This window comes from Podarcis raffonei, chromosome 1 (genome assembly GCF_027172205.1).
Source record: "Podarcis raffonei isolate rPodRaf1 chromosome 1, rPodRaf1.pri, whole genome shotgun sequence".
Taxonomy (NCBI): Eukaryota; Metazoa; Chordata; class Lepidosauria; order Squamata; family Lacertidae; genus Podarcis; species Podarcis raffonei.
In genome coordinates, this window is record NC_070602.1 from 25609159 (window position 1) to 25753337 (window position 144179).

Genomic DNA, 144179 nt, shown 5'->3' on the forward strand with positions numbered 1-144179 from the left:
AGCATTCAGCGTGACTCGGCTGCAATGGATTACGGCAGAAGCAACTTGCATGTGCTCAGCCACATGCAATTCCCTCATTGGGAATGCTAAAGTGAATTTTGGAGAATTGGATTGCAGGGCAAAAGGCATGTGATGGATTAAAACAAAAACTACCAAGAAAGCACATTTATTTGTGCAGCTTATCCCATGACAATTATAGCCACCTATATAAGTGGCACCTGCTCATTCAGTGGAAGCGCAGCTGCTGGGTTTTTGAAAATGAAGGTTACATTTGCATCTGGCATTCTAACATTCTCTTTAGGTACGGCTCCACTTTTAAAGAACACATAAGGTATGATTAGGCTAAAGTTAAGCAACATATGTTTCATAGGGCTTAAATATAAGGCATTGTGCCTCTCCTAATTTGAGCTTTGCACAGCCCCCTGGCTGCAACATGGCCTTGACCTAGGGGTCTGGAATCTGGTCCAACCTGCCTGTCCTGCCTTGGATGCAGTCCTAGACTAGCTTATAGGGGATTATGTTTAATTAGGAGTTTAAAATAAATGATATCTAATAAAACATACAGCTGTGGTGTTGCTCTCCTTTCCCTGCCCTGCTGCTGACTGAGAGCAGGGGGTCCATTCTGTGGGGTGCTGTTTTGTTTTCCTGAAGGCCAAATACGTTTACACATAATGAAAGATGCTGTGTTTTGTTAAACTGGAGTATATTCAAAGTGCTGGGACCTTTCTGCACTTCCTTTCATAATGGCATAGCTGACATTTGACCCAATGTTTTTAAGAGTGACTTTGGAGTTGACTGTCTGCACCTTTGGTCACATGTTGTTGCTATTAGGGAGTGGGTATGGTTTTCCCCCTCCACACCAACCATGGGTTGTGCCGGGATTGAGAGAATTTCCAGGGCTGTAGTCACTTCCCTATAGCTGACTATGTCAGAAGGTACCCAGAACCCCAATCACAGTCAGCATCCCCAGCACCAGCCCTGCCGTTAGACAGAGGGAACCATAGGCAAACTGTACTGGAGTGGTAGTGAGGTGTTGGAGAGCAGAGCTGTGGGTGCCCCACCATCCCAGCCTACTCAGAGCCCCCTTAGCAAGCCTGTTTTCCTCAGATGTGGTGGAGGGCATTGTCCCATTGCCAGTGTTGACGTCCAACTTCCAGTGCAATGAGCTTTTGTACATGGAATTGGGGGGTGGGGATGCCATATTTGCCTCAGGCAGCAAAATGTCTTGGTCCAGCTCTGAGCATCCCTGAGAGACAGCTTGACCATGCACAGGCAGCATTGTTTGCACTTTAGTTCACCCAGGGTGATACTGAAATCTCAGAAATCTGGTCAATGAGGCTCATAAACCAAGTGTGAGCTCTAGAGCACATCTCAGAATAATAGGCAAGGCACATGGCTCCATGACAGAGGGTAGGATTCTTCAGCAGAGGAGTCAGTGGAAGGGGTTAACTGATGGCTGAAAGACTGACACCCACCATTTTAAGGTATGAACAATCCCAAATCAATATTTGCCTCACAACCAGACCAATAGATCAACTTATCAAAGGCTATACTGCCAGCATGCCAGCAACGTTTTCCACCCCAAACTACCAAACCATGGCAAACACATTGTGTAGTGTATCATGAATGTCTGAATGGAGGTTCATGGGTTTGTCTTTCAGACCATGCAGTCCTATAGAGGAACCACCTTCTACTCTATAGAATGCCCAGGTCACTAAAGCCTGCAGGTGTGTTCTTCCTCAGCTTGCAGGTGTCCATTGGGTGGGGATCCAGAGAAGGGCCTTTTCTGTTGTGGTGCCCACAATATTGTGGAATGATCTCCCTTTGAGATTCTGTGGATAACATTGGTGGGTTATCTCCTCTATGAGTGGCGCCCGTCCTGTGGAACGCCCTTCCAGCAGATGTCAAAGCGATAAACAACTACCTGACATTCAGAAGACATCTTAAGGCAGCCCTGTTCAGGGAAGTTTTTAACGTGTGATATTTTACTGTATTTTTGGTTTCTATGGAAACCGCCCAGAGTGGCTGGGGAGGCCCAGCCAGATGGGCAGGGTATAAATAATAAATTATTATTATGAATTAAAACTCGTCTGTTCACCAAAGCTTTACTGCTGGTGCCATTTCCTGTTCACTTTGGTTTCTGTGATGCTGAGACTCACATTTATTGTTTTTATTGAACTTTGTGTGTTTTATAATGTGAACCACTTTGGTATTTTCTGTAAATGAAAAGTGGTAAAAAATACTTAAACAAACAAACATTCTCTATTGTTAGCTTGGCAAGACAAATGGAGTGGAAACAGGAGATGACACGCCTTCTGTAGCACATATAGATCTAAAGAAGGATATATTTGTCCCAAGGGACTTATTTTGTTTCTTCTCTGTGTTTTCATGCAGTCTGAATGAAAGTGGTGATAACAGAACTCCCAGTTCTGCAAATTTAGATCCTGCATCAATTTAAGCCTGCATCAATCTTGATTTATCCTTGATGGGGCCCTTGCAGAGATTTCAGCTGTCCCACAATGTACCTACAGAATTGCATATCGGAAATCATTTGGCTAGGGAAGTCAGTCCTCAGAGTTTTTTGAGGATAACATTTGATGGCTTTCAGGTAGATGGCTATACGCTTTCCCCTTGCTCCCAAGAAAGCTCTGGAAGCTCATGTTTCCCTTAGGGTTATGTCTGAGACTTCAGAGCCTATGGGGATTGCAGCATTTTTGCTCTTATTGTGTACCTTGGATAATTCTTGGTCCCACAGGTGGAGAACAAAAAAAAATCTGAAAGCTGCAATTGGAGTAATAGTCTAGACCAGCCTTTTATCAAATTCGGGACCTCAGATGTTGTAGGGCTACAACTCTCATCATCTTTAGCAAGCAGGACCAGTGCTCAGGGATGATGTTGTAGTCCTACAAAATCTGGGGACTCAAGGCTGGCCTAGGCCCTCGATATCCTGATGCAGGAAGGCTTGAACTTGTTCTCTAATTGAAATAGTTTATACTACCTGACCTTAGAGACGCAACCAGAACATGTATTTCCAGTGCCTGGATATGAGTTTCAAGGGATTGTTATGCACAAGACATGTATTCAGAGTCCAAATTATTTGATGGCTTGAATTTTAATCCAATATGGTAAGAGTGCTGTTGCCCTCAGGTTCTGCTGGAGGGCTTCCCATGGATATTTGATTGGCCACCATGAAAATGCAGCGATGGGCTTTGGCCCATAGCTGTCAACATTTCCCTTTTTTAAAGGGAAATTCCCTTAATCCGAATAGGATTCCTCGCAAGAAAAGGGAAAAGTTGACAGCTATGCTTTGGCCTGATCTATAAGGAATTCTCTTATGCTTTTAAAATAGTCTATGCAAGCTCCATTCCAGCTTCTCTCTCTCTGAGGATGCTTGACTGCTAGCCACCTAAGACAGATATGTGAGTTTAAAAACAAAGGAGGATGAGGACTGAAGATGAGTAGTGAGGAAGGTAGTCATGTGGGTGGGAAGGCTGGTTGAATTTGGCTTGGCTTGGAAAGGGCCTCTTCAGAAGATGGGATGGAGCCTGCATCCCATCTCTGTATCCACCAGCTCCGCATATACCTTGGCTTTATGCATTTGGCAATGGTCTGAAGGGTGTGCCTATGGGCCCAGGCACATGGAATATTGACATGCACAGTGTAGACATATGCCATGCCCACTTCAGACATTACTCTGAACACATGAAGAGTCAGTGGGACACATTGATGTTGTGGGCAGGGTCTGTATGTGTTCCCACATTTACTAAATGCTTTAGGCTTCTTCTGAAGAGAGTTTATATTATGAGGCATGCCAGCCACTATGGACAGGAGGCTGATCTGGAATTAAAACTGCTCTGAAACATCACATTCATGTGACTCCTGACTTGTTACAGCATTATGTCTTCAGTTCAGAAGATCTCACCCATGTGCTCTCCCCTCCTTCCACAACAATCAATTATTGAGAAAAGAAATTGCATAAAAAAATTATCAAAGGGGGAAAAAAAATCAGTGAAATTATCATGGGTGGGTGAAGCGGTTTTCCATGGTCAACTTGCTATTTTGGTGGCTGGGGATGTTTGTGAGACCTTTTCAATCTTGCAGTAACCACATAGTTTCCCTGTCTTCAGAAGCTCAGGGTGGTGATGGCACATGAGAGGGCATTCTCTGTGGAAGTCCCTAAGACGTGGAATTCCCTCCTCACAAAGGTGTACCTGGCACCTCTTCTATCCAGTTTTTGGTGAACTGGGCCATTGACACCAGGGCCATTGATACCTGAGATATATGGATCCACCCTACTTTTGTGATTGTAATGTGCTTTTAATGTTGTACTTTAAATTGTCATGACCTACCTTGTGATGTTAGGGTGAAGGATGGGTAATAAATGAAATGAGTTCTAGTAATAGACCTCTGCAACTTCCCTGAATGTCTACACTTTTATTAAGGGGGAAATGTTGTGTCATAATCTTCCTGTGTGGGCTTCTTTGATATTAGGAAGCTGAGACAGCCAGGGAGGCTGCAAAGTGCTTGCAAAATGTTTACTAGGAAGGAAGACATGCACACCACCACCTCACAGAAATAAGTTAAACTGAGAACTCTATACCTTCTAAACTTCCAGAGACATTCTAAAGAAAGTCTATAGTGCCCTGATAATGTGGGTGGAAAATGGAAGCCTCTTTCCCAGGAGCATAAAACTTTTGAGTAATTGGATTTCAGCGCAGCACTAGTTTAGATTATGGATCCCTTTCTGCATGGCCTCTGAGATTATGTGGGCCTTGAAACAGCCTTCCTGTCTAGACACTTCACTTTAATTCCGAAGGCTGAGCTTATCCATCACCATGACCACATTATTGATCTGTGAGAAGGAACAGCACATCTGTGGTTGAATTTTGTGTGTGCCTGCATTATTGAGCAATGAGGACTAACATGCAGCTGATGTTTTCTACACTTAACTTTTAGTCTTTCAGTCATACATTTGAACATCCGCCACATTTAGCCTTTAAAAGAAAAAGAAAACTGGTTCCTAGACTATTCAGCCAGTAGCGCTGTGACACCTTTAGTACCAACCAGTTCTCATTCATCTCTCTGCTGAAATGAAATCTATATATTAAATTGGGGTAGATGAAACGTAACCCCTGTTGAGCATGTTTGCAACAAGCACCAGTTGACTAAGCATCAGGAAGGATTTCCTGACAGTAAAAGCTGTGGAACGGTCTCCCATGAGAGGTACTGGACTCTTCTTCCTTGGAGGTTTTAAAACAGAGGTTGGGTGGCCATCTATCATGGATGCTTTAGCTGAGATTTCTGCATTGCAGGGGGTTGGACTAGATGACCCTCGGGGTCGCTTCCAACTCTACAGTTCTCTGATTCCTTATGCACACACACGTAAGTACTTTTTCACTGTGGAGAGTCATACCACTATTTATGTTTAAAAAGACTTTCCTTTTGTCAACAGCCAAACAGCTTATATAGCCGGAAGAAAAAGAAAACACTTTGCATAAAGGTTTCTAGCTAAAATTACACCAGTTCAAACCATACGGCAGCCTTTTATTTAGCAAAGGTTCAGTGACTTCACTATTACAGTAGCCACACAGGTTGCCTAAAATACCTGTTATAGCTGGAGAAAATAGCAAATATACAGAATATAGAATGGAAATCCAAAATGTGGTTATAAAAGGTGTTGGGTGGGAAAGGACAAAATTCCTCGGGAAGTGATTGTACTCTGCCTTTGTACGCCAAAGTGCTGATCAATCTCCTTGGAGTGGCGGGTGAAGATTGTCAAGAAACTGAAGAAGTTGTGTGCAGAATTCAGTTTTGTGATGAACAAGAGACTGAGCAGAGCAAGTACTAACTGCCCCCTCAGCTCAACCCCTTAAGTAATTCCAGTTTCTCAAAAGTAATTGTGGTTAACTTTTCAATTAAAACATATTTTATTGAGATGACAACTTGTGTCTGGTCTTTCTGATGTTAGGAAAGGGTTTCAATAAAAGCTCTACCTCCCCAATCAATGTAAGTCAAGGAAAGCAAGTAATAGAATTTGGTTTTATGATTTTTTTTGTGCTCTGATATCACATATTTTGGGATTATGTGGGTGTGTTCAAGCTTTAAAGGGAGGAGTGGTTGAGTCAATTTCTGTTTCATTTTAAAAGGGACTGTACAGCATACATTCCCAGGGTGTCATTTGCAGAGGTACAACATTCTCAAAATAATATTGGTGGAAATCAGACAAAATTGGGAGCACTGCTGTAGCCTCAAGGACCAAACACGTTCTATCAAAGTGGGATTGTCAAAGGATGTGGAATGCATTTAAGGTGACATGCGCCTCACAAATCCTTTAAAACATATTTAACTGGATCTTTTTCTTGACACATTATCTTCTGCCCGGCTAAAACTGAACTTAGGCCTGATGATTTTATCTCTCTGGAGAACTGTGGAACACTCCTCACTGAATTGTTTATATGCTTTAAATGCCTCGCAATATTCACTTTCCTCCTCATGGAGCAGGCGAACTTCAGTGAGTGAAGTAAAAAAAAAAAATAATATTATTATTAGAGCACAATCCGAACCGTGTCTGCCCAGAATTAAGCCCCATTGAGGTCAATGGGCCTTACTCCCAGGTACTCAGATTTCAGTCTGAGTTAGCCAGGGATAGATGTGAAGCTGAGAAATAGCAACATGAATTCCTCTGTTGAGTTAAGAGCGTTTTGGATTATACTTCTAGTGATAAGAATCGGTATTGCTTGCTGCCCTGGCCAATTAACCACATCTGTTTGGATTGCTGGAATGAATACTCTTCAATAAGTTCAAGGCCAACTTTAGTTCTGGTCTTGGCCAGAACTAAAGAAATGTGCTTTTGGGGTGGGGTGGGGGGAATAAGAATATAAAAATCTGAATGTAGACTAAAAGTTCTGACAAGGCTGGTCAGAATTTTCTTTTTTAAAATAATGTCCTGATTTTTATGAGAACTTAAAAACAAACTAAGATTTTGCCTTGAATATTTTCACATCAGGGACAGATGCATTATGAGCATCCTGTGGGGGGAAGAAAAGCTATCAACATAAACAATGGTGGAGATTCATAGTGTTTGATACCAAAAAGGCCCTAATTTCTTCTCTGGCTGGGGGGGATTAAAAGGTACAGAGGCAGGTAGAAGTGATGAAAAACTTAGTTCATCATGAGTTACTCCGATTTTATGAACCAAAAGAGGAGGTTAATTTGTATTTCTCCTGTCATTTGCTCTACCTTAGACATTCCACATGATTTCTCATTTAATACAAACTTATCTCCTAAAACTACTGGAAAATGTACGAGCTGCTATCCCCCAAACAGCTCCAAGAAAGCAAAGTGGTTAATGTTTGAAGAATGAGGTGTTCTTTCCTTTGCCATGGCATTGGGTTCTTATTGTACAACCCTGTACAGTACTTCAGCAATATATTTTTCTTTTAAGATTTAAAAAGCAAAGAGTTACAAAACTGTTTGCAATTAACTTGAAATAGAAAAGATAGCACTTTTTTTTAAATCCCATTATATAGTACACCATATAAATTACAGATTATTCAAATGCACAAATGCATCTGTGTAACATTTATCAAATGTAATTTTTGTTTTGTTTTGTTTGTTTTGTGTGAGTAGGTTTGTTTTGTTTTCCTCCCTCTGAGTTTTTGCTCTCAGCGTCAGGTGTCTCGCCACACAACCCCCTCAACTATCACGTGTGGCAGTGCTCCAGGTCTGAGACACTGCTGTTGCAATAGCGCATGTTGTTGGGGATGTGGCAGTCTGTGTAGTTAATGCCCCCATTTGGGGTATAAATGGGCTGCAGTCTGAAATCTCCTTTAAGGAGCTGATCATTATTTAAGGAGACAATCTGAAAGCTGGTTTCCGTCATCTCCAGGATGGAGTTGTCCTTCTTGGTCCCTGCTTCGCAGTAGTCATCTTTCCGCCGGCCCCGGTTGTATTTCCATTTCTGAGAGGTGTAGCGTCCCTTTTTGTGCATGTGCCAGCAGAAGATGCTGAGCAGGACCACCAGTACAAACACCACGGCCCCCCCGATCAAGCCTGCCAAGAGAAACGGGGACCCAATGTTATGAGAAGTGGTCTGTTCATGGCTGGAAGCCGTGTTGCTTCCATTGCTCAGCAGGGAAGCCTTGGTGGTGCCTTCAGAGCAGACGGTGTCCTCGCCAACTCGGTAATTATTAAAATCATCCAAGGGGACCAAGCAAATCCGATACGTGGATTTGGGCTCTAGGCTCGCCAAGCTAACGTTCTGCCTCTTGTCACTAACTATCCGTTCCTGAATGATGCCGCCTTCCAGACTGTGGCCCATTTTAACCCAGGTCAGTTTGTAGGCCATCACGTTGAAAAGGGAATGCCAGCTGACTTGGATGCAAGTGTCATTCACAATGTGGATGAAGAGTTGGAACTGTTCAGTAATGGGAGGGGTCACTTTTTCTTCGTCGTCCCTCTCAGGCACAGTGGGGAGTGTGGCTACAGTGTGGGGAAGAGGAGTGTGTTTGTTACTTGGTGTAAAGACCGGTGACGTAGGGGTTACTGTGGTTGGCAGGGATGTAGAGGGAGCTTGGGTAACCAGCGTCAGATCAGGGGTGGTTGTGGGGCATGACAACATATTCATGTTGAGTTCCCTGACAGCCATGCCTCGGACGTGCTCTGGTCCTTGACACATGAAGCCTCGCACATTGATAGAGGAAGGGATTAACTTGAGCCATTCGGTGACCCACTTAATACTACAATCACATAGCCAGGGATTATTCCTTGCTGTGAGTTGTTTCAAGTTGCGAAGGTTGTCAAAGACACCTCTGGACAGCATCCGGAGCTGATTGTTGGAAATATCGAGTCTCTCCAGCTGGTGGAGGTTTGAAAAGGCTGAAAGTGGTATGTGTGAAATCTGGTTGTCCTGTAGAGAAAGCCTAAGCAGGTTTGTACCTGGGAGTTCAGGGGGAGGGTATGTTAGTGAATTCCGTACTATAGAGAATTCCTTGAGTTTGGATAGGTGGCTGAAGGTGCCATCTGCAATGCCTTTATTGTTAAGGAGGTTGCCATCTACTATGAGACGTTCCAAGCTTGTGAGATTCTGGAAGGCCATGTCTGATATGATGGCAATGCGGTTTTCGTCGACTCGTAGTTCTTGTAAGTCCACTGGAAGGCCAACAGGCACACTGCTTAAGTGGTTCTTGGACAAGAACAGAAGCTTGAGGCTAACAGCTTCCCGGAATGCCCCATCCTCAACCCCTACGGTAGAGATGGAATTGTCATCCAGGTGCAGCTCTTCCAGTTTCAAGAGCTGTGCTAGAGCAGCCCGAGAAATGGTCTGGATGTTGTTTTCCTGCAGGTGGAGAACCCTGACATTCTTGGGCAAATTCATGGGGAATTCATCCAGCTGGTTGCCATACAGGTAGACTGTGTGCACAGACTGGACATTGTGCAACTCTGCAGGAAATCCAGCATTATTAATTTGGTTATTGTGGAGGTAGAGTACAGTTACACCCTCCGGTATCCCAAGAGGCACTGAGGTCAAACTTCGCTCGTTACAATAGACAAAGTTCCGGTCACAGCGGCACACACTTGGACAGGCCAGAGCTTTGGAGAACTGCATGGAGAGGCCCAGAGAAAAGACAAGCCATGATTTAAAGAAAACAACCCTGTCCACGGGCCACATTCTAGTCCACGGGCCCATTTCTAAATGAAGAAACAAAATACTGAAAAAAGGGGGGAAATGCTAGCAAAAAGAAGTAAAAAAAAAAAATGCTGTGTTTCTATGCAGGTAAGAGGTAACGTCCCAGAGGCGAAATGCAAAATAATCCGTTTATAATTGGATGGCCTTTCACTTGGAAAGTTGCTGTCCTGCTAGCCAGGCTTACACATGTTGTTGCCTCTCGCCATGTATGCTGAATGCTAAGGTAACTGTGTCCCGTACAGGTAACCCAGAGCAAGGTGCCAAACGTCAACCAGAGACGGACAGGACGGCTGGATTAGTACTTCTGTTCGCTGCGGTGACAGGGTCCTCAGCTTCCTTCAGTCGGCAAGGCATTCATTTTAGCTTGAGGCTGGATTTGAGAAATCTGTTAAGAAAGGGAGAGAAGGGAAAATAAATAATGTGGCATTGTTAACTGACAAACATCCTCTGCACAGAAATTCATTAACTTTGTGAAATGGTAACATAAATAATCTAGGCGGCTTCTCTCCCTCTCCCTCTCCTCCAGCTTCTAAAACCAAGTGGAAAAATCAGCTGGGGAAGCAAGAAGGATAATTGGTTCCCAGGCTAATGACATAACAGTGGGCAGCAAGCTCAGGTTAGAGTTTTAGGCTGCACAGAGTTCCTGGTAGGATTTTGGGGGCAGCAGTGACTCTGGTGCACTTCAAAGTTAGGTACTGCTTGCTACCCCTACCTCAAGGTGCATAATAAAGCCATGCCTTGTGTGGAGAAAATGGGAGTGGTGTTTTTCTTCTCCTCTCAAAACGCCAGAAAGTGGAGTCATCTAATGAGGTTGGGTGTTTGGGAGATTCAGGACAAACATCCCCCAACCACGCCATCCAATACATAGCAAACAGTTCTATAGCGAGTCAGACCAATGGTCTATCTAGCTCAGTATTGTTAACACTGACTGGCACTGGCTCTCCAGGATTTCTGACAGGATTTCTGACTGAGAGTCTTCTCTCAGCCTTGCCTGAAAATGCTGAGGATGGAACCAGGGACCTTCTGCATACAAAGCTTTTCCAGTGAGCTAAGTAATTCTTCACACCGCACATGCAAGGCTGGCCCAAGACTATTTGCCACCTGAAGCAGAGGACAAGATGGCACCTCCCCATTTTGCATACAAGAAGCTGATTGGATCTTACTTTAATACTGGCAATAGGATAGTATCCTCCACTGACTTTGAGAGCAGCAGGCTAGTTTAGAGGGTGCACACATGTTTTAAAGTATGGTTGTGAATTTTTCTTTATTTTAATGTAAACCGCTTTGAAGTTTTGTACAACGAAGCTGTGTATAAATGTTATGCAATATGTACACCTACCTACCTACAGTGACAGGCTCTGTAGAACACACAGCTCTGATATCATGCAAAGACAAATGGCTGGGGCTCCCCCTGCTGCCCCCCAGAGACTGCTACCTGAGGCAGCTTCCTTACTCTGCCTAATGGTAGCACCAGCCCTGAGAATATTGTTCTCGTAGTACAATGTAACTGTGGAACTTCGTCCCACATTATGTAGGGATGGCCGCCAACTTGACTGGCTTTACAAGTGGCTCAGACCGATTCATGGAGGACAAAGCTATCAACGGCTAGTAGTTACACTGACAATACTACCTCTAGTATCTTTGATGACCTGATGCTGGGGATGATAAATGAGAGAGTGTTCTGTTCCATTTGGAAAGGTTTTACCATGCAGTTCAGCCAGTAATGTTCAAAGCAGTCCTAATTTTGCTTTCTCCCTCTGGCATTATTCATTATTTAAATTTAAAGCTGAAATATTTAGTTCCTTAAAGCATGCTGGGATAATGCTGGTTATGAAAGATCTCACGCTTGATGATTAATTTGTATTTTCTAATAAGGGGGCAATGCTTCCATTACTTACATTTCAATACATTTGTTTGAACTGATGGCATTAGTTGATCTTACAGTAACTTATATAATAGAGTAAAGTACAGAGAGAAGTATGGCACACATTAAGCTCCCACTGTTAATTGAATTGTAGGTAATTAACAGCTGCCAGGATTTTACCCAAACTGTATCAAGTGTGTTTGTGTGTGTGTGTGTGTGTTCGTGTGCGCATGGAGGGGGCAGATGCCGACATTAGCTAGCTAAATAAACTGATCTATTTTGTTTTTCACAGCACAATCCAAATCATAGCCTCACACCTGGTTAAGGCAGAACATTCAATTTTTGCCTCACTGGTGCACCCTGTGCTCCTGTGGAAATGGACAGATTACCTAATGCACTGTTTGAGGCTTTGATCTCTTACAAGCCGCCTCTGTCATAGAGGACCAGTTCCTTTTCAATTATGTGAGATGCTGTGATACTGCAGAGACATTTTTAACAGGATTACATTCTAACACACATCTTCTGTGACAGTTTATCATTCTTTAGCGTGCCTGGGCTCCCTTCTAAATCATACCAACCAGATTGGCCATCATGAGCCCCCCCCCCTTCTTTAAAAACACACACAAATAAACTAAAGGAAGGTTTTCAGAGTCTTCAGATTACAGCTATGTAAACCCACTTTTGCAACAATGCTCCTGCTGGATGACCACAACCTTACATTTGTGTGTGCAACAACACGTCTCCCAATTGCCTTCTCCCTTAAAAAAGCAAACCCAATTAAACTATGTTCATTTTCACCCCACCCTCCCTCCAAGGATCACAGAGTGGCACACATAGTTACCTCACCGCCTCATTTTACTCCCTCAAAAGCCAAGTGAGGTTGGTTATGTTAAGAGATAGCGATGGGCACAAGAATGGGGCCGTGAGCTCAGGTTTCCCAGAGTGATAATCTACCCACATTACACTGGTCTATCCATTTGCCTTCCATTCAATCATTCCAAATAAAATGAGAATCCCCTCAGAGAGGCACATGCTACTTTAAGAAAGGTAGGAGTCAAGTCCAGCTAATGATACAAATAGGCACCGAGTAAATTAGGGTAAAACCTGGCTGTCTAAACATGTTTTATCGTGTTTTTAATATTTTATTGGGAGCCACCCAGATGGGCGGAGTATAAATAAATTATTATTATTATTATTACCCTTTCAATTCATGCAAATCTGTTTTGTGAAGCCCATGAACTTCGTGGTCAAAGAATAAGAAGTTATGGATCTTTCTGATATTATGTTCTCTATGCAATATCAGTACTATTTGTAAGGATTTGCCCTTTACTCAGATGTAGTGAGATAAAAATCAAATCAAATCACATTAAATAATTACATTAAATAATTATTAAAAACAAGGGGATATGGGGTGGGGTTTTATATTTTGCTATTTTTATTTTTATTTTTGTCCTTGTAGTCTGCTAAGGAATGGGCATGAAAAGTAACTAAGAGGGAGGGGGAAAGGAGCAGATGAAATACGAGGAAAGCTCTATTATGAATTTAGCCCAGCTTGAAAGTGGACTGGGTCCCATTTAAAATCCCCCACCCCATTCAACTAGTTTCTCTTGCACAACTTTGACCCTCTCACTTGAAATGCTTCCACCATCCCTAGTGTTTTAAATATTTTATAATATTTTTCAGCGTATTTTTTAACGCTTGTGATTCCTCCCCCTTCATTTCTTTTCTTTTCTACACTATATATTCTACTCTGCTCTGAACTGTTTTCAAATACTTGGTGACCTAGCTTGAAATGAATACTGTTCTTTTTCTTATTGATGTCTTTCCTCTATTGTTACTGCTTTTTCCAGGGTGAAATGTCAAAACGCTTTAATGCTTTTTAAATGCCTCTGGTTTTCTTTCAGTTACCTATACAATTCTTCCGCTCACTGAGTTCATTCTATTAACTTTGTAACTTTGCTTGGTGCTCATTTCATGGAACATATGGATGGCTGTCATTCATTTTCATATATTCCCCTTTTCAAACTGTTATAATGCCTCCATTTCTCCCATTTTCTATACTTATTCCATTCTTTCTTTTAGCATTTTCTATTTACTTTCTAATTTATTGTTTCTCCTGTGTACTACTATCCCACCCCCATCACAGGGTTTCTATATTTTTATGTATATATCATTACAATAATTAATTTATTGTTACTGAAGCTCACACAATGTACTTTGAAGCACTTATTGTTTGCTGCTCTTCTAACATACACACCTTATCCAAGTTTTTCTGTCTACCAGGGCTTTATTTCTCTTGATTTTCCATTTTCTTTAGATGGAAAAATGTTCCAACTTCCTCGTTTTTAACAATTGTGCATTATATCTTTCTTTTCCAATGACATGATTCCCCTTCCACATTCTTCCTTGTGGTTTGTTGCCTGTCCTATGAATGTCAGTTTTCTCCCTTCAGCCTCTGATATTTGTCTTTGCTTCATTCTATGGCTATCCTTTCTCTCACAAATTTGACACTTCTATTTTTCCTAATAGGCAGAGGCTAAGATATATCTATTTTGGATCTCTATGGTTCAAAGGCATTTATACTTTTAAATGGATCCAAATATACCCCTCCAAAAATGCAGTTTTATGTGCTATGTCATACACAGTACATTCCATATTCTTAAAGTAGTAAAGTAAGTCTGATTAGAAATCGAGTATTTGATATATTTCATTCCCCCCCTAAATGTCTCTCCCCAAGAACAAAGCTTTTCAAGAAATATTATGTCTCTAGCTAAAGTCTGGGTTAGCTTCACCCACATTTTAGTACATTAATAGGAAACTACCCTATAAAGCCTGTTCACCAGATTATTGCATTCTCCTTGTTCATATCCCTCTTGACACAAGTTTAATTACACCTGCCTTTCTGCCTCATTACTAATGGAATTTAGAATTAGAAAGGGAACAGGCCAAAGCCACAGGCATGAGGCAGAGAAGACAAACGTGATGAATGAGGAAGGGAAGAGGAGGGGTGAATGCAGGACGAAGTGTGTGGAGTGGAAATGGAACCAATAACCAGCGCATATGGCTTCAATGTGCATGTGTCCACTGTCAGCCTGATCGATGCAGCTTTGTTTCCCTCTGCAATTACCTTTGTCAACTGTACATTCCTCAGGGCAGAAGCTGTATCACCCACTATGTTTATAAAGCAAGCCGCTAGCAGCAGAGAGATGCAGTGATTCGATGCCGGGGGGAAAGTGCTGGGAGAAAAGTAGCTTGAAACTAATGATAGCCAGGGGCTTTTTTCACCATGACTTAACCCACAGTAGCAATCCTATGAAAATCAGCTCAGAAATGCCGGATCCAAAGGGGTTTACTCCCAGTGCTACAAGCCAGGAAAATAACTGGCAGTAAAGTCAGGCCAGGATCGGTATTATATGCTCAAATTGTCTTGCCCTAGTGAGCAACCTGGCTGCCAAATTCTGCACCCACTGAAGTTTCTGAACCATCATCAGAGGCAGCCCCACATATAACACATTGAAATAATCTACCCTAGAGCATAGACAAAAGGAGTATCCCCAAGCTACGTTCCGAAGAAGTGTAGGGTCAGCTGTGGTGTAGTGGTTAAGAGCAGTAGACTCGTAATCTGGTGAACCGGGTTCATGTCTCCGCTCCTCCACATGCAGCTGCTGAGTGACCTTGGGCCAGTCACACTTCTTTGAATTCTCTCAGCCCCACTCACCTCACAGAGTGTTTGTTGTGGGGGAGGAAGGGAAAGGAGAATGTTAGCCATTTTGGGACTCCTTTGGGTAGTGATAAAGCGGGATATCAAATCCAAACTCTTCTTCTTCTTCAGCTACCTCCCATCCATCTGGTCTAGGGAACCACCCACTAACAGTGTGTCAAACTTATCTGGATTGATCTTCAGTTAATTGGCTCTAATCCAGTCTATGCAGCAGTCCAACACATCCACTGCTACACCTGCAGATGTAAAGGAGAAGTAGAGTGGCGTGTCATCAGCTTATTGCAGATAGCGTACTCCAAAACTCTGGATGACCCCCACTCAGTAGTTTCATGTAGATGTTGAACAGCATGGGAGATAAAGACGAACCCTGAGGAATCCCACAATGAAGGCTCCACAAAGCTGACTAGCACTTCCCAAACATCACACTCTGGAAAAGACCATCCAAGTAGGACTGGAAGCCATGCCACCCACCCCCAACTTGGACAGCTGCTCCAGAAATATACCATGGTCCAAAGCCACTGAAAGGTCAAGTAGAGTTAACAAAGACACATTTCCTTGTCTCTCTCCAGACAGAGGTCATCATAGAGGGTGACTAGAGCAGTTTCTGTGCCCAAACTGGGCTTAAATCTCAATTGAAATGGATCTAGAACATCCGTTTCCTCCAAGAGCACCTGGATCTGGTCCACAACCACCAGTTCAAGAACCTTCCCCAAGTAGGGGTGATTGGAAGCTGTACAATCGAAGGAGGGTTTATTAAGGAGTGGTCATACCACTTCCTCCTTCAAGCAGGCAGGGGCAACCCCCTTTCACAAGAAGTCATTAATCACCTCCCTGGCCCAGCCAGCTGTCCCCTGCCTGCTAGTTTTTATCAACCAAGAGGGGCAAGGATTCAGAGAGCAAGCAGTCACTCTGACTGATCCAAGCACCTTGACCACATGGGTGGCGCTGTGGTCTGAAGGTCAGCAATTTGAATCCCCGTGACGGGGTGAGCTCCCATTGCTCCCATAGCAGTTCGAAAGCATGCCAGTGCAAGTAGATAAATAGACACCACTCTGGCGGGAAGGTAAACGGTGTTTCCATGTGCTCTGGTTTCTGTCACGGTGTTCCATTGCACCAGAAGCAGTTTAGTCATGCTAGCCACATGACCTGGGAAGCTGTCTGTGGACAAACGCCGGCTCCCTTGGCCTGAAAGCGAGATGAACACCACAACCCCATAGTCACCTTTGACTGGACTTAACTGTCCAGGGGTCCTTTTACCCCAGCCTTACTAATTGAAACTCAACCAACACAACAGGATAGTGTTCTGGACACCCCTTAAGATTCATATGCTGTAAGAGCAGAATAAAGGGTGTAGTGGATGCAAGCAATGTTCTCCTCAAAATGCTTTGCAAACAAGTCACAGTGAGCTATTGTTTCTGCTATCTCCAGGCTGTAAAAGGCCTCATACTACCAGGAAAAGCGCTGCCGAATAGTATAATGAGGATGCAATGGAGGCAGCAAAGTATGCCTTCTTGTTTAGGACTGCAGCTCAAATGATGTAGCAAAACAACCAATCAAATCCTACAGGATCAATCAAATCCTGAAGGATCTGTACTTCTGACTAGAAAACACGATTGTGTGAAACCTTAAGACGCAAATCTATTCCAGTGTGCCAATACTCTTGTACAAATGTATATTTTAAATAAATTTGTTCTATTTAATAGTGGAGACAGGATCATCATTCAACTGTATCCCTTTTCCAGCCTTTCAAAGCCTTGATTGCTTTTCTGTGTCACAATGTATTGTAAACTATGTACAAGGCACAGCTTAAGGATGCTGCTTCCATGTACTGATTTAATTGATCCATTCAGTCATTCGAATCAAAACTTAAAACTGACTTATTTACATCACACATAATCTTCACCAGGGTTCTCTTCCTGAAGCTTACATTAAAACCATTAATCAAAAATCTGGGTGAGGGGGGCAGCTTCCCCTGGTATGTGTGAGTAATGGTTTTGCAGGAAAGCTGAAGGGCCAAAGGGCTGGAGCCAGTATTTAGATGTTTAAAGAACATGCCGAGGGGGAGCAAAGTGCTCCCCCTAACATGCCAGACCCTGCCAGCTTCATTTCTGATCTTCAAGGGGGATTCTGAGCATGTTCACTGAATGCACCTAGAACACTTCTTGGGATTGGGAGCCCTGGTTGTGTAAAAGGTGCTGTATACAAAGTCAGACCATCAGTCCTTCTAATTCAGTCCTGTCTACACTGACAGGCTGTAGCTCTTCAGAGTTTCCCTCCTAGCCCTACCTGGAGATGTTGGGGAGAGAACCTGGGACCTTTTGCATGCAAACCATGTGCTCTGCTGAATCCTTTCCCTTCTTCATACTTAAGCATCAGCATGAGGGCTCTGGCTGCAGAGCAGCAAGGGTTGTCTAGCTTTTTTTTATGTTGAAATATGCCTTGCCTGATGCCTAGGAACTAAGCTCTGTTTGCATTGCTTTGATTCATTCAGTGCTGTCCTGGTGTCTTATAACAGGGTTGGGGGTCCAGGGGCCATTCAGTTGGACTGTGAATCCCACTGCCCTGGGTGCAGCCAATGAGAGTTGGAGTTGAGCAACATCCAGAGTGCCACAAATTCTCTGTCTACTGACCTACCACTCTCCTATTGACTCAAGGTGCAGAAGATGGAAGGAAAACGAGGCTTCCTTTAATTTATCACAGGCTTAGCATATAACTGTTTAATTGTAGAGAAGGATTAGCTTTGAAAATAGTCATCCCCCTGAGACTGTTTAAAATGTGTTTTGGCTTTTCGAAGTGATTAGCACAATCTTTATGTAATCAAGAGCAGGGAGTGTGGGGGGGGGGGAGTATTGTATAAAAGTGTTATTGGCTGCTAGCACGTCTTCGCAGATGTGAGAAGAAAGTTAGATCTACCCTGTAAAATTGAGCCGCAAACTGCTTAGCTCCATTTTTAATGACCGACAGTAAATACATACAAGGGGAAGTCTCGTTATGTGTCAGAAGAAAGAACCAACCTGGGCTTTCAAGGTACAGAATACAATGCAAACACATTTAAAAGTAAAAGGAGCAGGGCTGGGGAAATGAGGACTTGTGCACTGTTGCTTTTACTCTCACGGGCTTTGCATGCCAAAATTTGGTTTGAATATTATTTTCTCTGGGAACTTCCCATTTTGCAGGTGGGATTCAGGCTGCATACACAGCATACATATAAAGCAACCCCCCCTCCCAAAGAGAATTCTGTGAATTCTGTTAAGGGTCCCAGGAACTGTTGCTTGTGGGGGGGGGGACTATTGTTCCAGGATTCTTTGGGTGGGAAATGTGCTTTGAATATACATGTGTATGCACACAGCCTCACTCTCATATTGGCAAATTCAGGTTTCACTATTAAGATGGATTTGGTGCTCTTGTGGAACAAATCTGCCCTCCCCCACCCAAAAGAAGAAGAAAAAAAGAAATCAGACTTTCTGGCAAGAAAAGTGACAATAAAGTGCACAGGAAATTGTGGGATAACAATTGCATGACATAATGTCATAGAACCTCCCCACAAACAAGTCAGATGAATGTTCAATAAATAGCTGGTACTGCGTGTGCATTCACAGCACACAATGAAAACACTATGAAAGCAGTTGAAAATAAGAGTCCCCCCCCCAAAGGAATTCTGGGAGCTGTGGTTTGCTAAATGTGCTGAGAGTTGTTTAGGAGCTGCCTGTTCCCTCCCAGAATTGCCATTTCTAGTGTTCTCTGTGAAGAGGGCCTGATTGTTAAACCACTTGGGAACCGTAGCTCTGGGAGCAGGGGTAGGGGCCTCCTGATAACTCTAAACATCCATAATAAACTACCGTTTCCATAATTCTTTGTGGGAAGCTATGACCATTCGTAGTGGCATCATAGTGCTTTAAATATATGCTGTGAATGTGGCTGGTATAGCATCCCCAACAAATGGATGAATGCTCAATAAAACAGGTTATCTGGAAGCAACCTCAGATTGCAGACTAAATACCTCCTTATTCTCACAAGCTGATAATAGATTACGGTAATTATATTAATAAGGCTGTGAAGTCTCTCCCTCCCATCATTAAGTTTAATAATAAATATCCAGGGTGCCTGTGAGCAAACAGAGAGGAATTATACCGTATCTTTGCTTCCCTTTCTGCCCACTGTGGCAACAATGTTTTTGCCATGCTACTCTTTTGCTGCAAATTGCTTAAATCTCTCATACACAGAAGTTTAGAGCTAGGTAATTATAGTCATGAAAAGGTGCCTTCATATTCTCTTCCTTTAGCAGTCAAAAGCTGTTTCCCCTGCACTGGGGTTCCTTTTCTAAAGGCAGTTGTTATTGTGTCAGATTCTTTGAGTCCGAGTTAAATCTACTCCTGCTCCTTTTATTGCACAATTTCAAACTGTTTTGCTATCATATAATCTTATTTTGCTAAAAGTAAGCTGCAAGAATGAACAAACTTTCCTTTCTTATTCTTTTTAAAATGTATTTAAAAGGTTTGTTTCATGCCATATATAGCTAGCTAACTGATCACTGTACTTTGCAGGACAGGGTCTCCTGCAGATACAGTAAAATGTGAATTGGGCCTTTAGTATGGATGGATCTCCCCTTTGGAACTCCTTATTACATATCAGACAGGTCCTCTGTTGTCTTTTTGGCACCTACTGAAGAATTTCCTTTTTCAATAATCCTTTAAAGTGGAGATATTTACACACAGAGAGATGTTTTAACTGTTTGCAAATATGGACATTTTAATATGGAATTCTTTTGCATTGTTTTTATTGTTGATATGAAACCACATCAAGATATTTTATGGGAAGTGGTTAAAAAAATGGAAGTAATTTAAAAAAATGTTAAGGGAGGGGAGCTTTCACTTTCATAAGCTTCCTTTAATATTATCTCCTGTTGGTAACTGAGAAACTTTTTAATTGTATTTTCCCCGTATGGTAGCCATGGGATCATACAATTGGAACAAACTTATGAACCAACCCGAAAACTTTAAAGCTTAAAACAATCTCAATCGTTTTGCACATTTCTACCTCTTATTTGGTGAACGGGCAAGTAGATGGAGGTAATTTTAAAGCAAGCATTTTTCATATCACTTTTCAGATCTTCCGTAAATATGTGGGGATCACATCTGCTTAACCCCACTTAAAACTCATTGCATGTTTATCTGATTTTCCAGAGATGATCTATGTGTGCTGGATGCTTGAGTGCACATGAGATCTCTCCTTATATTCTGTATCCTGCATGTGAAGATGTAGGAGAGTATGACATCACAGTAAGATTAATTTGCTTTTAACCAGGCTTTCTAATTAAAGCTTAGGAGAGTGAAAATAGGCCACATGCTGCATGAGAAAACTATGCACGGAACTGCATAACAAAAGGACAAAAAAAAAAAAGTTCCTGTAATTAATTTCACTTGAATTCTTCCATCTTAATCATGACAACCACTTGCACACAAGGGCCCCAGTATCCTCCCAAGCTCAGCTGTCTGTCTGTCCGATAATGAGTAATAATTCTGAAACAAAATATGGCATATTTGAATATCTGCTTTAGAGCATTACACTACATTGCTGGATTAGCTTATTTGTCTCAAGCCTGACTAGCTCAGGGACTCTGAATTCAGCTCTCAAGTACCAGAGTGAATAGATTATTGGGAAGCCAAGATTCAAATCCTGGTCAGCCATGACATCCAAATGTCTTTTCACAAGCCACCATTGTAGTAGGGAGCATCTAGATTTATGCGCCTATCCCGTACATCATATTTGATAGCAGTGCATAAATCTGGTGGTGTTTTTTTTTTTTCATTTCTCAATCCCATGCGTTTCCATTATTAAAGATCTCAGATGCATTGTTAATCAAATCATTCATTAAAATCATATTAGACTGATTATTCATTCATTATACTCACATTGGTTTCTCAACCACAGTGAGTTGTATTCAACTAACTTCTACTTGGAGAAGGCACACTGAAACGAATGGGTCGGAGTTAGTCATGGGCTCCATCTACACTATACATTTGAAGCAGCGTCCGTTCCCAGAGTGGTTTAACCATTGACCACTCTTTCCAGGGAATTCTGGGAATTGTAGTATGCTGTCTGAGACATGCTAGAAAGGAGCACTGCCGGAAAAGCATTGAAATCAACCATTATTTCTTCTGTTAGAGCACAGAGCACAGATGCTGTCCCTTTGCTTGATCTGCATTCCCTTTGCTCTTCTCATTTTTAGTTCAGCTTCAACCATTCCAAACTGAGAAACATTTGCTGGAGTGATGCAAACTACCGAAAACTTGTGCATAACACAACACCCGCTAACTAAAACCTATTTACAGCACCTTCATATTTTGAAACAAAAGCCACCTTGATGCCTTGAATTCACCATCCAAGAGGAGCCCACAAGAGTTTATTTCTGACCAGCAGTAGGGGGAGTTCTCATACAGCTGCAAATGTCTCATCCCCCCCTTTTGTTACTTCTTCAAAACCCAAACATGTTTCCAGCATTGCTACAGTATTTGATGAGATAAACAACAAAGTCATCTATTGCTACCATTTCCCCAGGTCTCCAAGATTGGCTTTCTTTAAGTGGTGGTGTTGGGATCAAAGAAGGAACATTTTTAAAACAACAATGAAACTCTGATGTGCACCTGAGTTACATCAAGACTGATGGTCTCCCTCACCAGTGCTACTTCCAAAATGTTTGCTTCTGGAGGTAGTGAGGGAGACCGTCAGACCAGCCGCACAAATATTAATAGCCCAATGCTGGAAAGAGGAAAAAATGCCCTCAAAAAAGATTGGCAAATTAAACTTAGAAATCAGGATGATAACAAATTTAAAAATGAATGGGAAACTTTTATTGCATATATGACAAAGCATTGGATACAAGTAAATACACCAGCAGGATTCTAAAAAACACTTGCAACACTATCATAATAGATAAAAATAGATATGAATGGATGGAAATATGATTTGGACAAAGAAATTTGGACAATTTGGACAATGAAATATGATTTAACAATGAAATAATGGAACCATGGAGGGGGTAGAGGGAAGTCGGGGGATTGGAGAAATTCCATATTTCGGTACTGTATTGAATGTACAAACATTATGCAAAATGATACAGTCATTCAAATTTTTATTTTTTAATGTTATAAGATGTTTGTTATAAGGAAAACCAATAAAATATTATAAAAAACAAAAAACCAAAATGCTTGCCTCTGCTATTTATCAAATGCCATTGAATAAGTGACAATTGTCAGCTGAGTCATTTGCATAACATGGATGGAGTCCAGGGAGAAAAGGAGTGGATAATATTTTGTAGGATAATCTCTACAAAAACGTAATATAATATGAAGAGAAATAAACAGAGAGCTTTTGCCTTTCTTAGCTTAGGCCTCATCTATAGCAGAAATCCTTAACCACTAAACATATAGGGGAAAACTCCTTCAGAACAGAACAGCAAATCAGGGCACAAATTACCTCAGCGAGTAATTCCTCATACTATTTTGACTGGTTGCTAAGGGCACATTTCTACCATGTAAAGGATTCGAGGTATAGGCCCTCGACACCAATTCACAGAAATGTACAGAGTGCCTCTAGCAGATTAAGACATTGGGTTCACTTTGCAGTGGACCGAGCTATCTAAAAAATAAAATAAAAGAGGGCAATAGGGGGAAGATATAGCTTAGCCCAAAAGACATAGGAGTACAGAGCTGGGACTCATGTTCCTGGGCTCCACCTCCTAACAATGCCCCCCCTTAAAGGCTAAAAAAATCTATTTAGTTTTTTGTGGACCAGAGTCCACTTCAGGCTCTGCCTTTTCTTTTTACTGCATTTCTTTGTACCATTTAATATGGTACAAAGTCAGTGGAAAATATTGCACATTGCTAATAAGTACAGCTCTTTTTATAAATAGAAAGTCACAAAAAAAGTATTGATAGATGTTCCATAAGAACATAAGAATAATCCCCTGGGTTGGGCCAGTTAGAATATATTCCTCATGGCTAAAACCCAGTGATAGACAAAATTCATGGAGGATAAAGCTAATACTCCATTAAAGGCACTCAGCTTGGTGGCCATCGCTGCCTCTTGTGAGACCAATTCCATAGTTTAACTAAGAAGTACATTCTTCTTAGATGAATCTTCCAGCATTCATCTTCAGTGGATAGCCCTAGGCTCTAGCTTTATGAGAGAGAGATAAAAAGTTTTCTTTATCCAATTTCTCCACACCTTGAATAATTTCATACACCTCTATCACCTTTATTTGGTATTTCATTATCCCCCCCCACATACAAATTTATTTCTTTTATTAAATTGATATCCCATCCTTCATCTCAAATGACAGCTAATTCAACACATTGTGTCATAAACTTGTAATATGCAGACTAAAGAAGTCAAGCTTCAAGACTGGGTCAAACAAGATGTTCCTAAAGGTATAGTCATTTTTGCCAGTGGGTCACCTTATTTCACAACACTTGCACACACCACACCACAGAAACAAAAAAGTTGTTAAGGCTCAGGCCACTTCTCAACTTGGCCTGTGCAGCGACCTTGAATGTAAATGTCTGTGGACTGAATGAGCTCACGCAATCTCATTTTCAAAACTGCAAGTGATATGGCATCGAGCACAGACTGCAAAGGGCTCCTCTTTTTCAAACTAAAGCAAATACTTTTGACTACATTCGGAAGCAGATGGCAGAGCAGGGCAGCATGCGAAACACAGGTGTAATTTGCTCAGTGCCACTAAGCAAATGTGTTCCAGCGTCCTGCTTGAGCTTGACGCTTTAGAGAGTTCTCTGGTGTCAAGCCGGAGTCCGTAATGATGAAGTGTTCACCTGTGAATGAGTGGATCTCGGCTTCCTCTAATATAGAAAACTGTGAGCGCTGCTATTCCAGATAATCTCCCTCCAGATGGCCACCACTATGCCATTTTCACTCCACTGGGCTGAAAGGAACAGATGATCAGCTCCAGGACTGATATTAAACTGTGTTCCCTCTCGAAGAGGAGACTGCTACGGAACAGAGCAGTTGGTGTCTTGATTCACCTTCCCTCAAGGCCACATTTCTCAAGGTGGTTTCAGTTTAAACCTTGTAAAATTGAAACTTTTTTTTTTTTAATGGTGTGGGCTAAGGAGACAAGTGACAACTCATTTCTCAAGAAAGTGCACTGCACATACCTGTTACACTCTGAGCTGGTATTATTTCCCAGCTCAAAAGATACGGATCCGTCAGGTGTGCCTTGTAACCAACTAATAGGCAAAAAGGAATACATGGAGATTTTCTATTTATGAGGAGCCCAGAAATCAGGCTACAGAACAGAAGAAGAGAAAGGAAGCCAAGTGATTCCATTGTCTCTGCTGAGAGAACTACTGTCTGTGCATCTTCCTTAACCTAGCAGTAGCTACCTAAATGATTTCTATCCCAGGGTAAGATGGGGAGGGGGAGAACTAAATAAACAAATAAATAATAAACATTTGGAACTAGTACCTGAGTTTGCTTTTGTTTTCCCCTTCTCCCTCCCCAACCCCTTTTTTCTTTTGTACCCTGTCTTTTCGACTGTATGTCTGAGCCAGGAGCTATCTTGTTTGCAATGATCTGTGTAAGCTGCTCTGGGGTGAAAAATAAGTTTATATATGTAAATTAAATTCATAAGAAATAAACATACAAGAGCATATTTTTGCAGAAGCATCAGCTGTAGCTCTATACAGAGATCAGTTACATGCCCACTTCGCACAGAAAAGAAGAAGTAAAGGACCCCTGGACAAGACTTGGGCTACATCCTATACCGATGTGCCAGGGAGTAAGGTAAAAAAAAGGTAAAAGACCCTTGGATGGTTAAGTCCAGTCAAAGGTGACTATGGGGTGCAGTGCTCATCTCGCTTCAGGCCGAGGGAGCTGGCATTTGTCCAGAGGCAGCTTTCCGGGTCACGTGGCCAGCATGACTAAACCACTTCTGGCGCAACGGAACACCGTGACTGAATCCAGAGTACACAGGAAAAGCATGCTTTGAAAGAGTCACACTCTCTATCCAACCTGAACACAGGTAAAACACTGGTGAAAATTTGGGAAGGGATAAAACCAGTATGGTATTTACCCCTTTATGATTATTATTAGAAACATCTTTTAGAATTATTTTATTGGATTTCTTAGCCACCCTTCAAAATAAGCTCATGGGATGGGTTGCAAATATCTAAAAATACAATATTGAAATCAGTTAAAACATTTTACAAGCAGAAGAACAGGCTGCGTTCTAATACACACACACACACACACACACACACACACACATATGGTATGTCTTCTGCACATGTGGAAGATATAGAACGATGATACTACACATACATCTGTGGGATGGGATTTTCACAATTTAGGGGCTGCAACAGAGACAGCTGTCTCCCAAGCCATCATTCCCCACACTTCTGAGGGTGGCAGATCTCCCAAGAGGTCTCATCTGTCAGTCTTCACGCAAACCGGGAAGGAGGTTGTATTCTGGTTATTTTCTGCCTAAGTTATTAAGGGCATTAAGCACCAATGTGAGCACCTTGAATTGAGCCCAGTAATGAACTGGAAATGCGTCCAGTTCTTTGAAATCTGGGGTTATATGAACTCTCCTGAATGGAATCCTGGCCAGCAAGCCAGCTGCTAGGTTTTGGACCAGTGAAAGTGTAAGAGTCCGTTTCAAGGGCAGCCCCATGTGACACCTCTTTGCAATAAACCATTCTGGGAGTTGCCAGAGCATGGATTAAAGCCGCCAAGTCATTTCTGTCGAAAAGGGGCTGCAGATTGTGACACAGCTGGAACTGGAAACAGGCGCTGCTAGCCAGGGAGGCCACCTGCGCCTCCACTGACAATCCACGAGTACCTTCAGGCTGGTATCAGTACTCATGGCTACATACCTCTGCACTGTGTCAACAGAAGTCAATGTTGCAGAAGGAAATAATTCTACAAGATCTGACAATAAAAAGGAGAGATTCCGTTTCTGTTTATTCCTTTATCAGTTTTTCCTATGTGATTAAAAAAAATAGATGTGGTTCTGCCTATGTGGTAATAGGACCAAAGTAAATTGCAAGGGGTGCCTTTTTTAACCTAAATTATCCATTTCACATGTGGCACAATGCATCTTGTTTTGAAAAATGGGGAGGGGGGAGAGAGGGAGCAGCCTTTTGTGTCTTTGCAAGCAAATTGGCCTCTACCTATAAATTATTCTACCCTGTTTGCTTTTATCTAGAGAGAGGCAGGCAGCCTAGCAAAAATGTCTGGAGATAATTCGAAAAGGCTGCTTTCACTGGCCTAAGCGACTCAACTTTGCATCTGCAGAGACATAATCTTGACACTTGCGTATCATGTCGCGTGGCACTGCATTCCTAATGGGGGTGCAGTGGCAAGACACAGGCTGCTCAGCTGAAGGAGTCTAATGGAGCCACCAGCTTGTGTTTTCAGAAGATTTCACAGAAGTCTTCCTTTCACCCCCCAACACTCTAGCTTGGGACACGGGTGAGCTCTGCTTGTGGGGAGGTTTTCTTTAATCATAACTTTGGAAGGAAGGAGAGGATTGAGCTTTTTCTCTTTTTCTCTTTTTCTCTTTTGAGCTTTGGAAGGCTTCCTTTGGCACTTCTGGAGCTCCTGTCTGAGATGCTTGGCTTACTAAAAATGACAAGTGTTACATACTGCACGCCGAAAGCTTTTCCACCTCAGCCGTATAAAGACCATGACTTTTCCAGTGTTCCTTCACAAGGAGCTAATTTGTGGGTTTTGAGCATCACTTGATTAAATGCTCCTCCTGTGCAGTGTTTATTCTTAAAATTATTCTTGATAGAGTACTCTTGTGAGATTATATTTGCATTCCCACTGACACTACTTGAGGCTACTGAAAAGAGACCACTACTGGTTCCTTAGGTTTTCCTCAGAGAAACTCTTAATTAGCAGCAGGCAAACTTTTCTTTTCTGCTCTGTCAAGGGATAATCTGTCAGGAATCACATACAATTTCTTTTTCTGGTGGGCAATAGTGGAGGTGCCATATACAAAATTGTTCTGTGTTAACTAATTCAGTATGAAGGCTACTCTGCTTCAATGTTCAACATGGCTGCCTCAAATATGAATCCCCAACCTTATGCAAGTCTATTCAGAAGTAAGTCCCACTAGGTTTGATGCAGTTACTCTAAAATTAGTGCACCAAGGATTTATGTTTTTTTAAGTATAAGAGACCAATATAGCGACTCTTCTGGAAGTTATTCCTTTCTCTGTGGGGGGGGGGGAGAGAGAGAGAGAGGTGGCAATTTGTGCACAGGCAGTTGGAGATGATGTCTTTTCCCAAAGTGATAAACTTTTTCACTGAGTAAAGTACTGCCTTTTTCCAATTGTTTGACAACACTACAGAAAAAAGGGGAAGGAATGAACAAGAAGAAAGGAAGGATATGTGATAGAATGGAAGAATAGCAGAGTTTCAGGAGCCAGTGAGGGCTGCAGAAAAGGCAGCCTTTGGGTCACAGTTTGCCCATCTATGCTCTATATATTAGCTTTAGTGATATGACTCAACTGACCCAGGGACTGAAGAAACAATACATGTTTGACACTACAGGGGGAAAAGGGGAAAAAACTGATTTTAATAAGAATAAGAATATGAATAAAAATAAGAATAAGAATAATATCTTGATTTGATAATCAGCAGGGATGTTTTGGAACAAAATGGAGACTGTTGAAATACATATGCATGGTATTTTAACCTTCTTAATAACTGAAATATCACCTGCACTCATAGTAGCTCTTGGTGCGATTGAGAGGAGGGGTCAATCACCTTTCCAGCAGGGCTGCAATAATTCTGACTGGAAGCATTGCCCAGAGCAAGCCTAATTTGTGGCATGATTTACTGCTGAATATCTGCAGCTTTTCCCTACAGGCCACATTTTCTTCTTGTGGACACACCTGCTGGATCTCCTGTTGGTTCAACTATTTGTGGGAGGCAGAATCACGAAATGAGGAAAATGAAATGCCTGCGGGCCCAAATGCACCACCCTCAAGCAGAAAGGCTGCCACTTTCCAATGACTGCTGCATGTCCTTAACACCCACACATATCCAGCTTCAAGGCTGATGTTCCTAGTGCTAATTACTACTGCTCTTCTGCTGTACACTACAAACAGAATTGCATCCGACTTCCCACACAATCGAGGATATTTTTGCATATTCCTCCTAGTAAGTTCGCTCCACCTTAGTAGGCATGACATATAGTTGCTGTGGGAGGGGGAGAAAGTCCAATTCATCTGAGTGGTCACTTAGAGAAAAATCAAAGTGACCTTTGAATAAATGATTTGTTTAGTTCCAAGTGCTTATTCCTTTAAGTGAGATCACCTGTTGCTAACCAGGAAATGCCCACAAACCCACAGTTTCTAACATTTATTGTGGAATGAAAGTATTTAATTGGTGGGGGAAGAAACTTGTTAAAATAGTGGTGGTGAGAAAGCATTCACCTCCCTTTAAAAAAAGTAAAAGCATTGCACTATAACAGGGTTTTGCTAATTTATATATACAGAAAATATTTTTTAACAGATATAAAAGTTTAAATAAAAAAAAATTGAGGTGATAGAACGGTACCCTCTGCAAAGCTTATAGTGAATGTATGCTAAGGCACAGAGATCCTGTCATTAGGCAGGATGAGGCCGCTGCCTCAGGTGGCAGAAGCCTCTGAGGAGACACACTTATGGGTTCCCTGCTTGCCCCCTGCCTCTGCCAGTGGTGCAGAACCACAGCTGTCATCAGCGCTGATTTGGGGCAAGATGGTGTCCATTTTAGGTGAGATTTTACCTGAAATCATGTGAGATCTTGTGGAGCATGCAAATTCTCACACAATTTTGGATGAGATCTTGCCCCCAAATTGGTGTGAACTTGCATGAAATTGGCACCATGGGCAGCGCTGCTTCTCCACCGCCATGCAGATGCGGCAAGGTGTGCAGCAGTGGCAGAACAGGTCATGGTGGCAGGTCGGGGTGGCAGCAGCAGCAGGGCAAAGCGGCAGTTCCCGTATTGCCTCAAGTGGTGAAAGGGGACATGCGACCCCAGCTGAGGTGCAATAGGTTTACCTGCCTGATAGGTCACTACCCACCTCAAAAACCACACCACTTAAAATAAATATGTGTCAGAGATTAGCATATTCCAGAAGCTTATTTGTAAATTTGTTTTGAAGAACAGCTGAGATAGAGATATGGAACTAAGATATATACCCACAGAGTGTAACTCCTCAGGACATGCCAAGCACTTTTACCCATATGGTATGCTATGACTGCAACCCCTTTTTCACATCTTATCCCCTATTTTACAATATCTGAACCGCATTAGTGATTCATTTTCATTTCCTTATGAGCCATCCTCTTATCATCACGGGACGGTTATTAATTATCTCTTGGCTTTTCCTAACATCACAAAAAGTTAGAGAAATTGCAGCAGGAGAGAATGCTATTAGTCACCACACAAAAAAACAAAATATTGCTAGGTAAGGGGAGATGAATATAATATAATCCATTATGATAAAATAATGCACACTCTTATTCCTGTTGCTGCCATTTCTCAGTTACAATGCTTTTTCAACTGCTATTTTAAACTAAAAAATAAAATAAAAGGTACTTTCTGGTGTTCGGGGTTTTAAGTCTTATATAGTTCAGCACATGTTTTATTGCTCTTAATCATTGAGCCCTGGTGACCATGCTGAGATTTACTACCTCATTCTCTTCTTTACACATACGTGTGGTACATTATGGCCTGAATGCCCTTGTGGCATTAAACAGTTAAACTACTAGTAGTTTTTCAGTCTTGAAAGGCTGGCTATTAAAATTTTGAATTTTATGAAGCCCAGCATTATTATTGATATTTATTATTATTATTATTATTATGATGATGATGATGATGATGATGATGACCCAAATCAACACTGTGTATTTTATCACCTTGTTCATTCTCTCCCTCTTTCTATCTCTATGGTCCCTCCAGATGTCTGTTTTTACTGTTGCATTCACGACGATTTGTGCTCATGATGGTATCAGGATGATTATATACAATCCCACTTTCACTCCTGTTTGTACCTGAAAAAGTTTTGGGGCAGACAAATTGCTTCACTTCCTGTCTCATTACAACTTCCTGTCCCATAACAACTCCCAATGTTGTCAACAAACTACAGTTCCCAGAATTCTTTGGGGAAACCTTGTTTAAATGTAGGGTGTGAGTATGGCCCATGTTAGTGAACTATTGTAGAATACATTTGCAAAAAAAATGAAAAGGGGCCAACCAGTCTGGAGAGCCCACTACCGCTATCGAAATTGTGCATTATGGCTAACCAATACATATGCCGTATTATTATTTTTTGACAAACCGGTACTTTCGGCTTTCTGTTTTGTTTATATTTATAAACCACCTTCTCATAAGAAATATAACAAGGCAGTGTTCAACAATAATAACATCAGTAAAAGTAACATGTCAATAAAAAATGATGCATTTTTTTTAAAAAAAGTCAAATTCCAAAGTCCTGTCTGAACCATAGAGTTTTCAGAAGACATCTAAAGTAAGTGGAGATGACTCAAGCCAGACTTCTATTGGCAAGGAGTTCCATGGGGCAGGGCTTGCAACACTAATGTTTTGCCAATGGTAAAGGCTGGCTAACCTTCGGACATGGGGGCTGGCCAACTTTGCCCCACCAGAAGATCTCAGTGATCAAGGTGGCACATAAGGAATCAGGTGGCCTTTAAGAGCCCAAGTTGTTCAGGGCTTTGTTAACACAAGAGCCATGAACTTAACTCAATAGCAAATTGGCAATCAGTGCAGCTCTCTCAGCAATGGAGTAGCATGTGAGCAGGCTGGTCATTGCATTCTGGACTAATTACAGCTTCTGGACCAGATATAAAGTCAGAGTCCTACACAAAGTATGGCTCTATATTGCTTTAAATGCTCCCTTCATTGATTTTGTGTATTGTTACCTAAGCGAAGTACCTAGAACAGAGATTGCGTTTAAATAATAAATCAAATCAAAAAGAAGTCATCACCAAACTGGGTGTGTATGGGCTGCCCAGTGTACAATTTTTCCTCTACCTGGCATTACTGAATCAATGCAGGTTTGTTTTTAGACTTCAGTGAAGCCAAAGTGTCATGTTCACTTTATAGCATATTTGGCAGGACATAGACAGAGCCCAGCCAAGAACTGAATCGGTGATAAGACAGCAAATGCCTAACCTCTCCCGTAAGGATTCTGGTTTATATACACTGGCAAAATTAAGTCCCTTATTCATGCATGCTCACCAGCAAAGCCAACTTCTACAGATATAGGCTATTAAATTGCCATTCTGTTTGTGTAGTTCAAGTTCTGCAATTCTCTTGCACTCAAATCCAAGGTCTTTGTACTGAACCAAACTGTCAGGCTCACAAAGAAACAGAAAAAAGAACTTGACAGCCCTTCCCCCCTAAATTTCCCAATCTCTTTCCAGGTCTCTGACGTTGTATTAATGTGATTTGCTGCCTGGCCTACCACCAAGACCTGAGTTCTATTGGGAAGGCCAGAGTTATCCATATACAATCTCGCCACGAAGAATGGGGTAACAGGAGTTTTGACTTATGTGCTGTATTTCCTTAACCCCAATAGGCCACCCACTATGAACAAGCACAGTGGTTTCTCCTCAGTATGCCTTAGGTGTCCACATACTATAAAGGCATAAAACCTTTCTACTGCTACCATTATATCCCATGGTTGATTTAACCCTCCTCCTTCAAGAATAGAGAAAACAGCAAAAAATTAAATGCCCTACCTAATCTATGCATGCAGCTCAAAAGACAGAAATTTTAGACCTTTTGCAAACTGAAGGGCATGATAGAATCGAGCTTCCTTCATTCCTCCAACTTCAAAACTTACTGCACACCATTTACCCACAATGCCTCTGTGCTGCCGCAATTTAAGTTGGCTTTGTTGACCTTCATCTGGCCCATTACTGCCTCTAGTGACTAGTTCAGCATCTTCACAGGCTCACCTGACACAGGTGGAAGTAGAGCACTTGTTAAGCAGAGAGGGAAATGGTACTGGGACTGAATCTGGTATTTCCTACCCCATCCCAAAGAATTAACATGCTCTTTTTTCCATGCTTTTGTTTAAACAGTGAACTTAAGTAAGAAAAAGGCAGATTATCAGTGCTCTGATAGTGCTGATGTGTTTAGCTGGGCGGGGCCCTCTTGCCTTCAGAGTTATCAGCTATGGTACAACTCTGCCAGGTTAAACTGAAGCCTAGGAAACAAACTGTTACAACTTTGGATCTTTCAAGTCCAGCAGGGTCAAAGGATAGAGGCTTTTACTTTTACCAGCCATAGGACTTTGCCACTTCAGCCCAGTTGTGCTAGTATAGAAAGCTCATTGATGAGGGCCTAAAGAACTATGGAGCCAAGTCTGCATTAAACCCTTCCACCTCAACTTCTGAAGCCTGTTTCGATCAGTCCAGCACCAGGCAAGTGTGTGGAATCACCCAGCTACTTCCACAGTTTAACTCTTACACATTTTTTAAACACGAGTGGCTAAAATACAACAAAGGAATTTTAAAAAGACAATGCTCAAACTTCCTGCCTCAAGCCATCCTCAGTTAGTCCTGTCTAGTGCATGATGGGGAGGAGGCAGGTGTCTGCATGCACACATACACTTTCTTTTGCAAGCTGGAAACAAAACAAATCTTATTTCCTTGTTTTGTGCTTCCTCAGAGAGACTATCACATGGTCTGTTCCAAATGCAAGCCAAATGCCAGTACATGTCCCAGCCCATGGTGACCTTTTGGACACCCGGAGAAGTGCTGCAACACACACACACATACACACACACACACACACACACACACAAACCACTCTTGTATACAAAAGAGGGAGAAAGAAATTCCCAGTCAATGCAATTACCTATGGATATTGTTTGAATCCACTACTGGAGAGATCCCATAGGTTAAATCAATGTTGATTTAACAGTCTGGGATTGTTATTATACATAACCAAGTAGTTTCTGTTGAAACAGATGAATGCTGGTAAATAATTTTCCTAATAATGATAATAGTTATTACAGGTGCAAGTGATTGCTGGAAAATAATAATAGTAATAATAATAATAATAATAACCCCCTCCCCACCGCCAGCCCATAAATTAATCCTAACAATGCACTGCTTGGCATTCACTTTCCATTTTTGTTATGTCTCATGTCAATTCCTCTGTCAGCTTGAGCTGTCCCATTTTCCTGATGACATTAATCTTTTGAGAAAGTGAATTTCAAAGTTGCACATTCACATACCGTGAAAAGCAAATATTACACTTGCAAGCAATATATTCCCATCAAAGATACTTGTGCAGCCTTTGTTTGGCAACAGACTGATCACAATGTGCATTACCGAACAAAGCATCTTGCACGAATAAGCTGTGCTTAATTCTCTGCCATCCCAGAGGCCTATTGAGTCTCCATCCAGGGTTCAACCATCTATTTTTATGGGATAGATTAATGCTGAATGATCAGTACATTTAGGACTTGATAATTTACCTGCCAATCTTACGCAGCCTCAACATTATATTCTAACTGGTACCATTTGAACAACATGGCAACATATCTCTCTGTTACCATTCTTTCTCTCCCATTCCCATTATAGCCTCACCTTTTCTTTGCTACTCCACCTAGTTGCTACCATATATATACAGCCTATTGATTTATATAATTGCTACCATATGTGCACATAGTGCACTAGGTTGTTTGTTTGTTTTTTGCCTATTTTATCTAGGCTGAAGCTCAATAAGAGCATAAGCTTTGAAAAATAATGTCACGAGAAAAGCCAAAGGGCAGAAGATATCTTAAGAATACACCAGTGAAAAACGGGGTGGGGGTGGGGGACAACCAGCAGCTGAGAGCTTCTGTTGCTGAAGGTAAGCATTAAGTAAATATGACTGATCATCAATCCAACTGCCCCACTTGGCCCTTCAGTGAAATATTTACAGTAACACGATCTCACCCACTCCCTGGACAACAGAAGGTAAAATGAAGCTAAACAGCATCCTCCATTAAACTACGCAGCCAGCCTGTCCCAGATATCTTACTGTAAGAGTAATGAAAGCAAACATGATAGAGTATCCTTTGCTGGCTTGTGTTCAATGAGGCATAGCCCAAGACTGAAAGGGAATGTGCTTAGCAACACTCTTGTAGTACAGGATTTTGTCACCATAATCTAAAGAGGGCTTCAGTAGTATAACTACTTATTCTCGCTCCATCTGGACTGATTTTTTTTATTAAAAAAATTATAATTCTAATCATTTGTTTAAATCAGAACCTAAGGAGAAAGCCCTCATATTTGCACACAAACCCTGCCACATCTCATTTTTCAAGTGGCCACGTTTTAGTGTATCAATATCAGATTTGCCTAAGTAAATACAGTATCCATTTGCATGGGCAGGTTTGGGATTTGTGCATGGCAAATTTTGCCTGCAGCGTGCTGTCTAACGAGACAACTGTCACCGGAGAAACTGGCTAATTTTCTGGTTCATTTGAGATCCCATCACTAGCTGGATGGGTAAGGGGATTTCTACCCACAATAAAATGAAACTGCCACCTCATGTCTCCTATCGAGGACAAACAGAACCCTGCTCTGCTGCCAGGTAGGGCTTCTAACTAATCCTCAGGACATCGTTCTCAGACAGGTAATGTTTAATTACCACTGTAGAACAGTAGCAGAGACAAGGTAACTCTCCCATATGCTTTATGGCCACAGATAATACATATAATTTTGTCCAACGTGTGTTCCGTGATTTGCAATCATGCCAGAATTGTGTGCTGCAGTCCTCCAACTACAAAAACTCAAAAAATGTGTGTATTAGGGCATATTTCTCAAAATTGCATACATATATGCATTATATTAGGTGAGATTGCTTGCAAGAATCTGTATATTCAGCAAAATGGCCTACAAAATGCTTTTAAAATAAAGAAATAAATCACAACTGATGTGGAAATGTGGCAAACCGAATTTAAGATTGTGAGGAGGGATTGAAACCAACATAAATTGAAGCTAGCTGGTTCAGTGCCGAGGGCCTTCTGGCAGTTCCCTCATTGAGAGAAGTGAGGCTACAGGGAACCAGACAGAGGGCCTTCTCGGTAGTGGCGCCCACCCTGTGAAATGCCCTCCCATCAGATGTCAAAGAGATAAACAACTACCTGACATTCAGAAGACATCTTAAGGCAGCCCTGTTCAGGGAAGTTTTTAATATGTAACGCTGTACTTTTTTAACACTTGATTGGGAGCCACCCAGAGTGGCTGGGGAAACTCAGCCAGATGGGCGGGGTATAAATAAATTATTATTATTATTATTATTATTATTATTATTATTATTATTATTGGTCTCTCCCTACCTGTGTTTTGAAACAAGCTGGCAGCCAGTCTGGTTGCTCCCTAGAACTGGCCCCAGTCAACAGCATGTCATCCTTACTAGGCCCAGAAAGGGCCCTTTCACCCAGCTTTTTATGCTTCTGAGAGATAAAACAATTCTTGCTGTTCCTTCGGATGCCTCACACAGCCAAACTCAGCAGGAGACAGAGCATAGCTTTATGGAAACTGAACCACCACCACCACCCCAAGATAAGAGGAGCTTTGTGCTATGAGGAATTTTGTCAGGGTGATGACAAATGAGAAATATTAACCTCACCCTTTTCTCCATGTACCATGACTTCAATCCTGCTATCACCCCACCCTGTTACTTTTTACTTTTTAACATGCATGCAATTGTTCACACACAATTAACTGAACACAGCTAATTGGAGTTATGATACGGATCTCTGCCCCAAACAGACGCTGGTTAGGCCTGTTATAGGCAATGAGATGAGCTCTAATCCTCCTTGAGGAGGCTTCTCTCGCCATCTGCCTGAACACTTGTCTTCAGCTTCCAAAGAGCCTCTTAAAATTCACTTGCCTTCAAATTATTTAGTGCACGCAAACGGGGCGTAGGCAGGAAGGCTACTACTATTTCTGTAACGGAAGTTGTAACTTTTCTCCTTGCTTCTCTTGGAGTCTCTACCAAAAAAAAAAAAAAAAGGAAAGTCTCTGCCAGAGGAAAGAGAGACAGGCTCAGGGAGAAATATGCATCTGTAACACAGATTCTAAAGTCATGAGTTCATGTCTCTGTGCCCCCCGGGCTTTAACTGCTAAGCAGCACTTCTTTTCAGGCTCAGAAATCTACACTTAGAAAAACTTGGCCCTTAATGCTTGTAGCTCAGCTGTATTCCTGCTCTCCTTTCTTCAGCCTCTTGTACCAACCTCACGGCAATTCAATGCAAGTGGAAGTAAGGGAACTGGAGTCCCGGTGGGGAATACGCTGTTATGAAAGCCCTGGCTGAAGTTCCTCTGTTTACTGGAAGAGTGCAAATGGGGAGTGTGATTTAGAAGGTCATGATTAAATGAATGTATGGTTGTCCCTGGGGAACAGCAATGCTGGGGAACAGCAATGAGAATCAATTCATGCAATTCAAGAAGGTGAGCCCCACAATCTTTGCTGTTGCCAATTATTAATTATCGTTTTATTTGATTCATTTCGCTGATTTGAAAGGCAGGTACAGTGATACCTCAGGTTAAGAACTTAATTCGTTCTGGAGGTCCATTCTTAACCTGAAACTGTTCTTAATCTGAAGCACCACTTTAGCTAATGGGGCCTCCTGCTGCCACCGCGCCACGGGAGCACGATTTATGTTCTCATCCTGAAGCAAAGTTCTTAACCCGAGGTACTATTTCTGGGTTAGCAGAGTCTGTAACCTGAAACGTATGTAACCTGAAGCGTATGTAACCCGAGGTACCACTGTAAAGCAATGCACAGCCTGCCTGGCACCAGTCCATTAGCCTGACATGAAGGTTTTGTGATGATGATGATGATGATGATGATGATGATGATGATAGTAATAATAAATATATACTCATTATACCCCACTTTTCTGACTGGATTGTCCCAGTCACTCTGGGCAGCAAACAGAAGGTCCCACTTCACTGATTCAGTTGGTGAAACTGGCTCTGTTACAGGTGCCACATAATACCCATTCTGCATCTGTAAGAACTTGCACTGTGGAACTCCCTGCCTATTGATCTCAGGCAGGTGCTTTTGCTGTACTCTTTTCAGCACCTGCCAAAAACATTTTTGTTTAGGCAAGCCTACCCAAATGTTTGTAAAGTTGATGCAAGTTTTAATCTGTTTTTAGTTCATTGTTATTGTAACTTTTAGAAAGTCTTAAGCTGTTGTTGTCCATTTTCCTTATTGATAACTTTATTGCTTTGTCCTTTTTGTAAACCACTTTGAGGGTTGTTTCTAAAATCAGGTGATGTATAAATAAAATAAAATAAAGATGCTACAGATGATGAGGCAAAGCAGATGAAACAAAATGGTGTCTGGGTTGTCAACATAGTTGCTTCTGTAACCCGCTGCAGTGGCAGCATAAAAACGAAAAAGGGGGGGAGAGAAAGAAACTGTGGGATTGTCACTGCTAACAGGGAGAAGATGGAGAAAATCAGTGAACTAGTGCACGTGTTCTTTCCCTGCTCAAAAATAGAGTGAAGAATTTCGAGAAACTGTCCACACACAGTCCTGTTCTCAGCGTATAATGAATCTCATGTGGTGCCTGAGCTTGCAACACTGTAAAGCTAAAAGAAATGTTGGGAGTAGCTGGAGTTGCCATAAACAACTGCAAGATACACACTGAGACATGCATTTTTATTCCAGTAAGAACGTGCCTCAGGTAGATGGTGAATTTACAGGTATTGCTAAGCTAGTGCCTGCAGGCAAGAATTTGGGTTCTGTTCATATAATTACCTGATATTCACCTTAGCCTGCTCCAGTATTTAGGTAAGCTTGCTCTGTACTTGGCGGGAGGTCTTGCAACAAGAGGAGCCATTTCCTTATAGGGCAGTTTCTGGCACCTCCCTAATTATTACAGCTACTATTACAATTGATTTATTAATTGCCTTCTAAACCACCATCTCAGGGTGATCTGCACAAGACAATTAAAAACACAAAAACAACACATACAGTGCCTTTAAAACAAGACTAAAACCACTGCAAGTGGGCACTTGTGGTAAAGACCCATTTATCCAACTGGGAAAGCCTGTTGTAACAAGAATGTCTTCAACCGTTTCCGGAAATTGCAGACAAATCATTAAATTATGAATAATTATAATTATATTAAACTATTATTAATTCCCGTAAATGTGCCAAGTTCTCTGGTCATAAAGGCTGAGTAACAAATAAACTCGCCCATTCCCCCTTTTCTTCCTTTCCTGTCTTCTTTTCATATTTTCTACAATGTATTAGATCATGGGATGGCAATATTATTAAACCTGGGGGCCAAATGCGTCCACATCCAGCTGATTTACTTGTCAGCTCTGCAAAGAACAACTGCTGTAGCTCTTCAAATCAGAGCTAAGGTCTCAGAAAGAGAAAGGGAAACTTTCCTTTAACAGCCAGTCTTGGGGGAAAGTTTTTGCTGTCCTTGACTTTCCTCCCATCCGTCTGCTGTTTGACCTATTGTTGATTGTTTATTGTAAGCTTCATGGGATATGAACCTCTCCTTTTTTGCTTTTGAAAACACTTTAAAGCACCATATTCAGTAATGGCTATGTAGTACTGCTGCTGCTGCTGCTGCTGCTTCTACCGATTAGACTACCACCACCAACAGATTAGAAGCATTTCTAGTCTTGAGTATATATCCCAAAAGTTCAAGAAAATGCCATTTAACTATCTGAGAGAGCCTGAAATGTGCATCTTGCAAGCTTCTTCAGAAGCCAGTCATGCAAATGTGTCTGGGCAGTAAAGATAAAAGGGGTTTGTATACATCTGAAGGGATTTTATGTAGGGTTTATGTACGGAATTCAATGAATATTTGCCACAGTTCCTTTATGGCACCTTGCAATTTCTACTCTGAGGGCCAAATTCCTTGAAGGAATGCTCTGTGCAATTGACTCAGAGAGTCTGAATTACAAAGGTTGGCATTACCAATTAAAATTTATGGCTGTGCTCCAGAATTTAAGAAGCAGAGCTTAGATGACGTGTGTGTGTGTTTTACTATATCCTGGCTTGGGAAACAAGTGTGTTTGTGGGTGGGGGTAACCATATGCTTTTCAAAGTCCCCCCCTCCCCACAAAAGGATAATTGGTTTCAGATTTTATGCAAAGAGGAGGATTGTTTATCATTTCCAAAGCACTTATAAGTTATAACCTTTCCATTTCTAAGGAATGAGGATGAAATGTAAAGAACAGATTCAGATCTCAGTTGCAGAGGTGTACAGTAACAACAGAATAATTCAGATCAGAATCTGTTCCAAAGTGCCTCCTGAATCAAAGGAACTTTTAAGTAACTTTTAAAGTGTATGCCTTGGGCTCCAGGAGGTATTTGCTGTATAATTACAAATAAAAGCTAAATTGTTTCTATAGGACCTGTTTTTCTCACTATCCCAAGATAGAAATCACTGAATGAACAAGAACCACGGTATCCAATGAGATTTCTCCCAGATTTTGTTGGACTCCAACTCCCATCAGCCCTAGCCAGCATGGTCGGTGGTCAGGGATGATGGGAGTTGTAGTCCAACAACCCCTACAGAGCATCACATTGGCTCCCTCTCCACTAGAACTTCTGATTTGTTTTCTCATTCAAGAGATGAATCAGAGGTTGAAATGAGATGAAAGGCAGTCAGTAAAGCCTGACAAGTTCAGTGAATCACAGCTCACCTTTTTTGGATCCTGGGAATAGCGATCATAAGCATAATAAATGGTTTCTTGATTCCCATGGCTTACACAGTATAGAATTCCATGGATCTAAAATAACCATCAAAGGAGCAGGGCCACAGTACTTTGGAGTTCCTCGCTAATGCAAGCAGACTTTGAGAGCTGGCAAAGCATTGTGCCTGAGATCCTGAGCTATAAGCCAATTAAGTTCCCCATTCAGATCTCACCTTTCCCTCAAAGTTGCTTGGTAGTCATAAGCGGGATGTGTCCCATGCCAACACCTGATCTGAAACGTGGTGATAGTAATCCTGATCTACCTTTACATGATTGTTGTAAGGATTATTGAGATAATGTACGTGAAGCGCTTTGAATAACTGAAAGTGCAACATAATTCCTCAGTATTATCATCATCATTATCATCTCATCATTACCAACCTAAAATGGCAACCTTGAGTCTGCTAATAAGCTTCTGGTAATTTACCCTTATAATCTCCCCTGTGTGATGGCTAGCATACAGAGAAGGTACAACAGCCGGGAACTTATTAAATGAGCCACCCAACTAAACAAGACCTTCTAGCTCACATCTTCAGTTTGCTTTGCTTGTGCAAGGAGAATCTAACACAGGGTGTGTATTCAAGTAATTTTACAGAGAGGGATCTGAAATACTGTAGACCAACACAGTAGGGTGATTAGTGCAGTGCTAACTCCAAGGTTATGAAAAAACAAAAGCATCATATTTCCTCTATCCCCTGCACCAAATAGCCATTGATTTACTCATCAGCCACACATGGGTATGGCATACACAGATTTCCACAGCAGGGGAGGAACACATCAGAAAATATTTCTCTTATTCCTTTTAATGCACAACTCTCTTCCTGGCAAAGAAAAGTTCCCTATGCCCGCGGTCTACATTGTTACTCATCTTGTACATTGCTTATATATATTTTCCTTCCTTTTGTAAGTAAGCTGCAGGGTTAGCACCTTCTAGCAACTTTTTCCTGTCCTGAACATGTACACAGCTCCTCATGACTTTTGTTACCTTTCTCTGTTCCCCTATCACACAGAGAGAGGTTAAACCTGACAAAGGCAGGAACTGCAAACACAACACTCTCAACATAGCCATTCATTTCAAAGACTTGCTGAGTCACGATCAGGTAATTCTTTTCAAGATACCAACTGATCTCTTACCATAACAATTTGCCACCCCAAAATCTGTAATCTGATACATTGTTGTGCAAGCTAGTTGCCACGGTCTTCTAGACTATGCACCTAGATTCTCACTTTGCATTCAAGCTTTCGCTTCACTTTATTTCTCTTGCCTCTGTTCACATCAAAACCCAACAGCCCTCATTAGTGTTAAATTGCATCAATGCCAGTGTAGCCAATCACATCACGTTATCTCCTGAGTCCATTCTACATATCATATCATATAACTCAACAATGATTATAATGATCTTGATGGTTAAAAATGGCTTGGTTCGTAAATTTTCTCCGTCAGTACAATAAAAGAAATATGAAACTGCAACAGAACCCATATTAAACATTGGAGAGCAAAGAAATGAAACAATCACCTCTTCCTTTCTTGGAACCATTTTGAACACTGTGTGTAATAGGCTTGAAAACATATTTTGATGAAAACATCTAAAACTTGCTTCCAGAAAACCCAGATAATTCTGGAAGGCAATTATGACTGCACCAAGGTATTCTTTAAAGACTCGAAAAACAAAACAAAGGTAATGGGTTCAGCCTCTTCTAAAGGATGCTTAAGTAGTTAATTCACTGTTCAAAATGAACATTTAGGCTGAAGATTCAGCTAGTAATGCAATGCACCATCAAACACACTATAAAATCTAACAGCCCTCTTTTGATTTCAATTTGATGAAAGGATAAAATATGGCTGTATGTTGGGAAGAAGCTTCTCACAAGGCAGGTTGGCAGAAATCTCTGCCTGACATTTCTTCTGTCCTTCATTGTTTTAGAAAGTCAGTGGTCTATCTATCTATCTATCTATCTATCTATCTATCTATCTATTTAAATAATCATCTGCACCATGCTTCAGAGAAGTTTTATTGCTTTTTCTCCTCAGGGGAAGAAAAAAAATGGTTCTAAGATGTCCTTGGAGACAAGGTCCTTAGTTTGAGGTTTTAAAAGACCCCCTTTTAACTTGGACAAACTATAGAATTGCTAAGTTTCTCAATTCATTACTTGCAAGACATGAGCAATGTCGACTTAAAACGTCCATGAGAATTGCAAAGTATGTTATGAGATTAGGAGGTGTTGAAAGTCTTGTTCCTGCTATGACCCAGAAAGCCAGGAGGATCCAGGCAGTAATGAAAGCAGGATGGTAAACCCTTAAGATAAACAGTCTTTTGAATGGGTTCCCATCAATTGCTCAACTGCTGTTCTCTCCTCTTGGCTCTAGATATGGGGCTTGGATACTCCAACTATCTGGACATTTACTAGTTCATATGATGCACTAGAGTACAAGGAAGCAACACTGCTCAAAAATGTTAAGCAATGGCCCTGTGTTAAGTTGGAACCTCTGGCTTGTGGTCCTTTCCCCCAATTTACAGTGCAGTAGTACAGTGCAAAACTAGAAAAAGCCTTTGGTTTGAGATGAATTGTGCCCAAAGCCACTGTGCTTTCCTCGCCTGTGACTAGCACAAATCAAAGTTGCACCCCGCGTCTCGGAGAGAAACACATTCATGATGTGTCATCTGGAAATAGAGTATCCCTTTGATTCATAATGGTTCAGAACAGCACTTCCAAGTATTTTTCTTTCCCTTGAACATTAAAGCAAGCAACTTTAGTCGGGTCCCCTTAGATTTCGGAACTGAGCCAACGTTTTGTGTTGTCTTTAATATATGGCTATTTTGCCAAGATGGTATCAAAGGAACAGCACTGAGAAAACAGTCTGCCACCCATCCTTTTCCACCCCATCCCTCCAGAAGATCCTCTGAATTAAAAGGGCAGCCAGCCTCTCCCTGCTTAAGATAATAGTAGCATTTATCACCCACGGTACATCGGGCATCTTTGCAAACATTAGCCATGGAGTTGATAGCCCAGTAGGAAAACAAGCAACGGATAATTAAAACAAGAGCAAAACTAAGAAAATACATAAAAACAGCTGTAGGCTGACATTCATCTTGGATGCTCCTCCACTGAAATATTTAGGATTTGTGTCGCCTGACACCAGTAGCTTGAGACAGCAGTAGAGATTAGCGTGTGCAGTCCAGTGGGAATTATATGTTATATTTTGCTGTCAGGAGTATAGCACATAGAGCAATTCCCATAATGAGTTTGGCTTAACCCGGACCTTTTTTTCCTGCCAGAACTCACCGGAACGCAGTACAGTAGTACCTTGGTTTACAAACTTAATCCATTCCGGAAGTCCTTTCTTAAACCAAAGCGTTCTTAAACCAAGGCGTGCTTTGCCATAGCAGCGGGGGACTCAATTTACAAATGGAACACACTTAACAGGAAGCAGAACATGTTCTGCTTCCAAGGCAAAGTTCACAAACCAAAACACCTACTTCCGGCTTTGCAGCGTTCTTAATCCAAGTTGTTCATAAACTAAGCTGTTCTTAAACCAAGGTGCCACTGTACTGGCCAGGGGCGATTGCAGGTGTCGTGACACTCTGGGCAGCAAACAGCTATGTACAGCGCATGTGCCGTATATAGCGACGCCACACATGCACTGTACATAGCAGTTTGCCAGTGGCGCTGCTCCAGCGCCGTATGGACGGTGCCAGGATCCTCTGTTTGCGGCTGTAGCGGCGACGGAGGGATCCCACAACTGTCCATATGGCGCTTGAGCGGCAAACTGCTATGTACAGCACATGTGCAGTGTTGTTACATACAGCGCATGCATGCAATGCTGCACATGCACTGTACATAGAGGTCTACTGCCACACTGGGATCCTCTGCTCGTGGCTGCAGCCACGAACAGAAGATCCTCCACATGTGGCTGCACCGGCACGATGGCTACTTGTGCCGCTGAGAGCCCCCATGGGGTGCCTTCTTCTCACCCCCCCCCAGACATGGCACCTGGGACACACCACCCCCGCCCCCCCCCTTGTGACACCACTGGCACTGGCACCTGTCAGGTGGGCACCATTGCCATTCTAGGAGAATGCAAGAGGTAAGTTCTAGCACCTCTTTTTCTAGAAAAATGGCACTGGTTACAACTCTGATCATTCCTGACCTTTGGCCATCTTACCAGGACCTGATGAGAGTTGGCCATTCATGTTATTGTGAAAGGCCCACCAGGCACAGTTGCCAACTCCAGGGGTCCCTGAATGCCTGGGCACCCACAAAATTTTCACTGTGGGTGCCTGTCCTCCACTGCCTGCTGCCTTACCTCTGACTCTCTGGTGCCGCCACAGCAGCTGGGCCAGGGATGCACCACAAGTCCTCTATTGGGGCCCACTGTGGCTGTGCTTCTGGGGTGCATCTGCAACTATGTCAGGCCCCAACAGAGACAGTGGAGGTGGAGACTCTGTCCTGCCACGGCGGCCGAGAGTGGCGGCTGAGCAGTGCGTGCACAACATGACGTCACTGGGCATTCACAGTCTGGGGCCCAAGTGGGCACCTCTGGCCAAAAGTCTCCTATTCCTGGTGTCCTCAGAATTATACTGAGGTTACTGGAGGGACAGGTATAAAATAATACCTTCCCTACACATGTACTGGTTCTCTGCTGTACCCCATCCACTAAATATATTTGGAGACTAGCAACAAATTGATAATGACTCTTTTCCTGATGGCAAACTTGACAGCTGAATGAGCCTTGGAGTCACAAAATGAAGCAAAGGGGGAAGGCATGGTCTTATGACTGTAATCCTTGAACCACTTTCTTCAGAACTATCACATCAACACAAGACCACTCTACAACAAGGAGTCTTATGACTTTGGTAATGAATGCTGCACAATCCTATTGTTAGGTTATGTAACGAAATAGTGGAAATAGACAAAGGGCATTATTGTGGTAAGATGGGGGAATCTGTGGCTCTTTGGTTGCTGATAGACTACAGTAACTACCACTGATGTTTGGGGGTGATGAGAGTTGATGCAGAACATCACCTGGAGGTTCAGAGTTTCTTTATCCCTGGGAAAGTTCTGGATCAAAATAATGTTGAAATATGGTTTCAAAGGACAAGCCCCCCCCCACTTTTGCCGTTGAAAAATTGTAATAAGAGCTTTATAAAAAGTCAAATAACTATATCTGTGACTAAGGGAATGAAATGTTACAGAGTATTTGAGTGAATGCCAAAGTATCTGTGCTGCCTTCTGAAAATTAGCAAACTGAAACAGGAAAGTCAAGTCTTACTTCTATAAATGCAAAGTATTTACAGCTTTACATATACCTCTTTCTCAGTAGACTAGCTATGAAATAGTCCAGTCATGCAGTAAGAGTTGTAAAATGTTGCTTGTTCTTTAATATAATATATTTATCTTTCTTAAGCCAAAGATTAAGTTCTACACATCACCTAAAAATGAAGAAGATCAGCAGTGTGATTTCTAGTACCACCATGGAAAGCTCACATTCTCTAACCTGGAACCTTCCAGCTATTTTTGTCTATAACTCTCATCAGCCCAGACCATTGGCCATGCTGGCTGGGACTGATGGGAGTTGTAGTTCAACACATCTAGAGGGTTTCAGATTGGAGAAGGCTGGTCTAGCGACTTACAAAATTAAGCCTCAAAATGAAAGTGTGGTGAAACCCTTCATGAACAAAAAGAGCAAAGAATTTGCAGGACACTGAGACCAACATTTCTATAACATTTCTCTATCATTTATGCTGCATTCACATGTCAGCTTATTCTGGGTTTTTTGCCATTTTCCTGTCAATTTTTGCATTATATTTGAGCTTTTGCATGACATATAAGCCTCATCCAGACATATAGTGGAATATAGCACAAGTTTAGTGCTCATTCCCCTGTTATTTGTAAGCAAAGTATTTTCTAGAAGCAAATGATACAGAAACAGATGCTAAGCTTATGATATATCCCTCCATATTTCTAGAAGGTGGCTATGCTGTTCAGAAGGGCATATACAATGTGGAAATTAACAGTTAGGGAAATGTCAGGAAAACAGAATAAACTGCTATTTGAATGCAGCCTTGGACTGTGTAACCAAGTAGATTCTGCTGCCCAACCACCCAGAGCCTACCATTCTGGCTAGCAATAATTGACACCGCATTTTTGAGTTTTACTCTTTATCAAGAGCCAGTTCATATGATACACAGAAAGAAGTCCATGTTTCCCACTGGGAGTACACCCAATGGGGAGGTTCTATCAAGTCCATCTCTTTGATGAGGACATCTAGTCAAAGCCTTCCAGCCAACTTGTTGGATCACACTCATTCCTGAAGTGTTTAGGTATGCACCTCAAAACCTAATAAACATAACAATGTAAGAAGAGTCCTGCTGGTTCAGACCAAAAGTTCAATTTAGTCCAGCATCCTGTTCCCACAGTGGCAAACCTGATGCCCATGGGAAGCCCTTAAGCAGACCCTGAGCACATCAGCACTCTTCTCCCTCGTGCTCTCCAGCAACTGGCATTCAGTGGAATACTGCCTCAAGTACACAGTTATAGGAGCATAGGAAACTGTTTCATAGGGCCATCATAGGGTGTATCCTGAGAACTGGTCTATCATCAGCTGCCTTGTTGTTACTAAGTAGTTCCGTTTGTTACACTCTCAAGACATAGGACGATGCAGAATGAAGTTTCGTTTGTTACACTTTTAAGACACAGGATGATGCAGAAGGAAAATATCAGTATGAAATGGCATTGCCAACAGGAACTGTACGTTGTAATCTTTGGACTTGATAATCCTTGGACTTTATGACAATAACACATAAAGAAGGTTAATAGTAATATGATATATTATTGCCATCAGGAACTGTGCTTTGCAATTTTTTGATATGACGATTAAATTACAGTTTCATTGCATATAATGTTACGTTACTTTATAGCCAGATACGTGTGTGTTGTGGTGTCCTAAACATAATTTACGTAATGAGGCAATCGTGGTGTGTGTTGTCATAGGGCCATCTAGCACAGGACTGTCAGCAATGACTGTCAGCGCATCTCCAGGATTCCAGACACTGGGTGGAATTCAATGTCCCACTATTAGACGTTCCATCTGCTCAGGCATATCAGGCTGTCCGAAAACACAATCCTCTGCCCCTCCCTCTGTACACTATTCTGGGGGTTCTCCTGGCACACCCTGCACCAATTGCAGGGGAGCAGATGTGCAGTGGGGGGGATGCAGAGGAAGAAAAGGCCAGATATGGAAGCCCTTGCGCAGGGCTTGTGCTGACATGGTTAATCAGGAAGGGGTTTTTTTGCATCTGTACCTGGAGATGCCTGGGATTGGACCTGAGACCTTCTGCATGCAAAGCAATGCTTTGCCTCTAAGCCATGTCCCTTTCCCATCACAACTCTTATCACTGATAGGCTTATCCTTCATGAAATTGTTTCACCTCCCTTTTAAAGTCATCCAGGTTGGTGACCATCACTATCCTCGTGGGAGCAAATTCCATAGCTTAACTCTGTGTTGTGTGAAATACTTCATCTTGTGTGTGTTTGTGTTTGAGCCCTGAGTTTCCCAACATGTGTGAAAAAGCCCTCGGATGAAAAATCCACTTTCAAGTCATGAATGAAATGATCCAACTGCCTAGATTTGATTGTAAAGTTTGCATTTGTTCAAAACGGGCCAGTCATGACCAACTCTAGGGTTGCGTGCTCATCTCGCTCAAGAGGCCGGGAGCTGGTGCCGTCCAAAGACACTTCCAGGTCACGTGGCCAGCGTGATGAAGCTGCAACTGGCGAGCCAGCACCAGTGCCACACACGGAAATGCCGTTTACCTTCCCGCTATAAAGCGGTACCTATTTATCTACTGGCACTTAAGAGTGCTTTTGAACTGCTAGGTGGGCAGGAGCTGGGACCAAACGACGGGAGCTCACCCTGCCTCGGGGATTTGAACCGCCGACCTTACGATCAGCAAGTCCTAGGCACTGAGGTTTTACCCACAGCGCCACCCGCGTCCCTATTAGTTTCAGCTGGGGAGGGCGGGATACAAATTAAAGTTCATTATTATGAACTTTAATTTGTATCCCACCCTCCCCGGCTGAAACTGGGCTCAGGGCAGCTAACATCAAATATATAACATTGGTATAAGATCAAGCAATAATTAAATTACCTCCTAAAAAACAAGTCAGGGTCAAATTAAAATCTAATTAGATGGCTTTCCTCAGGATTAGGGTTGGGAACAGTCAATGCTCATCAGGCCCAACTGTTTATGCTGTTCTTATATGGGCCTGTGAGAATGCTGGGAGGCCTCTTTCATATTAGTTCTTATACAAAAATAAAACAGCTTCTTTCTGATCAGCTATTGCGCTGGGGGGTGGGTGCTGTTCTTTGATACATTTTATAGCTGCTGGAGCCCCCTTGTTCCTTCCATTTCTGCTGTCCTCCATGTAGTTTATAAGCCTCAGATGTGCTGAATAAGCATACCTGCCACAGAAAAAATTCTACCACATAGACACGAACAGCATTTTACTCTTTTGCATTTCTTGGGCCTGAAACAAACATTTTGCAGCCAGCCAGCTAGCCAACATCTTATAAGATATGGTGGCTCCTGCTTCTCCACTGCTTCTACTCCCACTTGGGCATGTCCTTTAACTTCCGAAAACTTCAGATATGAACTGGCTTCAGTGCTGCGGGAGTTACCTTATCTGCATCCACCATTTCCAGTTGTTATCATACTGAGTGAAAAGTGAGGGACAAATGAATGAAAAGCATTCAACTTCTCAACTGATTATACATCAAAATGATCTAATACCAGCCTCTTCTACCAAGCCTCACATTGGCTTCCACATCACTGTCTAAAACTGAATTTCTGACCTGGGAACAATGGGTGGAATTCAACATTGAGTTCATCCAGTCATTCTGTCTATGCAAGAATTTCAGCTTTCCAGACAGAACAATCCCTCCTCTCCTCCCCCGACAGGCTGTTCGGGGTGGGGTTCTCCTGACCTCCCCCAGCAAATATTGGGGTGCACATGGGCACATAGAGGGGAGGGGGAAAGCCTCATTGCACAAGTGGAAGTTCTTGCACAGGACTTCAACTGATGGGGCTCGTTAGTTAGATCCCACCCATTTTTATTTTTAAAATTAATTTCTATCCCACCCTTCCTCCCAAAGAAGTCCAGGGCAGCAATATCATGTATACTACCAGGATGTTAGAATAAGAAAACATTAAGTAATTGGGTGGCTCAAATGATTGGTAAAAAGTCTTAAGGAACCTTCAGATTCAGAGTACTGCCTGTAATCTAGTTTAGGTTTATAATCACCATCTAGACATTGTGATGTTTTGACAACAACTCAATGCCTTCTGTGAGATGAGTAGGTGTGAAATCTCATTGCAATTCTTACACCATTGGTTGAGTAACAGAAGAAGACAATCACCTATTGTAAATGAAAGATGTAATCAAAGATGTTAGCAAAGTGGGGATAATTCTAAGGTGATGATAAAGTTTGTGAACACTAACAACTGCAGCTGAAACTACATCCCTCTTCCATTCCTCTTCCCACAATACCTGAGTTTTGTTAAACAATGACTACAATATTGCAACATGAGAAGAAAATCCTGGGTGATTAGCTTCAATGAAACACTCTCTCAAAGTACAAAGAGGCGGAGGAAAGTTGGATGTCCCCCCTAAGGACTGCAGCCATCAACACAGAAAGAATGCTGGCTCCAGGCTTTGGACAAGATGCCCTTGGATGAGACACCTTCGCTAGAGCATCCTTCCCTCTTTGCAGCTGCTGTAGTTGTTCCTCTGTCCCACCACTGACGAATCACTTGCCATGAAGAACTTTTGGCTGAGCGGGTGAGCACGTGATGGCACATCCGTCTGTCTGTCTCTCCCCCCGCCCCCCCAAAAGTAAAGCATGTGTTGTGTGAGCAGGTGTCAAGGGTGAGGGAGAAGGGCAGGAATTCTTTGCCCTTACAGAGGGCTCTGCTTTAGCAGTTGCCTACTTATGCCAACCCATGACATCAGCTCTGGCCACAAGCCTCATCTCTGCTTCTATTCCCTCCCTTGTAACAACAATGGGATGGTATCAGCCAGTGCAGTGTAGAGGCTAAAGTGTTGCACTAGGACCTGGATGAAGACTAGGGTTCAGATCTCTACTGACATAAAGCCCTCTATGTGACCTGGGTCCAGCTGCAGTCTCTCAGGCTAACCTGCACTACGTGGTTATGGCCAGGATTAAAAAGGGGGAGCATGAGAAGTGTATACAATATAAGTAGATAAGAAGTGTCTTCTGGATCATCGAGTGCAGCAACCCGTTTTCAGAAAATCTGAGCGCATAAACACTCTCCCCTCCTGTGGCTTCTAGCAACTGTCATTCAAAACCATTACTATGGAAGAAGAAGAAGAAGAAGAAGAAGAAGAAGAAGAAGAAGAAGAAGAAGAAGAAGAAGAAGAGTTGTTGTTGTTGTTGTTGTTGTTTGGATTTGATATCCCGCTTTATCACTACCCTAAGGAGTCTCAAAGCGGCTAACATTCTCCTTTCCCTTCCTCCCCCACAACAAACACTCTGTGAGGTGAGTGGGGCTGAGAGACTTCAGAGAAGTGTGACTAGCCCAAGGTCACCCAGCAGCTGCATGTGGAGGAGCGGAGACACGAACCCGGTTCCCCAGATTACAAGTCTACCGCTTTTAACCACTACACCACACTGGCTCTCTATGGAGGCAGAGCACAGTCATCAGGGCTAGTAGCCATCGATAACCTCATCCATGAACTCGTCTAATCCTCTTTCAAAGCTATCTACATTGGTAGCCATCACCATCCCCTGCAGAAGTGAGTTCCATAGTTTATGCACTGCATGAAGAAGTACTATTATCTTTTATCTGCCCCGAATCTTCTAGCATTCAGCTTCACTGGATGTCAATGACTTCTTGTGTTCTGTGAGAGGGAGAAAAGCTTTTCTCTATTCCCTTTCTTCATGTCAATCCTAATTTCATACATTTCTAACTAAAAAGTCCCCAAATGCTGCAAGCTTTCCACACGGAGGAGTTGCTCCATTCTCTTGATCATTTCCTGAACCTTTTCCAACCTCTACAATATCCTTTTTGATACAGGGTTTCTTTGAGGAAAGGTGGAATATAAATGTAGAAATAAACGAATGAACACATAAAATCAAGGGATAGTGTATGATGTCACATCACCAGGCTTGGAGCTTCCTCATTTCTGACTGCAGTGATGATGTCACTTCATCTGCTTGACTATTCATTGATACAGCAGAGGGGGAGATAATTGCCATTTCTGATGCAGACCAGTGCTGGCCCACCAATATGTGACTCTACAGGCATCTGTGCTAAGGTGGAACTTAATACAGAGCAGCACATTTGACTGCCAGAACGAGTTAAAAGGGGATAGCGTCAATGAAATAAAGCAAAACTCCATTTGCCCTCAGAAATCCTTGATGCTGATTTGTAGAATAGGTTCAGATCAAGCACCGTGTAAATATCACCCTGAAACGAAGATGGTGTGATAGCATAGTCCGGTGACAAAGCACTGCTACATCCCGTCCCCGCATGACTGAATAACAAAAGGCTTCGTGAACACAGCACTGACTTTATCCTTAACTGCCTCTTTCCGAGCAAAAGAAAAAGGACACATTAACTATATAAATGTATGCATTTTTATGACTATCTTGAATATCAGGGGAGGGAGAACCTCGTACACCTGTTTTCATTTCTGACAAACAAGATAAGAAGCAGCACAACCGGTATGGAAAAAACAAGGCTGGATTGCAGCTTGCTGTACATTAAGTGGGATTTGACTGAGCAATCATGGCTCAGGTTTTTTTGGTTTTTTTTAACATCTCTTTTATTTTACCTGCCGAATTCCTTTCCCTTCGGTAAATGGGCTGTTAAAAAGAAAATAGAACCAATTCAGCAGCAAAGCAGCTCTTTGGCAGCCTGAGCCATTTAAGATTTCCTTCTGAACCCTGCCACCTTAATTCAACAGCTTCATGTTCTCCGTGTCAAAACGGCCTGACTGGCTGTAGCCAGACAAGTTTGACAAGGCAGCAGGAGATTATTTTCAAGGAGGGATACAGCAAACTGCTGGGATTTGCCCGGCAGCTTCAAGAGTGGAGATCTTTGCCAGCTACAATATGGGTCTTGGTGCTGTAAGTTTGGTGGGATAGACAGTCTGACATCCTTTTCAGCTGTGAAAGTCACTTGAACATGTGCATGGAAAGATCATGTGCCTCCATCCTCCGAACATTTATTATGAGATTTGAAAGAGCCCCCAGATGCACAACTGCAGATGTAGAGGACACTCTACACACCATCTGGAAGGCCGCTTTTTCAGAACCCCAGTTAGGGATGCTTAAGGAGAGCAATCTTTGCAAATTCATATGCAATGTGACCTGATCTGAACCTCTCACTCTAATCTGTGGATCAGAACTCAGCTATCCATTGGGAGTTTACACTGCTCTGAATGTTGTAGCACATTTCTCAGCATGTATCAAAATATGTATTTAAATATGTATCCTGAGAGAAAGTACATGTTAAAATATGTATGTGAGAAGATATTTTTTCTTTTAAAAAAATCACAGATTGAGGTAAACATGGAATTTATGGGGCAGATTCACACCATACAATTCCAGCACATTCACTGCACATTTCTTGGCTCAAATAAACCTGAGAAGAGCTACCCTTCTCAGAGCTACAATTTCCAGCACCCTTAGCAAACTAGAGTTCCCGGGATAGTTTGGGAGTGATAATGTGGTTTAAATGTGTCATAAAGATATGGTGTGGGTCTGTCCTTTGAGTGCCCAGCTTCGGCACTGAAATCCTGGCTTGTTTTGATCAGCAAGACTTTAGCATACCTATTTTTTCCTGGGTCGTTTCTATAGCCTGGTTACACACATGGAAGGAAGGAAGGAAGGAAGGAAGGAAGGAAGGAAGGAAGGAAGGAAGCATTGAAACAAATAAAAGAATAGCAATTGACTGGAGGATGCATAGCACAGCAAGGCTGCACCGAAAACCCTCTTCAGGCATTCAAGAACTAGGAAAAGCAATACATTAGGGTAGAACTACGTGGATAAGCTTGTTCCACCCTGTATTCCCAGTCTCATTTCCATGGCTCTCCATAAGTTGGACAGTGACTGTTTGAAGGGGAGCTGGTCTCCTTCCACTTCCATAGGCTCCCCATTTGATGTAGATCCCTGGTTTTCCAGGCATCTATACCATGTGAAATTCTCAATGAATATAGGCCGCTTCCTTACTTGGCACAGCGCCTTCCAACACACAGGCATTGAGTGTGTCCCTGCCCTTCCCCATGGGTCATTTCCCCCCATTCCTGAACCTCATAGTATAGCATGAAACCAGATATTTGGGCAACTTGGTTAGGTAGAATGAGTAGTAGCTTTTATTTTTGCATAATTGTATTTTTTATTTTTTTTAAAAAAAAATATTCCTCCAAGGTGCTCTCTTCACCCCAATTTTATCGCCAAAACAACCCTGTGAATAGGCTAGGCTGCAAGCAAGAAACTGTCCAATGGTGACCCAATGAGGTTCATAGCTGAGTGGGGGTTGAATCTGGGGTATCTCTCTCCTAACCCATCCCTTTAACTGCAGCGCCCCCCCTTCTTACCTATTATGATGTACATTTTAATTTCTTAATGAGCTAAAACACAATCTAAAGTTATCTAAACTGTTGACGTCCCTAATTACTACATAAAGAAAGGTAAAGGTAAACCCTAGGCTCTGTGGTTTAGACCACAGCACCACCCGCGCCCCTAATTACTACATAGTTTCCATTTATTTCAGGGATGGGATTCTAATTTCATGGCATTAAAATGTTTAATGCTAAATCCTAGCTCCTCTTTCACAGAGCTGAAGTATTCAAAAATGTAGTGCAATTGTCAACACTTCAGCATGAATATTAAAGGCACCAACACAAAGGAATTTTCCCCACCCCTTAGTATGTATTAATGGTTTTTTCCCCCATCTCAAAACTATCTTACGTCTTGTCTAGAAGTCTGTTACTAAGGATTGAAGTCTCCCGATGCTTTAATAGTTGCTGTAAGGATTAGTGATCACATGCTGTCAGTATTTATTTATGGTCATTACAAGTCTCCCAATCCAGTAACTAAGCATTGGAGCTTATTGAAGACAGGTGGACCTTTCTAGTTTATGAATGAAGTTGCAGCGACTTTGTGAATGGAGATCCAGGAGAGCTGTCTGGCGAAGAGGGCAATGAGGTCAAGCTGCTTAGTGACCCTCTAAGAGCATTAAGGCAGCAAAGGCAGCTGCAGTAGTCAGGGTTAGAGGGATTTTCTAAGGGGGAAAGGATAGCTAACACTACATTAGCCTGTATATGTTGTTAGGCATTGCTCAGCTCAGATTGCTGAGTGAAGAAATTTATCAATTGGAGCATCTGCCTGGTGGGGATGTACGTTTTAAGGAAGGTTCACATGTGACACCAGAAGTACCTTTTGCAGTTCCTGTGCCTTTATTTTGGATTCCAAACCAGCCTTGTATTTTTGTATATGTCACCTTGAAGGCATCTGCCAAAACCTATTTTACTTTATTTTTTTAGACTATTTTTTAATTCTTGCTCTTCAACCAAAAGAAAAGCTCCCTCCTTGCTTACGCTCTAAAAAGATACAGCAGAAAAGGAACATAAACTGAGAGGGAGGGGGAAATAAGCAAACTCAGGTTCAAGTCCTTAGTTGCAATTAGTTCAAGGAAAGGAGGTACCAAAGGTTGCAAGTTTCCAGTGTTATCCATGTAGCTATTCTGAGATGAGGGTTGTAAAGAGGAGAATGTTTGTTCATCCTCTATGACATGGTTAGGCAAACTAAGGCCTGGGGGCTGGATCTGGCCTTCTAAACCCGGCCTGTGGACGGTCTGGGAATCAGTGTGTTTTTACATGAGTAGAATGTGTGCTTTTATTTAAAATGCACCTCTGGGTTATTTGTGGGGCAGAGGAATTCGTTCATCCCCCCCCAAAAAAAAATATATAGGCCGGCTCACCACAAGCTCTGAGGGACAGTGGACCTTACCCCTGCTCTATGAACACACACACACACAACACACAAGAACAGTCACCTCAGGCTTTTGAGAACAGAAAGTGCTGTGCAACATCCCCCATGGAGGTGTGGAAAGCTTTTTAGAGACTGTGGAGATTGACTCAGAAATGTACCAGTCCTTCTTTGGAAGCCAAATTGCATTCATAACTGTTTGGCTTCCACAGGAGGGAGCTTATGTCCCTGGGATGCAAGGGAGGCCCCTTTCTGAGTATAACATTCAGCCTTGGCTTCTGTGGTAAAACACCCCCCCCATTGCTTTACACCACCATTATATCTAAGGCCTGTCCACAAATTCCTGAAAAGAAAGTGTGGGGGGGGGACATTACACCCCATCTTTGCCTGAGAATTTGACACATAGGCAACTTTTCAGAGGGGTTAAGGAAATAATATTAACATCACAGCCTGTTTATGACAGCAATTTTCAAAACCACGGCAGCTTCCAATGCCAGAAGCGATGGCACAGGGGAGAGTGTTATTATAACAGCGTGATTCTCTGTGAAAGCCTGTCACCTTCTGTTCTTGAGCCTTGCTAATGTACAAAGGCGAGATGCCCAGTTTAGGAAAGGGATGTTTTTCCCACTGTTACATGGTGGCTGCTAATGCGACTGCTAATGGACCATAATTCCCCTGCCCATCTTCACTGCAACAGGTACAGAAAGTGCTGGAACTCAGAGGCCATGAAGCATAAGTCCTAAGGCAGGTCCCACTCCAAAGGAACTGCAATGCACTTTATGTGGGAGTTCAGTTCCAAGGGTTCTGCATATACACAGAAATATGTATATTCAAATCCTGGGAACCACCAATGTATGAGCATCCCTAGCCTTCCAGAGGTGGAGTGCTGACTGGACCTTGCCTGGTAAGGTTAGCCTCTCTGCCTTTTTGGGGGGGCAAGGCCTGCTCAACACACCAGCTCTGGGATCCACTCACAAGATCTCACAGGGCCATCCAAGTTCCCACAAGATCTCAAGCAATCCTCTCCAGCCTTCTGGAACCAGCATGCCAAGAGGGCTTTGCCCAGGAAACAAGACAATGAGCTTAAAAGCTCTCTTCACACCAGGGAAAACTTGCCATGCATTTAATTTAACTGGCCAGACTTCAAGGTTGAAATTGCACAAGTTGAATGCATGTAAGAAATGATCGTACTGTAACTGCAGCAGCTTTGACTTTCCACCGACAAGCAGGGAGTCAAAGCAAGATCCAGTTTTGCTGTCCGGCTTTCATGACTGACAGTGGCAGCAGGAGGAAATGTGTACGCTAGGAAATTATGGCCTAGGTGCAGTCCAGCGTGGAACAGAAGAAGCCTGATTTGTATCGCATTCCACAAACATCTTTGCCCGAGGCAACTGTGCGTAATACAAAGAAGCAGCTCAAATAAAGGAGCTTTAATCAGCACTAAACCTGGTTAAGTAGATGCTGGGGGGGAGGGCTCCATGATACTAGACCAAAAGGAGAGGATTAGCGCTAAAAATAACAGAGGAAGTTAATATAAAAAGTTTAAAAGCCTGCAGCTGCACCCTACAAGTTTCAACTGTGCGATGTTTACCAAGATTCCAATGTTGTTATAAGTGCAGAGGAACAATTCTGTCCCAGGCGTACCAATGTTCTGAGAGTAGTGGAGGCTCACGAGAGATGCTTTTATGAATTTGGCCACCAAGGTGCAACTGAGCTGGTATTATATAAGAAATGCTCACTGGGGAAATCTCTTCTTAAGTGTATGCCCTGGGCAACCATCTAAAAAGGGACATGGCACAAGCATTGCATGCCAAAGGTCCCAAATTCAATCCTTTGAGTTTCTAGGTAAGTCTGGAAAATCCCTCTGTCCAAAAAGCTTGGAAAGTTTCATTCCACCTAAAAATGGAATGAATATGTTCATTTCAGTTTCTCTCATTTTCTCATTTTTTCAGATCTTAAATTTACTTCCAAACCTTTCCATAGCAGCTTGCGGTTTTCTGTCAATGTCTTAAAAATTCACCAGCATTCTAGTGCCAATTTTACCTAATATTTACATTTTTGTGTGCAATGTTGCCTAATTAGAAGTGATTTTGCATGTGATTTTCAATGATAGATGCATTTACATGTCCACTTTACCTGTGTATAAGCACTGTTGTACACATCCCTTGGTGGGAGAACTGCATTGCAAAATTCGTAAACATGCGAATTTCAAAGGGCAGTTGTGCTTCGCTTGGCGTATTATTTCAGGAACTGTGAAGTAGGTAAGATTGCATTAAAATGTGAACTGAAACAAATTTCTCCCCCCATCCCAGCTACTGCCAATCAAAGTAGATGGAACTGGGTTAAATGGGCCAATAGTATGACACAGTATAAGTTAGTTTCCTACATTTTGTATGACTTTGTGTTTATTCATTTGTTAAATTTCTATCCCACTCTTACCCCCAAGAAGCCCAGGGTGGCATAGCACAATAAGACAATTAAAACATCTAAAAACAGCTTCAGTGCAAATATAGACTGGCAGCTGTAGGTGTTTTCTTAGGGTCAAACTACATTTTTCATTAGTTGTGCTGTTTTTATTTTAATTATTTGTATGTTTTAAACAGATTTTATATATGTTTATAGCTTCAATTCTATTAATGTTTAATTGTTTTTTTAATGATTGGGTTTCCCCCCCCTATGTTTTTAGTGATTCTTGTTTTTATCTGTTAGCTGCCTTGAGTCCCATCAGGGGAAAAGGTGCTACAGTGGAACCTCAGTTTTCGAATGTAATCCGTTCCGGAAGACCGTTCGACTTCCGAAACGTTTGAAAACCGAAAACTGAAAGCAGAAGCCTCAATACAATAGGGAAACTCAAAATGGAAGCTGCGTAGCACATTTGGCTTCTGAAAATCATTCGGAAAGTGGAGCAGTTACTTCCAGGTTTTCGATGTTCGAAAGCCAAAACGTTCAACTATGGAGCGTTTGAAATCCGAGGTTCCACTCTGTGTGTGTGTGTGTGTATGTGTGTGTGTATTAATAGATAGCAAGCAACAATGACTGCATTTAAAACAACAACAACAACCTTAATATGAGGGGTGGAGAGTCCTAATTTTCATCATGATCACAGAACCTCCGGAAAGGAGGTTTAACCTTATTTCCCCCAGATGCAATCCTGATGCAGATCACCTTCTTGAACTCAATTCTATTAATCTGAGAGGCAGAGGAGGAGTTGGGGAACCTCTCGTGATTGCCCTCATATTAAACTTCCATGGGCTGGTATTTCCCCACTTAAAACTATGTTCTATTTTGGTAATTTTTGAAGGCATGGCTTGCTTCTGGATTATGGAAAGAACTTAAATGGAACGTACTATTTACACATGATCTGGTGGGTGGCTTTTTTCGCTGGGGGCTTGGGAGGTTTGAATTACACACTGGATGCCCTGTGACAGCTCAGTTCCTCAAACAGAAATCATAATGATCCATGTGCACATCTACCCCCACCCCAAATAGTCTGAAGGCCCTTGATGCGGTTCTACTGCTGAAACTAAACAGATCTGATCCCATAAACTGCCAGGAAGGGAAACCAACTAGAAACCCTTTTGCAAATTGAAGGTTTGAGCTCCCTTGAAGAAGAATAGGCTATATGTGTAATAATTAAAAATAACTAAAAAAGATAAGTCGAACCAAAGTCCATTCTGCTTACTGGTGTGGTTGGGCTGCACCTCTAGCACACAAGGGTGTGAACTGTTAACATCATACTTGGTTATTATAAGGCTTCCATAACCAATGGATAAGATACCCAAGTGCTTCTTGATAAATGTAAGATGGCTGCCAACACAGACTTTGGTGATGTTATTTGCTCAGTGACTCAAATATTATATATTTTCTACAGGTTTGAGTGGCACCCAACAGGCTTCCTTGCATGGTTTCATTGGTACAAAGATGTCAAGAATGTTGGATCAGCCTCAGCCAGCTGAAGTGAATTTCACACAAGTGGGACTGGCCAAGTGCTAGTTGAGCAAACATCTCAAAAAACAAATAAGTAGATCATTGTCCACAGTTCAGGCAACATTGATTGCCCTGGGGCCTTAGGGTCAAGGACAGGTCATAAATAGATGATAATGATAATAATAAATTCATTGTGGGAAATCGGACTGAAGAGCTCAGTGCAACTCAGATTAATCTTGAAATGCATAGGCCTATTTGGCAGGAAGTGTGTTTGTGTCACCATTTTTGTTGTCATCTAGATTCAAGCTACTCAGAAATAACTGCAAATGTCTACTTTGAAGCATGAAACGCCATCTCTGAAAATGCAAAACAAAAACTTTGAATCTCACCAGTGAAATGCACTCTTTCTTATATCCATAAACCAATTCTTTTTAATTCTGTGAAAATCAAAGGGGCATTTTTATTTTGGATATTTGCTTCATTTCTGACTTGAATGTGCATGAACAAATGTCATGCTTATTAAGCTTAGGACTAGTTCTCACAATTAAAAGCTGATGTGGCAAACCTGTGTCTCCACTGCACCAACAAGGGCTCCCACCTGCAGTGTGAAATGGTATAGTCAAGAGACCAGTTTATCAATCATCTATTATTTAGGGGCTTAAATAGCAGGAAAAGGTCCAAACGGGGCAAGAATTTGGAAAGGGCTCCAGTTTAGGAGTGGGCATGGTCTACAGAAACCCTGTGGTTCACTTAAAAGTTTCAAATTTATAAAGCAAGATTGCACATGCAAAGTATATAGTGGTACCTCTAGTTGCAGACTTAACCATTCCGGGGTGCCATTTGCACCCCGAAAAGTCTACAACTAGAGCACCTCTTCCGCGCATGTGCGTGGTGCAATCAAGCACTTTTGCGCATGGGCAAAGTGCACAGATCACTTTTGTGCATGCCCGTGTGGCGAACCCAGAAGTAAACACTCAAACCCGGAAGTAAATGTTCGTAAGCTTAAAGTCCATAACAAGAGCGGACCTCAACTAAAGGTACCACTGTACCAGTAGTTAAGGCCTGAATCAATTTCCTTTAAGTGAATCTGCTTTCTTGTTTAAGAACAGACTATGTGCTTTGCTTAATCCAAAGATGACCGCTTCCCAACACCACTGGAAAAGGAAGGGAGGTACAGTGGCCTGAAACTTGCTGTGGCTTGAGCTCCTGATGCTAAACTTCGGTTTAGCATTTCATGCTATCCCTCTGTTTTCCTCCTCCTCCTCTGCCTGTGGGAGCACAATCCCTTTAATTGGAGCCTTTGGAATCTGGCACTTAAAATTTTTTCATGATACCGCTGTAGATTTTTATGTATTCTGTTGCGATTTCTCAGAGACGCTCATCCCCCATTACTGCAACATTAACTTAGGTCAGCAGCACAATTTAACATTTTGCCAGAGGATCATAATCCTTCGGATGGTTTTCAGCTTCATTTTAGCTTAATGAAGGGAATGCAACACATAACAGCCAAAAAACAAAAGAGGATCAAAGACAGCTATAAATAAAAAAATGTGCATGCCAAGCCAAAACACTTTCCTCTTTTTTTGCACCAAATAGCACAGAGATAATGTACCGCATTGGCATACGTGACCCAGAAGCAGCTTCGACAACTTTTTGTTTGCTTTGTAAGGGATTCACACTAATATACGATGCTAACATATTCTGCCCTACATTCCAGCAAATTGTAAAACAAACAAGAGACACTATGAAGTCGGCAGAGTTCTGTTCAATCCCCATAAACTGAAATCATCAGGAAATATAAATCTTCTTCAAGGCATCAAGGAAAGGTTCTTTAAACTGTTTTTTTTAACAGCATGTTTACTCAGACGTCCCAATGAGTTCAGTGGGACCCACTCCCTAGTAAGTTTGCTCCTGCAATTTCCAGCAACTGGCATTCAGAAGCATACCATCTCTGATCATGGAGGCAGAACATAGCAATCAGGGTTAGTAACTAGTAACCTCCACGAATCTATCTAATCCCAGTTTTAAAGTCATCCAAGCCACTGGCTGTCATGGCCTCTTGTGGAAGCTTATTCCATACAGTGGTGCCTCGCAAGATGAAATTAATTCGTTCCGCAAGTTTTTTCCTCTTGCGAGTTTTTCGTCTTGCGAAGCACGGTTTCCCATAGGAATGCATTGAAAAATCAATCAATGCGTTCCTATGGAGACCGTCCGGGGACAGAGGGGAAGCGCCGCGCGCCTTCCCCTCTGTCCCCGGACCTGTTTTAAAGCAAGGGGCAGTGGGGAGAAGATTGCTTCTCCCCGTTGCCTGCCCCGCAATCTCCGGGGACAGAGGGGAAGGCATGCGCGCCTTCCCCTCTGTCCCTGGACCTGTTTTAAAGCAAGGGAAGGGGCAGCGGGGAGAATCGCTTCCCCTCTGTCCCCTCTTTTGAAGCAAGGGGCGGAGGGGAGAAGATCGCTTCTCCCCGTTGCCGCCCCTTGGTTCAAAAGGGGTCCGGGGAGAGAGGGGAAGACGCGCTGCACTTCCCCGCTATCCCCAGAGCTTGCGGGGCAAGCTTCGTTTTGCGAAGCAAGCCCATAGGGAAATGCGTCTTGCGAAGCGGCTAAGAAAACAAAAAACTCCTTCGTCTAGCGAGTTTTTCGTCTTCCGAGGCGTTCGTCTTGCGGGATACCACTGTAATTTAACTATGTGCTGCGGGAAGAAGTACTTAAGTAATATGGGATGATGGAGTCAGTAGAGCATGAGACTTAATCTCAGGGTTCTGTGTTCGAGCCCCACCTTAGACAAAAGATTCCTACATTGCAAGGGGCTGGACTAAATAAACCTTGTGGTCCCTTCCAACTCTACAATTCTATGATTCTCTTATTCTTTTGTCTGTCCTGAATCAAAAGCTAGTGTTATGAATCATGGCAACCTTCATACATATTATGGGTTGAAGGAAACTTTTGAGAATTTATGTAATGCTGGCTACATCATTAGGAAGAGTGAGGTAACCTTTCTCAGGCTACCGATACTGATCTCCCTTTTTTAAAAAAGCAGCATATTCTATTGTTGATGGCTGTGTTTTTTTACTATGGCTGGGTAGGTAGGTACTGTTTATCTTTTCCATCTCAGGACTCAGAATGTCTCGGCCCATCTCTATGTTCCTCACAAGACACCCTCCATGGTAGCAATTTTACATAATCAAAGGTGCATGAAGTTTGAATGCTACCTTTTCCCCAGGGACCAGATCCATTAAGACCTGTACTCAAACTCTCTGTGACCCCTACGGTTTATATTTCTGTAAGAGGAGCAATGTTTTGCAGACAGCGATAAACCTAAAAGATACATTAATAAGTGCCTTCACCTTGATAATGGATTGCCAATATTATTAAATGTTGCTATCTTTGGATAGTTGGCTTTTTAGTGCATTACTTGAGTTATGCAAAAAGTGACAAGATTATGGTTAAAATCGGATGAATAATTAAAGTAATAGAGTAATTGGAGTTGCACAATTTTCACAGCTGAGAGGAGTTGGAGAGGGGATATGCTTCTTGGTTTATAGTTCTCCATAGAAGCCATTGCCAAGCATACCATTCCCAGGAGATCAGAATAAAAGATAATCAGTATTTTAAACACACACACACACAAGAATAACAGGTTATGTTGTTTTCTCTAGCTTAGCAGGAACTGCAGAGTAGGAATGCATTAGGCATCTGCATGGATGAACATTTCACCTCTTCAAAGCGACCAGACTTATAACCATATCCTACCAAAAGCCCACACAAAACTCAGAGCTGCAGACCACATACCTAACTGGGAGCTATTACCCCTGCCTTAGAAACTCTGTTCCTAAGGAGATATGCACAGGGCTAGCAGCAATGACACAGCAGAGAGAAAAGACGTCCTTACTATCACTCCGTTCTGTAGCTAACCTGCCTGGGATGAGAAAATATAACCTCAAGTGATGTTCAGTGTGAGATTCTTACTTCACTGAAGGTTACATACAGGCCCTCAGAAGGGAGGGTGGATGTTTACGGACATGTCTATCTCCTTCAAACTTTATGTACTTAATTCTTGCAAATACCAGTATATGCACAAGATCGTGTAAAGTGATGTTAAAACAGTAAGATGCTACCACCTCAGCTAGGCCAAATATAGACCTTCAGAGTTTCCCCTTTAGCTGCTGTCTGTTCCACAATTATTTATTTATTTATTTTAAAGGTATTTATGTGCTGCTTTCAAGCGAGCCTCACGGAGCAGGTTACATAATACTGTTGAAAACAATAAGCATAAATTAAAACTGTGTAATGAAACAGCAAAGGCAATTTATGGAGAGGGAAGACATTTTGAAAACCAGATCTCTGCTACTCCATGGGGCACGTGCTTCTTGAGCAGCCCTGTGGTGGCATTTGAGGAACGAGAGGCCACCTGAGCCAGAACACTAGGAATGAGAGAGTGAGTGGCACTCTAAGCTGTTCTGTTCTCTTTCTGTTTTAAAGAAAGGACAAGAACAGAGATCACTTGGGCACTGCAATATAAGATCCATTAAGGCCCTGGGATCGGGCAGGGAATGGTGGCTTCCCAGATGTTGTTTGACTCCCATCAGCCCCAGAGAGCCTCAACAGAAGGCGGAGAATCTTCTCATCTGCCACACAACTCTGATATCCTGAAAACATGACTACCCTCAGGCGTGAGGGCTCAGCCATACTGTCGTTTCATGTGGTTAGTAAGCTTCACTGCCCATAGGATGTTCTCCTCCAAATCACTGCATTCCATACTCACCCCTCCCTCAATCCAGATTTTCTCACACCAGGGATTCTCCAAAAGGAAGGGGAAATGTAGTAAGGTGGTGATTTGGAGAAGAATATCATCATGTGGATAATGGAGAATTAATAGAAGTGCAGGAAACTTACTGTCCACATTAAAGAGCACTATAGATGACCCCGAAGTGTCTTTCAAAACCAAAAAATGACTTTCCTAGCTTTCTGTGTTATCTTGATTTAATCTCTCCCTTACACACACAAAAACCACTTATAGTGCCAGTTTAGATACATATTACACCAGTCTTCCCCAACCTGATGCCCTCCAGGTGTTCCAAAGTGCACCTCTCATCGTCTCAGACCACTGCCTATGCGAGCAGTACACCAAACTATGGTTATGCATACCTCAATTCTCCTCCAACCCCCAGCAATTTCTTAACTTACTTCGGAGTTCATAGCAAACCATGGTTTGCAATTTTGTTAGAACCAGGAAAACTATGATTTCTTCAAACCATCTTTCTCATACAAACCAAGATTAAACTCAATGCAGAAGGGGAGGAGATATATATGAGCCTAAGGACTGGATCTGTATGTGTACAGAATTTCAAACCAGGGGATGGCATTAGCTATGAAGCAGCTCATGCCACTACGCATTTGTTTGAAATTACATTTCAGAATAATCTGAGCTGCAACTTAGACTGTTTTTAATTCTCATGTTCACATTCCACCTCTCTTTTCAAAAGGAATGATAGGTACATCCACAACAGAAATAACAGGGATCCTCTGTTGTGAGTCCACAAAGGTCTCAAAAGATTGCAATATTTCCATGCCAGAGGGGAAAAAAAATACTGACTTTGAAGGTGACTAGTGATCTTGCAATCCCATCTCCTTTGAAAGTATTTCTTAAGGCGACCCAGCACGTCAGATGCTGCAAGGATCACTAAAGAAGATGAAACATATCCCTGATTTAAAAGGATATCAGGTGGCCCAAAACCTTCCGATGAACACTTCAGGAAATTGTCTTAAGTCCTCCTCTAATCCTGTGATCTGCCTCCACTCTGCTGGTTGGGGCAGAGGGTGGGGAGAGAGAGCAGTGTTGTAATTAATGCTTCAAACTAGATATCTACAACTATATGCACACACAATGAAGAATTGATCAAAAAAAAGGATCTGCTTTGAAAAGGCATTTCAATTCCTTCCATGTCCTCAGAAGGAAAACGCATCTAGCAGTCCATATTTTAACCACTGTTTCATTTAATAATGCATATTGACATTTATCCAGAGAGATCAGCCTGTGCCTGGCTTCTTATTGTACACCCGCAAGCCTCTTGTCCATTCCTATGACTTTTTATTATAAGGCACTGTGAATCTGTGGGCAGTGACAGCAACGCCACTCCAAATAAAAGGCGTGGTTGACCATACTCATGACAAATATTTTGCTTGTCTCTCAAGGCCACATTCCTCTAGAGGTGGTGGGAGATGAGTGTTTTGCCTTTAAAATTTCATACAGTGACTTTCACCCATTCCATTCTTGGTCAAAAGGCCCCCAAAGGATCCTGGGAACTGTAGTTTGTGAAGTGTGCTGAGAATCGTAGTTCTGTGAGAGCTTAACCACACACCCCAGGATTCATGTGTTTTAAATGTTTGGTGTGGGTGTGGCTAATGAACCAAGGCCTGATTCAGTCTATTAAGGAAGATTTATGTGAGAATGCTAGCTTTTCACCCCTTGGCAACCACAGATTGCCACTTCCCCTATTGCATCTAAGCAGATTTTATAACATGAAGCTTTAAAGTTCTAGTGCTCCATTTATATGCTCCAAGATACTCCCAGTAGTTTGAAAAGCTGCTGCTGAGTGAAGGTTGTTCTGGGTGTTAGTCCCAAGGGAGCCACACGAATCTATTTTCATTCCTACACCTTAGCAGCTGTCCTCGGTGACCCCTATGTCTGCACTGGGACCTGAAGTCTCTCTGGATTTCAATTATACCGCAAGAATGATTCCCATCTGTGTCAGGCAGGCATTATTAGATAATGAGCAAGGTGCTTAATCCACATCACTGCGTAGAGTGTATTTCAAGTGCATATACAAAAAGAACAGCACTTTACTGTTGCAGCAAACCACTGTGTGACGCATAATCATTCACATATACACATGCAAAAACCCACATGCCTGCACAGTGAAATGCACTCCTGGTCTCTGAAAGTACAAAGAATTTAGCTGTAAAGGAAAGTACACATATAAAAGCAATTTGCATTCTGTGCAACTCTCTGTGTTGGCCAAATCCTGGGACAGAGAAAGACACAGAAATCAACAGGCTGGGTAATTTGTTTGTAAAGGTAAAGGGACCCATGACAGTTAAGCCCAGTTGTGAATGACTCTGGGGTTGCGGCACTCATCTCGCTTTACAGGCCGAGGGAGCCAGCGTTTGTCTACTCCGCAGACAGTTTTTCCGGGTCATGTGGCCAGCATGACTAAGCCGCTTCTGGCGCAATGGAACACTGATACCAGATCAGCGCACGGAAACGCAAATTACCTTCCCACCAGAGCGGTACCTATTAATCTACTTGCACTTTTTGGTGTGCTTTCGAACTGCTAGGTTGGCAGGAGCTGGGACCGAGCAACGGGAACTCACCCTGTTGCGGGGATTCGAACCGCCAACCTTTTGATCGGCAAGCCCAAGGCTCAGTGGTTTAGACCACAGCTCCAGCCACGTCCCATATTTGTTTGTAGTATTCAGCAAAAGAAATAAGGGATGCCCAGTTCTGTGGACTTACTATGAGGAGAGCAAACTATGATCACTCTATAGAATTATGATACCTGCTAATACAGATCAGCAAAATGCATCCCAAAGACTACATTGGCATTGAGCAGCCACTTGTTTCAATGATTGTTCTATATTGCTTTTAAATGTTATCTTTTATAAGTTGCTGTACACCTCCCTGGTGTTTTGTGAGAGGGAGGTATATAAATACTTTATCACCTAGACATCTGATAGGAGGGAATTCCACAGGGGGGATGCCATTACCGAGAAGGCCTTCTGCCTAGTTACTATCAACATAGAGAGTAAAAAGCTTATTGAATCAGGTTAAGACTTAGTATAAGATGACTCCTTAGATAACTTTACTAGAGGGAGTTTGCAACCTTGAGTTCTTAGATGTGAGATTTTGAGTCCCACTACAGTATGGCCAAATTCACATCAAACATTTAAAGCTCTGTGATATCACTTTTAACAATTATGGCTTCCCCCAAAGAATTTTGGGAGCTCCAGTTTGATCAAGTTGCTGTGAGTTGCTGGTAGACTCCTGTTTCTCTCACAGAGCTACAATTCCCAGAGCTCCTTGAGAAGAAGAATTGATTGTTAAACCATCCTGGGAATTACAGCTTCTGATATGATAGCTCCATAAAGACTTTGTTTGTGTGTGAAGGTTTAATATACTCTGATAACAGAACTACTACAGCATACCTGCTCTGCATTACTGGATTCTCTCTACCACAACAAAAGCAAATTGCTTAGTCCTGCTGCTGCATTAGGCAAACACCTCCAAAGGACTACAATGGAATCGCACAGAAGATCCAGCTACCGTTTCACCTTCTGAGCACTGTGGCATGTGCCTCTTGCAGGAGAAAGCATTTAAATCGGTAAAACCCATCACTTGAAATTTAATGCAGAGTGCCAAATGTCTACAGCAGCATCCATAAAAGCCATTACACCTGCAATCTTCTGACACACACAGATGAAGGTTAGCCTGGTAATTTTTTCAGAGCCTTATTACATGTCCATGATGATCAAATGCATTTGAGGAGCAGCTGGAAAAGGTCACAGAATGTACCTTGGTTGCCAAGTTTCTTGAGGTTGATTAGGAAGGGGAGGATCACAAGAGAAACTTGAGTTAAATAGACACCCCTCTTTGTTGAATAATTCAGCTACTGATAGCACATTTATTTATTTCGCTTATATCTATGGAATTCAAGGGAGCATATCCAGGTACTCTACAATCCACGCCCTGGCAACGCTCAGGTTTTACTTAGCTCCAGCAAAGCAGCTGCATCATGTGCCTTCAGACAGTGAACACACAACACAAAATACTATGAAATGCACATAGCAAGTGACATTGCCTTGCTATGTGTATCTGTGCTCTGGCAAAATGCTGGTTGGACTACTGCAATGTGCTGGATATAAGGCTGCCCTAGAAGACTGCCTGAAAACTTTGATGAATTCAGTATATTGTATCCAGGCTGTTAACTGGGACTTACCCATCATCAAAGTTCTTCACAGGCATAATTTGTTCCAGGCACAGTTCAAATTGCTGGTTTTGACCAATAAAGCCTGAATGACTTGAGACCAATATAACTGAAGAATCCATTTGAGCCTGCCTGGCTGCTAAGATCATCTTCAAATGCCCTGCTCTAGCAGACCCTCCAAGTGTCCCTATTTTCCAGTGATATCCCTGATCTAGAGAAGCTGACCCAGTTTCTGATTTGATCCCAGAATGTGCCACCTTTGCTTAGGATGTCCCTATTTTCATTGGAGAAATGTTGGAGGGTATGGAGTTATCTGACCCCTGAGCCATCTGAAGGCATATCCTGTATAGGGAAGTTTTTTAATGTTTAATGTTTTATTATGTTTTTATATATGTTGGAAGCTGCCCAGAGTGGATGTGGCAACCCGGTAAGATGTGTGGGGTATAATCATTATGGAATGGGATGTCCCTATTTACACCGGAGAAATGTTGGAGAGTATGCTCCAGGTGACCAAATATTTGGAAGTTAGGCAGGTGTTGACTAGGGCCAGGCTAAAACTCTCTCTGCAATAGTCCTCAGGTATTGGATTTCCTGCCCAGAGACATTCCACTGGAACTTGGTTTATTACCTTTTAGGCTTCAAAAGACCATTTTCTTCCCCTAGGCATTGGGTGATTGATTGATTTATACCTCTGCCTGCAGCATATGGTTGCTTGAGCTGTATTGCCATTTTACAGGGTTTTTTAACACATAGTTTAAAATATGTTGTAAACCGCCTCAAAGCGATTTTAGGTACAGATGCAGAAGAGTAAAAATGATTTCAACAGCAAATGAACAAAACTGAATAAAATGAAGTTAAAAAGGACAGCTAAGCAAAGAACAATTCAACTACAGAGCCAGCCTTACTATTGGGAAAGATCTGCCCAGTCAGCAGGTTTGGGGTGACCATAAAAGGGCAGCCGATAATCATGAACTATAGCATCTGAGGGGCATCATATATGCCTCACTAACCAAAGTGTCTTGAACAATCTGTGGACAGAGTGGCAATATGAGTGATGCTCTGAGTGACAGCTTTGTGGACAGGACAGTTTACTGCTGCCAGGGTCATGCCAGGCTGCCAGGACCTGGAATCTCAGGGCTTCAGCCTCTTTCTCAGGGTGGTCTCTAGGGGAAAGTGTTAAATCTCAAGAGTGGAGACATTTTAAGCCTTTTCTCCTTTCAAACATGTTTGTCTTGTCTTCATACACTTCTTCCCCTTGCTACAGGCAACAGTGACCAACAGGTGGGCACCATTGCAAGCATAATCAATCTATTTTGAAAACAACTTGCAAACAAAATGACAATTCTACGCTGGAGATTAGGTTGGAAGAGAAGGGAAGGGAAGGGAAGGGAAGTGGTAGAGCTTCTGCTTTGCATGCCGAAGGTTTCAAGTTCAATGCCCAGCATCTTCAGTTAGGGCATGGGGGAAAATATTGCCTGTAAACTCTAGACTGCTGCTGCTAGACAATACTGAGCTAGATGGTGCACTTGTATGACTCAGTATAAGGCAGTTTTCTAACACTTTAAGAAAATCACTACATGCCTTCAGTCTCCACTCCATACAGCTTCCACCCCATATAAAGGTCTGGACAAAGGTCAAGACACACTGGAGAGCTTTAAGCATCATCATTCACACAGGATAGAAGCAAACTCATTCTTCACTCCATACCGCTCTTTGTCTGGCCTATAAACTCAGATGGACTAACTCAAACAAATCTGGATTAGTAACTAGTATCAGCGAATAAGGCCATCGTAAAAACAGCAGGATATTTAATGCTCCCACACCTGCACAATTAAATGTAATTTGTAATGACAGACAGTCTTCAGGTTAGAGCACGCAAGTGGAATCGAGGAGGTTTGAATCCATCATTACCTGGGTCTGCCACAGAGGCACTGCATTATCTTGGGTGTGTGATGCTGCCGCAGAGTCTAGATCTGATTCCCTAATGACAAAATGAAAACAAAACAAAATCTTTTCATCTTTTGTGGGATTGCTTAGAAAAGCATGGGCTGGCAACCACAAGCAAATATTTGAACATGTCGTCATGGGGCTCCAGCAAAGCAGATGCTCTCAGCTAAGCTTTTCAGTAGCAAAATGTACCCATGCAAGCGAGTCTTGTTAGAACATGGGCCTCTGGCTGCCAAGAATTCCCATCTCAACTTGTGAGATTTGACAGAGACTCCTTTGCTGGATCTTTGATGAGAACAAGCAACACCCCTGTCTTCTTCTTCTCCTTCTCCTCTGTTTTGCTCACCACAAGCACCCTTTAAACAAAAAAAGAATAAAGAAATCCTGTCCTTCCACGAGGAAGATCAAAGTGGCAGGTATGTTCCCCTAATGCTCATAACAAGGCCTCAAGCCCATCCATGGATGAGCAACGATTTAAGCCCTGGCCTCTCCAGTAGAAGGCTATACTGTCTCCTGAGGGAACAGCCAGCAACTGCAAGTGTCCAGAAAAAGCCCCCCTTTTAGTGCATCAAATGTGGTATGTGGATTACGAATCATCTCTGCCTTCTCCCTGTCATCAACTTCAAAAGCTGACATGGCTCTCTAACATGGGGAACTTGTCAATCCTTACCTGGAAACTGAGCCAAATCATATGCAAAATAAGCAACACCATATATGGAATTTGGAGAGCTATCCAGAAAACTGTTCTGTGCTTTGTTTCATTTCTTCAGGAGTTCCTTCACATTTGTGAGTAGAAGTGGATTTAGGGTAGTGTGACCTGTTTGGCCACACTGGGGTGAGTGGGGGAGCACAATAATGTGCAGTGCCAGAAGCAAGGGGTGCTTAAATTCAGCATGAGGGCTCCACTGAAATTTGAGAATTTGAATGTCCGCCATTGTTGTGATACCTGCTTTTGATCTCTAAAATGGAAAAGGTTGCCTGAGATGGCTGGGTCAGCTTGTGTGCTTCTCCCGGCCACCCTTTCCCCAGATGAAGGAAAAATGGCACCTTGATTTATGTACAATTATTTCACCAAAAAGCACTCTAAGAAATCTCTCTCTTTCTGCTAGAGTGGCATTAGCTCCTAAGGGTGTAGAAAGAAGATTAAAAACAAATACAAAGGAAGTTGTTGCATGACAGAGCATTGCCAAGCAACGGAGGTGACCTTGAGCATTTTCGCCCCTCTCCTTTTTGTGTTGCATGTGGAAATAAACAGATAAATATATCCATATCTGCATGCACTGATTTTTTTATAAAAATTCCAAATATGTTCGGAGTGTTGAGGTTGGGGAAAATGCATTACTCATCATGGCACAACCACAGACATAAACAAGTTCTAGTCTTACAATTCTTTTGTCTGAGACGGGACTTCCTAGTTCCCTTTGACATCATGTTGCATTCCAATCAGAGAAGTGAAAGTGGCAGCTGCTCGTAAGAGGCGGTGGGGAAAGGCAAGAAATGAGCATAGCTGTGCTTCTGGAGCAGAGTGTCATCATGCCCCTTCCCCACCTCCCTGCACCAAGGGGAAAAAAGTAGAGGCAAAAACAGGAGTTGGCACAAGTTCAAACACAGGTCTTATTGTGTTTGGGGATGGCAGGTGATGAGAGCAGTTCCTATTTTTGTGTGTAGAGAAAAAAGCTCTTTATATGACTATATCAAATATGTATATTATGTCCGTGATGCAGGAAGGAGAGCTACATCTCTGAGTGGCTTAAGAAAATCATCCTGCAATGTTAAGTTTCCCCATGTTGCAGGTTAAGAGGGGCAAAAGGCAGTTAGAACTAGTCTGCAAAACATTCTTCTAAGCCAGGGGAGAAGTTGGGGTGGGCAAATCCATCAATTTCTATGGGCAAATCTGTCGATTTTGGTTTCTCCCACTTTCTTGTTTTTTAACCCAATTTTAAATTCTGCTCTCTACATTTCCACAACAGTTTGTGATTTTTTATTTTTCAAAAAGTCCTCATGAAGATTCACCAGCGTTTTAGTGCAAATGTCTTCTAACACACACACTTAGTAGGCAGTTTTTACAAAGCATGTTTTCCCTAATATTTATATGTCCCTAATGCAATCCTTTAGGTGAATTATTTTCACTAGTATATGCATTTTGTAATGATTTTATATGTGCTACTTGGTTGGAGACATGCACTGCAAAATTCAGAGAGGTGTACATTTCTAAGGGTGAGTGTGATTCGGTTTGCACAGTGTTTCAGAAATTGCAAATTATTAAGATTTACCTTTGAATTTGAACTGAATCTAATTGCTCCCCCAAGCCTATATCAGATTGGAAACAGACACTGAGGTAGTCACTTACAACAACTTTCAAGTAAAGATTTTTGAGAACTGTCACTTTCTCACCCTTTCTCATTGAATTACAGCATCGCAGATACAGCTGTTTCCTGTGAAACTACACAACACACCCCTGTTTCCAAGATACAGACTGTAGATTAATTTCATAAAGGGATATACAAATATTTCAAATGAATTTCAATCACCAAAAAATATTTGTAAAATCATGTAGAACACAAGCAGTACAGCAAAATAATGCTTCTCCTCCCACTGCCACACAAATAGTGTAGTGTTGTTTAATGCTTAGCATGTTGGACTATAACTGGATAAGCACTGATTTAAATCTCCACTCAGCAACGAAGCTTACTGGATGGCTTTTGACCATTGCTATTTTTGTCTAACCCAACCTTTCTTAACCTTGGGTTCCTAGATGTTGTTAGACAACAACTCCCATCATACTTGGCCAGCATGGCCAGTGATCAGGGATGATGGGAGTTGGGTCCCCAGATGTTCTTGAACTACAAGGTTGAGAAAGCCTAGTCTAACCTACAAGATTCTTGTAAGGATCGATGGAATGAGGGGAGAACCACAACATGGCCTTGAGTGATTCACAGCAATTGCAGAAGAACATTTTCTATTATTCCCCATGAAATCTATGTTCTACAAAAAGAAAAGGACTGAAAAAGTTGTGTAATGTAATGGATAAAATTGATTGTTGCAGACATTTCAGATTCATTCCCTGTCAACCTCAAGACCATCATTTCCTTGCATGCCATGTAAGAATATAATATACTGAATATCCCCCCATACCAAGGAATCAAGTGGATCATATAGAATGAGAATGCCATAAGACCAGCCAAAAGGTTAGATCTACCATGACAGCACAGATATGCTCATGAATACTAGAGAATTCTAGAGAAGTGTTTAACAGCACCATCACCAGGATGATTAACTTCCTTTAAAAAAAAAATCACTTACAAAGTGAAATCAATCATTACGCATTACAAGTTATTTCCATTATGAGTCCCCCTTGCGAAATCTCCTCCTGTCTTGGTGGAAATCTCCATTATGTCACGTAAAAGACACAACACTATGCAAAGACCGCAAGGGCTGCAGATGCCCATCCTGGATACACAGAAACTTGTACAAAACTTATTCTCAGATTCTTAGAGCAAAAACACACAGATCAAGCGGTAGTCTATCCCACATGTTGCTGGGCTGCAATCCCCATTCATCCCTGGCCATTGGCTATGCTGGCTTGGACAGATTGGAGTTGGAGTCCAACAACATAGTTGCTGGTTCCTGTATTGTAGGGGGTTGGACCAGATGACCCACAGGGTCCCTTCTAACCCTACAATTCCACGATTCTATGAACATCTGGAGGGTACCAGATTGGCTACTTCAACTCGGTAATGGTCTGTGTGAAGATGTAGGAACTGCATCTCTTTAATAGCTACAGGATATATTTTCTCACTGTATGTACCTGTGGTTAATAGGTACAGAACGTGCACCCCAAATTTAGGCAGGCTTGCTTAACTGGTATCAGTTTTGATATCAAAGTAGCCTGCCATACTCTAATTGACTTCAGATCTTAATATTTCTGTTGTCTGTATTAAATATCAGGACCTAGAATATTTTGGGTTGCCAGAGTAAGATGTTGCGGGACAACAAAAATGTGTAAATTTATGACATCTACACATGAACATAATTCTTTTTATGGGCTGACAGGAAAAATGCTTTGGAAGTGGATGTTTCAAAAATTCTTTGGCAGCAGATTCCAGTGGCCCACACAAAGTATCTGGCTCATTTGTCTTAATCATTGTCATGAACCCTAGGTGCACTTGTTTATGAGTGAAACTATTTTCCACTATCCAACATTGGTGTGGGATTATTACTTTTTAAATCTTTTATATATATATATAAAAAGAAAAGAAAAAGATCTCTCCATATTTATTTTCAGTTTAGATTCAGACTAAGAGGTCTCACACTTTTCATCTTCTTTAAAAGAGCAGTGGACAAATTCATGGAAGAGAGGCTATGAATGACTACTAGCCACAATGGCTGTGCTCTGTCTCCACAGCTGGACTAGATCATTGGGCTGATCCAGCAGGCTTTTCTTACATTCTTAGGGTAAGCTTTATAAATCAGGTCCTTTTATTAACATCCTGGCTAAAAAATAAATAAATCCCTATGCCTTCAGAATTGTGCATCAGTCTGATAGGACAAAAGAAGTTAGATGTATACCTGAAGGAGCATCTCCACCCCCAGCGTTCAGCCCAGACACTGAGATCCAGCTCCCAGGGCCTTCTGGCAGTTCCCTCACTGCGAGAAGTCAAGCTACAGAGAACCAGGTAGAGAGCCTTCTTGGTAGTGGCACCCACCCTGTGGAACACCCTTCCATTGGATGTCAATGAAGTAAACAACTATCTGACTTTTAGAAGACATCTGAAGGCAACCCTGTTTAGGGAAACTTTTAAAGTCTGATATTTTATCATATTTTTAATATTCTGTTGGGAGCCGCACAGAGTGACTGGGGAAACCCAGACAGATGGGCAGGGTATAAATAATAAGTTGTTGTTGTTGTTGTTGTTGTTGTTGTTGTTGTTGTTGTTGTTGTTACATATTCTTGGCCAGAGCCTCATTAACTAGTTCCTTCTCTGGATGGACCAGTGGGGACTACCAGGAGTTGAGTCTTCCTACCTTCACCTCTCAGGATGCTCTAGATTTATTTGGCCTTTGGCCACAGGTATACCTCAATGGTAGAGCAGATACTTTGCATGCAAAGTTCCTAGTTCAATCCTTGGTATCTCCAGGTAGGGCAAGGGAGTTCCAAAACCCTAGAGAGCCAATTCTAGTCAGTGTAGACCATAGTGAGCTAGATGGTCTGATGCTCTCGGTGTATGGCAGCTTCTATTGCTCCTGTGCTTTACTTCATAATAGCCAACTATGCTGAAATACACCAGACCACCATGATGATAGATGTACATGGGAATCTGAATGAAGGGTTTTTTTTAGCAGTAAGTAACCTTGTGATGGCTCTGCATCAGGGATGGCTAACTCACAAACCTTCAGAAATTGTTGAACGACAACTTCCATAATGTTGCATAAATTTATGCTGAGTTTTTTCCTTGGAAGGAATAATAGAAATTATAGACTTCTCTAGCCTGCAGATCAGTCAAAATAATGGAGTGCCTATTTTCCTAGACTGTTATACCTGGGTAGTTACCAAGTGTTATAAATCCAGTGATTTATAAACCTAACTTTCTTCTGTTTCTGACAACTGAGCCTCCCCTATCACCTCATCTGAGCAAGTGGGCCCAAGAGCTTCATAGAATCAAGGGTAATCTAGTCCAGCCCCCTGCAATGCAGGAATCTCAGCTAAAGCATCCATGTCAATTGGCCATCCAACCTCTGCTTCAAAACCTCTGAGGAAGGAGAGTCCACAACTTCCCGAGGGAGATGGTTCCATTGTTGAGCAGCTCTTAGTGTCAGAAAGTTCTTCCCTATGTTTAGTTGGAATCTCTTTTCTTGTAACTTTGAAACCATTGCTTTGAGCCCTAGAGCAGGAAAAAACAAGCTTGTTCCATCTTCCATGTGACAGCTTGAGTCCTACCTCCAGAGCAGGAAAAAAACATGCTTCATGCTTCTTTACTCTAGATATAAAGTTTTCTTTGCTTGGTCAAGCTACCTGTGCTGGAAAGGTGAGTTCTCCTACAGCTACACATTGGTAATTTCCTGAATGGTAGTTGGTAGCAAGGTCCTTAGAGAAGAACCATAAATTAGGATCTGCTATCTTCCATCCTGAACAAAGACTAGATTCAGCAATAACCCTTGACCATTAGCTGTGCTTCATAGAAGTTTTAGTCCAACAACATATGGAAGGCCACAGGTTAGTCATCTCTGACACTAAGCATATACCCTATGAAATGGCAAAGTGCATCACATGTTATCATTTTTTTTTAATTGCTGTATATTGAATGATGATATATGTCAATGTTCAAGTAACTCTGTGACAATTCAGCAGTGTTTCCAAAGGGCTACTTATTTTCTTTCCATCTCCCCCTCCCTGTTAAACAGGACGATGACTGTACCATTTTCAATTCCTTCTGATTTCACTTCAATCACTGAAAGTGAGGAATATGATCCCTCTGCTGTGATTTGGTTAGCGCCTTGTCCTAGTCAGCACACATCTGCCTAAACTATCTTCCTGGAGCTTGTAAAATATGATTGTTTACGAGATATTGATGGCTGGAGGGGAACACTAAAGAGTAGAGAGTCATAATTAGAATTCCAATGCATTTGATCCAATAAAGATTCCATCAATGTCACAGAGAGATGAGTGGCTGTGAATCTTGGAGTCATCATGGCCCATACAAACTGATTTATACACTTACAACGCTGGACAAATGAAGGGCAAAGAATCCATGCCAAACAATTCCAGCAAGACAACTCCTTACTTATCCTTCGGCTGGCTGCCGAAAACGCACAGACGCTCTGGACTCAGCTGTTTCACATCGTAACACTCAGCCAAATAACTGGTCCAATCCATCTACATTTAGTCAAACTATTCCCTTATCGGTAGATCCACAATTGCATCATGTAGGATGCGTGTGCATCTGCTGATAAGAAATTTCTGCAAGAAAAACAGAATCTGGGCAGATCAACAGACTTTTCTCTCTCTTTTTTTTCCTCTTCCCATCCCCCTTGCCAGGGCTGCTGGCAGCAATTCTAAACACCTCATTTATTCCGGATTTATAAAGGTCCTCTGTGCAGAGTGTAGAGCTTAGCTTTTGACATTTATATATTCCTTCTCTAGAGATGCTATTGTATACACAGAATTATTTTGGTTAGAGGGTTGCAGGGATGTGGCAATTAAAATCAACAGTGTTGTCTGAGGCTTCACTGCAAATGCTAACTGAGAAAAGTATCTGCAAATGGTGTGGGGGGATCTATCCTTGCAAGCCTGCTCCAAGGCATCTAGGGTGTTATTTTTAAGAAGAGAGATGTCCTCTGTGTCCTTTTATTGCTTAGCTATTTTCCAAGCAGTAATAGTAGACACTTTTCACCCTGAGCAAAGACTGTGATTGTGTTATACGCGACTTCTACGAGGGGAAGTTACTGAAATTAATTTCATCAAATGGCGAAAGTAATTTCTCAAATAAAAACAGACTATTACGAGCAAAGAGATGTCTTAACAGTTTACTGGTGACCTGCAGATCAGCCTTAAGAAAGTGAAAGGAGTGAATTGAAAAGAAGAGGGCAGACTTGCACTGAGCACTCTGGCAACAGATACTGCAAGAGGTACCAGTGGGCACAGGCTGATCTGATGCAAACAATTTAGCAATTCACTGTGCGTATCTATCCTGTTATCTGCACTAGAAAACAATCTGTTTCAAGATACCCTTTTCAGCTTTCATTGGGAGGCACTACTAAATTGGAGCACTACTAAATTGCACTACTAAATTGGAGCATTAATATATTTGCTTGGCTCCTTGCAAGTGTGTGATCAAGAAAAATCATTTCAGATGGCCAAACAGCATTGCTTTATATGCTTTTTTCATTCATCATCACCCTAATCATTTAATAGAAATCAGACATTAACTCCAACGTGGATTACATCCCAGGAAAGGCATTCAGGCTGATAAGAGCTTATAAACTGGGAGGCATTAAAAGACCAAGATAAGGGGATATGTCCAATGTTTATCATAGGGTGGATACTGATCATCAGGCATTACTTTTCAAGGGAGTGAAACAAAAGTGCTACAAAGGCCAGTTCCATGTAGTCAATTTGTCAAGGATCCATGTATTCGTCACACCCTTATTGCAAACAGTGGAGTCTTGTGATTTGATAGTGTTCTTGTGATGTTAACATCTCTGCCTTTGTGCAGGGACACACAATATGCAATTCAGTGGGATGTGTGTGTTTGCGTGTGTGTGTGTGAGAGAGAGAGAGAGGGGGGGGGGGAGATTGTCATGCCTCCAACAGATTGGAAACATGTTCTAGAAAGCAGAGTTGTTCCAGGAACCCCCTCACAGTACACCCCTCAGGCCAAAGTCAATGTCCATCTTTGCATTATATCCCTAAAAGAGAGTAGCTAAGTTCATATGTTACAAAGAAACTTGCAAAGAGAACGTGGAAGTGACTCGCACATCTTGCCTTTGCATCTATAGCAGCTCAGTGCATCTCACTGCCAAAAAGATGCGCCAGTCACTGTCATAGATATTTACACCAGAAGTGTGAAAATAGGGTGCACATCTCTCTCTCTCTCTCCCTTGCAGTGTTCTTACTCTTTCCTTATAATGCCCAGAAATGCTCAGATTTCAGCTGCTCAGGCTAAGACTACAAAAAAAAACCCTTGCACTTCCAGTTCTGGAGTTTGCCGCTTCACTTCCCAAGAGCCTGCCAAACAGAGAGATGTTATTACAGAAAATTGGAAGCATTTTTTGTTGTTGCTTTTTGTTTTTACATGACTGTATTCCTTTTGTTCTAGGCAGGAAAGGCCACTCCACAGACCTCTGATTAGTCTGGAAAATATATGGGAAGTAGTGAAAAAACAACTGAAACAGCTTTTTAAAAAGAAGAGCCACCAACTTTCTCTGCTTCTAACTTTAAAAGGAAATGAGACATCAAAGTATGTCATCTCTTTCCACATAATTTTTAAATATTATTGTTTGATAAAATTGTGGACCATCTACCACATCTCCCAGTTGTTAAATGTTCTCAGTTTCCTCCTCATTCTCAGGAGCATCAAGGGAATTTGACTCAGATCATCATGGGTTTTCTTCACATGCATCATATACACCAAGCCAAAATAGCTTGCATTTCAGCTAACTTGGGACTTGGGGAAAAGGATTTACCTTCACAAAATCATGTGGACTGACTTGATTCCTTCAGTCTTTTGGATATATTTACTCTGCAAATATCTCGTTTCTGTTTGGGTTAACTCGCATCTGAATTTCAGAGACAGATCCCTGAAAGCCTGGTAAGAAGAAGGCCCTGCCATTGGAAAAGAAGAATCCAACCTTGGTGAGTATCATTCCATTATTAAACTGCATTCCAATTAAATGTATTTTAATGTCTTGGCTAGAAGAAAAGAGCCAGCAGCCTACACTTCCCAGGTGCCATTATGCAAAACAAAATGAGCTTTAGGTTGCCAGCCTCTGGTTTTTTAATTCAATGTCTTGAAATAGATTCATATCACATGCTCTACAATTACACATAATTGTATATACTGGGTTGTATCCAAACTTAAGAGTAGACTTATGGAAACTAATGGATATGACTAACTTAGGCTCATTAATTTCAATGGGTCTGCTTCTTTTTGGGTAGGACTTAGTTGGCAAAAATGCACCAAGTGCTAATGCACATACCCAGTGACCAGGAATCCCGTAGGCACCATGACACAACAGACACAAGTGCCCTTCCCAGTGCATGCTTCACACACTTTGTGGTGTGGGTACTACACCCAATTCACAGAAACTTTTTCCCTATAGTGTGTGTAGCAGAGGAGCAGCACAAATGAACGTGCCCCATTACACAGAGGATTCCTCATCAACATATCCTCCAACATTTCTCCAGTGAAAATAGTTATGTCCTATTCTTTTTTATTCTTGTTATTATTATTATTATATATCTCGCCCATCTGACTTCGTTGCCCCAGTCACTCTGGGTGGCTTCCAACATATACAGAAACCTAGTAAAACATTAATTTTTTTTTAAAAAATCCCTATACAGAGGTGCCTTCAGATGTCTTCTAAAAGTTATATAGTTACTTATCTCCTTGGGTCGGGGGTCACATAACTCCGTACCCTCCAGCATTTCTCTGATGAAAATAGGGACATCATAACAAAAAGCAGGACATTCCAGGATCAAATCAGAAACCGGGATGACTTCTATAAATCCAGGACTGTCCCTGGAAAATAGAGACATTTAGAGGGTCTGCATCAATGTTTATATGTGGGTGAACCAGGCCACTGTGCTGGGTTACTTTCTAACGCAAAACAAAAACGCAAACACTTTAGCTTTTAATTAGAGAACTGTAACTGTAGCACACTATAAACATCTACAATTAAGAAGATGGAATCAAGAGTTCTGCAGCATCTGTGCAATACCGAGAGAGATATCGTCAACATGTGTACTATTGGTCGCTGTCCTGTTAATGGAAATGCTTTACCATCCCATTTATGTCAAAAATACACAGTGCGTACAAACCCTTTTAATGCTACAGTTAAGGAATGGAACATTTCCTTCCCTGCAAACTACCATTGCCCATTTGTTTCTGCTTATGAGAATGACATGCACCACCAGCTGCTGTTGGGAGTGTAACTCCTGGCAGCGTTAACCCATTTCTCTCCCAATAAGGTCCTGGATTTAGTTTCCATTCTGGGCTCTGACCTTTTTCATCAGTGTATCATGTAATAGCCAGTGGACAGTTTGCAGCTACTTTCAGAGGCATGCCTAGGATCCCACTGTTACAGAAATATTCGAAGGGCAAAAATCTCCAGGGACACAGGCGTGATATGTCTATTAGCAGCCACTCCTGGTGCTAGTCCTAAACTTCCCTGTCAAGAAGAAAGAACATCGTCTGTGGACCTCATCTCTTCCAGCCACATTCCTTCTACAAGAGGCTGTGACGGCCACCATCTTGGATGGTGTAGCTGTAAATGGCTACTAACCATTAACAGTCACTTTGAGCTTCTTTTTGTAAAAGAAAACTGGCTAAATTGTAAAAAAAAAAAACCAACAACAACAAAAACCCTCCTCCTCCTGACTATGCTCTACCTCCACTGTTGGAGACAGTTTGCTGGGAATATGTTGCTGGATAGCACAAGGGAGGACAGCACAGTTGTACTCAGGTCCTGCTGGTGGGCTTTATTTTATCTATCATCTAGCTATCTAGCTATCTATCATCTAGCTATCTAGCTATCTATCTCTATCTATATCTATCTATCATCTATCTACCTATTAAATTTGTACCGTGGTACCTCAGGTTAAGAACTTAATTAGTTCTGGAGGTCCATTCTTAACCTGAAACTGTTCTTAACCTGAAGCACCACTCTAGCTAACAGGGCCTCCCGCTGCCACTGCGTGACTTTTGTTCTCACCCTGAAGCAAAGTTCTTAACCCGAGGTACTATTTCTGGGTTAGCGGAGTCTGTAACCTGAAGCATCTGTAACCCAAGGTACCACTGTATACCGCCCTATAGCACAGGTCTCGGGGCAGTTACAACATAAAATCACAATACAAAAACAACCCAATAGCCCCCTCCTTCCCAACACATTTTAAAAGGACTTTGGGTGTCACTCGGCCAAAGGACTGGTTAAAGAGGAACATTTTTGCCTGGCACAAAAGGGTGTATAATGAAGGTGCCAGGCGAACAAACCTCTCGGGAGAGAACAATCCACAAAGAGGGAGCCACTGCAGAAAAGGCCCATTCTTGTATTGCCACCCTCTGGACCTCTCATGAAGGAGGCACATGAAGAAGTATCTCAGAAGATGTTCTCAGGGTCCAAGTAGGTTCATATGGAAAGAGGCAGTCTTCCCACAGGCATCTGGTTCGCCACTATGGGAACAGGGTGCTGGACTAGGTAGACCACTGGCCTGATCCAGCAAGCTCCTATGTTTGCATTATGCTTTGCTCCAGGAGTCTTGTCTGAACTGTGGGTATCAGCCTCAAGTTCGCAGCCTGAAATGGTGGCTAGTGATAATTCCTTATGAAAGGTCTACCAAAGAGGGGAGGCTCCTTACCAAAGGCAGGGTCAACCCACAGCGTTTTGCTGCCCATGGCGAAAGGGAAAAATAAACATGCTCTCCCCATTCCATGCATTCCACGTACAGAAACCAACTGGAACGGCAGCTGATTCTGGGATCCAGGGCACTTGAGGCAGCTGGCTAGCTTAGGAGGGCCAGGGCTTGCTGTGTGGCACACAATGGAGGCAAATGGTTAGGCAGTTTAGGACAAAGAGCTCTTGCTATTTGGTCCACAACCATGGGCTTTTTGACACAGAATAGAATAGAATCATAGAATCATAAAGTTGGAAGAGACCACAAGGGCCATCGAGTCCAACCCCCTGCCAAGCAGGAAACACCATCAGAGCACTCCTGACATATGGTTGTCAAGCCTCTGCTTAAAGACCTCCAAAGAAGGAGACATGGTTGCCTTACTTTAACTAATGACAAGGGCTGGCTCTGACCATGGGGACAGAGGGCAACAGAAATTGAGGGGTCTGAAATAAGTCTTTCAGGCAAGCACAAAAGGATTTAAAGAGGCCTTTGGTGCAATTCCTGCAAGGCTAGAATTCTGAGCCTTCGGAAGTCAGGAGGAGTATATGGCCCAATGCAACAGGAAAAAAAATTTCTGTGCCCCACTGAAAAATGTGCTTTCATGGTTCAGCAAGACTCACATGCAAGAACTTCCAAATAAACTGGGTCTTTTATCATTAAATTTAAAGGATTGATTCAGCTTTCAGATTCAGGAAAGAATGATAAACAAATACAAATAGTAAGCATTAAATTTCACTCCTTCCAAACTGATAAAATATAAGAGGGGAAATCAGATGCAGTCTATTTAAATTTGCATGGGCAGAACTTTGAAGGGATCAAAAAACATCCCAACACTGAAAACCATTTTTCACAGACTCTGGTTCCACGTGAGCGAGAGCTTATTGGGATCTGACGCGTTGATTATCATGACTATTTAAAGGTTATCACCCCCAATAAGTTTGCAAATCATTTTCCTTTATGTTAATTTCTATGACTGTGGTCCTTAGCCCATAAACTGTCACAGGGAATTACTCTGTTAATTTATCAGTTGACTAGCTGCCCAGTGATTAATAATTATGAAGGACTCAAAACGCCATGTCGGAATTTTTGTTGTGACCTTTGGGGAGTTGATCTAAGGGGAGGACTGATCCTATGAGGTGCTGAGTATCTCCCACCCCTTTCAAAGCATGATCAAAATGTGCTGATAGGGACTCAGGAATGATGCAAGTACAGGCCTTGGTCAATAGCATTTTTCTGGCAACTTGCAAGACTGGGATCCATAGGATCATCCCCATCATGAAATCCCATTGGATTTGATAGGAAAGGAGATGGGTTCTGCAACCCCTGAAGACATGAGCACAGCAAAAGTTTCCGAAATTCTGTCGTTCAAATGCTGCAGTCCACACATTGTGGAATAATCTCATTAAGGCTACCTATGAGTTAACAATTTGGGGGCAGACACCTAAATCTCAGTGGCTGGTTTACCTAAGTGCATGATCCATTTTTCTATTACTCTACCTTCACCCATTTATATACAGAAGAAGAAATATTCCCATTAAACTGGATCAGAAGGAGCCATTTTTTAAAATAAACAAGCCACATGTATCAGGCCTGTTACAAAGTAGACAAGGGACCTTTAAGAAGCAGATCAGAAAGCACAGAATGTTTTTTTAAAAAAAAGATTAAAGATGTTTTACAGATTTCTTTACGGATCATTAAGTTTTCTGGAATCCTGAATGTAACATGACAGATTTGTTTTAAGACCTCACTAGACTGAGTTCCTATTCAATTCAAAGGGCCATGTCAGGAGAAGGAATCAAAGAGAAATAAAGGCTGCTGGTTGAGTAAATCACCAGTAAAGCACCAAAGAACAGGAAGATCGCAACAGTCTGGGCCACTGGCTGAATATAACTAAGTTCATTGTACTAGCTAAGCATTTTCATAGAGGACTAAACTGGAAGAGATTCAGAAAAGACTGGACTCTGGCTCCCACAAAAGTATTTGCCTTTGGTAAGCCGTCAGTTTTTTTATGGGTTTCTTTTTAACTGTTGTTTCTAAAAGAACTCCAAAGATGTAATAATTATTTGGGTCACGTATTTCTTTATTTGTTCTTTAAAAGCAAGCCGACAGATGCATCTATAGGTCATACACTGCTTTAGGGAATTCAGCTTGATGCCATCAGCTTGAAGCTGACACTCTTCCTTCACATGGTTTGTGTTGGTGGCTTTTTTTGGAATCGTTAAATTGGCTCTTGCTTTTATGTTGATATCTGGATTTTGTAATTGGATGTAATTTGTGGGTTTTGGTGGTTAGCCATCTTGATTTCCTTGGAAAATTGGGCAGGTTGTAAGTTTTTTAAATAAAATAAGAATAGTCACTTTGTGAGGTTTCCTTTTTCTTTTTTCTTGAAATAGCACAATTTGCTTCCAAAAGAAAAAGAAGAACAGTTTTAGTCCCGGGCACCTATCAGTTCTTGGATTATGTCACTGAACAACAGCAATAACATCTCCAAACAATTACTTCTGGGCAAAGACTTGCCAAAAGGAAATAAGGAATCATTAAGCATCTAAAGCCACCATATTACCCCAGCACTAAATGCATCAAATATCATCTGGAAAATGTCAAACCAAACTATCCCCCTCATCAAAGCAATGCTGTTGTTGGAGCCTCGATTCACAATTCACAATAATTAACTAAAACATGAAATATGGATCTGTATACAAGCAAGAGACAAATTGATATTTGAAAGCTGGGTTTAATAATCCCCAAAAAGGGACCATCTGTTAATAACAATCTTTTCCCTTGATCTCTGATGGGTATTCAAAATACAGACACAGATGGAATTTTATTTCCTTTTTTATTACAAAGATAATCTTGCTACTATACTTAAATGTTCATCAGTATACATCTTTGCGAGGTATGCATTTTTTTAGTTACAACTATGGAGTGATAAAAGTCACACAATCAACAGAACTTCTGGAGCAAACATGAACTATTGGACATACCAAATTGCATTTTGACTCTTGATTTTGTTAAGTGAGCCGACCTATGATCACCAGCAAACTAAGAGAACACTGTCCAAATGCCTGGTGTTCTTCACATTAGTGGCAAATGGGTATGAGTTACCTTATATTCGTTTGAATGTTGTTCTGCTATAGAACAACAGACATGAGAAGAGCTAGGAGTGAACACCGTCTTTTAATCCAACGAGCAAATTGAGTAATTTAAGATATCCAAAACCCAAGCAAGTCAGATGTTGCATTCTCCCCCTTCCCCGCTGCCACAATATACTTTGCAGAAGAAAAGGAGCAAGATAGAGAGTGAGAGTGGAGAGAGACCATGCATGCATTGATTGCATACTTCTCACAGATAGAGGTCACTAATGGACTGAATTTGAATCACTGTGGCAGAAACCACAAAGTTATATGAAAGTAATCTAGTGAAAAATGAACTCACTTTTAGATTAAGAGCAGAGGGTGTAGGGGTGACTAAGAAGCTGTCCTTCTTGGAAACAAACAGTTTTCTCTTAAGAGGGGCTATTCCCTCACCTATAAAGCACAGCAGAATAAAAGCCACAGCTCTTAATGTGCTTGATCTCCTACTTGTTTTCAAACAAGGAAGCCTACGTTTTCTGGTGCCAGGGAATGGAGAGGAAAATCAAATCATCAGGGCTCTACATACTTGAGAGTTGCTTTTCTAACCACTTACAGAAATGTTTGCATTGCCGATTCTCGCCTGAAACCACAGCCCATGTAAGGCATTTTTTGAAATGGGTGGAGATGGGGTTGTTTTCAGCAGATAAGCCTAACTCTGTGTCAGGCTCTCCAGCAGACCAGAATATAATCATGACTTATAGCAATGGCTCAAATTAAATCCAGAGACTGAAAATCATATGCAGATAAAAATCACATATACATATGAACAAGTCAATCCTTAGCTTAGCTTGTTTGCATTCCATCAATTTATCTTTTGTCCAAGTCCTAGACTTCTGCACACCGTGTCCAACATTCTGCTCAGAGGCCAGTTTGCAAACAGAACATTATCACCATGCCAAGGAAGTCCAGTTTTCAGTGGTGCTTGGCTGGCAGCTCATAGAATAATAGAATTGTAAAGTTGGAAGAACCAACACCCCCATCATCTAGTCCAACCATCCTCTTTTGTTTTCTTTTTAACCATTGCAATGCCAACTGCAACTAACCGAGCCTGTTTTAAAACCAAGGTGAAATCCCAGTTGTATAGGAGCAGAACATCCTCTCAAAAAGTGAGGTACTTTACCACTTATTGGGACTCATGGGAAGTTTTGGGCAAGGCGTTTGTGAGCTCAGAGCAGTGTGAAAAGTACTGAGGCTGCCTAGTGTTCCAAGTGCAATATTTTGATGGGTCAACTTAATGCAGGGGAAACTGGCAGGAGCAGAAGGGAATGGAGATTCTCTAAGTGCGATGGGTGAAAATTATTTTTGAAAGGTAGTGAGTAGGTGCAGGTGGTGGTGGTTTTTGTTTGCTGAAATATAAGCATAGTGGGGGGTGTGGATTATGCCCATCTTAAAGTAATTTAGGCAAAAAGAATCAGAAGAAACAGTCTCATCATATCTAAACAGAAAAGGCTAGTTGCACAAGGCTTGCAAAACATTTTCCTGCCTTTATTCTGTGTTCTTTTCAATAGATCAGATAGGTTACTGCAATTCTGAAGGAAAATGAATCACCGTTATCTCAGAAGGCCTACTGCCCAGCTTTGCCACTCCTGTGCTTGCAGGAGTCCCTGCCTCCTAGGATAGCAAAACAAAGAAACAAAAAAGCACGCCAGCATAGTACTCTTTCTGTTAATATCAAGATGCTGCAGTCTTTGGTCAAAAAATGCCATTTTCAGTGCATTTCAGTGACACAGACCATGATGGGATGGCCTGACTGTCCTTTTGTCCCTCTTGAATCCAGAATGGATTTGCCAGTCCCACTGGAGCAGGAATTCTCGAGTACATGCTACGTAAATAAATCCACGAATGAACTCCATGGGAGTTTTGTCTCAATGAGGACTGCAGGATTAAGCTGCCTGGAGAAGATTACGTTCCAGATTCCAATTGGCATGATTGGTTTGTAAGCACTAAGAGAAGGTAAATAAGCTTGGGTGTAAAAGGATAGGCTTTGCCTATGCTAAGCAAATGCTCTCTCCTTCTATCTCTCTCTCTTTCTCTCCTAAACCAAAGATAAAAAATTAAAAATCCCACAAAGGCAAAAATCTAATCAGCACTTTCTATACACAAGTCCAGGCTTCTGCATGGATTTCTGCCTTGGACTTTATTAGCTTATTGTAAGCCTTAAAACAGATTTCCTCCATTAAAATTAATTAAAAGCTCCTGTTGACTGATTCTCCATTCCAGAGAGGAAGGTTGATGGCTTCTCCCTCAGTTTTCAGGCTGCTTCCCCCCCCCCCAACTGCTTGCTTCAACCCCCTCCTCTCTTTTCTCTCTGGCTTGTCAGTAACCCTCAGACCAGCTTCATGAAATAAGGCTGCTGTCCACTTGATGGACTTGAAATGCCATCTCTGCCTCCTCCTCCCTCCCCCAAGCCATCAGATCCGCCTTTATGTAGCTATTGATGGGAATCTGATGAATACTGATGCAATTTACCGCTGCCTCCCCGCACCCCTCCATTTGAATTTCATAATGCTTGTCAGCACTGACTTAACCTGATCTTCTCTTTGCCAGCTTGGCTTTCATCTGCTCAACTTCTCCATTCCATAACACACACACACAAGGAAATCTCTTCCCTTCTTTCTTCCAAAATATAAACCTCACTTGCTTCCAGAATGCCAAGTAGTAGCTCTTCGCTCGATGGTGTGAGGATACTGATGGCAGGAGGGGACAGAGGCGGGTCGTCCCTTTCAAGGCTAGGAAATGGCCAGAGGGCACACTTCGAACAGTCAAGAGTCAAGAGGTGGGGGATGAAGGAGAGAAAGTAAAAAGCTGCCCTCTACGTTCATCTGGATTCTCATCCTCTCTCACACACACACAGGCTGAAATACACAAGCTGCTGCACAGCGATCGCATCTTTCCCTTTCCACTTGTCACATACAGCCATTGATAAATTTCCCAGTGGGGATGCCTGCGCGTGTGTCCCTGTCATTCGCGCACCACCCCTCTAGTCTAAGCAGGCGACTGGCCATTTGCCCCTCATCCCGTCCACACCTGGATCCCAGGCCAGACGAACTTTTTGCATCTGGCACTATGGGGGCGATGGTTGTAATGGCAGGGGGGCTTCCCTCCTTCTGGGAAGGAGGGAATATTAGAATCGTTGAATCGGGGTAGGGGGGAATCCTGAGAGAGGGACGCGAGCCCGATTGTACCTGCAGGCTCCGATCCTGAAGCGTCGTCCTCGGGTGCGCATAATCCCCGGGGAGTCTCTACCCCCCCTCCAGCGAAGACCCCCAAACTTTGGCGGCCGCCGCCACAGCAGCAACAGCAGTAACGTTGGTCTCCGATGCGCTGGGGGAGCAGCAACGGTGGGGTCGCCCCCTCGCCGCGGTGGGGTCGTCGTCGTTGTCCTCCGCCTCCTGCTGCTGCCCTCGCCCGCAGGCTGCGGGCGGCGCTCGCCTCCGGGGCCGCCGCCTGCTGCTGCTTCTGCTCTGCGGAGCGAGCGCGGCACTTTCTTCCGCCTTCCCCGCTTACGAGGCAGCGGCAACATCCTCCTCCTTTCGCCTCCAACGCGCAGCCCGGGGCTCCAGCATCCCCGAGAAGGCAAGCGCAAAGGTGCACACCTCTTCCTCTCTCTCCTCGGTCCCCACCTCCCAAGGAGAGAGAGAGAGAGAGGACACACCAGGCAGAGAGCGACGCCAACAACTCGAAATCAACAGAGATGTCCGGGAGAGGAGCGAGCTCTAATCAGCCTGCAGCGAACAGTTTGGTGGTGGTGTTTTCCCCTGGCCTGGGGTTGGGTTTTTTCTTTTCTTTCTGCCCTCGGTCCTCAGAGCTCAGGAGAGAGAGGATCCCACGAGGAAGAAGCGCAGGCGAGCAGCACCCCAGAAGCCTCCAGGGGCGCCGGGCGCATGCAGACGTGCACGCGTGAGCGCGTGTGCGCTCGAGCGCCTCTTTCCCCTCGGGGCTCGGAAAGTCCAGCCGCGCTGGCAGGTTGATCCTGGGCGTCAGGAGATCTCCGATCGGACTCTAATGGCAGCCGAGCCTTTCTGTCTCCCCCACCCCTCTCTCCCTCTACTCTCTCTCCCTTTTGCTTGCCTGACACCCCAGGGAGATGTTTACAGTAATGAATTCGGGTTGATAGCCATCTCTCTCTCTCTCTCCTGGAGTTCCTCCCACATGGCGAGTTTAAAGAATGCTTGGAAGGCAGGGCTGCAGCCTGAAAGCTTTCCAAGAGGCAAAGTCGGGCTCGGGTTCTCCCCCCCAATTATTTAACCCACCGTTCACCGTCAAGTTCTTTAGCCAAAGAGGCGCTTCTGCCTCGATTCTTATTAGGAGTCTCTCCCCCTCCTCCCCTTTTGCGCGCAGCTATCAGATAGAATACGGGAAACAGCACCAAGCGGCGTCTTAGGCGCTCAGCCTGATCTACTTCTCGGCTCGGCTCTGGACGTGCGGGCGGGCGCGCGTGTCATTAGCTGCTTTAATTGCCCCAACAGAGGCTCCCTGACAAAAAACATCAGCAGGGCTTCCGTGGCAGGCAGGATTTGAGTTTTTCTGGCTCCCCCCCCCCCCGAGGATCCCGACCATTAAGAATAAAAAGCCACTTGGTTTTATCCTGCGCTGAGCAGGCGCCCCGCTTGCAGGGAAAGGAACTCCCTTCGCTGGGATAAAATGAATCAATCGTAGTCATTAGGAAAGGGGTAGGGAGGAAAGAGGCAGAATGTTCACCATAGCGGTGATATTTCACATGTCTGCAGCCTACGGTGAGATCCCCACCACCACCACCTTTGAACTTTTACCTGGCAAAATCAAATCAATAAATACATCAGCCGATCCCCGGAGAAAGAAGAGATCTGTTTTGTGTTATCTTGACTTTTCTAAAAGACAGAAGAAATCTAGACGTCTCTGCCTCATAACTGAATAAATAACCTCCAACCCCAAATGCTACATTCGCGAGGGGGCAGCCAGTAAACCCTTTTTATTTAAATTTTCGGCTACTGCACGGAGGTCGCATTTTCACCAGACTAAAATGAAATTGATCGTTTTTATACTCTTTGAGAGCTTTGCTAGGATACAAATGGAGCGGAGAGAGAAAAAAAGGCGGCTGTACCTGCAAGACTTTGCTGGTAAAAAATGAATATACATTATCGGGTTGCATGTCTCTGACATTAATTTTTAGCACCAGAGAGGGAGGGAACTCGGTGAAGTTTGTCAATTTCAGGGATCCTACAGATTCTTCTTTTGGAGGAGGGGGTAGGTTGTTTTTTTTTTTTAAAAAAAGCGTTTGAAACCACTCCTGATTTTGTTTTTCCCCATGCTGACTTGTTTTCCCTCCTCCGAGCATCTGGACTCGAGGTTCTAGAGCTAAAGAGCCTAGTGGATTGACACTAGTGTCGCGAACTCATTCCTGGTTCATCTGCAGGGAAAGGGAGGGTTTCACACCTGCCTTCTCATCATCTGATGACTGCCACGCAAAAGGGTGCCTTGAAAGTGTGCGTGGGCCACCACAGACCCAACGCCACGAAGAGAAAGCCCACATGGCCTCAAGCGCGAGGCTTTTCCACGGAGTCAGTTCACACCCTCCTCAGACAGCCATCAAGTGTACAGCAATCAAGTGTTAGCTAAATAAACCCAAGTGCAGACGCTGGAGTGAAGCAGGCCTGGACTCAAACTACTGAGAATTCCCTTGAGCGAAACGTCCTATTGACGCTAAGAGCCGGTTAGAGGTATTTCCGTTTCCCCCTTCTCCCTTCGATCACACGTACAAGCCACACGCTCGCTCTCCTTGCCTCAGCCACCCATCCCCAGCAATGTGTTGGCGGGGCGTACAGACGCGTTGGGCGTTTTGGACACGGCCTAAGCTACCTCCGAAGGCACATCCCCAAACGCAGGAAAAGGGGTACATACATGGCAAGGGAAGGCAAGACTGTTCCAAAGCAGATGGCTATGATATTGCCCAGATTACACGGAGAAATGGAATCAGTTTAAGGAGGGAAGGACTGTAGCTCAGTGACAGAGCGCCTGCTTTGCGCACAGAAGATCTCGAGTTCTATCCCCGGCATCTCCAGGCAAGGCTGTAGGAGACTGAAACCCTAAAACCCTGGAGAGTTGATGCCAGTCAATGTAGACGCTACTGGACTAAGGCAACTTCCCATGTTCCTGATGAGACACACTGTTATCAAAGCCTGGGCACAGACCAAAAATATGTCCCTCTTTCTCACAGCCCATCTGTGAGCTTGGAGATCATGGCACGTTCATTCTTGGCATGGCTCTGGCGGGGTTCACAGCCTGCAATCTATGTACTTTTCCAAGTCAGAGGAACTCCTAAATCCCCTGAAGGGGTCCACCCCCCATGCCTTCGAAAAATGAAAATGCTGGTGCGCAGACCCCGGAGAGGAAAGCCAGAAGGAGCATCCAGCCAGTCTCTGAAACGGAAGCGCTGACGAGAGCCTGGCACGCAGTGCTGCTGGCACTGTTAGCACAAAAGCAGAATCGCCGCTGGAGAGGAAAGCGGGGGGAGTCTCGGCGAAATCAAGACGGTGCGGGAGGGTATCCCGGTAACTCGGAATGAATGAGGGTCCGGACTCGAAGGAGTTAACCCAGCCCTAACGCTCCCGCACCCCTCTTCTGCGGAGGCGAAAAGGGGGTGGTGGAGGAAAGACATTTGCCAGACAGTGATTGACTGATGGGGGAAGAAAGGAGGTTTGTTTCCGTCAGCAGTAGATCTGGATTAAAATGGGGAGGGGCGCTAAAAGGAAGGAGTGCAGGCAGCGGGTGCTGGGGGGAATAAGCCACTCAGAGCTCTCCAATCGATTGATTCTGGATCCTTATTTTGCACGGGGAGGGAGAGAGAGAAGGGAGGACGCTGCTCTTCTCAAACCCTTGCGCCTCACTCTTGCAGCCCGATCTGGTGCAGATTTGTCAGGGACGTAAAGTCCCGTTGAACTCGCCGGAGCTTCCTTGCGCGTAAAGGCGCACAGGTTCCGGGCGCAAAAGACGAACCGGCGGAGCAGAGGCACCGTTTTGAAACGTTACACACACACGCGCGCGCGCGCGCGCGCGATTGTCACTACCTCGAGGCTTGAGAACTTGAACTTGAAGGCACGGAACGGCCTGATTTACAGAAGCCATCAGAATCCACCCACGTGGACCTTTTGCGCGAGAGTGGTGGGCACTGGAAAGGAGACACCGTCAGTAATTCACCCAGAAAATGTGTTCGTGTGTGTGCTTGAACTAGCACCACCAAACTTAATCTGCCATGCAGAAACCGAACTGTCATTGGTTTGAAGGGGACTACTCTGGAGTAGGCACTTTCAGGATCGCAGATATATTATTATCATTATCATTATTATGCCCCCCGCATGCATACACAACTCTTCCTGCCTATGGAGAGAGAATCCACAGCCTCCACCTCTCTCTCCCTCGCTTGCTCCGGAGTCACACCGAATCTAACCTTGCACGCCTCTCTGGTTCCCCCCCGAATGAAACTTGGAACCCTGGGCGAATGAAATGGCCCGAGTTCTTTCTCCCCATCCATCCATCCATCCATCCACCTCAGATGGTGGCGCCTGCAGCACGAAGGCAGCGAGGAAAAAGAATTCGCTTTACCTGACGAGAGTGCGCCGCGTTTCTCCTCTCGCTGGAGCTCACCCAAACCCCACTGGGTCAGGAAGGTGGCGAGGGCAGCCGCTCGATTCCTGCATTGTACTGATTTAAGGATCACCGCCAAGGTCTGGCTTTGTTCCATAGCTGGCAAGAGCCACGCTCGCCGTCCTCATAATCTCCGGCTTCCACCGCCGCCGCCGAAGAGGCTTCTCTTGCCGAAGAGCGCCCAGCGGAGGGATCTTCTGGAGCCGCTGTCCAGCCGGTCATTCAACCCAGAGCGCCAAGATGCAAAAGACAGCCGAGCATGACCAAATGCCTCGTTCTTCTCCGCCTCCGGCCCGCAAATCTCTCTCCCCCTCTCTCTTTCTTTTCCCCCTCTTTCCCCAAAGCAGATCCTCGATGCACCAGATGGGTGCCCCTCCGTCTTCCCAAAGCGAGTCTGCCTGGCGGGTTTCACAAGCGGGTGGCTGCAAGAGCAGCGGCAACAGCAGCGCGCAGCGACGCCTGCCTCAAACAGCGCCTTCCTCGAAACTCAGCCGTCTAGCAAAGAGCGGCAGGCAGCGGCTGCTTAACCCTTTGAGGGCGGGACGCTGAAAGAAGAGCCGAGCCTGTGAGAGAGAGAGAGAGAGAGAGAGAGAGAGAGAGAGAGAGAGAGAGAGAGATCGCTCTGTTGTGGCTGGCCCAGCACAGAGTGTCTGGAGAGAGAAAGTGAGAGGCTTGCATGCCTGGGGAAACTTACACACACACACGCACGATATCCTTCGGGAGATCAGCTGCGTGCCTCTTTTGCAAACGTGCCGCCTCGTCTCGTCTCGTCTCAAGAGGTGGGTTTGGAAAAGAAAGAACAGGCATAATCTGCCACTGGACTCGAGAGGAAAGGGGCGGGTGGGGAGTGTTTCTACTTTGGATCTTTATTTTCTGCACTTACAGACCTTTAAAAAAAATATTTCCCGTGAACAATACGTGGATTTAGGAGCCACTTCGGAGGGATTTCGCCTCTGATCCTTGGATTTCGTGCGTGTGGCCTGACTTTAACCTGTAGTTATTTAGTTATTCCCCAACCCCCGGCACACCTCAAACCGGCACCAGCCTTTCCAACCTCCTCGCCTTCGGGGCTCCGCGAGCAGAAGCAGAATGCGCGTTAACAGCGTGCACGTGTGTACGCTTCTACGACTGTGGAAAGGTATTCTGTTGAGGCACGGGGGTGGGGAAGGCATACAAAGATAACCTCCCCCCTCCCCACGAGCCTCCTTCCTCTTTCATCTGGCGTTGGGGCTTTGGTGAAGAAGTCGAAGAGAGAACCAGTTCTGCTCCGGATGTACTCCGAATGCGGATTAGGCCTTGGGTCTCCCTCTCTTCCTGGCACAATAGTTCATAGAATCATAGAAGTGTAGAGTTGGAAGGCACCCCAAGGGTCATCTAGTCCAACTCCCTAAAATGCAGAATTAATTTATCAGAGCTGCATACGCACCATATATTTAAAGCACACACCCCCCCCAAGAACCATGGTAACCGTAGTTTACCTCTCGGGGCTACACAATTCCCAGCACCCTTTATCAAACTACAGTTCCCGGGATTGTTGGAGGCGAGGGAAATGCGCTTTTAATGTGTTTGTACTGGCTCTGCTACGGTGGAGCAACGGAGAGTTCATAGGGAACATCAGCACACTGATAGCTACATCACTAAAGAGATACGTGAACTCTTGCCTAAAAGCTTCCCTGCTCTCAAACGCCGAATAAAAAAAGAGTTAAAAGGTACTGTGTGAGAGAGAAAGGGAGAACGAGAGATCCAAGCGGTAAGCTCCTCCGCGCAGGCTGCAGCTCCCGATTTCTTCCTCCAGCCTTTCCGAAGTGACGCGCGCAGAGCGTTAACTCGAAGGAAAGGCAGGAGAGGGAGGGGTCGCTTTTCTCTCTCCACCGCGTATCTCAAAAACTATGGCAGAGATGTATTGGGGAGGGGGGCACTGAGGCGTGCAAATAACTCACTTTCTTCCGTGGAAGCACCAGGAGCTACAGTGAAGCTGCGCCGAAGTAAAACGCTTTGTTGGATGGCGTGCTGCTACGACCTGGTGCGCCTCGGCCCATTTCAATTCAGATTGCACAAAGCGACCTGCTAAAGAGCTCCATAATCAAACCCTGTTGGGACGGAGCGGAGAGGTGTTGCCCGTCCCTGACATGCTCTCATCTCTGCTTCCTTGATTTCAAAGCAGAGATCTCGGGCAGATCGCCTGAGAATATTCGGATCATAGTTGTAAGGGCTGTGAAAATTTTCTATTTAACTACCTATCGCTATGCGAGAAGAAGTGCAGGAAGCGAGCGGCGCCCGTAACGTGCTTTGTACAGTTGCCGTGCAAATCCCCGCGTTTAGACAAGGTGGCAGTATAGCACAGGCGGAGCTCGGCGCATCTTGCAGCGCCGATCAGGAAAGCCGGAAAGCCTGGACTCGCCAGCGTCTAACCACCTACCCCAAACTCCCGCCCCGCCCCTCTCCTCCTTTCGTTTAGGTTGATTTATTTCCCCCTCCTCTGAAATATTAATCTTGGGTATCGTTTGATTGCATAGCCCTTAAACGCTGCCTTTAAAAGAGAGAGAGAGCGAGCAGCGTAAAATGTTTTCATAATATTTTTATTCTTATTTTTCTATTGCAAGCATGAATGGGGAAAACAGAAACGCAGGCAGTCTGTGTTGTAGTGGAGCAGGAATGATGATGCCTTTTCTTAGGGTGTTATTTGCCAGCCAAATAAACAAGCAACACCCCCCCTTAAAAAAAACAACCCTGGAAAAATAAGCAAAGCAGAGGATGAGGTAGGTTGCAGTAGCAGGCATGGCTGAGTTAGACTGCCATTTTTATTTTGAACAAATGCCAAGGCTGCCTTAGGATGTTACAACCCACCAAAAAGTTTCAAAAGTCTCATTGGACTGGAACAAAGGTCACATCAACCACCATGCATTTAAAGCCCCCTTATATGACTTTCCCCTGAGGAATTCTGGGAACTGTAGTTTATTCTGGGAGCTGGGAGCTGTAGCTCTGAGGTGGATCTTCTAGTATATGATTGAGAACCATTCAGAAAGCAACTGTGTATATGGGGGGGAAACAGTCTATACCTATACCAGAGGTGGTGAACTCACAGCCAATGCTGGCCCATGAAGCCATTTTTAATGGCCTGCCACCCTCTTCCAAAATCATATGTTGCATCCTACATTTCAAAAGTGCCGCTTCTCCCTCTGACATAGACAGCATTGCTAGAAGGTCTGAGTGAGGATCAGAAAAGCAGGAAGAAGTATGGTACTTCTCTGTTTCGTTCCTATTACAGTGCTGGTGTTGGAGTGTTTTTCCCCTCCCTATTGTATTTCCCCTCCCTATCGCAGCACCGCAGTAAGTGGCTTCCTAATTCTATCCAAGGAAACACAGAAGGCAATATAAGAAATAAATATATGCATAGCTTATAGGGCCTAACTGAGCAACTTTGCCAGTGCCAACCATCTCAGACTCTATGGTGAGACCTTGTTGGTGGTCCAACACCGGGGCTGCCCTGTTGGTGGTTCCTTGGTTGTGGAATGCTCTCCCTAGTGTGGTGTGCCTGTCTCCCTCATTATTAACTTTCAGGAGGAATTTGAAAACATGCCTGTTCACCCAGGCATTTGGTGGCTGAAGAACACTGTTCCTGGGATCATTGGATGGAAGTAGATTTTTAATTTCAATTGCATTTAGAATATTTTTTAAACTGACTTTTAAATGTTTTTAATTGTAATTGTTTTTTGAATGCTTTAATCTTTAGAACGTTTTTGCTTTATTGTTGTTTTCGAATTGTACACACAAACACACACACACTTGCTGTCCTGGGCTTTTTGTGGAGCAAGGGCAGGATATAAACTTGGTAAATAAATGGAAGGATCGGGGGGGGGGGAGAGTGGCCCGTGAATCACAAATGGGTAAAGGCTGCATTTCCATTGCACTAAAATGGAGAGACTGAAATAAGATAACATGAGCGGAGAACAGAGAGGCCTGCCACCCAAACTGGACCAAATGCAGTAGTAATATTTCTGCATTAACAAGCAGCAAAGTGTAAGAAGAAATAATAGGATTTCTCTTGAGGCTGCACATAATGATATAATGAAGTCAGTGAGTCTTTGCACTTACTTGAATGGATGTCAAATTAATTATAACAATAGTAATAATTCATGCAGAGTTTTTAAGCATGCTGCACAAGAACACTGTAACATTTAAGTCTCATATTCTTCACCACACTTTTGCTACTATTGTCATCATCGTCATTATTACTCATACACTGCAGTCAGTCCTATGCAGTTTTACCTGGGAGTAAGGTCCACTGGGCAAAATGGGACTGGCCTTTAGGCTTTTAGACCTGTGAGATGTACTTGCTATTAAAGAAACATGCATAGGACTAGGTCATAAATTAAGTGCTTTGCTCTGGTTAAACTTCAGAGAAGCAAAGTTTCCCCATTCCGTTTTGTCAGATGGATTCTTCATTAGGCAGATTCCTCATGCCATTTTGGTAAATGAAATAAAATGTGTGTGCATTGCAGAAAAAGTACATATTTATAAATTACTGGTGCTGGAATTAAAGGAGAAAAACTGTCGAGAGAGCATAAAGTGTGTGTGTGTGTGTGTCACAGCAAAAGAAGAAAAAGAGCCACTACATACAATATTTTTTCTTTATATTTCTAGTTGCATTTCAAACATCCTCCTTGTTTATCTTACATCCTCTAAAGTATACCTCTTTTTCCAGAAAGTGATTTTTCTCCTATGGGATTAAAAAAAATAAAATCAAGTGGTATAGTGCACGGCACACCTAGCAGCCACCAGACAGTCCTTGCAATATATGGGATATCTCATATCGATTTTCCTTGAAAGACCTTTCTTTTTGCTTTTCTGTTTTTTATTGCCTGGTATGTTTTTAACTGGAGAGTTACCAAGATATCACCCAATAACAGTCCACTCCATGCCTTCAGGTGCTGCAATTTATTTCACTTGACAGGCTCTTCCTTCTTTCCTTCATTTTTATTTTTATTTTTTATAAATAGCTTTTGATAGAATTATGGCCAGTCATATGTTTGGCAATTTCTCAGTGTCTGTTCCCAAGGGATGCAGACATCCTGGGAGTCTCACCAATTTCCTTTCATCTTTAAAACCTCAAATGCGTGCCAATGATTTTTCAGCTTCCAGCTTTCACTTGTCCCTTGTTGTTTTTTGCAAGCTGGGCCCTTCCAGTAAAACGATGACATGAAATGGGGAGAGCAACTTTGAGGTCAACATGTCCTGCAGATGTGTAGGTGTGTTTGCTCCTAAGCACCACCGGGGGGACACTGTGTCAGAGTGTATCGAAACCAAGTTACTGGAGGCATGTCAATAGCAGTTGGTGTGAGCAGCAACAAAGGGAGGTTTCAATGCTGGCTTGTGCAGAGGGATCAGCAAATCTGTCCATTTCCGTTTCTCTCTATTTCTCTTTTTGCCAATCTTAACTTTAGTTTTCTATGCTTCCACATCAGTTTGCAATTTATTGGGTTGTTGCTTTTTAAAGGTCTGCATGACCATTCATCAGCATTTTTGTGTCAACTTCTAATACGAACATTTTTGCAAAGCAATTTTCCTACTATAAAGCTTTTTGGGGCAGTATGATTTTTCACGAATATATGCATTTTTAGGCACGCTTTACCCTAGCATATGCATATTTGTACATGTGATACTACATGGCTAGAAAACTGCATTGCAAAATTTGGAGAAGTGCAAATTTTGAACAATGGCTGTGTTTCAGATCATCTATTGTTTTGAAAAGCGTCAATTAGGTATCTCCACTTTTAAATGCAAACAGAATTTAATTCCTCCCCCCCCATCACTCTGGTGAGGAGCAGGGTGACCAAAGGAAGGCCAATGCAAAAGACCCTCAAATTCTCAGTACTTCTTTGGAGTAACTGATTATCTGATGTATTTGTATCACTCTATGTAGAATATGTTTGATCCAGCTAAGCAGTTTTAAGATGGAGAGGTTTTAATCCACAGAGTTCAGCATGGCAATGTTAATTTTTATTTTTTTTAAGGATATTTTTTCACATGACACCAAAAGTTCTTTTCACCAGCTGCAACATTAACACAAACCCTATAATGGTTCCAGTACATTTAATTTAAAAAAACAACAACACCCGAATCTCTCCCACTTTCTATCCTGTATTAACAATATTCACACATGCACACAAATAGCACAAGAGATGCTCAAAGGCATTTTGCATGTCATGTGCGAAAATGCCTTTATTTTTGAAACGCTTTAAAATAGAAATAACGGTTCTTCTAAGGCAGATGGGCAAACAAGAAAATCAAGCCAAGCTGCTGTTTCTTAAAGGAGATGTAAAGGAAAGGAAGGCTGCAATCCTATATTCATCTACCTGGGAATAAGTCCCATTGAATTATTTCTTAGTTTACTTCTGAGTGGACGTATCAAATTATGGTCTTAGGGTGATATTCAAGAGCAGTCAAAGAGCAGACACACTGAAATCAATAGTTTTAACTTAAGTCTATTGATTTCTGTGGGTCTCATACATTGATACCTATTAATCCAGACTAAGATTTTGACAGTTAAGAGTTGGATCTAGAGTGTCCCTTCCACAAATGGAAGGGAGAGAGATCCAGTGTATATTTGCATAGCTCAGTTGGCGAGAGCATGGTGCTGATAACACCAAGGTCGCAGGTTTGATCCCTATATGGGACAGCTACATATTCCTGCATTGCAGAGGGTTGGACTGGATGATCCTCAGGGTCCCCTCCAACTCTGCAGTTCTATGATTCTTTTAGGCTAAAACCCCAAACACACTTGCCAGGGAACACTGTGTATCCATTGGACATAGTGGAACTTGCTTCTTTTGTAAAACAGTCACAGGATTGTGCTGCTAAACTTTTGCTGTATCATTATGCGCAACGCAAATCTTTTCTTGAAAGGTCAATGAAATGTAAAAAAATAAATAAAAACAAGCAACGTTGTCTCAACAGATGGTACCTATGTTGCATATGGATAAATTGCTGCAACAATTTTGGGACATCAGGAGAATTTTGTGCTTATGAAACATTTGGAACTATTTCAGTTTTGCCTACGAATTCACAAAATAACCTGGCTTCGATTCTACCAAATCCAGTTTACATATAAGAAAACATAGTCTGTGGGCTTAGCAATTAATTTTTGAAAGCAGAAAAAATTAAGAGAGCAAGTCTTCATTTTAGATGAAAACTACAAAGCCAATGTGGTGTAGCAGTTAGTGTGTTGGACTGAGAACTGGAAGACCAGGATTCCAGTTCCCACTTGGCTATGAAGCTCACTGGGTGACCTGGGGCCTGTCCCTGTCTCTCAGTCTAACCTACCTCACAGGATTGCTGTGAGGATAAAATTGAGTGGGAGAGGACTATGCACACCACAATGAGTTCTTTGAGGGGAAGGTGGGATATAAGTATAACAAATAAAGTTCGTGTTATAAGCTTAATTTTATCGCAACTTTGCAAATGTCAGAACTGAGATTTCAGATCCAGACCCATATCACATTATTTAGTGTTCGAAAGCACATCAAAGTGCAAGTAGATAAATAGGTACCACTCCGGTGGGAAGGTAAATGGCGTTTCCGTGTGCTGCTCTGGTTCGACAGAAGGGGCTTAGTCATGCTGGCCACATGACCCGGAAGCTGTACGTCAGCTCCCTCGGCCAATAAAGCGAGATGAGCGCCGCAACCCCAGAGTCGGCCATGACTGGACCTAATGGTCAGGGGTCCCTTTACCTTAAGTGGAGATAAGTGTCACATAAGGGATGTGGGTGGCGCTGTGGATTAAAGTACAGAGCCTAGGGCTTGCCGATCAGAAGGTCGGCGGTTCAAATCCCCGCGCCGGGGTGAGCTCCTGTTGCTCGGTCCCTGCTCCTGCCAACCTAGCAGTTCGAAAGCACGTCAAGTGCAAATAGACAAATAGGTACTGCTCCGACAGGAAGGTAAATGGCGTTTCTGTGCACTGCTCTGGTTTGCCAGAAGCAGCTTAGTCATGTTGGCCACATGACCCGGAATTTGTCTGCGGACAAACACCGGCTCCCTCGGCCAATAAAGCGAGATGAGCGCCGCAACCCCAGAGTCAGTCACGACTGGACCTAATGGTCAAGGGTCCCTTTACCTTTACCTAAGTGGAGATTGTATATTCTGCTACTGTGATGATGATGATGATGATGATAATAATAATAATAATAATAATAATAATAATAATAATAATAATTGTTATTATTTATTTATACCCCGCCCATCTGGCTGGGCTTCCCCAGCCACTCTGGGCAGCTTCCAACAAAATATTAAAATACAGTAATCCATCAAAAATTAAAAGCTTCCCTAAACATGATCCTGTTGCCCTGACATGCTCAGGTGTTAATCTTCTTATCCCAATGCCACAAAAAGGTTCATTTGCTAATTGCTGAAAGTTAGGAGAGAGGTCATTTTTCCTGGTTAGTTGGTAAACCTAGTTTTGTAAGAATTGTGTGCAATGAAAGGTAGACTGAAGAGATTAACACAGATAAAACTTTTCTAATTAGTTGAAGAAAAATGGGCTCAGCTAGTCCATTGTTTTAATTTTCCTGTAGGTTTAATTCGTATAAAGCAGAGCCTGTGATTTCTTTCTCTCCAGGGAGAGCTTTTGGTGTTGGAAAACTATGTCCAGATATGCTGAGTCACTGAAATATTCATCATCCATTCAAGAAACTTATCTCTGATGGCAGAAAGATGGGGAAGAGTTAGTTTAATGAAGTGTGAGCTCTAAAAAAACATTTGGAACGTATGAGGCTAGTATTTATGTTGATGTTGTATAGAGATTACATTGACATTGATAGGAGTCACCTTTTTCATATCATTGTACTCATTCTTTACAAGCATTGTGAAAGACTCTGGATTTTATTAGTCTTTCAGCATAGTGAGAAGACCCATCTGATGTGTATATAAGCACACTTGCAAAATCTTCCCAAAGGATGGGCAATCTTAAGAGCGAGCTTCAGTAAGGTTAGGATAGATGAGAGCAAATGATATTTCAGTTTTTTCCCCTTTCGTCCAGACTTTGCTGTTCTCGGCTCAAGAACATGTGTCAGGTAAGCAGCTCATGGCAACAGAAAGATTCATTCTATACTTTTCTGCTGTTTTGGATAGCTCCGTTAAATGGCTTGTTCAGAACAGTGCTGTCAATCTAAGTTTTCCAAGGCCACACCCCTTCCTGAATCACCTGAACCAATGAAAGGCAGGATCAATAGGCACCAACTCCTAGGGGCCCACCCGCCCAATGTTTAGAGGGTGGAGAGGGTGGGCGCAGTATGGCTTTGGTTGCCAGCGGCTCCTTCTCATCCTGCTACATGGGGGGAAAATAGGAGAAGCAGGCAATACTGGAGCTGAGTGGGGCATGGCATGACTCAATGGTTGGTAGCTCCTCCTTCTTCTCCTCCTGCTGCTGCTGCAGTGACTGGCTAGGGGCAGCTTTCCCCGTCTTTCCCTTGCATGGCAGGGGGAGGGGGATGATGGGAGCCACTGGCCACTGGGACCATGCTGCCATTGTGTTTAGCTCCACCCCCTGGTTCCTTGCTACATCACACATATGATGTCAGGATGCCACGTTGGGCCCCCTTAATCTTTTTCAGAAACTGGTGCCTTTGCCAGGATCTATTTCAGATCAATATCTCCAGGGTTTGCCGATCACTTAAGTTCCTATTTGTTTTCAATTTGTAGTACCTGTCTTCCAGCTGGGAACCCTTGAAGCTCTTAGCTGTGGATTTATTTAGAAGGATACACACACACACACACTGTAGTCCCAAGCTGATTGGCCATCAAGATCTGTCACATATCCCTAGGACAGTTGCACCTTTTTGTATAAACCACGAATGCCTCTTTCCTTCTTATGCCTCAGGCAGAAAGACAGTGAAGAGGTTTTAACTGCACTTTTTCTTTGGGGGTTTGAAAGAATCTGTCAAGTCCTCCCTGAAGAGATACAAGGATTCAGAGCATTTAATATGTGTCTTTGAGTCAGGCTACAATCATGAGAGAGAAAGGAAGCGTCCCCCCCACCTTTTCCTTTAGAATTGACTCACACATTTAACAGTTTGAATCATGTGGATGGTGGCAACACTTATTCAACTCAGGGATGGGCTGCTAGCTAGGCCTGTTGCAAAATAGGCTTTTTCGCTACAAAACCCGCATGGAGTTCATTTCACGCTGCCTTCAGGCACAGGGGGATGTGCACTGCTGTCCAACTCAACTGACTCATGAACGTCTTCCATCTCTCAGTCCTCTTGGGTGATGTTGTGCTTGTTGTTTGATGTCACTGTAGCCTAGGTTTGGACTATGCACTTTTGTCTATAGCTGCACAGGATTTATGTCACGGCTAAAAATTGGCCGCTGTTTCTTTAATGCTAAAAGAACTAAGTCAGCATGAGTCAGCGGCCTACAATTACTCATGCAACCTTTCACCTAATTGTACCTGTATATATAGAGTGGTCAATGTTAGTGTTGTGCGTGTGGGTGGGTTGGTTGGTGAAAGCTGGTAGTGTTGATGTGTGTACAGTTTGTCGGTCGTTTTGCAGATAAGAAGAAGAAGAAGAGTTTGGATTTGATATCCCGCTACCTTTCATTCTACCTGGAAAGCTTCCCTGTTTGAAAAGATAAGAAGCTTGGGGTTCTCCCCGCAGATCTTGATAGAGGCAGGATATGAGAGAGCCAGAAGTCAAGTGCTTCAACGCATTAGGGACATAGAGCTGCAATGTCATATGGGCAAAATGGATAAATATGCCACAATTAGAGACTTTGGGAGAGGGTTCTCACCCGCAAATTATCTGGCTGATTTACAAATACCTAAGTACAGACACTCCTTTACCCTGGCCAGATTTAACGTTCTGCCCTCTGCCCTGCTGCTAGGCAGATATGAGGGCAAACCATATGAGTCACGTGTTTGCCCATGTGGCTCATCGGAAGTGGAAACAAGTCTGCATGTATTGCTGCACTGTAGTTAATATGAGGATCTACGCCTGACCCTTATTGCCCCAGTTCTACAAAAGCTTAAAAATGAACCAGAACTCCAACGTATGAGAGCCTTGGTAGAAGATAAGGTTCCTGAAATTACGATCAATGTTGCCAAATTCTGTGTAGCCGCTATTAGGCGCAGGAAACAAGAGCTTTCCAATGCCAATATGCAGGCGAAGGCAAATACTTAATTTTATTTATGCTGTCTAATTTTAAATTGCTGTTATGGCCTAATCTGTATTGAAATTGTCCTTTGTTTTTTCCGGTGTTATGCTTTGCTGACTAGCTGTACGAGTTAATCTGGTCTGTGGCCGTTTAATAAAATTTGATTTGATTTGATATCCCGCTTTATCACTACCCGAAGGAGTCTCAAAGCGGCTAACATTCTCCTTTCCCTTCCACCCCCACAACAAACACTCTGTGATGTGAGTGGGGCTGAGAGACTTCAGAGAAGTGTGATTGGCCCAAGGTGACTGGCCCAGCAGCTGCATGTGGAGGAGCGGAGACGTGAACCCGCTTCCCCAGATTACGAGTCTATCACTCTTAACCACTACACCACACTGGCTCTCAATAAAGATAAAGACTTTTTAAGAATAAAAGCAGAAAATACTCTGCAAGGACACTCTTCTCGTGGACTCTTTTATGCCGACAAGGGTTCGAGGACCAGGCTGAGGAGACAAAGGAAGTCAGGACCTTTACTTTTTTCAAACACTGTCAATTTATTAGTAACCAGCAGGATTAGTGCTGTATCCCTGATAACTCTAATGGGTACGTCTGCAATGTGTTAGATGCATGATGGCTTTCAAGAGCAAGGCAATTTGCAAATCCACAAACTGTTATTCTTGGATATCATTATTCTACCAAACCCTGATGTGATATATCCTGTGTTTTGATATCTCACATCCATCTGCAACTCACTCCAAATCTACTATATATTTTGGGAAATGAGTTGTTCATTTGTTCTCAACAGGTATAGCCACCACTTGAGTTATCATCATCAAACTTGGCATGAGGATTCCTGAGGTGCAGGTGTCTGTTTTCATTGCTGTTGGGAAGCTGGATGTCATTTGGCAGTCCCAAACGTGACTTTGGTGTGACTTTGCCCAATATTTGGCATGATGGGTACAAATTGTGTGGATTACAAACTTGAAACTAGAGTTTCTGAGGTGGGGGAAGCAGTTCCCATCAATGCTGGGATGCCAGCTGCCATTTTGAATCAAGATGGTGGACTGAAACATGACTTCAGTGTGACTTTGCCTGATTTTTCATGTTATAGTTCCAACCTGTGCCAATTTAGATGCCTCTGAAGATTCCATTGCCCAACATGACATGAGCATTCCCAAAGGGCAGGCATCAATCTTTTTCTTTGTTTGGATGCTGGTTGCCATTCTGAATCAAAATGGTAGACCAAAGCATGACTTTGGCATGACTTTGGCATTAAGAATCCAAATTGGATTGAAGATATTGTCATTGATATGACTTTGTCAAATCTTTTTTGTAATTTGAATCCATTGGTTCGAGTCCTACCCTCCAGAGCAGGAGAAAACAAGCTTGCTCCATCTTCCATGTGACAGCTCTTTAGATATTTGAAAATGTCTATCATAGCTCCTCTCAGTCTCTTCTTTTCCAGGCTAAACATACCCACCTCTTTCAACCATTATTCATAAGTCTTGGTCACCCTCCTGTGCACAAATTTCAGCTTGTCAATATCCTTCTTAAGTTGTGGTGCTCAGAAGTGGACACAGTACTCCAGATATGGTCTGACCAAGGCAGAATAGAGCAGGACTGTTACTTCCCTTGATCTGGATACAATACTTCAGTTGATTCAGCCTAGAATAGCACTAGATTTTTTTTGCTGCTGTATCACGCTGTTGACTCACTGACACACTGTTAAACCCTAGATCCTTTTCACTTGTAAGCCACTTGTCCTCCATCTTATATTTGTGCAACAGGTTCTTTCGTCCTAAGTGTAGAACCCTACTGAAATTCATTTTGTTAGCTTGGGCACAGTTCTCCAATCTGTTAACATTATCTTCAATCCTGATTCTGTCTTCTGCTACATTAGCTAATCCTCCCATCATGGGGGACTTTGTCAAAAGCCTTACAGAAATTGAGATACACTACATCCACAGCATTCCCCTGATCCACCAAACTTGTAACTCTATCAAAAAAAGGGGGGGGGGATAAGATTCGACAGACATGACTTGTTTTTGAGAAACCCATGCTGGGTCTTTGTTATCACGACAACCTTTTCTAATTACTCACAGGCTGTCTGTTCTATTACTTTTCCTGGTACCAACATCAAGCTGACTAGCCAATCGTTACCGGGGTCTTCTCTCCCCCCCCCCTTTGGAAGATAGGGGACAGCATTTGCCCGCCTTCAGTCTGCATGGACCACACTTCTTCTCCAGTAATTCTCAAATATTCTAGGCATAGGCTCTGAGATTAAATCCATAAGCTCCTTTAGAACCCTTAGGTTCTTTAGAATCCTTTAGAACCCTTAGAGCTCCTCATGCTCTGGATATTTGAATTCATTTAAAGTAGCTTACTCTCCTTGTCACCCAATCACACTTCTCCATATAGAGGACCTACTATTTTCTTGTTCTTCTCGTTTCAAACATAGCAAAGAAACCATTATTATTATTTTTAACCTCCCTTGCAAGCCTGAGCTCATTCCAAGCTTTGGCCTGCCTGACCTTCTCCCTGCAACTGTTGGTTACTTGTGTATACTCTTCCTTTGTGATTTTCCCTTTCTTCCATTTCTTATACATGCCCTTCCTAATGTGAATCTTGGCACTAAGCATTTAAAAAAAAAAAAGTGGTAGAAGGTTCTCTTTTGATGGTCTTCCCTGTTGATGAGGTTTTTAAAATGGAAAAAGAACACAAAACTCGGGGGGGGGGGTGTTTCCTTTCTGAAACATAGTTATTCAGAGTTAATGACTTACAAGGTATGGTAAAATCTGAATAAAATTGGTCTGGTTTGAACGGAAAGTACATACCATCATTTCTCAAACATACAAAAATGCAAAGAATGAAAAGCAGAAGCTCTGTTTTGTGTAAGGATGCTTTTACTACAGAAACCAAGCAATAACATACGAAATTGAACTCTGCAATTTCTGGTTGTGGCTAACAGCTAGGCAAACATGAGTTTAAAAAGCAAAATAAATCTCCAGCTTAAGAACTCTCTTTTCTTTTACACCGAAGTCTCAACACCCATATTTTGTGAAGCATACAACGCAGTACAACTGACCTATTGTTAAATGTACTGATTTGCCTTTAAAATAGAGAGAAAAAGTTAAATGCACTCATTAGTCTTCTTGTTAAAAACAAATTCTTCCCCCTGCTATTCACATCATTCATTAATGGTACAGAATGGCTTGCCTCCTGACTTTTCGGGGGGGGGGCAATTTCTTTACTTATCATATTTTATCAGGAACAAAGAGTAGTCTTATGCCATAAAAGCTTGTCAAAGTCGTAATTACAATTCATTTGTCGGCATTCAGCTGTCTGTCATCTGTTAGCATTTTGAATGCTCTCTGTACATCTTTCTGCATTTGTCGGAATTCGCTTTAATTATTTACCCCTCCTCGATCATCCATTACTGATTGCTAACTGCTTTCGTGCCTCTCTGCCGCTGGTTTTTCTGGCCTTGTATCAACATTGCTTGTAACCTTCAAGCCGTTCCAGGCAAGAAATGTTGATGACGCTTATTAACATTTTCATTCTGCAAATTTATGAAAATGCCCTTGTTTACACAAGGAACGAGAATGTTTATCTGCACAACCAATCTGCTTGCGCAGCCTGCCAAAACACAGGAGGAAGTTTGGTTAAGCCACAAGAATGGGATTGGGGAACTAAGGGGTTTTATGCAACAGTAAGGTGTTCTACTGAGTCGGTGCTTAGTTTTGAAATGTAAGACAGACTACAGCTCAAGCTTGATGGGGAAGTTAGAGCCCTCCTGACTTTGAAATTTAGCTCCTTTCTTCAAATCCAAACTTTGTGGATAGTCACTGGCCTCTCATGGGACCCTGCCACCTAACATAAACAACAAGAACCTTATATGCATAAAGTGCCAAGGACACGCCTGTCTCAAGCTAAGGTCCTCAGTAGAAGTTTGATACTTTATCTCCATCTCCACTAGTGTTCTATTTCTATTGGTAGACTGATCTCTGGGTGGCAAGGGTGTCACTTAGGCTGCAATACCTACCTGCCTATCATAGGAGCCAATTATCAGGGGCCAAAGTCCCTTCGACTCTCCCAATAAAATATCCGAGGAAGCCAGGGCCCCGAAAACTGATGGCCATTGCCATTCAAGTGGTATGTGCACACCACACCATGCAATCGATTATGCAGGGCGGGACTTACCTGGGCAACCCCAATATTTTATTCAAATTGGCACCCCTGCTGCCTATCCAGTCAGCCAGCTGATCCCAAAGCCACTTAGCTTACCAGGCCCTATAAAGCCCTAACTTCAAAGCTTCCTCTTCATATATCACAGAATTGCCAAAGTATCCCAATTAGGGTTCCCTGATAAGCATTAAACTCTCCAGCCACAAATACTGAAACATTCAGACAGGATGTGACATTCAGCCTGGATCCAGCACTATAAGACTAACGGGCAGAGGAAGTGCAACCAATAACACTCAAGGAGATGTCTAAGGTAAACAATGGCAACTTTCAGAAGACCTACATTATGTTGGGGCCCGAATTATGCTTAGTTTAATATTCTAACCTCCGAATCTCATATGCCTTTACCTGCTATAATCTAAGGTGCTTCTGAATGCAAACACCTTTCTCTTCTGTAGGTGCCTGAAGCCCATGATCAAGGCCACCCAGCTTTTCAATAAGAAAAGTAGGCAAGGCTATTTAACACTGGCTGAGTTTTAGATAATACTAACATATATTTAATTCCATACTATGGTATGTGATTGCTCCCCCCACTGCAACTTTTGAAAAACCCTGTTGGCTACCAATAAATTGTCAACTACTATTTCAAACACCCACACACCTCAGCTGCTGCCTAGTACCCTGCCACCTACCCAAAGAGGAACAAACGGAGGGATTTAAATGCTGTTGTCGTCTCATTTCCCTTGCAAACCAGCCAAATGAAAGCACGTATTGAAATGGGCAACCCACCCAACATATGACTGTGGTGCCATAAAATTCTTATATTTAAATGCTTTGCGGTTCTGTGATTTTTAAAGCCAAGCTGGAATGGCTCTGGCTATACAGCTGTGCAGTGTAGCCATTCACCAGGGCTATAATCAAGATCCAGGAATAGGCACAATTACACATCCAGGAATTAGGAGTACCTGCTTAAAAGGATGAACTCTGGTGGCATTGTTAGGTGCTGGTTATGACCTATAAAGCCCTACACAGCTTAGGTCAAGCTATCTGAAAGACAGTAGTTGGGTTTGGGTTTTGAGATCTTCAGGAGAGGCCTTTCTCTTGGTCCTGCCACCCTTACAGGCACACTTGGGGGACATGGGATGGGATGCAGGAGAGGACCAGCGGGTAGCATTGAACACTTGGATTGTTCTGCTAGTGTACAACCTGCGAGATACCCCAGAATGTAGCTCTGCCTCTAGGATGGAAGAGGCACATTACTCAATTTGGTTCCTTAACTCCATCTCCCTCTGTGGGGTGTGAGAATCAGAGCAGACCTGTCCATTCCTCTCCTACACATTGTCCGAAGGACGGTTAAGTCCAGTCAAAGGCGACTATGAGGTTGTGGCACTCATCTTGCTTTGTAGGCTGAGGGAGCTGGCGTTTGGCCACAGACAGCTTTCCGGGCCATGTGGCCAGCATGACTAAACCGCTTCTGGCACAACAGGACACCATGACGGAAACCAGAGTGCACGGAAATGCTGTTTACCTTCCCATGGCAGTGGTACCTTTTTATCTATTTGCACTGGGTGCTTTTGAACTGCTAGGTTGGCAGAATCTGGGACAGAGCAGTGGGAACTCACCCTGTCGTGGGGATTCGAACTGCCGACCACTTGATCGGCAAGCCCAAGAGGGTCAGTGGTTTAGACCACAGTGCCACCCATGTCCCTTGTGTGGAGTAGAAGTAACTTAGCAGGACAGGCTCTGAGGATGTGTGAATGGCTATAATTGGCGCTGGTGTGATTTAATATTTGTATGTAACTTCTCCAACAATGCAGATGAGCTTACAGTGGCTCATGACATGACAATAAGAAAACATTAGAAAATAACATTTAAATAACCTTTCCATCAGTGTAACAATATGCAGAAACAAATCAAGAAAGAAAGAAAGAAAGAAAGAGGGTAAACCATTAATGAAGTTCAACACAAACTTATACAAAATAATTCAAAGTATGGGAGGCATGTGTTAGTTTTTCATTTTGAACAACGCCATTGAGCCGGATGGTGGTGGTAGACTAGTTCAACTCAAAGACACCTTTCAAACCATGAACACAGACCCATAAAGAAAATTGTGGTCTATGAAACCAATCCATGTGCATCCAAGGGGAGGCAGCTTCCTTCTACTTAAGAGCTGCCCTCATGGTGGAATGAATTGTACCTTTGTCATTCCACTCCCACAAAACTCAGCAAAGACTGAGACATGTTCTTCGGACCCTTGTACACACCACCTCTAATGACCAAGGCCCAAGGGCACTTGTTTCTGCCCTTGGTCAAATGTAGGAAATCTAGGAGTTCCATAATCAGAAGTTATCACCCACTCAATAAAAAAAGCAAACTGATAAACCCTACCATGGAACGATTATTTGGTAACTCCACCAATAAAAACTCATGATCTCTTGAGCTTCCTCTGTTGGTACACCCCATCATGATATGTTATCTAAAGATCCTGTAATAAATGTCTCAGCCTGTTGAAACCTCAAAAAATCCCCACTCTCCTAGGCTCTTCTGAGACACCAGATCGTAAAATGACATCACTGTGTGATAACTGGCTTGTCTTTTCTCCTTCTATTTGGTCCCCACACTACAAATTGCTCAGACAGGCAGCATTGTAATGATTAGCGATGTTCAATCACTTTGGAAGCTACAGAATGTATGATAAAGCTTGTCAAATCTCAAAGAGTTGATCATTTTCAGAGATGCCAGGAAATTCTGCTGGACTCTAGCCCAGGTATGAGGGTTGGGGCTTCATAATGCATTTCTTAAAGCAGAGATGAGTATTTAAATCTGAAGCACAGAATAATTCCTGGCTCATCTATCCACCTACTTACCAAACTCTCCCACCCACCAAACCCTCCCTCACCCAACCTCCCACTTCCCTTTTAAATTTCATTACGACTCATCACTGTTCTGAAAATCTCTTCTGTGTCTCACCCCTAGTGCAATGGATGCGGTGTAGCCTACATACAATAAACTCCTTCATATCATTTCCCAACATAGCCAAAAAGATTTTACCCATCTTCTGAGCCACAGTGCTTGTTCTTATATCAACCACCTCTGGAGCTATTTCATACATTATACCGTACTTTTGGGCTCACAGTTAGAATTGCAAAGTGAGAATGTGTCAACCAAAGGCACAACTGAGGTGAGGTTAAATATTTTTCAATCCTATTGATTTCAGTGACAGAGATCTAAGCATGTGCTTAGCACCTCCACTGAAATCAATGGGATTTTGCATGCTTAACTTTGGCAAGTATTTGAAAACACATATATTGCACAGTTACATTCACCATGGAGTCACGCTTATCTATAGCTCCCTGTTGAGAGTGTACTTGCTGGCAAACTTGTGTTTATCTTTGCGTAATATGTGAAATAACTTACAGTGGACAACTTGAGTTTCAGGAATGTAACCAGTCCAGTAAAAGTAACACATAAAGTAAAGAGAATATATCCTTGTTGTCCGAGAACAGGGCAATATATTTGCAATGACGTTGTTTTTCTTATCGCAGTTATTATGCCAAGCAGACAGACCAGAAAAGTAAAACAAAGCACAAATGTTGGTGTTTCGTGTCGTAAAAATCACTGAAGTACAAATTTTGTCTCCTCATCTGTTCAATTGCATTAGTCCTGCCACTCTTGACACACATTGCTATGTCAGCATCATACATGGTTTTTTTTGCTAGTGGACACATCTTGCCCATATTAGAAAATAAATGGGATTTAAATAAATCAAATGAGAAATTGTTTTAAGAGGCTAACAAGAGAGACAAAAGAGAACCTGACAGAGTCAAAACAGAAATAGCAACAAGGAAGCTTGTCTTCCTCATCTGAGATGATTTTTCTAAAATTAAACAACTTCTCTCTACAGCTCAAGAGCAAGTAGATATTTATGACAAAGATTGCTGAAATACATTTCCTGTGCATGTTCACTTGACCCAGTCACTCAATTCTTCAGGACTTCAGAGTGATTGTGGTCTGATCTCTTAAAACAGGGTCATCTTCAAATAACATGAGGAAGACACAGAAGGGCTAGGAAGCCATAAACAATGATGAGCCCATTTGCCTTCTGTTCATTAGTTTATTTAATTAAAGATAAATTAATATAGTTTTCACTCACCATCAGATGGTGTGTTCCAAGAAGTCCAAGGAGAAGGGGACACAGGCAACTCTTTTGGACTATAAGAAATCCTGAGATGAACGTCCCAGGGCAGCAGGGTCAAGCTGTCACAGCTTGGCTTTGCTGAGAGCAGCCTATATCTTCTGGGGGAATTGTGTTTGTGGTGATGGGTGGGAGCAGGCTAAGTACTCATCCCATGTCACAATCCAGGTTGGCTTGCCTCATGATAGGCTGTGAGAGGATGCTCCACTCCGAGGGAACTCAGCTCCACCTATTCTGCATTCCCCAGCAGCCTCGTAACCTGGTCTGAATCCAGGGAGATCTAGAGAGACGTGCTTCCTTCCACTGTTGATTAAGTTCTTCACTGGGAAAGACACCAGAAAAAGGGAAGCAGATACACTGAACGATAGGCTTTCTTGAGAGGTATCCTCATTCTCATTATCAGCTGTGCAAGCACCAAGCTCATGACTTCCCCCAAATAATCCTGGAGAGCAGGAAAATGGGCATCGAGAGGCTTTTAGAAGTTTCTCTTATGCGTGTGAGGCCCCGGAACTTAACCGCTGCCTAAGTGTGGGGGGGACGGGATGCCTGTAAATACAAAACAAGTTTCTATGAAAACCCAATGCTAAATGAGATATAATCATAACGCATCCACACAGCTCCCAATATAAAAACACAATATCCCAATCTATCCATTACAGAGAGCAGTACCCCATTTTAAAAATAAATAAATAAATGTAGGCCACCTGAAGCAAATGAACCTTTAAAGCCTTTCTTAAGGACTAGACTAGAGAACAACAACTACCAGACTTTTAGAAGACATCTGAAGGCAGCCCTGTTTGGGGAAGCTTTTAATGTGTAATGTATTGCAGTGTTTTAATATTTTTTCTTTGTAAGCCGCCCAGAGTGGCTGGGGAAGCCCAGCCAGATGGGCTGGGTATAAATAAATAAATAAATAAATAATAATAATAATAATAATAATAATAATTATACTGTGCTGAACTCCCAGAGATTATCTAGCAATGAGTTCCAGAGCTGTGGGACCACCACAGAAAAGCCCCTCACCCTTTGTGCGACCGTCGCAGAAAAGGCCTGCCAGTTGCACTTACCTAGGTGGCAGGCAGATGAGCAGGGTCTTATTGAGCAAGTAGGATGGATTCAGGTAGTCCTTCAGGTAACTTGGGCCCAAACCTTAAAAAGTTAAAACCAACACTTTAAACTAGGCTGAGAATGGGACCACAGTCAGCATAATAACAATGTTACATATCTCTAGTTAGGTTCCCAGAGTCTATTACAATGTGCTTTTGTGCAGTGCCAGACTAGGACATAAGGGAACAGAGTTCTAGCCCCAACTTGACCATGAAGCTCATTTAGTGACCTTGGACCTGTCACAATCTCTCAGCCTAATTTACCTCACAGGGTTGCTGTAAGGAGAAAAGGAAGGAATGGGGGAAGAACTATATAATCCACCTCGAACTCTCTGGAAGAAAGGTGGGATATAAATGAATCAAATTAATTACAGGTAAAGGTAAAGGAAGGGACATGGGTGGTGCTGTGGGTTAAACCACAGAGCCTAGGGCTTGCCGATCAGAAGATTGGCGGTTCGAATCCCCACGACGGGGTGAGCTCCTGTTGCTCGGTCCCTGCTCCTGCCAACCTAGCAGTTCGAAAGCACGTCAAAGTGCAAGTAGATAAATAGGTACCGCTCCAGCAGGAAGGTAAACGGTGTTTCCGTGTGCTGCTCTGGTTCGCCAGAAGCGGCTTAGTCATGCTGGCCACATGACCCGGAAGCTGTACGCCGGCTCCCTCGGCCAATAAAGCGAGATGAGCGCCGCAACCCCAGAGTCGGTCATGACTGGACCTAATGGTCAGGGGCCCCTTTACCTTTACTTTTAAAGGTAATGGACCCCTGGACAGTTAAGTCCAGTCAAAGGCGACTATGGGGTTGCGGCGCTCATATTGCTTTCAGGCCAAGGGAGCTGGTGCTTGTCCACACACAGCTTTCCGGGTCATGTGGCCAGCATGATTAAACCACTTCTGGCGCAACGGGACACCGTGACGGAAACTAGAGAGCACGGAAACGCCATTTACTTTCCTGCCACAACAGTATCTATTTATCTACTTGTACTGGCATGCTTTCAAACTGCTAGGTTGGCAGGAGCTGAGGCAGAACAATGAGAGCTCACTCCGTCACGGGGATTCAAACCACTGATCTTCTGATCAGCAAGCCCAAGAGGCTCAGTGGTTTAGACCAAAGTGCTACCCGTGTCCCAATTTTAATAAATAAAATTATTTTATAAATAATAATTAATAAAAAAAAATAGTACAATTTGGGGTGGAGTCAGGTGGCTTTCTCTCTTTTCCTTTTATCATTTGACTGAAGTACGGCTCATCTCTGTCACTGTGGCATGCAGCCTTTATTGTCAGATGACACCATGAGCACTGAGCATTCTCTAGTTATCAGAAGACTAAGCTGCAGAAATAAATAAATAAAATCCACATGGACTGCTTTGCTGTTGTGTGACCTTGGGCAAGTACTTGAGTCTTTGTGTTCCTCGTTTTCCCATCTGTTTAATGTTGGTAATAGCACCTTTCTATCTCGCAAGAGAGCTAAGTAAATAAACAAACTCAAGGCCACAAGACACTCCTATCCCATAGTAATAGGCTACAGGTAGGAATTAGAAACTAAGATGCTGGTAGTTTACTCCATGTCTTAACAAAGTTATCCAAGGTAACCTTGCACAGCAGCTTTGAACATTTCAGTGCTGTTTGACCAATTAGAATTAAGGGCTGTAATCTGTGCTGCATTCAATGTGGTGGATTTGATTCCTCAGTATTTTATCTGACACATCATCTAGGGGTTGCAAAAGGAAACATTACAGCTGCCTCACCAACCTGATGCCCTCTTGATATTTTGGATTACGGTTTCCATCAACACAGCATGGTGGTTGGGGTTGGTGGAAATTGTAGTCCAAAGCCTCTGTGATTATTTCAGCTAAATGGGCATTGAAAGATGTTTGTTTTTTCATCATTTCGGTGTGTGAAAGGAACTTTTCTTTTTTATGGAGTTCATCAAATTTACACAGCTATTTAATGAGAATAATTGACCTTAGGAGTAAGTCACCTGGCAGTAAAGTGGATTCTATTGTTTGGGAGCCGCTGTTTACTTGCTTCAAAGATCTATTCATAATCTGGAAGCCTTATACCATTAACCCCATCAACAACTTGCTTAACAGCATACAAAGCCCATTGTGTAATTGTTGACCGTCATTTAGACAGGGAGCTTTCTACATAGCTCCCAAATCAGAAAATGATGGTTGCTGTTTAGAAATGCTTTGGTATGAACCAGGATGTTCAATGCAACCCATGCATATGTCTATTAACAATTTTTAAGAAACCCATCTTAAATTATTACACAAGCAACTTACCACTTTTCCCCCCAGGTAGCAGCATGTTTACTTATAGAAAAAAACAGGAAATAATTTGGTCATCTATGCATCACACAAGAGAAACAGAATGTATGGACAAGTGCTGAGAAACTTAGAGAGTACATGATCTGGGTGATTTTGTTGAAACATGACACTCTTTTATAAAATACTCAAATGAACACCCTGATGCACCCACCAACTATGCGTATAAGGGTTCTGGTCAAATTTGACACATTAACCTTCTGTTGTGGGGAAAAGGATGGGAGGGGGGAAACCAGTTGTTTGGATAATGTTGGTAATGTTTATGTTCATGCCTCTATTCCTGCTATTGGAAAGTAATAAAATATATTAAAATAGAAACACTTTGGTGTGACAAACAGATAACTAATAAAGAGATTTGTGAAAATGTGCAGCTTTTTACTTTTTTTGCAGTCTGTCCCATTTTTCTAATTGCTCAGGAATGCATAGCAGAGGTAGCCAACATGGTACCTTCCAGATGTTAGACTGCAGAACAGCTCCCATGTTACTCGACCATTGACCATGCTGTCTGCGGATCATGGAGCTCAGCAACATCTGGAGGGCACCATGTTGCCTACCCCACTTCATAACATTGTGTCAGCAGCATGAAGTGGGGGTGGGTACATGTAGGCTAGGGTTACAGCATCACAATTTATGGGTTACAGCCCACAGCATATAGCAAGGATCTAGCTCTTAGGTAGCCTGACTTCTGGTTGATCAATCATCCCAGCCAAGATATCAGGTTGACACCTAGAGCAGTAGGAGGCATATATTAGTACTGCAGGCCTATCAGTTTACCTGGGTGTGTGGCAGACCTCCCTGCCTCTGAGTTTGACTGGGGCCATGAAACAACACCCTTTAGGGACAGTACTGGCAGAATGTATGCCCTAGAAGTGGACCAGTAGGAGAAGGTTGTAGGAATCCATCTCCTATCAGACCCAGCCAGCATGGCCAGTGGCCAGGAATAATGGAAGTTGTAATCCAACAACGCCTGTACTTGGTGAACTATTTAGGAAATGGGCTTTCTGATTGTATATCCCAGACAAGACTGCAAAATGACATTTATTTCTCACTGTGTTCCCTTTGCTCCTTCTCCCCTTATGGAGTAGGAAGAAAGGTAGAACTGGACTGGATCTAGCAGCTTACTAAGCCTCAAAGAGTTGACTGGTGATTACAAAAGACCTTTGTTGCTTCTTTCAAGAGCTCCAGAAGAATCCCAATCATTGAGACCACTAGCTATTTTAAACTGGTTGTGGACAGGACTGGTGAATGAGTCTTTACCCAGAGGCATCATAGAGGTGAGGGGAGAGTAACAGCAGAAAATTTAAGAGATAATTTTACCAAGAGGTCTGGCATGATACTACTAACTGCTTGCCTCCCACCTCAAATCGCCAACTAAACTTTCCAAAATAATCTGATCTCAATAGGAAAAAGTGCTGATGTCCAATCCACATGGATTAACATTCTCCTTTTTTCTGAATGACTAGCCAAGTGCACCTAGGATACAGTGCTATACAAAGCAATGTGGCATTAAAGAATCTGGACAAAGTACAGCAAATGATCCAGGCCCTCTTCCCCTAGGAGCTCATGTGCCAGCTGTGCTCAGGGACTCACAGCACTTGGGAAATTGTATGCTCTCAAGTATGAAGAGCACAGGGTGACTGTTTTCCTAAATCCATCATACCGAATTTTGCTAACATAAAGTATATTTCCTGTAAGAGCATATTTAGTGCATAAATGCATGTCTTTGAAAGCCCAAGGCCATTCCATGAACTGAAGGGCTTTTGATCTGTTGCGGGAGGGAGATGTTGATCAATTCCCAACTCTTCTGCTGCCCTCTTATGCCTCTTAAAAATCTGTTCCAGAAGTTTTGGGGACACTCCAGAACAACATGGAAAATGCGTGGGGGGAGAGATAAGGAAATTACCTTATCTTCCATCTGCAGAGCCTTTTACTAGATCAAACACCGTTCTGCAAATGGAATGATGTCTTCACTTTGCAACCAATATCCTGGGGCTCACCAAGGTAAATGATCTCAGCATGGAGCCTGAATTTTATGAAAGTGTCCCCCTTCTCATTTGTTATGCAAGTGTGTCCTGGCTCATTGCAATTTCCATACTCCAGAAGAGGTGACGGCTCAAACAAGATGGTGGAAGGAAGACTCAGGTCTCCTTACGCCATCTTTGTTCTGGTGTGAGGTCAGGACCCTGGACAGCCCCACAGACAACAGTTCTCCAGTTGGAAGCAGAAAGCACAAGCTGCCATAATGCTGTCTTGCTGCAACTTGCAGGACATTACAGTCTAGCCTGGATGACCAAGAGAGGTCCACCTTCTGAGTCCTGCAACATACCAGTTAAAGGCCCAGTCTTCTTTGACACAGCTGTTCACTCCCTCTAGGCAGAAGAGTTTGAAGCTGCAGGGACAGGGGTCATAGATACTCTTGACCTTCAGAGGATTTGGCAGTTCATTCCTTAACATCTGCAAAGGTTCCAGCCAGGTGAGGAATCTAGTGCTAGAGCATCCATCTTCTCCTTGGAGGCATAACTAACACTTTGAGACTCTGAATCAAAGGGCTAAAGGCTGTCCTAATCATGATTCTCTGCTGGAGAGGAATGCCAGTCCAATGTCAACCCCAAAGGGAAGTTAAAATAACAGGACATTATCCTGATCAAACCTATCCATTCTTAAGGAAATCAGCCCTGAGTGCTCACTGGAAGGACAGATCCTGAAGCTGAGACTCCAATACTTTGGCCACCTCATGAGAAGAGAAGACTCCCTGGAAAAGACCCTGATGTTGGGAAAGATGGAGGGCACAAGGAGAAGGGGACGACAGAGGATGAGATGGTTGGACAGTGTTCTCGAAGCTACCAGCATGAGTATGACCAAACTGCGGGAAGCAGTGGAAGACAGGAGTGCCTGGCGTGCTCTGGTCCATGGGGTCACGAAGAGTCGGACACGACTAAACGACTAAACAACAACAATATCCTGCTCTTGCTATACAAAGCACAAGGAATGGAGACTCTTTCAGTCCTTGGATGCAGCAATACATTGGGCCATGACAAACCTACTCAAGACTTCTGCTCCACCCATTAGGCCATCCAGGCACTCATTTCCACCCAACACATACAGCCTTCTCCTCTTCCGGACCTGTCATGGGACTACCATGGGATGAGTCTGCTTGAACCAGACTTGAGAGAAAAAGAAGGGGCCAAGAACTGGGACTCCCTCCAGCAGTTAGTAGACTGAGAGTAAGAGGGAGCTAGGCTGGCCATGTGCCCTACTCTGTCAAGGATAGTTCACTATTTGAAGGTCTTGTCCTAATCCAGTTTAAAGATAAACAACCCTAAAATGGGAAAGTAGGAAGGTCAACCATTAGCAGCTGAATTTAGCATAATCTGGTGATAATCTGGTCACAGCATTCCTCCTTATGGCAAGATGTATTGTCTTTCTAGATAAATTAGAGTGATACTTTCTAAATTTGCATCAATATGTTTAATCTACTGTAAGTACATTTTATGTAACTGTGTATCCTCTTTGGCACTGTCATCGATGGTGTGTGCCTCTTGGGGTGTGTGTGCTTGTTTACTCTAGAAGGTGGTGTAATGGGCCACCTCTCCTCCCTTCACATTCTCCTTAGCAACAGTTACCTAGTCTCTCTCTCCCCACCCCTCTCTCGCCTATTTTCTTGAATATAATTTGTTTTAAACACATTTTAATATTTTATTTTTCATTTGCTGTAACTTACCATAGGATCTTATGGTAAATGGATTAGTTTATTATGACAAGAAGAAGAAGAAGAAGAAGAAGAAGAAGAAGAAGAAGAAGAAGAAGAAGTGGAACCAAGCTGCTCCCTTCTCCATGCCCTCTTCTATTCACCTTCTCTATCACACTCGTTTGTCACATGGCTTTGTGCACAGGGATCAGGAATAAATCCACTGTTCAAACCTGATTAAAATAACAGCAAAAGCACATTTGATGCTCAAAAAATAATGATAACCCCCAACTTGGATGCCTTTAAAAGAGGACTAGAGAAATTCACAGAGGCTGTCAATGACTGCTAGACACAATGACTGTGTTCTACCTCCACTGTCAGAGGCAGCATGCATTTGAATGCCAGTTGATCACAAATCAGGAGAGTGCTGTTGCACTTAGCTCCTTCCTGAGGACTTCCAAAGGCATCTGGTTGGCCACAGTGAGAGCAGGAAGCTGGACCAGGAGGGTCATTGGCTCTGCTTATGCTCTGAAGATCTGAATGTAGGGCAAATGGTACTTCATAAGGCACAAGGTTATATCCCTGACAAGGATGGTACATTACACACCACTGCCTGAACCAAATAATCTTGTTTTGGGTTTATAATGTTATGAGAAAAATGTAAACTTTCACTTGCCCGTGTCGCTTTTCATCTTAACACCACATATTTGTCTAAGACATCCGCATGCCTGCATTTTCTGTTATATAAATCTCAACATGCAAATATGGAAAGTCTGACATTTGGGAGAGCAGCTCTGACAGCCAACGGGAATTAAAAATAGAATGCAGAGGTATTTAATGTAGAGTAAAATCAGATATAAATGGTGCATGGATACATCAGTCAGCTACTCTGAATCATGAATAGTTTATCTCCTCTTAATCTTTGCATTAAACACAGTTATTGCTTGGTATTTATGATGCCATTAAAATCAGTGTGCACTGTCAAAAATTATTGACATCGGATGAGTCAGATCTTCTCTCTCTCTCTCTCTCTCTCTCTGATGTCTGCAGAGAAAGAGTCTTCATTTTGATTGTATAAGATTTGAATCAACAGCTGCTTTGTAGAATTGCCTAAATAATTTGGCCTGTGTGACTCATAGAATTATATGAGTGGCACCCAGAACTGGACACAGTATTCCAGGTGTGGTCTGACCAAGGCAGAATAGAGTGGTACTATTACTCCCCTTGATTTGGACACTATATTTCAGTTTTGAATAGTTGTCAATCACTTTCATTTTTCCAAAGTATTCCACAGATCAGGCTTCCTCAACCTCAGCCCTCCAGATGTTTTTGGCCTACAACTTCCATGATCCCTAGCTACCAGGACCAGTGGTCAGGGATGATGGGAATTGTAGTCTCAAAACATTTGGAGGGCCGAGGTTGAGGAAGCCTGTCATAGATGTTCTTCCAATATAGTCATTAAAATATCTGATGCATTGGAAAACAAACAAACCTCCAAAGCAACTTGCAATGAGATGCATGAATGAGAGGTGTCAATCAAGTCTACTGCTGTATGTGTTATGGTAAAACAAAAACAGCTGCACTGAACATGCAACCATAAAGCTCACAGTTGGAATGATCAGGAGAAATTACTGCTTTGTTCACAATAAAATACATTGTCAGCTTTCGGCACAGTTTCTGTTATTCCAGTTCTGTGCAGAGAATTATTTTTATTATTGATTTTTAGTTTTCTCACACAAACAGTAGAATAAAGAAATAAAAACATTGGATGGGTGACACCCTTCAAATTGCCATCTGTGTTAGTGGTACACATTTATCAGACATGACTTGAAACTCAGTGGTAGAAAGACCAAGTGATGAATTGGGAGATTATAAACAAACATTTTTTCTTCATGATTGTACATTGAAGAAATAACCATCAGTTCAGGTGACTGATATGGCTTCCTTCAGGTCCTCTCTTGCCCATTTGGTCTAGGGAACTACTTACTAACAGCGCCACAGTCTTAATTGGATTAAGCTTCAGTTTATTGGTTCTCATCCACTGCTGCACCTGCAGATGTAAAGGAGGAACAGAGATGTGTATCACCAATATATTGCTGACAACACACTCCAGAACTTTGGATGACCAGTACCAAGGTTTCATGTAGATGTTAAGCAATTGGGTGTGGGTGTGTAAAAGTAGAACTCCACACTTAAGGCTGCATGGGCTGAACAGAACTCCCCAAGCACCAGCCTCTAAATATTGTCATCCAAGAAGAATGGGAACCACCATGAATCAGTGCCACCCACTCCCAATTCAGACAGACTCTGAAGAAGAAATACCATGGTTGAAGGTATCAAAAGCCACTGAGAGATCAAGGAGGGACACTCTGACTGTCTCTCTTCCAGCAGAGGTCATTGTACAGCAGCTTCCATTCCAAAACCAGTCTAAATCCCAATCGAAATGAATCTAGAAAATTGGTTTCACCCAAGAGAGCCTGGATCTGGCCCACAACTGTGCACTCAAGAAGGGAACATTAGCAACTCAACAGATCATGTTGGTTTTCTGAATCCTGGAGGGATTCCCAGAATCCAGGCTGGTGGGGACCACTCCCTCTTACTTGAAAGCATTAATAACCTCTCTGGCTATCCCTTCCTTGTTCAACCATAATGGAGAAGAGACAAGAGCTCAAATGATTGCCCATACTGGGCCAAAACCTAGGCCATTTCCTCGAGCTTTACTAATGGAAACTCATCCAACAGAACAGGGCTAGACAGTGTTCTGGACTCCAGTGCTCCGACTTCAGATTTTGACCTGAATGTGAGAATAATTTTGGGGTTTATAAACCTCACTTCTTTCAACTAAGCTGGATGAGGCTCTTATGTTCCTAGCCAAGCTTGAGTTCAGCAGCTCACTGGTATTTCTAATGAACAGTATTTATTGTTCCAACCAACACAGTCATTAGAATAGCCTGAAGTATGTATAAAGTCTCCCCAGGATCTACCCTTAAGGAAACGTCAAGACACAGCAACTGTGTTTGTTAAATGGGGACCAGTGCAACAGTCACTTTTAGCAGCATTTAAATGCACATTTTCATATATTTTTATCTTTTAATCTACCATATTTTATTGCAGTGAAATTTGTTTATATCGAAGCTGTAGCACATAGTGAGCCCTTAGGGGCTGGGCAAAGTGATAAATCTAACTGCATAAAATGAACAAATTATAAGGGAAACTAGGTAGGTAAAAACAAGTTAAATGGACTGTGCTTGATGTGTTGGCCACCTCTGAAATTGAAACAAGAAGGCCCATTGATTATTAACGAGAATACATAGCTGAATATAGTTCAAATATTAAAAGAGTCCCCATTCCCCAGACCCTAGCAGCAGCCTAAAATGAGGAAACTAAGCTACCCCTTTATGTGGTTTTTTCTGTATAGCCTTTCAAACAAATGTACAGCCATGCGACCAACTGGGTGCCATATATTGTCTGTTAAGTAATGTAAAATAAGTTTAGTTAAACAGAAAGTATGGCACATTCCACCGTGTTGTTCCAGTTAGCCTCACTTCCTGTTCCCATCTTTCAGATTTACAGGTTTTTCCAGAACTACAAATCAAGCTCCTTTCCTGTGAAGAAAATCAAATTATATAGATCAGGGGATTTCTTCTTCTTCTTCTAGCAAGCAGGTTAGAAGTAATATCACACCATTTTAATATAGTCATAGTCAGTTTATTCCTACCCCACATTTCCCCCAAATATGTTTATGTGCAAAGAAAATTAACAGCTTGTTATACTAATGCGTGCCCTTGATGCATAATAAAAGTTCTCATATGACTGCACAATAATAACATTGCAGTGACAAAACACTAACAACTCAGCAATTAACAGATCATTTAAAACACACCCAAAAGTGAGCATGATACTTACCAATAGGTACGTTAAGAAATTTCAATGCATTCACATCCCAGAGTAGCCCCAAGACTGTGACCTTAATGCCTAACAACAACCTCCCCACCCCACCCCCCAAAAAAACCCACTTTCAATATTTAGACCAGAACTAGAAAAATAGATACAGCCTATGTATCCAGCAAGTATCCAGTGTGACCCTTAATCTTGCTCTCTATTCCCTCGCCCCAGTTATGGACATCTGTTCTTCCTTAGAGCATATACACTTCAGATACCTGTAGAATGGCAACATGCTTGATAAGCTACGAGTAGTGACCCTCTCATGGGAACAACCCTCCCTTCCTGGCAGTCTTTATGATGTTAGGAAGGGGATTAACATGGATAACAGTGTCAATAGTCTTGTCAACCCACAGGACTGAAGTGCAAAGTGAGTCTAGCCAAATTTTCCAGGCACAACTGAGCAGAAAATGGACTGGTGCAACCTTCAGCTGCGACCCAAAAGTTCATTAATATATTGCTTTTCTCCACTTAGGCTCCAAGGACCATAGGAGCCCACTCCTAGGGGCCGTGGGGGCTTCGGCCCCCACAAAAAAGTATTTGAGGGGGCAGGACCCCCACAAAGTTGATGGACATTCCCATTCAAATAGTGTGTGTGTATGCACTGCATCATGTGATCGATTATGCAGGGCAGGGTTTACCTGGGCCCCCACAATAGTTTATTCAAGTTGGCACCCCTGATGAGGACACTTCACAGAGTTTGGTTGACAAAGGCAGTATGGGACAAGGGTTTTCCTCAGCAAACATCTTTGCATCAACTACACAGCCATAGGTAAGAAAGGTAAAGGACCCCCGGTCAGTTAAGTCCAGTCAAAGGCAACTATGGGGTGCAGCGCTCATTTTGCTTTTCAGGTCGAGGGAGCCAGCTTTTGTCCACAGACAGCTTTCCGGGTCATGTGGCCAGCATGACTAAACTGCTTCTGTGCATGGAAATGCCGTTTATCTTCCCACCACAGCGGTACCTATTTATCTACTTGTACTGGCGTGCTTTCGAACTGCTAGGTTGGCAGGAGCTGGGACAGAGCAATGGGAGATCACCCCGTTGTGCGGATTTGAACCTCTGACTTTCCGATAAGCAAGCTCAAGAGGCTCAGTGGTTTAGACCACAGCGCCACCCGCTCCCCATAATCGCACAACCATGTGAGAAATGATCACATGAACTTCCTTTATTTATTTATCTTAAATTTGTAGGATATGATAAATAGTTATACAATGCCAATATTGTGTGGGTGGACAAATAGATACATTTGAGGAAGCAGAAATTAATCTATGGAGACTTGTACCATAATAAGTTGGTTAACCTTTAAGATGTCACAAGCTCCTTTGTTGATGTGTGTGGGTTTGTGTGAACTTCTAATGGTGATTTCGTGCTCAATAATGATTGTATGAAGCCATCCTGAATTCCTGTAGTTTCTATCAGTTGGGTAGTTCAGACCCACGCATCCTTGGCAACACAAATACACACAATGTAAGAATGAGGGAGGGAGGTCCAAGAGCCTTCATTCCAGTTCTTTCCTTTTTTTGCACATTGTCTCACCAGGAAGGGACACAATCCTTTCTTCTGGCCAGACATTGGCAGAAAGGAGGAACTACTGTCCCATCTCCTTATAAATACAGATATGGGTGGTGCTGTGGGTTAAAACACAGAGCCTAGGACTTGCTGATCAGAAGGTCGGCAGTTCGAATCCTCATGACAGGGTAAGCTCCTGTTGCTCGGTCCCTGCTCCTGCCAACCAAGCAGTTCGAAAGCCAATCAAAGTGCAAGTAGATAAATAGGTACCACTCTGGCGGGAAGGTAGACAGCGTTTCTGTGCACTGCTCTGGTTCACCAGAAGTGGCTTAGTCATGCTGTCCACATGGCCCGGAAGCTGTACGCTGGCTTCCTCGGCCAATAAAGCGAGATGAGCGCCGCAACCCTAGAGTTGGTCACGACTGGACCTAACGGTCAGGGGACCCTTTACAGAAGGTTTAATCTTGGGCAGGCTAGTCCACTTCCATAGCAGCTAGGAATATATGAAGCTGCCTTATAATGAGCCACACTCTTGATCCATCTAGCTTGTTATTGACTACACAGCTTGGCAGTGGTTCTGCAGGTTTTCAGACTGGGGTTTTTCCACAGACCTACCTGGAGATGCCAGTGAACGAACTGATACCTTCTGCCTGCAAAGCAGATCTTTTATCACTGAGCTGCAGTCCTTTCCATAGAGTTTTACTGTATGTATCTGATGAGGTAAGAGGTTTTCACTGTCAGGGAGGGAGGGTGTACCAAAAGACCTTTCTCTAAGGGCCCACAAAAAATAAAGCCAGGTTTGTGTCACTGACTTACAAAAAGCTCTTCAATATTCAGTATGGGGTTCACAAAGCATTCCTTCAAATGGGGTCTATGATATGTCTGGAGGGTGGGGCTGCTTTTCTGCACTCATTAAACAGACATGCTTATAGCCCAGGGCTTCTGCAATCGGTCTCTTGCTCCAGACCTCTTTTGCAGCAATAAAGAATAATAATGATGAACATGCTTTGGAATTTGCTTTTTTTTTCTTTCCCCAAAACAAATATTGAAGTTTCGACAGATCATCATGGGGCCTGATGAGACATTAAAGTGTCACCTGAACCAGATTTCAATTTCTTTTTAAAGCAAAGAATGATTTCTTTTCCACCTCCCACTATATAACTCAAATGAAATCAGAAAGGCCATTTATAATTACCTTCAGACACAATTCAGATGAACAGGATTGCTGATGCCATTTTCCAGCTAAAGAGAGGGTAGGTAGCTTTTGGTGCAGAATCATGTTAGCACCAGATACCATTTTGTGTTGATGATACAAATATGGCTATCAAGGCTACTTTTTCTTCTTCACTTTATTTTATTTAATTGAAATGTGTGTATATATATATGGGGCCATAAAGTCTACTAGCCACAATGACTATGCTCTGCCACCATAACCAGTGGCAGAAATTCTTTTGAATGCCAGTTGCTGAAAACTGCAGCAGGGGAGAATGCTCCTGTGCTTGAATCCTGCTTGTGGGTTTCCCATAGACACCTGGTTTGCCACCAGAGGCTGCAGCTTGTGACAGTGATGTGGGGAGCAACACTGCATATGTGATGTCAGGATATTGGGAGCAGTTGGGGGCAGAGCCAAACGTGGTGGCTGCCTGGCTTCAATGGTCAGTGGCTCCTCCACTTTCTCCTCCTGGTGCCTCCACCAGTGGGAAGCTGCTTCCACCCTCCTCTTCCTCTGCAGCAGCAGCAAGAAGAGGAGCAGGCCACTGGAGCTGCACTATGCTCAGATCTGTGCTTAGCCTCCTCCACTTCTCAACGTAGGGGGCCCCCAAAGATATTGAGGGATCTCAAAACACCTCGATCCCCAGGAGCTGGCACCCTGTTAGCCACTGGGAGAACAGGATGCTGGACTAGAAGGGCCCCTGGCCTGACCCAGGAAGACTTTTCTTATGTGGAGAACAGAATGTGTTACCTGTGTCTTCCATGGGGAAGGAAGACATGTGGAAACGTAAGAATATAGTGAACTGAAACAATTGTGGAATTCCTATGACAGACACTCCATTAAAATGTGTGCCTCCAGAGAGTAGGGTGGGACTGGGGAACCATTTTCAAACTAAGGGCTTCATTGCCCTTGGATGACTTTTTAGTTGGTGGTGCCAGAGGAAAGTGGGCAGATGAATGGATATTTGCACAGCCTGTCTGTCTGTCTGTCTGTCTGTCTGTCTGTCTGTCTGTCTGTCTCTTTGGCAATTGCTTGTATCCAAGTAAGATTCTACAAACACAGTTTTAACAGTGAGTCTGTGACTGTGAAGGCCAGTTCTGGATCCACACATCCGTCCATTGTGGGGACATAGGTTTCTGGGTAGGAGTTAATCATGATGAGGGTTTGCCAAGTGTGCCTTCCTCTTAGCATGTTTCTCCCTTATGTCCTGATTTCAAGCATCTTCAAAACCCATGACACCTTTGGTAACGGCTGTTCTCCAACTGGAGCACTTGCAGGCTAGTGTTTCCCAGTTGTCAGTGTTTTAACTTCATTTTTTAAGATTTGCCTTGAGAGAGTCTTCTAACCTTTTTTGTTGACCACCAGCATTATGCTTTCCATTTTTTAGTTTGGAATAGAGTAGTTGATTTGGAAGACAATAATCAGGCATCAGCACAACATGACCAGTCCAACGAAGTTGATCTTGAAGAATCATTGCTTTGACACTGGTGATCTTTGTGCAGTAGGCTACATTTGAGCCATGCAGAAGTCAGAGGTTTCTATTACCACCCATATATCTGCATCTTCCATTCAAGCAAGCAGGAGGTATTGGTCAGAGTTCAAGGATATCGTCCATCCAGGCAAAGTACCTGAGGAGAGTACAAAACAGGGTAGCTGAAGGTTATGGTCTAATAATGACCAGATAGAGAGACCTAGATAGCTGCATTTGACCCCTCGCTGCAAGCTGCCACCACCAAACCTATTATTAGTAATATTTTAATTTATGCCACTTTTATGCAAAAATAGATTTTAAGCAGTTTACAGCCACAAAATCCATACAAAATTATTGCTGTGTATTTCAACACAACAATAATTCAATCAGAGCTTGAAATCATCCTCAATTAAAATATGCAATAAAGTAAGCCAGTTAAAATGCATGGCAATTAAACAATAAAATCAGAAGTTCAAATTCAGGGGAAAGCTTGCCTAAGCAGGTGTGTCTTCAGAAGCTGGCAGAATGCCAGTACTGATGGGGCCTCCCATATTTCAGCAGGGAATTCATTCCATAACACTGGTGCCACCAGTAGAAAAGCCCGTCTCTGTATTCCTATGAGCCAATAATCATCAGGTCAAGTCAAAACTAACAGCTTTCCATTTGCTGATCATAGTGCCCTACTGGACAGTGGAGGAGAAAACAGGTTGTTATTTTTCAGGTAACCCGATCCAGGGGTATTTGAGATTGGTACATAAGAACATTAAAACTGGCTTGGTGGCTAAAAGGCAGCCAGTGCAGACTCCTCAGCACTGGGATGATATGTATCTGATAGGGAGCACCATGCGCCAGCCATGCTCTGGCATTCTGCACCAGTATGTAGGGCTTTATCATGTAGACATCAGTTTTGAGTGCAAAATGGACTTGACTCGAAGGCAATTTCATAAGCAGACAGACAGCTATCATTCTAAGTTTAATGAATCAGGGGACATAGATCTTAGGTGTTGAAATGAAGTTCTTAAGAGATCTGTGTAAAACTTGCATACATTGATTTAATATCAAACTAGACAGCGGATCATTTGGCTGCATGCCCTACTGGTATATTACATTCAATTTCCTCTGTGTGATCATGCCACTTTTTTTGCCAATATTTAAAGAAGAGATCAGGACCAATGCCTTGGCTGCCTAGCATGGGTCTCCCTATGCTTGCATTGCATAAGGGATTGGATACTGGGCCTCTGGCAAATTTCCTTGAAAGAACCGCACAATGGGCTTGCAGGGTGCTGAGAGGAGCTTACTGCAGCTTACGAATGCATGAAATCTCTGCTCTCTGCATCTTGCACTGCTTGGGGAAAAATAATGACCAGATGGAACATTAGCATCTCAGTGACTACCTACCACAGCCCATTGTGATTAAATTCTTGCCAGATCCACAGGTGAGATAAATCAGCCAGGTTTTGTTGTTTGCAACAGAGCGGTACCCATTTGTGCTAGCTGGGAATGCACCTGTTCCATTATGCTAATGGCCCCAGTCCTTTTCCCCCCACTGGGATCAAGGGAGATCCTTCACACTGGCCTGCATGTAAACATTTTCAAAACCATCTCACGAAATGTGGATGCCTCTTGCCTGAGATAATGATATAAACAGGGTTGAATTTAGCAGATGACATGCCTGCTAGCATTAATGTGTCACATGTCACCTTCATCACCTTTAATTCAAGGGACCTTGGCAAGCTGTAAAAATAGAGATGGAAGCATCCTGAGACCGCAGGGTGACTCAGGAAGGGGTCAGATCTTCCACTATTTGCTTAGGAAGAGATACCCTTCCGTAACAGCTCTGGAAAGGAAGTGATGATATTGGCAGGTCAGCGTAGGTCCAGCTTGCTCCGGACAGCTGGGGGATCAGAGGTTAGACGCATGCTATCTTTTGCTATGCAGCATGCAAGAAAAACACAGAATTTTATGGGAATGGTCTACAGCGGTGATTAGTCAAGTGGGGCCTTTTGCAATACCAATGATGTCTGGGTCCGTCTGCGTTTACTTTAGGTTTTAGATAAGGAAAGACCATGAATCTCTCTTTAACAATCCCTTGAGAAACCAGACACCTGGTTTTGCAGCAAAAAAACAAGGCTGCAAAAACTGTAGAAAACAATCTTGCTAGAATGGACGGATTCATGTTTTAAGGCTTTTTATTTTCCTGTTCCTATACAGGTCAGAATGCATTTTAATATTAATTTGCAAGGAGGAGAAATTAGCATGTTACCAACAAGTCCTGAAATGTGGACACATCTCAGGAAATGCCCAGATAAATATTGAATGTAGCATTTTCTTTGGGCATCTGTTCCTGATGCAACAGCTGAAAAATAGTACATTTCTGGATTGGTTGAAGCAAAGAGATCGTAACGTGTCTGCTTTAGAAATGTCTAACCAAATATTGACCTTTATCATTGCAGCCATTTTCTCTTTTGACTTTGCATGGATTTTTGGTCAGATGTGTTGCACTTTGCTTCCAGATTTGAGGTGAGTCTGAGGGATAGGCTGTAGCTAAATGGTAGAGAATTTGCTTTGCGTGAAAAGCACCTCCAGATTCATGGGTACTCGATTCTGATCAAAATAAGCTTCCTAGAGCAAAATATACACAGGAGGCTTATTTTTGTCAGAATTGAGTACAGTGGTACCTCAGGTTAAGTACTTAATTCATTCTGGAGGTCTGTACTTAACCTGAAACTATTCTTAACCTGAAGCACCACTTTAGCTAATGGGGCCTCCTGCTGCCGCCTTGCCGCTGGAGCACAATTTCTGTTCTCATCCTGAAGCAAAGTTCTTAACCTGAAGCACTATTTCTGGGTTAGCGGAGTCTGTAACCTGAAGCGTATGTATCATGAAGCGTATGTAACCTGAGGTACCACTGTATACTCTTCCAGAGTTAACACTAAATACACTACTTCTGGTAAATGAGCCACCACAGCCGCTAGAGGGCTGTGAAAATGTGTCCTGGGCTTTTTAGACTTGTTGACTCATGTACTATCTAAAACCAAAGGGGCGGATTGGTTGTTGGATGTGAACTAGATTGGCATCATTTTCAGCTCTCTTACCCCACTATAAATATTCTGCAGTTTCACATCTTGTATGTGCTTATAACTCAGCAACCTTGCACCCACCCTTTCCATTGGTTTTTCAGCCACTGAAGGGGGGCGGAGAGAGAAGTTGACAGAATGAATATAATGGATTTCAAGACAGTGAGGGGAGCGCTACAGATTCCCTAGATGACATGGGGGGGGAGTCTGAATCACAAGCAGATGTACAATTTGTTTCAGGTTTAGTTTTCGTTTTTTGTTTAATACTGTTGACAAAGCATGAAATAAAAAAAAAGAGATTAAATAACAAATGAATGTTTTAAATAGGGAAAAAGCTAGTTGATAAATCTTGCCTGTCATTTCTCCAAAGGATGACAGATAATTTGAAATGCTGTAAGTCACCAGCAACCCAAGACCATGTAGTTCTTTTGCAAGTGAGTTGAAGAGGCCTTCTTTCTCCTTGACATGTACTTTGATTTGTTTATGTGTTCATCCTTCACCTTAGTTATTTTTTAAAAACACTTTAAAAAATCCCAAACTGCTGTGTATGCAGAGGTGTGTTTGAGATGTCAAGGGTGATGTCCAGTCATCACATCACCATTCAAAGACATCTCACAAAACTTCATTCAGGTTGAAGCAACCCAGAAATGTGGGAGAATGACTGCTCATCAGTCCTGACGTGGGCAGCTTTTATGACCCAGCTTTCCCTCACATCCATAAAAAAGACTCAAGAGGGAACTGAATGGTAGAAAAGATATATTCCTTTGCAAGGGATTGGACTAAATGAACCTTGGGGTCCCTTCCAACTCTATAATGCTATGATTCTATACTTAAATATAGTAGAAGATCTTCAATATGATAAGACAAATTCAGAAAATATGAGCAATCTGGAGAAATCTGGTAGGTACCCATTTCTTCAGTTCCCTGGGCATGTTTACAGTTGCACAGCAAGAGGTGCCACTGCTTCCAGGGGCTTTTTCATGTGATGTTTTGAACAACCATGACAAGTGATACTCCTTCCCAGCTGCTTCAAGCAGCTAGAAATTATTTTAAAGCAAGAAAAAAAGAAAGCAGTCCAAGGAACCCCTTGGACCATCTCCTAACTCAATTTAAGCGTTTTCAGTGTGTGCAGTTTTCAAAGGATTTCCCCTGTTAAGAAATCCACATGGATGTGCAGAGGAGGAAGCTGCCTTATACTGAGTCAGAAGATTGGTCCATCTATCTCAGCATTGTCTATGCTGACTGGAAACAGCAGCAGCTTTCCAAGGGTCAGCAACAGCTCTTTTTCGGGTCTCTCCCAGTCCTTCTTGAAGATATGAGGGAATGGACCTGGGATTTTCTGTGTGCAAAGCAGATGCTCTGCCACTGAGGTATATTCCTTCCATTCCAAATGGACTCGTGGACAAACCTGAGTTCTTAATGAAACCCATTGTGGATTATGGCCTGTTTACAGAAGGGATGAGGAAAATATGAACTTCCAGATGCTGTTGGACCACATCACCCATAAACTCCAGCCAACATGGTCTGTGGTCAGGGATTTTGAGATTGGCAGTCCAACATCATCTGGAGGGATAATAATAATAATAATAATAATAATAATAATAATAATAATAATTTATTTATGCCCCACCCATCTGGCTGGGTTTCCCCAGCCACTCTGGGTGGCTCCCAACAGAATATTAAAACAGAATAAAACATCAAACATTAAAAACTTCCCTAAACAGGGCTGCCTTCAGATGTCTTCCAAAAGTCAGATAGTTGTTTATTTCCTTAACATCTGATGGGAGGGTGTTCCACAGGGTGAACGCCACCACCAAGAAGGCCCTCTGCCTGGTTCCCTGATTCATGACATCGCTGATTTATGGCAGTTTATTTCTTTAAAATGCCTGGTTACAGCTACAATGAATTTTTGCCCATTTCAATTTTTCAGGTTGAAAAAATTGCTTTTGAAATGAAAACATTTCCCCTGAAGCTATGTTTACCCCCCCTCTGTTTGCCCCTTCCTCTCCTGTGCCATTTCCCCCCTAGTTAAAATTTTCCTAGAGTGATCCTGGCCAATCAGAGATCACATAGCAACATGGTAATACAATGATGCTATATAACCTATTGGTTTTTGCTACATTACAATTTCATTTAAGGGCAAACCAAACCAAATGTGTATTAGGATAATGCTTTCTGGATTGGGTAAGGGTGGGAATGCCCTCCTTCTGATACATAGGGGTAGCCAAGGGGGGGGAGGGGATGCTGCCCCCCATCAAGTAAAACAATAGAAATACTTAACTAACTGACCAATCACATTGGTTCTGCCTTGCCACACAAAAGTCTTGCCCCCCCTAAAAAAGCTCTGGCTATGCCCATGTTCTAATACAGCCCTTTCAGTTCAGCCCTAGTAGTACAGAGAGTGTTGGACTCTGACCAGGATGTTGAATGGCCCCCTCAACTGAGACTTGGGCAAGAGATCCTTTGCCTTGGAGTTGCTGCAAGGATAAAATGGGAAAGCTCCCTGTATGTTGCCATGTGCTCTTTTGGAAGAAGGATTGGAAAACACACACACACACACACGAGAAGGAGACTCTACAGAATCTCTGTAAAGTACATATAAATCTGAAAGCCAAAAGTGATTAACATTACTGTACATAATGCACAACACACTGAGGCCTGGAATGTCAGAGCTCTGGGATTTCAGAATGGTTCATATCCAGCTGATTTGTGGTCTGTAAAACTCTCAGGAACACTGCTTGAAATCCATGTTCTTTTTTCCCTACACCAGCGGAATAAAGAAAATGCTCTTAATTATTTCCAGCCTTTTCCGAGCTATACAGCATAATTAACTATGATGTGTTTTTCACAGCTAATTAGAGAATAGTGTAGCACCAAACTAATTGGACACAGTAGCACCTCAGAAGGGCAATAAAACAAGTTTACCACCTCTTGAGATTGGCATGTGTGCTGTGTGTAGAATAAGATGGGGAAAGTCGTGGAGATCATTGTTTGTTTTCCCATTCACTGCAGGATCTGGGTTTTCTGTTTAGTTGCATTCATTATAAAAGCCCGTTCTCCTCCTGCTGTGCATTTTTTTGCTCCTCCACAATGAGCCTTCTCCCTTTGCCCCAACCTACATTTAGTACCACCATTTCAATGCAATTTGTCGTCTTTTCATGTTGGCTAGTAACTTGGCTTCCCTCCATGCATCCTTTACCATATGGATAAAAACCTCATCAGCTGATTTGCCAGCAATAGATTCATGAATTTGATTATTCATATGGTTGCCCCTCACAGGGCCAGGGACATGTCTTTCTAGCAGTTTCCTGAAAGCAAAGCCACACAGGGGCTTTGCCATGACTTAACATTGTTAGTTAAGATACAGTTCCTTTCTATTCTGCTCTGTTGAGGAAGCTTCATCAAGACATTGCCTCCTTATTTTGTGTGCAAGGGGAGTTAAAACTTTATAGACAGTGAAAGTGAAGCTACAGGGAACCAGGCAGAGGGTCTTCTCAGGAGTGGCACCTCCCCTGCGGAATGCCCTCCCATCAGATGTCAAGGAGATGAGTTACGATATAATCTGAAGTCATCTGAAGGCAGCCCTGTATAGGGAAGTTTTTAACGTTTAATCCATTATTATGTTTTTATATATGTTGGAAGCTGCTCAGAGTGGCTGGGGCAACCCAGTCAGATGGGCGGAGCACAAATAATAAAGTAGTAGTAGTAGTAGTAGTAGTAGTAGCAGCAGCAGCAGGTCAGGTTTTGTGAAGCTCACCTTAAATGACTTTGTAGAAACCCTGCATTTGCTTGTAAAGGCTTGGGAAGTTGACCTTACCTGAGAACATTATTTCTCTTGAAGCATTGGAAAAGGTGAAAACTGACCAGGTAAAAACACAGTCAGGAGTTCAGCCTTCGAATCAATGTAGGAGAGTGACTGATCTTAAAAGTGAATATTATATCCAGTGCAATTTACTGGGTGTAAACTCCCTGAAGTAAAAATAAGGTTCTTGAAAGCAGCAGCAACACGTGCACAACCCCTAGGTGTCTTCTGCTATCATTGCATTGTGGTAAGAAAATAAGAAGAGTCGTGCTGGATCAGGCCAATGGCCCATCATAATCCATCTTTCTGTTCTTGCATTGGCCAAACAGATGCCTATGGGAAGCCTGCAAGTGGCACCTGAATGCAACTGCACTCCTCCACCGGTGATTTCCAGCAACTAATATACACTGACTCTGTATAGTGGAAGTAGAGCACAGCCATTGTGGCTAGCAGCCATTGATAGCATTATCCTCCATTAATCTGCATGATTCATATGGGGTAAAAGCAAAGGACAAAGCAGTTTTTGCTTAAGAAACCATTTATTTGCTTAGCCCTGAGGTCACGTAGAATATCTTAGATAATAATCATGCTACAGATTTTGATCTTAAACCTTTCTGCTGTGCCGTTGTAAATGCCATTTTGAAATGTTACGCTTTTGCTTTCCAGTGGATCCAACAATATTTCTTCTAAGTTATGTAAAATAAGATGTATCAAAACAGTATCATGGCACTGTTTCAGAAATGCCAGAAAGATAAATTAGATCCTTCAGGAAAATATTGGCTAATGAAGGTTTGGGAAACCATGGGTGATATCCAAGAAAGTTATACTCAGTGTAGACATGTGGAAATGAAAAAAAAAAGATTTTAAGTTACTTAAGTTCACTGATTAGGACTAATGTTTGATATCACCACATAAAATTAAGTATGTGTGTGTAAAGAGAGGTGGGGGGGGGAAGAGTGATCTTGATACAGACTTCAGATAGTACTTCATGTTTGGATACCAATAATCCAATATGTAGTAAGGGGGTACAATTGAAATGGTAACCTTTTGTTTCAGTCTAAGGCTAAACTTTAACAGAGTTCAGGCCCACCTATTCGAAAAGCTACAGATTTAACATAAACTGGGTGAAGAGTCAATCCTTTTCCAGGAAATCTGTAGTACCATTAGGAAAAGCCAGGGATCTTTCCAGAGATAAATCACAACATCTCCCATTTCAGCAAATTACAATCCCAAGGAGCAGTGCTTTTTTCCCTAGGGAAAATGGTGCTGGTACTCACCATGACACTGGTCATTTTCGGTGAGGGAGGAGAAGGGGAAGCAGTGGCGGCGGCTGTAGTGGTGGTGGCAACGAAGGAGGAAGAAGGAAGAAAAAAGAAGAGGAGAGAGGGTGGGAGGCAGGGAGGGAGAGGGGCCTGCCTGCCTGCCCACCCACCTGCCTGGGGTCTCGCCTTGCACCTCAGCACCAGTAGTAACAGTTAAACTGGCATGAAACCAGTAATGGCTTAGCATTAGTTGCAAACCAGCTCACTGTTGCATTAGCATTCCTTTTTTTTAGAGGGGGGAAAAACCACCAGTTCATGTCATGACCTTCTTCTCTTTATGTAGAGTGTAGTCCTTGCAAGACATGGCACTTTTGCCAGCTTACAAGTCCTCGTGCAGATTAAATGTGAAATGTTATGACATTTTAGAGTGTGTTCTTTCAGATGCCTCATTGCTAACAAGACAAGATCCTGGTAATGCTTTTTTTTCCAGCTTTGATGTACAGCTGTTTAAATAAATTGGGCTTTAGAGGGATGACCTGTGGGAACATTTGCGTTTAAGCTTTCTGTTCCTTGAGCTGGAAATCAACATATCCACCCCCCCCCCCGAATGGCATGAAAGGGCATGAGCTGGGCTTTTTGTGCAAAAGAGAGGCATGGTGGCCATGGCAATCAAATGCAAACAGAGAGAAAGGTCAAATGGACTAAGATGTCTCAAGGTCTTCTCTTTTGAATAGCCATTGTCTCCAACATCATATAAAATCAGCATCATATTTACAGTGAGAGTGGCTCTATGTCAGGAAGCTGTGGCTCAGTTAAAACTCCTAGGAACACGTGAGAGGGAGAGAGAGAGAGAGAGAGAGAGAGAGAGAGAGAGAGAGAGAGACAGACAGAGAGGCAGGCAGACCAACAGAGAAGTTAAGTACAGTGGTACCTTGGTTTACAACCATAATCCATTCCGGAGGTCTGTTTGTAAACCAAAACAGGTTATAACCCAAGGCACGCTTTCGCCAATGGGGCCTCCAAAATATTTTTCTTCGTAATTCAAAAAAGAAAAAAAGAAAAAGGATTGTAGTCCAAAAAAAGTTCACAAACCGGGACACACACTTCCGGGTTTGACATGTTTGTAGTCCAAAACGTATGCAAACCAAGACGTATGCAAACCAAGGTACTACTGTATATGCATTTGTACAGAATAATTTGACTTCTGGACAGAATGGTGATTTTTCCTATTTCAGAAATATTAATAGCATATTAGTTATATATGAATCTTGTTCATAGATTAATGTTGTTGTTGTGTGGGTTTTTTCTTGTGCCCTGATCAACCTGTATATTGGGGTGGTTATCTTCTGACGTTACCTGCATATTTGGAGAGACTGGAAATCAAGAAATTAAGATTCTTATAAAGCTTGTCTTTTTTCCCATTGGCTTAAAGAAAGGAATGTTTTCTTGGGTCCAGCAAATAGTTAAGGAGCATCTGCTAGTGTAGCCTTCTTGAGGTTAAGTCAGGTATGGGGAACCTTCAGCGGCTCGATTGCATCACCCATAGCCCCTGACCATTGGCCATGCTGGTGGGGGCTGAAGGGAGCAACATGCTGATGCCATGGACCACAAGAGGGTGGCTGAAGATAAAGCCACGTGATATTGTAGCTATGATAAAGGACAGCATTTTCTGAACATCTCCATGTTTGTCATCGTCGTCTTCTTCACATCTAGTAGTTGCTTTAAAAAAATTAGCTCGAAGCAATTGACAGTGCAATGCAAAAATTAAAACCAATATGAAACTAAAACAGAACAAAAGCGAAAAACATTCATATACAAAAAAGGCATTCTAAAGATATGTGTTTGCTTAGTGACTAAAAGTAGCCAGTGATGGCACCAGGTGAGCCTCTCTGCAGAGAGTATCCCATAAATGAGTAGCCACCACCGAAAAGGCCTATTCTCCTGATGCTGTCCTCCGTAACTCCCTCAGAGATGGTACATGGAGAAGGAAGGGCCTCAGGTGATGAACATGGGGTCCAGTGTGGTTCATATGAAGAGAGGTGGTCCTAGGGGTATTGGGCTCTTGAGCTGCTTAAAGCTTTGTTGGTTAAAACTAGCACCCTTGGTTTCTTTCTAACTACTCTCTTTGATCTCAGTGAGAACTGAGGGTTTTGCCAATACTGCTAAAATGAATAATTCTCACACTATTATATGCATTATTATATAATATTGTGTGCATATTATATGTAAGTACAGTCCAGGTTCCCTAAATCAACCAGTACATAGGCAGATACAAACAATGTATGTAACATACAGGTATGCATAAAAATATTTATGTATTAATTCTTAAAATATTAAGCTAAAGAAATATACTACTTCGTGGAGCTTCTATATGTATTATAGAACAGACATATTGTTGTATAGATTTTTTTGCATTTATTTTGCATATAATTTTGCACAAGTGGCCCAGACATAAATAGGCACTAAATGAAAGAGGCAGTCCAATATGGACAAAGCATGTTTGAGTCTAAGTAACATGTAAAAATCCAATTAAAATGGATACTTCCGCCATCGCTAACTATGATCTTGTTTTTTTCTAGCCCTGAAATGATGGTGATGATGATGATGAACATACTGAAAAAGACAGTTTTCTGCAATGGAATAACAGCTCATGGACAAGAGTTAGAAGCCATCCTGGTCTTCAACAAACAATTACGCCATCTTTTGGTTAGGGTGAATTTTAATAAAAAGCATTCATAGGAGAAACTACATTCAGGTTCATAATAATGTAAAGCAAGTACCCAGCATCTTGCTTTAACTTGCATCATCAGTTCTAGTTGTTTTGTGTTTCCAGTCATGCCAGAATCATTGTGGTACCATGTAATCCAGTTTCGCCTCAGCATGCTTCTCTGCTGTAATTCAAAACATTGAGATCTAATCAGATTAGCGCTAAGTAATCTGGTTTAATAACACCCACAAAAAGGATCCAGAAAATATTTTGCAAGTAGGAACAACAGAATAATAGAATCACTGGCTGCCCCTGCTATTGCAACTGATGGGGCTCACATGGCTGGCAGTGGGGATTGTGGGAACAGTGAGGCCAGGTAATGGCAGCAGTTAACACTCTGCGCTTGATCCTCTGGTGCTGGCATTACACAACTGCAGCAGAGGCAAGGGCAGAGCAATTAAGACGGCCAGGTCACCACCACCACTGTTGGGTTGGGCATCTGGTGGGAACTGGGCAGTGGTCCAACAGCAGTGCTCCACTCTGCTCTTAACAAACCCATGTTGGGGATGTGTTTGGCATAATCAAGATGGTGGGACAGTAAATACAGGTGTGCTGTGCAGTCCCCTGAGCTCCACTTGGCACTGCCAACTAGTATGTGGAGGGCACCAGGCCTGGCAAGCACTGAATGAGAGTATAGTTTTGGTGTGAAGGAGTTATGAAGGCATTTTCTAAACCCAGGAAGGTGGTAGTATTGTAAAGAAGAAGAAGGCAAGCTTCAAGATGTGCTGGACAAAACTGTAGGTTTGGCTCACAGAAAGCACTCAAATTGTTGCCATTGTGTACAACTCATTTTGAGCATAATTGCTTTTCACCAGTGCAACCAAAAACTGAGTTAATAGTAGGCTAACCTTCCATGTTATGTTTTTGAACTTGAAGAGTTGGTATGATAAGAAGGTATTTTCTTCAGTGTTTTTGAGGGGTTTGTTTTGGTTTGCTAAGAGGAGCTGCTCTCTGTCTCCCCCCTGCCCTGCCCTGCCCCGATGGTAGTATCCCAATACCTGGACAACATGTATAACTTCACAGATAGCCTTCGTCTGTGCTTGAATTATGAGGGAAATGGGACATGGCCCTGAATGTAATCCAAAAGTTTTGTCCCTGGACCAACCCCCGTTTCTTCCACATCCTACCTCCGTGTAGAGTCATAGGAGCCAGACACTCTCTGCCCCCTTTGATTCAAGCAGTGTCCTGCACAACAACAGATAAGCAACTGTTTTGTACAAACAAACTTTGTGTGTATGGGGTGTGAGTAACAAGGTTGTGCAAAGCTTTCATTCCTTTCATCAGTTACCGCAGATTAAATACCCATCCCTTTACATGATAAAACCTGTTTTTCAGCATATTGAAAGTCAGGATGAAATCCTTTCCAAGGCAGCTATTTAGCACTATCTTGAGACAGAAAGACTTAACAAGGTGAAAGGAAGAAGAACCACCAACTGTTATTCAACCAAGAATAGCAGCAATAGAAGATCACCCTTGTCTGAATTGGACAAAAAAAATGTTCTCAGAAATGCTCACCATAGGGCATGTCTTTGAGGATCCTGCCACCTTCTATTCTGTAAACATGACCAACCCAGCATGGTCGTCACGGAGACAACAGTGTGAACATGCTGGGAATCTGGGCTTGGTAGAGCACACATTTGTTTGAGATTCTGTTCTGCCATGTGATATCCATCATCCTCTTGATGTAGCTCATGTACAGTAGAAGGTGCTGAGGAGTTTCTGCTAATGGCTGTAAGTTGCCCACATCTCACTCCAAATTTATATTCTTTCAAATACTGCAGGACAGTCACCCAGGCAAGTAATGTGTGCAGGAAAAGCATATACTTGGGTAAAGTGTGCCTAAAGATGTATATATTACTGAAAATAACATAACAATGTATTGTGTGAGAGAAAATCGCTTTGCAAAAATGATTATTAGGTAAACTTGCATAGCAAAATATGTGTAGAATAGTGGGTAGACATGGCAGACGACACAGCGATTTCTTCAAAAGCAGCTCTTTATTTTGTAAGCTGCTACAGAAACTGAACAGCAAACAGCTCAGCCGGCCTGCTTTTATAGGCAGCCAGCTATCAACATTGTAGCAACAACAACCCAGGGTTTCCCGCCTAAAATAACTGACACGGACCTGAGTGAAAACTATCTACAGTATCCCCCTGCTGGCCCAGGGTGAGAACTTCAGTACATAACAATATATATACTAGGAGAAATTTGCACTAAAATGCTGATGAACTTTTAAAAACAATAAAAGCAAAATTGCAAACAGATGTGGAAATGTGGAGAACTGAACTTCTTTTCCACTGAGTGTGGAAAAAGGAGAGCAACTGAATTGGCAGATTCATTGTTCGGTACTGATGAGCTACTTGGCTGAACTACGAATTTCAGGTAGTGTTCTCCTATGTCCTCTGAACCAACTAGAGCTGTAAATTATTTTGAAAGAAAGATGGGCCCAAGAAGGGCTTCACTGAAGGATGTAGGACTAGCATTCTGTGTCTCCTTTGGCCCTTTCAGAGCAAAGAACCTAAAACAGGGATGGGGAACCCTGTGACCCTTCAGTTGTTGTTGGCCTGCAACTACCTTCATCCTTAGCCGTAATAACATAAGACGGGCCTGTTGAATCAGGCCAATGGCCCATCTTGTCCAGCATCCCATTCTCACAGTGGCCAATCAGATGCCCACGGGAAAGCAGCAAACAGGACCCAAGCACAAGAGAATTCACCCCTCCTGTGGTTTCTAGCAACTTGAATTCAGAAGCATTACTGCCTCTTGACTGTGGAGGCAGAGCATCCAGCCTAGTAGTCATCTATAGCTTTCTCTACCATGAATTTGTCCAATTCTCTTTTAAAGCCATCCATGTTGGTGGCCATCACTGCCTCCTCTGGGAATGAGGTTCATAGTTTAAGTATGTGCTGTTTGAAGAACTTTATTTTATGTATCCTGAATCTTCTGACAAAAGAATGTGCAGTCGGCCAGGGTGGATGGGAGCTATAGTACAACAACTTCCAGATGGCCACAAATTCCCCATCTCTGATCTAAAAGACTCCTCTCCTCCCCATATGCATAAGAGACACACTGCAGTGATCTTGCCAGCAGTTTCTCTACCTATATGGAAAGAGATCTGACATAATCCACATGCCAGTGCATGTCTGGCAACAAAATGGAATTAATCATCTTTTGTGCTCGCCTATAACAGAATGAAGATGACAGAGACAGAGAGAGAGAGAAGCAGAGATTAACCAAAATATTTACTCAATAGCCTTGTTTGAAGTAAAACATCCTATAAAGTCTGCATCAGGCTCCTTAGACAAACAATTATTAATCCTTTAGGCACAAATTAAAAGATCACAGGCATGTCTTCTCTTAGAAATCACCATGAGGAATAAGGAATGCAAGTCATCTTCCATCTCGTGCTTTTCTTTTCTTTCAGAGCAGAACACATATCCGAAGGCAAAGCCAGTTGCAAAATATCTGCTAATTCAGAGCGAAAACATAACAAAAAACCAAACTCCTCCGGCGCCTAGTTTCTTGCACCTTGAGGTTTGTTAGGTACTCATTGGATTGTAGTGAGTAGAGCAGGGATAGTCAATGTGCTGCCCTCCTGATTATTGGCATCTATAGGAATTTTTACAGAGGTGGGGAAGGTGCAAAAAAAAACAACACTCAAAGCAGGCTTATTTCTCCGAAAAAGATGAGGATGTTGGGAAATATTCAGCAAAGTACTTCTGCTTGGCAAAGACTTTTGGCTGCACAATGGGACTTGTTCTCCCTCTCCTCTCCCTGTGTGCCCCCCACTAAATCTGTTCTACATACATACATACATACATACACACACATGTGTTTGTGTGTGTATAGACACACACACACACAGAGAGAGAGAGAGAGATACCACACCTACATCCAGGAGTTTCCTGACCATTGATGCCAGTATTTATTGATTTATGTATTTATCACTGAATGTATATCTCATCCTTCTCCCAAAGGAGCCCAGTTTTCATTGTTTCAGAATTACATTGCTAATGCTTCAATATTGTCAGGGGTGTTGTTCACACATTTAATTCCACGAGTGTACTCTTTGTGTGAACTGCAGTTCACATCTGATGTCCAAGGAGCGTACGGTCTGTGTGCCGGTGTACACAATAGCTAAACTTTACAATTGGGCAGGTGTATACACTTCTACACAAATGCTTGTACAGGCCCAGGGACATATCAGTGTGATATGTGAACAACAATGTTGCGATGTGTTTAATTGAAACTTCGTTGTTATGTTGTTTTATTGCTGTACATGGCTTTGGGATTCTGTTCTTGAAATGGAAAGCAGTCAAGGCATTATTTTCAATAGGTAAAATGAATAACTATTTTGCTTCTGGCTTTAGCTGGTGGGTATCAGTGTTCCAATAAAGTAGATCATCTCTGCCTGTCCTTTCCCTGGTGCTTTCATCATTCAACCACTCATTTATTATGCTTGTTGTACTTTACTTTTCTCTCATTATCAGGCACCTTGGGGGGCTGCTGTTAGGCAGGAGGGCAGCATATAACTATTTTTTAAATGAACGAATGAATAAATAAAATATACACATGAGGAGGCACCAGAAAGCAAACTTAACAAGGTATGAGTGAGGCCTTGGAGAGGAATTTTCCCTCAGGCTGAAAAAGGAAAGACCCTGGAGGATGTGAAGTCATACCGTTCTGTTGCCGACATTTGCAATCTCTAAAAAATTAAGCCTGAACTGAAAAACAAGCCTTTAAAATAGAGTTTGACTTGCACCACTCTTTTCACCTGAATCAGCTGCACTAGGTTGTAGGTTATGCCACTGAGCTGAACAGAATTGGAATCCAGTGTAAGCCCCCCCCCCCCATATGTAGCCCAGCTGAGGCAGGATTTGGCCAGCTGAGGTAGGGATCCACTGAATCCTAGCTTCCTCACTTTGTGGTTCTGCACTCTGGATTGTCTCTTTAGTCTGATCGCTGCAAAAATAGAAAAGGAAGAGGAAGAGGAAGAGGAAGAGGAAGAGGAAGAAGAAGAAGAAGAAGAAGAAGAAGAAGAAGAAGAAGAAGAAAGTCCAGTTACACAAACATTTTGAGGCATCGTTAGATTTACCCATAGAGTTACTCATTTTGAGGAGTAAGCTGATACTTTGTTGACCAAAGGCCCAGAAATCCTGGGGCTGATTGTGTCCAAAGGAATGAATGATCTGTGCTTTTTTTGGGGAGGGAGGGGGAATTATTGTCGACTTACTGCCAAATGCCAATGGCTTTGATTTATCAATAAATTAAGTGACATATTTACAACAGTATTAAGTTTTTTTCTCAGTTCTTGCCTTCTCACAAAAGCCGTTATTGGCTACAATGTTTCCTAGATTAGAAACTTGATGTACAAGGGGGATTAATGGGTAATGTTCATTTAGGGACAGCTCACAAAATGTTCGTAACTGAAGCAGAAAATGCAAATGCCCCCCGAAATATAGCAATAAGTGAATGAATGGTGCCCCGAATCTGCTGCCTGAGTCAATTGCATGGAGGTTTCTAGTTATAGAATCAAAGAATTGTAGAGCTGGAATGGATCCCAAGGGCCATTTAGTCCAACCCAATGAGGGAATCACAAGGAAAGAATCCTTGGCAGGTGTCCATCCAACATCCAAAGAAGGAGAGTCCATGTTCAAATGGATGTGAGTACAAGCCCTGGCAGACCTTCCCTATAAAACACAGGAA

General features: G+C 42.7%; 1 protein-coding gene across 5 annotated transcripts; it reads right to left on the reverse strand.

The window, feature by feature from the left end:
- Nucleotides 1-7375: 7375 nt before the first annotated feature.
- FLRT2 (fibronectin leucine rich transmembrane protein 2) lies at nucleotides 7376-93376 on the reverse strand. Of its 5 annotated transcripts, none has more exons than XM_053377728.1 (3): nucleotides 92747-93376; nucleotides 64588-64674; nucleotides 7376-10073 (listed from the first exon to the last, which is right to left on the reverse strand). In XM_053377728.1, exon 3 carries the CDS (start codon nucleotides 9686-9688, stop codon nucleotides 7703-7705), a length of 1986 nt encoding a protein of 661 aa, XP_053233703.1. In that variant the 5' UTR covers nucleotides 9689-10073; nucleotides 64588-64674; nucleotides 92747-93376; the 3' UTR covers nucleotides 7376-7702. The 5 variants fall into 5 exon arrangements, with proteins under 5 accessions (XP_053233703.1, XP_053233684.1, XP_053233665.1 ...); XM_053377709.1 differs by lacking the exon at nucleotides 64588-64674 and adding an exon at nucleotides 69887-69956; XM_053377690.1 differs by lacking the exon at nucleotides 64588-64674.
- Between the last annotated feature and the right edge of the window lie 50803 nt (nucleotides 93377-144179).

Excerpts from the sequence above, each read along its gene's own strand:
- FLRT2 (XM_053377690.1), bottom strand. The coding sequence starts at position 9,688 with ATGGGCCCGTGGACTAGAATGTGGCCCGTGGACAGGGTTGTTTTCTTT.